This window comes from Colius striatus, chromosome W, assembly GCF_028858725.1.
Source record: "Colius striatus isolate bColStr4 chromosome W, bColStr4.1.hap1, whole genome shotgun sequence".
Classification (NCBI taxonomy): Eukaryota; Metazoa; Chordata; class Aves; order Coliiformes; family Coliidae; genus Colius; species Colius striatus.
In genome coordinates this window covers 6387019-6531197 of record NC_084789.1, presented here as the reverse complement: position 1 = coordinate 6531197, position 144179 = coordinate 6387019, and the positions used below count along the sequence as shown (strand labels likewise).

The window sequence follows — 144179 nt, the reverse complement described above, 5'->3', positions numbered from 1 at the left end:
AGTCCCAGCCACTGTATTTGGATCTATTCCAGAATACATTTGTAAACTTTTTCTTAACCTTCCTAACCATTCTGTTGGTGATTCATCTTTCCCTTGTTCCTCATTAAATGCTTTATTAATGTTTTGTCCTTGGAGGGAAAAAGTTATCCCTTGGATAATTAACGTTCTCAGGTCTCTCATGTTCTGTCTCCCTTGGGGCTGTTGATGATCCCAATGAGGGTCCATATTTGGCCATTTATGATCCCCAGGAAGTCCAGCCTGATTTTGTCTTTCCCAAATTCTCATTCCAGCTTGTCTAATCATACCCCTTTCCTCAGCAGTAAATAAGATCCCTAAAAAAGATTGTATTTCTTCCCAGGTATAAGTATTGGGGCCTAGGAATTGGTCTAGTTTTTCATCTACTCCAAGGGGATCATCTAGTAGGGTCCCCATTTCTGTCTTAAAATTCCTTACATCTGTGGTATTTAATGGGACTGCCACAAACTCAGTGCCTCCCTGATTACCTCCGAGGGGTACTTCTCGTAAGGGATATAGAGAAGCTCCCTCAGATGCGGCAGTCCTACTTCTCGTACATGCAGCCGGAGGCCGATCTAATTCCGGTGCTGTTGGTGGTGGAGGCAGGGACAACGGTGGCCCTGGTGGAGGTACTACGGCCACCAGAGGGGGAGCCGCCGCCGGAGGTGTATTGTTAGAATATGGAGGCAGTAGGTTATCCAGTGGCTCCCATTTATCATCTTTTTCCTTTACTTTTCCATTTTTATCCCCTTCTTCTTCCTCAAACTTTTCATCTGCTTTCAATGTAAGTACTGAGGCTGGAAAAGGACGTGAAGTCCTAATCCATAATCCTGCATAATCACTTTCCTCCTGACTAAAAGGTTCCTTTGAATTAACATATATATTGAAGGCCTGGCAAATACAGTCCTCAAAAGATCCAAAAACAGGCCAAAAGATATGTGGCTTTAAAGGTTTCTTCGGCCATTCAATCATGCAATATTGGACTAATTTTAATTTACTTTTTCCTTTTCTGGGGCCCCTTTCATTCCAATTCCTAATCATTATTCCTAATGGACTTTCTGATGGTATGTCTGGTAATTTGCTCCCTTTCTTCAGATCCTGGGTCTTTGACTTTTTCTGACCCATCTAGGAATTTTACTGTGACAATTCGTACAGCCCTTGGTTACCAGTAAGAGTATCTTGCAGGGGGTTTAGGACCTATCACCCACCCACAAATACTATAGGAATCGCTTTGGTCCTTCACCGGCCAAGTCCCTCGCGGGAGTTTGGAACCACGGTTAGAAGACCTCCACACTCACTTCAGAACCAGGTTCCGTCTCAATCACACTCTTACACACACAGGAAACCGAATCCCACCCAACCGAACAGCATACGCCTTAAGTACTTACAACTCCGTCGTCTTCGTTCGGATCTTCGCGCGCAGAATTATGGGCAAAATAAACTGCTGCAGCGAGCAAGGGAGCTCATAAAAATCCAATTCTTTGCTTGCCCCTATGATGTTAGTCCTGACCCGACCCGATCAGGAGCCACCAAATGGTGGGGCGCCCCTCATAAATCAAGTCAGAATTCAGGAACCAAGACCATCCCAGGCAAGCCCCCAATTGTGATAAATGAAGTATCCCCAAACAGGATTCCAATTACATTTTGGAATTTATTGAATGAATAAGAGCAAGCAAACAGAGCTGGGTGTGCCGAGAGCCTCTGCTCTATCAGGACGCACACCCGTCACATCCCGAGTTTGCATTAAGTAGGATAGGCCTTATACGTATTCATGACTTTTCCTCAAAGGGGCTGGAAAATGTTAATCATTTCTGGGAAGGGGTTATCTCCTTCTTGCGCATGCTTTATTCCATCTTGGGGGTCTTTTTCACCCTCTTTAGGTGGTCGTTGGAGGAAGTCGGTAGTCTTCCTCACGGTGTCTCCCAGACGACCTCCATGTGTATATCTCCACAAAACTGGTTCAAGCTAATCTCACCAAAACACCTGCCAAGCTGCCGTTACAAGAAGCAGAAACACCCTCCTTATCAAAACCTGGTTCAAGCTAGTCTTCCAAGACACCTGTCAAGCTGCCGTTACGAAAAGTACGAACAAGTTACACAAGAACAAATAAAGCTACCAAAAATTACCATCCATATTCATTGATCCATATAGACACGAATCAGGGGAACACATTTCACAACCATATGTGGTATCACGAATGAGCATCTTGCGCCACTAATGCCTTTGTTAAAAGGCTCCCGGCATAGTCTCCCGGCCGCCCAGCACTGTTTTGCTTATTTGCCGCTTGCTTAATAAATTTGATCTATGAGTCACTTAAATTGGCTAGTGAACTTTATCACAGCAATCTATAACAGGCATTAACACACTTTGCCCAAATGAATCGGGATTTGGATTTTACTGACAAACCTGAAGTTTGGTGTAAGAATCCTGTTACTGGAGAGTGGCAAGGACCTGCAGATCTGTTAACGTGGGGAAGAGGCTATGCTTGTGTCATTACAGATCAAGGTCCCTGGTGGATTCTGGCAAAATGGATCAAGCCACATCAACCGAAAGGACTTAATGACTCTAAGACCAATGGAAAAAAAATCTTGAGGAAAGAACCAAGTGATCCAGCTTCAATCCATCACTCTATTGAAATGTAAACCCTCTCAACTGTGGCACCACGCATGCTGCTGTAAATTCCTCCAGCAATCTGTATTGCGTTAAAATAATTGAAGAACTTAACAAGACGGCCAATGGAAACCTGAAAGCAAAAATGATGTGTTTTCTATGGATGAAGAGATACTTCCATCTTACAGATAATGCTCACAGATCAGCATGCTAAAGAAGTTGAAGAAAAGTTCAAAACTACATTCAGGAAACAGAAATATCAGTGGAGTTACCGAGACCTCATCCCTTCTTGACAGTATGTGTCCCTCCTAGCAACATATATCAGATTATGCTTATTTTGAGTTTATGGATTTCTGTATTATATTGTTCAGCGCTGTAGCTGTTATTGAACTTTTCTTGTAAACTCGTGGCCATGGGTAAAAATATTTATGTTTTCTCCATGTACCTTTAATTTTGAAATGTGTTGCTAAAGGCTGGCTGGTCCAAAAAAGAAAAAGGGGGGAATTTTAGGTACAAATGTGGCTTGGACCAGTCCACTTGAATAAAGATGGTAGGGACAAGTTAATGCAGCTGGCAAGCTACTTCCAATTATCAGAAACAGGTGCTGCGAGTTAATCAATTGGGCCCTGGGTGATCACATGGGCAGAAGCAGCATATAAGGAGGTAAATAGCAAAGGAAGGGTGGCTTTGAGTCAACTCTGCTGGTTGTACTACGTTGCCCATGTACATCTCTGCACGTGCATTACCTAGCTTCTCTACATCTTTGAATGAATATTGCTTGCACCACTACAACAATAATTGAAGGAGAATTCATTCCGCAAGCCTTTCCAGTAATAGCAATACATAATAATCCTACAGAATGACAATGGGTACCTCTGGATTGGAAGTTGGTAAGGGAAGACCAGAATGCTGTGATGCAATATGGCTTGACCAACCCATACGTTCAAACCTTATTAGATCATATTTTTGCCAGCAGATTAATGACTCCATTTGACTGCCAGAAGCTAGCAGAAACCTTCCTGAAGGCCACTCAGGTATTACTATGGGAGTCTAAATGGGAAAAAAGAGTCGATATGGACTTACAACGGGGAGATCCGCGGCGAGTCGTCACAGCAGATATGATGTTGGGTAAAGGACCGTTCCCTGACCCTCAGGTACAAGCCCAACTCCATGAAGCTATTTTACAACAAACACAGACACTGGCTCGTCAAGCGTTTAAGATTGTCCCTGACATGGAGATGCCAGTTCCCTCATACACAACCATTATACAGAAACCCAATGAGCCTTCTATGACCTTTTTAGACCATCTAAGAGCAGCTCTGGATCATATACCAAATATGTCAACTGAAGTAAAAGCAGAAAATGATTAATCTTAGCAGTTGCTAACGCTAATCATGATTGCAAAAAGATCCTGCAGGCTCTCCCGTGGATGGCAACTTTGGAAGACATGATAGAAGCCTGCTCTCGGGTAGGATCATCAGCACATTTAGCTGAAGCCATGGCAACAGCATTGAAACCATTTGTTCAACAACACAATGGAAATCGGAGGCCAAAATGCTTTAAATGTGGAAAAATGGGACATGTGAAAAATCAATGTTGGTCCAGAGCATTGGTATGGACAAACAGCTACACCAGACCACTGAGACCAAATGGCAGACTTAATGGTAACAGTTTGTAGTGGGTCTGGGACGGTAGTGATTTTCCACAGCAGCTCCTGCAGTGCTGTGCTTACTGTTGATATCAATATTATGACTACCGCTTGCACAACATCAGGGCTGTCCCTCCAGCATTCCTTCCCCCACCTTCACCAATAGCTGTGAGTGGGCATGATCTTGGGAGGGACTATGGCCAGGACAGCTGACCCAGGCTGACCAAGGAGATATTCCATACCATATGACGTCAGCTCAGTAATATAAACTGGGGGAAAGGAGCAGGAAGGGGAGGCGAGATTCATTTCTGGCCTTCCCAAAGCAACCGCTACGCATACTGAAGTCCTACTTCTCGGGAGGTGGCCGGACATCGCTGCTGATGGGAAGTAGAGAGTAACAGCTTATCTGCTTCTGCTTTGCTTCCCGCGCGCGCGGCTTTGCTGCTTATTTATTAAACTGCTTTTATCTCAACCCACGAGATTCCCATCTTATTTTCTCCCCTTCCCTGGCTTGCTTCTCGGGAGGTGGGGGGTAAAGCGGTGTGGTGGGCACCTGGCATCCAGCCAGGCTCAAACTACCACAGCCCTTTTGGCGCCCAACGTGGGGCGAGATAATAGCAGATTTACATTAACTGCATTGCAATTACAGTAAACCAATGAGAGCAAAGTTCCTGTGCTGGTCATGGAGCCTTGCTGCTATGCAGCTTATCTTACACTTTCTAATGTTTGGGAACACGATGCTCCTAACATTGACTCTCGGCTGTGCTTTAACCTTAATAGCTTTGCTAAGCTGGCTATATAATTTTGTGAAGAGGATGAAAGGGCCTGGGAACATGATGGCCCAAATAATAATAGCAAGTCTCATTCTATTACTGATGAATTTAGTGTGCTGTGGGAGCTATCTTGTGGAGGCCATGGGGCAAAGCACCTCTTTCTCCTCAGCTCGGACTGATCTAGACAATTCTGTTACACAGACTTCCCAGGTCCTTAGTCACTCTTATACGAGAGTTTTAATATTACTAATTAACATGGTTGGTATATTATATATCTTGTGGAATCTGGAGTCATCTGGGTATCAGAGAGTACAAATTTGTGATGGAAACATGTTAAAATGCCCCCTGAAGCGGCCAGTCCCTGGGTGGCAGGGTATGTGGATGAATTTAGGCAAATTCCTAGGACGGTTATCACCTCCTGTAACCTGGGATTTTACATCTGAACAGATAAAAAACCCTGCTTTACTGACACGCTACCTGATAGAAGGGTGTCTTACCTACCCTAATGAGGCCCATCAGGTTCAGGCACTATATTGGGGCCTAGCCTCTGCCTACCGAGCTGCATTCCAGTCTTCTCAGAGAACTGTGATTGAAATGGAAACTCAAACGGTACCTGAGACCAACATAGTTGAGTCAGTCGCAGTCCAGCCCTCTCAGAGAACTGTGATTGAAATGGAAACTCAAACGGTACCTGAGACCAACATAGTTGAGTCAGTCGCAGTCCAGCCCTCTCAGAGAACTATGGCCGAGGTGGAAATTCAAACTATACCTGAGACTACCATGGTTGAGTCAGGGAACCAAACAACAACCACAGTGGTTGCCCCAGTAGTGAAAAAGAAGCAGTGGATAAGGAGGTCAAGTCCATATCATCGATTAGTAAGGGCAGACGAGGAGGAAGAGGAAAGGCTAGAAGAAGAAACTGGTCCTTCGGTAAGGAGATCAGGAGAAGTGAAAGAAATCGAAAAGGAAATGGAAACTACTCGGTCCCTCACCTCAACAGAACTTAGAGATATGCGAAAAGATTACAGTCGCCAGCCAGGTGAGCGGATTGGTGAGTCGATGTGGCAGTAGTAGAAAATATGGACTTACAACGGGGAGATCCGCGGCGAGTCGTCACAGCAGATATGATGTTGGGTAAAGGACCGTTCCCTGACCCTCAGGTACAAGCCCAAGTCCATGAAGCTATTTTACAACAAACACAGACACTGTCTCGTCAAGCATTTAAGATTGTCCCTGACATGGAGATGCCAGTTCCCTCATACACAACCATTATACAGAAACCCAATGAGCCTTCTATGACCTTTTTAGACCGTCTAAGAGCAGCTCTGGATCATATACCAAATATGTCAACTGAAGTAAAAGCAGAAAATGATTAATCTTAGCAGTTGCTAACGCTAACCATGATTGCAAAAAGATCCTGCAGGCTCTCCCGTGGATGGCAACTTTGGAAGACATGATAGAAGCCTGCTCTCGGGTAGGATCATCAGCACATTTAGCTGAAGCCATGGCAACAGCATTGAAACCATTTGTTCAACAACACAATGGAAATCGGAGGCCAAAATGCTTTAAATGTGGAAAAATGGGACATGTGAAAAATCAATGTTGGTCCAGAGCATTGGTATGGACAAACAGCTACACCAGACCACTGAGACCAAATGGCAGACTTAATGGTAACAGTTACAAATGTGGCAAGTTTGGCCATAGAGCCACTGAGTGCCGCTCTTGAGTGGCCAGACACGTAATGCCTAAGGGAAATGGGTTAAAGAGCGCAAAAAGGGCGAGGGCGATGACACAAAAACGCCCTTCAACACCAACGGCTGCCTGGATGGCCTGAGATCAGCCACTTCAGGAAGCGCAGGAGTGGACGTCGAAACAGCAGTAGATGTAACCATCCACAATACAGAGGTAACGGTTATCTCAACCAATGCTAATGGACCCCTTGGCTATGGTTTAAGTGCTCTACTTTTAGGAGGGTCATCAGCCTCTCGACAGGATATTTTTGTGCTCCCCGGCGTTATTGATGCGGATTATGAAGGAAACATTGGAATAATGGTTAAAGTTTGGCAGCCACCAGTTTATATACCTAAAGGAACTAAAATAGCTCAATTAGTTCCTTTCAGGGCTAAAGTTCCATTTGCAGGAAGTCGTAAGCGTTGAGATGATGGTTTGGATCCACTGGAGTACCTGAGGTAAGACTGGCAATACCACTTTCACAGGCAAAGCCCCCTCAGACGGTTGTATTCCCATATCCAAATGGTGAACACATGGTTGGGTACAATATACGGGAGCAGATGTTACCATTGTTCCATTATCCTATTGGCTAAAAAGCTGGCACTCCTGTTGTCAGAGTAGGAGGAACACAGATGACAAAAATTAGCAGTGATATGATTTTGGTATGCATACAGGATGAAGAAAATAGATGTGTACAAATTAAACCCTATGTAATGAACACTTCAGTTTGGCTTTTAGGTAGAGACACCTTAAGCCAAATGGGCTTTCGTTTGTCAAATGAAAATTTTTAATGGCGGCCATTGATGGGCGACCAATCCTGAAGTTAACCTGGCTCACAGATAAACCAGTTTAGATTCATCAATGGCCGCTAAGCAAAGAAAACCTCACCCAGATTCATGAATTAGTAAATGAACAATTAGAGAAAGGTCATATTAAGCCATCCACTAGTCCATGGAATACACCAATTTTTACTTTCCCTAAAAAGTCAGGGAAATGGTGGCTGTTACACGATTTAAGAGCTGTTAATGCAGTGATGCAGGACATGGGTGCTTTACAGCCAGGATTACCCTCTCCTGCAATGATTCCAAAAGAATGGCCCCTATTGGTGGTTGACCTAAAGGACTTTTTTTCACAGTTCCTCTACTTGAGGACGACAGTGAGAAGTTTGTTTTTACAGTACTGTCTATTAACAAACAAGAGCTGGAAAAATCATATCAATGGAGTGTTCTACCTCAGGGAACGAAGAACCAACTATTTGTCAAACAAATGTTGCCTGGGTGCTAGCACCTCTGCGCAAAAAATACCCCCACATTTTATTTTATTATTATATGGATGATGTACTGATTGCAGGAAAAGACCTGGGCCAGCATCAGATTCTACAAGAAGTGAAGCGACAGTTGGGCATCTCTGGCTTAGTGATCACACCAGAGAAGGTACAAATGCACGCCTCTTGGAAATATTTAGGTAATATTATCATCGATGTGCGCATTTATCCTCAGAAGGTGGCAATTAAAACAGAAATTGCTAATTTAACAGACGTTCAAAAGCTACTAGGTGATATCCAATGGATACAAACCATATGTGGTATCACGAATAAGGATCTTGCGCCACTAATGCCTTTGTTAAAAGGCTCAGTAGAGGCTGACAGTGCGCGAAAACTGTCTCGGCAGCAAATACAAGCACTAGAAATATAGGAAACAAGATAGTCAATAACTACAGTCATCGATACGATCCTGACTTGTCTATTAACATTGCTGTGATAAGTCAAAAGCATCATGTAATGGCAGTCTTGATGCAATGGGATTCAGTAGAAAAAGACCCATTGAGGATCCTGGAATGGATATTTTTGCCAAATAATTTGCAAAAAACAATTACCACGAGACTAGAAGCAATTGCGAAAATAATAGTTAAGGCCAGGAAACGTCTGCTGGAAATAGCAGGGATTGAGGCAGACATAATTTTCATTCCTCTCACAGATGAATTCTTCAACTGGGCACTGCAACAATCAGATGAATTACAGTGGGCCTTATTGTCATATCCAATAAATAATCATTATCCGGCCCATAAATTGTCTTCTGTTAAGTTTCAAATGGAAGACCGGCCGTTGAGATCAACAGTACCCATTAAAGGCCTGTACCCATTGGAGGAGTTGTTTTGCAGTCCTTGGTGTTCCACGAGAGAGAAAAACTGATAATGACTCAGAATATATAGCCATTAGAACACGTAAGTTTCTGAACTTATGGGGTGTCAAACATATTACTGGAATTCCAGGAAATTCCACCGGTCAAGCCATTATCGAACGTACACATCAAACCTGAAAAGGACTGCTAGAAAAAAAAAAAAAGGGGGGAAGAGGGGGTGAGCCCTCAAGACAGACTAATTAAAGCTATTTATACAATTAATCATCTAAGAATTGCGGCAAACAGGAATGAACCACCGGCATTAACACATTTTGCCCAAATGAATCGGGATTTGGATTTTACTGAAAAACCTGAAGTTTGGTTTAGGAATCCCACTACTGGAGAATGGCAAGGACCTGCAGATCTGTTAATGTGGAGAAGAGGCTATGCTTCTGTCATTACAGATTAAGGTTCCCAGTGGATTCTGGCAAAATGTATCAAGCCACATCAACCAAAAGGACTTAATGACTGTAAGACCAATGGAAAAAAAAATCTTGAGGAAAGAACCAAGTGATCCACCCTCAATCCATCACCCTATTAACTCCTATTAACTCATCCCTTCTCGCCAATATGCGTCCCTTCTAGCAACATATATCAGATTTTGTTTATTTTGAGTTTATGGATTTTTGTGTTATGTTGTTAGTGATGTAGCTGTTATTGATCTTTTTTTGTAAACTCATGGGTAAAAATATTTATGTTTTCTCCATGTACCTTTAATTTTGAAATGTGTTGCTAAAGGCTGACTGGTCCAAATAGAAAAAGGGGGGATTTGTAGGCACAAATGTGACTTGGAGCAGCCCACTTGAATAAAGATGGTAGGGACAAGTTAATGCAGCTGGCAAGCTACTTCCAATTATCAGAAACAGGTGCTGCGAGTTAATCAATTGGGCCCTGGGTGATCACATGGGTGGAAGCAGCATATAAGGAAGTAGCTAGCAAGGGATGGGTGGCTTTGAGTCAACTGTCTTGGTTTTATTACATTGCCTGTGTATGTCTCTGCATGTGCATTACCTAGCTTCTCTACATCTTTGAATTAATATAGCTTGCAGCGCTACAACAGTCAGGGATGCTCCAAGAATTCAGTCATCCAGTGCCCCGACCAAGGGAAAAGGAATTCTCAGACATATGCCACAAGGTGAACTCTGGCTCTTCTTGTGTGGCCAAGGAAAGGATATGAGGAAGTGGGACGGTGAACCCACTTTTATGCTGGAAGGAACTAAGGGGGAAGACAGCTGTTAAGAAGAGATCACTCAAGAAGTCTGTCAGTGTAGTACCTGCAAAGACAAAAGAATGCGTTCAGTGATCTCCCAGATATAAAAGAACTGAAATCACCTCTTTTGATGCCAATGATGAGATTTCAGGTCTGCAGTGGCAAGGATCTGAAAGCAAATACCTTGTTGAAGAAAAGAAATAGAGGATCCGATCCCTGTATCCAGCCAAGAAGAGGAAAGGGAATGACCGAATATACTGGACTATGTGGGTTCGATGGCCTCGCACATCAGACCCACAAAAGTATAAGGCCTCTAGTAGACACAGGAGCACAGTGTACATTGATGCCATCAAGGTATGTAACCAGTCTGGATCTCTAGAGTTACAGGGGGATGCCAAGACTTGTCTGTATTATAGGTTGAGGTGAGCTTAACGGGGTAAATGGCAAAAACATCCCATTGTGACTGGTCCAAAGGCCCCTTGTATCTTTGACATAGTTTACCCTCGGAGAGGGTACTTCAAAGACCCAGAGGGATATCGATGGGCTTTTGGCATAGCCATTGTAGACACAGAAAATCAAACAACTCTCTAATTTACCTGGCCTCTCAGAAGACCCTTTTGTTGTGGGATTGCTGCCAGTTCAAGAGCAACAGGTACCAATTCCTACCAGGACGGTGCACTGGTGGCAATATCACACAGAGATTCCCTGGCACCCATCCACGAGTTCATTCATCAACTGGAGACTCAACGAGTAATCAGCAAAACTCATTCCCCATTTAATAGTCCCATATGGCCTGTGAAAAAATCTGATGGAGGGTGAAGGTTAACAGTAGACTATCGTGGCCTTAATGAAGTGACACCACCACTAAGTGCTGCTGTACCAGACATGTTAGAGCTCCAGTATGAACTGGAGTCAAAAGCAGCCAAGTGGTATGCTACTACTGACATTGCCAATGCATTTTTCTCAATTCCTTTGGCAGCAGAGTGCAGACCTTCACGTGGAGAGGTGTCCAATATACCTGGAATTGACTGCCCTAGGGGTGGAAACATAGTCCTACCATTTGTCATGGACTAATCCAAACTATGCTGGAAAAGGCTGATGCGCCTGAACGCTTACAGTACATTGATGACATAATTGTATGGGGCAACAAGGCTGAAGTGTTTGAGAAGGGGAAAAGAATAATTCAGATTCTTCTAAAAGCTGGTTTTGCTATAAAAAGGAGCAAGGTAAAGGGACCTGCACAAGAGATCCAGTTCTTGGGCATAAAATGGCAGGATGGATGTCATCATGTGCTTATGGATGTTGTAAACAAAATAGCAACTATGTCTCAAACAACTAACAAGACAGAAACACAAGCTTTCCTGGGCCTTGTGGGATTCTGGAGGATGCATATCCCAGGTTATAGTCAGCTTGTGAGCCCTCTTTATAGAGTAATCCGAAAGAAGAACTGTTTTGAGTAGGGTCTTGAGCAACAATAAGCTTTTCAGCAAATTAAAAAGGAAATAGCTGGTGCAGTAGCCCTTGGGCCCATCTGTACAGGACCAGATGTATAAAATATCCTCTACACTGCCGCTGGAGAGCATGGTCTCACCCGGAGTCTCTGACAGAAAACATCTGGAGAAACCTGAGGTCGACCATTAGTGTTTTGGAGCTGAGGATATCAAGGATCAGAAGCCCAGTACATATCAAGTGAAAAAGAAATACTAGCAGCGTACAAGGGACTTCAAGCTGCCTCAGAAGCCATTGGCACAGAAGCTCATCTCCTCTTGGCACCACGACTGCCTGTGCTACACTGGATGTTCAAAGGGAAAACCCCTTCTATACATCACGCAACCAGCGCTACATGGAGTAAGTGGATAGCATTGATTACACAATGATCTCGGCTGGGGAAATCTAATTGCCCAGGAATCCTGGAAGAGATCATGGACTTGCCAGAAGGCAGAGATTTTGGAGCATTGCCTGAGGAAGTAGCTCATGCCCAAGAGGCACCACCAGATAATGAACTATCAGAAGATGAGAGGCATTATGCTTTGTTTACTGATAGATCCTGCTGTGCGGTAGGAAATCATCGTAAGTGGAAAGCTGCTGTGTGGAGTCCCACACGACAAGTTGTTGAGGCCACTGAAGGAGAAGGTGAGTCAAGTCAGTTTGCTGAAGTGAAAGCCATCCAACTAGCTCTAGAGATTGCAGAATGAGAGAAGTGGCCAGTACTCTATCTTTACACTGAGTCCTGTATGGTGGCTAATGCCCTGTGGGAATGGCTACAGCAATGGAAGAAGACCAATTGGCAGCGCAGGGGTAAACCCATCTGGACTGCTGCATTGTGGCAAGACTTTTCTGCTCGGGTGGAAAACATGACTCTTGAAGGTACGTCACGTAGATGCTTATATGCCTAAAACCATGCCACTGAAGAATATTGGAACAATGAACAGGTAGACAAAGCTGAGTGGACCTAGACTGGGAGTATAAGGGTGAGCTACTTATAGCTCGATGGGCCCATGAAACATCAGGACATCTGGGGAGAGATGCAATATATAGATGGGCTCGTGATAGAGGGATGGACTTGACTATGGAGGCCATCACACAGGTCACTCATGAATGTGAAACGTGCTGCAATCAAGTGAATAAAGTCTCCCTGGAATAGATGCTGATGGCTAGGTTCTCGGTATGGCGAGGCCTAGCAAATTGACTGTGTTGGACCACTACCACAAACACACCAAGGCAAGCGTTATATACAGTTATATTCCATATATATATATATATATATGGTGCAAGCAACTACTGGTTGGTTAGAAACATACCCTGTAAACCATGCCACTGCCCAAAATACTGTCTTGGGCCTTGAAAGGCAAGTTTTGTGGTGACATGGTGCTTCAGAAAGAATTGAATTAGACAATGGGACTCATTTTCAAAATAATCTCATAAACTCCTGGCTAAAGAAACACAGCATTGAGTGGATATACCACAGCCCCTATCACCCACAAGCCTCTGGAAAGATTGAAAGATATAACGGATTATTAAAGACCATGTTGAGAGCACTGGGCAATAGGGCATGGAAGTAGTGGGATATAAATTTAGCAGAAGCCACTTGGCTGGTTAACAGCAGAGGTTCAACTAACCGTCCTGGTCCTGCCCAAACAAAACCCCTACATACTGTGGGAAGAGATAAGGTCCCTGTAGTGCATACAGGGAAGTGGCTGGGGAAGGCAGTATGGGTTGCACCTCCCATGGGAAAAAGCAAACCCATTTGTGGGATGGTCTTTGCTCAAGGGCCTATGTGTACTTGGTGGGTAATGAGACGGGATGGTGAGATTCGATGTGTGTCTCAAGGAGATTTAACCTAGGGGGAAAAATAATCTTTGATATGAGTTGTCTGTTTGTAGGAAGTAACGTAGCAAGAACAACCTGATCTGATGAAGAGTGAGGTTCACAAGAATACGGATGAGTGCAACAACAATACAAACCAAGCCGGTGCTGCTGTTCAATACTGATCACACTATTTCCTCTGGCCTGGATGCCCATCTTGATGGAAGAGACCCAAGTCATGGCCTGCTCCAGTGAACATCTTAATAAAGGTCTTTAAACTAAGGGACTTGGGGGGGTGGGGGAAGAACTAAAACAGAACAAGCTGTCTCCTCTAGCTGGGAAACAGGGCAGGACAGGGAATGCAATGATAAGTGCCCTTCATCTGCACACTGGGCTGAGATATAGAAAGCTGACCACCCTGAGAAAGAGCCAAACCGGGGAGGAACCTCTTGCACCCGTCTAGGGAAACCTGTGTGTTTGAGTAAGCCCCTGCGCTGCCTCTACACCAATGCACGCAGCCTGGGGAATAAGCAGGAGGAACTGGAGATGTGGGTGCCGATGCGGAGCTACGACCTCATTGCGGTCACAGAGACGTGGTGGGACAGCTGCCATGACTGGAGCACAGCCATGCAGGGCTATGTATTGTTCGGGAAAGATAGAGTTTGTTAGAGGCCACCTGATCAGGAGGAGGAAGTGGATGAGGCCTTCTACAAACAAGTGAGAGCTGCCTCACGATCACAATCCCTGGTCCTCATGGGGGACTTCAGCCACCCTGATGTTTGCTGGGATAGCCATGCATCCAAGCACACACGGTCCAGGAGGTTCCTACAGATTGTTGACAACAACTTCCTGTCACAGGTGATCGAGGAGCCAACGAGGAGGGGTGTGCTGCTGGACCTGATACTGACGAATAAGGAGGTTCTGGCTGGGGATGTGAAGGTTGGAGGGAACCTCGACTGCAGCGACCATGAGATAGTAGAGTTCAAGATCCTGTGTGGAAGAGGCAGGACACATAGCGGGACCGTGACCCTGGATTTCAGGCGAGCCGACTTTGGCCTCTTCAAAGACCTACTTGGACGGATTTCATGGGATATGATTCTAGAAGACAGAAGTGCTAAAGAGAGCTGGTCAATCTTCAAGCACCACTTCCTCCGAGCCCAGGATCAGTGTATCCCAGTGTGCAAGAAAGGAGGAAAAGGAGGTAGGAGGCCTCCATGGATGAGCAAGGATCTACTGGGACAACTCAGGCAGAAAGCAGCCATCTATGAGAGGTGGAAATAGGGGCTGGCTTCTTGGGAAGAGTATAGGAACATTGCCAGGGCATGCAGAGGTGCAACAAGGAAGGCTAGAGCCCTTCTAGAATTAAATTTAGCCAGGGACGTTAAGGACAATAATAAGGCATTTTTCAAGTACATGAGCAGCAGAAGGAAGACGAGGGAGAATGTGGGCCCACTGCTAAACACAGAGGATGCCCTGGTGACAGAGGATGCAGAGAAGACTGATCTACTGAATGCCTTCTTTGCTCCAGTCTTTACGGCCAAGGCCAGCCCTCGGGAAGCCCAGTCCAGCAAGGACAGTAGGATGGCCTGGACAGCAGAGGACTTGCCCTGGGTGGAAGAGGAAGAGGTTAACAACTTGTTGGCCAAGCTGAAGGCTCATAGGTCAATGGGTTCTGATGGGATGCATCCTAGAATGCTGTGGGAGCTGGCTGATGTGATTGCTAAGCCTCTCTCCATCATTTTTGAACAATCATGGAGGACAGACGAGGTGCCTGAGGACTGGAGAAAGGCCAATGTCACGCCAGTCTTCAAAAAAAAGGGCAGGAAGGATGACCCAGGAAACTACAGGCCAGTCAGCCTCACCTCCATCCCTGGAAAAGTGATGGAACAACTCATCCTGAATGTTATCACTAAACATATGAAGGAAAAGGTGGTTATCAGGGGGAGTCAACATGGGTTCACCAAGGGGAAATCCTGTTTGACCAACCTGATATCCTTCTATAATTGGCTGGCTAGATAAGGGGAGAGCAGCAGATGTCATCTACCTTGACTTCAGCAAGGCTTTTGACACTGTCTCCCATAACATCCTCATCAGAAAGCTCAGACAGTGTGGCTTGGATGAATGGACAGTGAGATGGATCGAGAGCTGGCTGAATGACAGAGCCTAGAGGGTGGTGATCAATGGCACAGAATCGAGTTGGAGACCTGTGGCCAGTCGAGTTCCACAGGGATCAGTTCTGGGGCCAGTATTGTTCAACATCTTCATCAATAACCTGGATGAGGGGACAGAGTTTACCCTCAGAAAGATCGCTGAGGAGGACAGGGCCAATAGAATCTATTGGTATATGTGGAACCGATGGCCTGGCACATCAGATCCCTAAGAGTACAAGGCTCTCCTGGATATTGGAGCTCAATGCACATTGATCTCATCAAGTTATAGAGGAGATGAACAAATTTCTATTTCTGGAGTGATAGGAGGATCCCAAAAGCTGCCATGAATGCAGAAAATGCTTTGCCATCTGCCTTCCCAGTAGATGCTAAGAGACTTTTTGGAGGTGATGACTTTATAGTACCATTGGCTCCACTTCTAAAGGAGGAAAGCATGGAAGTGAGCCTAACCCCCCCACTCACTCCCAGGACCCCCCTAATGGCCACCGTCCAAAGCACCAGTGATGGTATATGGACAAGTATCAGGGCCACTGATCCAGGAGTTGAACATGCATAATGTTTCTCATCTCCTCCCACCCACCCTCCCCTGTCCTGCCCGTCCCATTCTGCCGTCATACCTGAGGGAGCACCTGGGTGTGAACAGACGGTATGCTTTGCTAATGACATTACTGCTGTACGTTTGCCCTTAAGATCATCAATTCCTGAGGTAGTGGGTCTGGGATGCTAGTGATTTTCCACAGCAGCTCTTGCAGTGCTGTGCTTACTGTTGATATCAATATTATGACTACTGCTCACACAGCATCAGGGCTGTCCCTCCAACATTCCTTCCCCCACCTTCACCAATAGCTGTGGGTGAGCACAATCTTGGGAGGGACCACGGCCAGAACAGCTGACCCAGGCTGACCAAGGAGATATTCCATACCATATGGCATCAGCTCAGTAATATAAACTGAGGGAGAGGAGCAGGAAGGGGAGGCAAGATTCATTTCTGGCCTTCCAAAAGCAACCGTTACGCATACTGAAGCCCTGCTTCACGGGAGATGGCCGGATATCGCTGCTGATGGGAAGTAGAGAGTAACAGCTTTATCTGCTTTTGCTTCGCTTCCCACACGCGCAGCTTTGCTGTTTCTTTATTAAACCGCTTTTATCTCAACCCACGAGACTCCCATCTTATTTTCTCCCCTTCCCTGGCTTGCTGAGGAGGTGGGTGATAGAGCGGTATGGTGGGCACCTGGCATCCAGCCAGGGTCAAACTACCACACCTGAGTATATTCCTCTTTCATCGTTGCCCCCGACATCTGGGGAAAGGGAAGATCAAAATAGAAAGCTTATTCAGGAGAAATTAATGAGTCAAAGGAAGGAAATGAAACAAATGTTGGACCATTTAGATGAACTAATAGAAGAACTGAAAACAATAGCCATGCAACTGCTGACATGGCTTGATGAATTCCTCAAACCAGAGGTTAAAATTTCTGCTCCACAGGTGGTCAGAGACCCCCGGCTGGATGACTATGATCCAGCTAAGAAATGGAGAGGACTTATATGGGATGCATGAATAGAAGGAGAATTCATCCTGCAAGCCTTCCCAGTGTTAACAGCAGGCAATAATCGTGCACAAAAACAAAGGGTGCCTCTGCATTGGAGGATAATCAGGGAAGGACAAAAGGCAGTAACGCAATATGGTTTAACTAACCCCTATGTGCAAACATTATTAGATCATATCTTCTCTGGAGGATTAATGACCCCATTTGTCTGTTGAAAACTGGCAGAAACCTTTCTGAAGCTGACTCAAACGCTGCTATGGGAATCTGAACGGGAGAAAAGAGTGGAGATAGTTGTAGTAGAAAATCTAGATTTACAGCAGGGAGATCCACCACAGGTTGTCACAGCTGACATGATGTTGGGGAAAGGACACTTTGCTGACCCTCAAGTACAGGCTCAACTACATGAAGCCATTTTACAACAAACGCAAACATTGGCTCAGCAGGCGTTTTAGACTGTCCCTGACAATCCCCAGTATACGACCGTCATGCAGAAGCCTGATGAACCTTTTATGATTTTCTTAGATCATTTAAGCACAGAACTGGATCGCATTTCAAATATGTCAGCTGAAGTAAAATCTGAAATGGGACTGCACTTGGCAGTTGCGAATTCTAATAAGGATTGTAAGAAGATCCTGCAAGCTCTCCCACGGACTGCAACTTTGGTGGATGTTACAGAAGCCTGCTTTAAAGTAGGATCATCAGAGGAAAAAGTGGCATATTTGACTGAAGCCATGACAATGGCATCAAAACCGTTAGATCGACAGGACAAAGGAAATTGGAGGCCAAAATGTTTCAGTTGTGGAAAACTGGGATATGTGAAAAAATAATGTTGTTCTAGACCATTGGTATGGACAAATAGCTCAACCAAAATATCAAGGTACAACAACGGATTCAACGGTAGTTGCTATAACTGTGGCAAGTTTCGACATAGAGTCACTGAGTGCTGTTCTCCAGTGGCCAAACACAACACGCCTAAGGAAAACGGATTGACGAGCACAAAAAGGGTGAGCGCAAAGACACAAAAACACCCTTTGACATCAGCGACTGGCTAGATGGCCTCAGCTCAGCCACTGCAGGAAGCGCAAGAGTGGACATGGAAACAGCAATAGATCAACACCACAGACGTTACTGTTGTCCCTTCCAATGCTAATGGACCCCTGGGTCATGGCCTGAGTGCTCTAGTTTTAGAATGGTCGTCAGTTTCTCGTCAAGGTATTTTCATGCTCCTTGGTGTTATCAATGCTGATTTTCAAGGAAACATTGGAATTATGGTGAAGGTGTGGCAGCCACCAGTTTTTATAGCTAAGGGAACTAAAATAGCTCAATTAGTTCCTTTCACAGGGCTAAAGTTCCACTTGCAGGTAGTCGTGAGCGTTGAGATGGTGGTTTTGGATCCTCTGGTATACCTGAGGTAAGACTTGCAATGCCACTTTTGCAGGCAAAGCCCACTCAGACAGTTGTACTCCAACATTCAAACAGTGAACAAATGGTTGGTCATTATGTAATTTGATACAGGAGCAGACATAACCATTGTTCCGTTATCCTATTGGCCGGAAAACTGGCCTTTAGAGAGTTGAGAGACCCCTGTTGGGGTAGGGGACACGCAGATGACAAAAATTAGTAGAGATTAATTTTGGTGTGGTTACAAGTTGAAGAAAATAGATGTGTGCAAATTCGACCTTATGTCATGAATACTTCAGTCTGGCTTTTAGGTAAAGATGCCTTAAGCCAAATGGGCTACTGTCTATTGAATGAAAATTTTTAGTGGTGGCCATTGATGGGCGACCAATCCTGAAGTTAAACTGGCTCACAAATAAACCAGTATGGATTGATCAATGGCTGCTGAGTAAAGGCAAGCTCACCAAGATTGATGAATTAGTAGATGAACAACTAGAAAAAGGACATATTAAGCTGTCTACCAACCCTTGGAACACACCAATTTTCACTATCCCTAAAAAATCAGGGAAATGGTGACTTTTACATGATTTAAGGGCTGTTAATGCCATAATGCAGGATATGGGTGCTTTACAACCAGGATTACCCTCTCCTGCAATGATTCTGAAAGAGTGGCCCCTATTAGTTATCAGCCTAAAGGATTGCTTTTTCACAATTCTTCTACATGAGGACAATAGTGAAAAATTTGCCTTTACAGTGCTATCTGTTAATAAACGAGAGCTGGCAAAACAGTGTCAATGGACAGTCTTACCTCAGGGAATGAAAAATTCTCCAACTATTTGTCAAACATATGTTGCCTGGGTACTGGCACCTCTTTGCAAAAAATATCCTCGTGTTTTATTTTAACATTATATGGACAATATACTAATTGTAGGAAAAGATCTGGATCAACATCAAATACTGGAAGAAGTGAAGCGGCAGTTGGGCATCTCCGGGTTAGTGATCGCAAAAGAAAAGGTACAAGTGCGTGCCTCTTGGAGATATTCAGGTAATATTATCACCAGTGTGCACGCTTTTCCTCAGAAAGTGACAATTAAAACAGAAATTGCTAATTTAACAGATGTCTAAAAGCTAATAGGTGATATCCAATGGGTACGAACCATATGTGGTATCACAAATGAGGAACTTGCGCCACTAATGCCTTTGCTAAAGGGTCGGTAGAAGCTGAGAGTGTGCAAAAACTGTCCTGGCAGCAAATACAAGCGACAGAAAAAATAGGACACAAAATAGTCAGTATGTACACTCATCAAAATGATCCTGACTTGTTTATGAACATTGCTGTGATAAGTAAAAATCAACATGTTTTGACGTAATGGGAATCAATAGCAAAAGATCTATTGAAGATTTTGGAATGGATATTTTTGCCATACAATTTGTGAAAAACAATAGCTAGAATAGAGACAATTGTGAAAATAATAGTTAAGGCCAGAAAACGTCTATTGGAAATAGCAGGGACTGAGACAGTTGTCGTTTTCATTCCTCTAACAGATGAATTTTTGAACTGGGCGCTGCAGCAGTGTGATGAATTACAAATGGAACTTGTTGTCATATCTGGGGACTATAAATAATCATTATCCGGCCCATAAATTGTTTTCTGTTAAATTTCAAATGGAAGACCGGCCGCTGAGATCAGCAGTACCTGTTAAAGGCCTAACTGTTTTTACCGATGCAAGTAAGATCCAAGCCAAAGCAGGAGTGGTTTGGTGGGAGAATGGACAATGGCAAAACCCAACTGTTCACTTCCCAGGCAGCTCAGTACAACTATTGGACGTGATGGCTGTGGTTACGGGTTTTGATCTCTGATTCTCTATATGTGCTCGATGCCGTCACTTGATTAGAGAGAGCATTGTGGAAAGAAATCTCTAATCAGAATTTGTATAACTTATTTGTACGGCTCTGGCATCAGATAAATGAATGTCGAACTGCCTATTATATTAGACATATTCAAAGCCATTGGGGCTTAAAAGATGGGTTATCAGTTGGCAATGAAATGGTTGACAAGATAGTGGCAACTCCTTTATTGATACCTATGGAGCCAATTATTGAGAAATTTTCTCAAGCCCAAAGATCGCACAACTTTTTTCACCAAGGTGCGAAAATGCTGGCAAAGCAGTTTGACCTAACCATATTGGACGCTCAGGGCATCGTTTCCACATGCCCTGCATGCAAGAATGAATCGTCCTAGGAGTAGGAGTCAATCCCAGGGGCCTGGCACTATTAGGAATATGGCAATCGGATGTCAATGTCTATGCTCCTTTTGGATGCTTTAAACAAATACATGTCGCTATACTTATTCGGCCATGGTATGGGCCATAGCCTTAATGAGCAACAGTGCTCGAGATGTCATAAGACATTGGAGGAGTTGTTTTGCAGTCCTTGGTGTTCCACAAAAGATAAAAACTGATAATGACTTGGGATATATAGCCAGTAGAACATGTAAGTTTCTGAATTTATGGGGTGTCAAACACACTACTGGAATCCCAGGCAATTCTACTGGTCAAGCCATTATTGAACGTACTCATCAAACTTCAAAAGGGCTCCTAGAAAAAAAAAAAGGGGGAAAGAGGGGGTGAGCCCTCAAGATAGACTTATGAAGGCCATTTATTCAATGAATCATCTAAGAACTGTGGCAAACCAGAATGAACCACCAGCATTAACACATTTTGCCCAAATGAGTCGGGATCTGGATTTTACTGATAAACCTAAAGTTTGGCATAAGAACCCCACTACTGGAGAGTGGCAAGGACCTACAGATCTGTTAATGTGGGGAAGAGGCTATGCTTGTGTCGTTACAGATCAAGGTCCACAGTGGATTCCGGCAAAGTGGATCAAGCCATATCAACCAAAAGAACTTAATGACTGTAAAACCAATGGAAAAAACAATTTTGAGGAAAGAACCAATTGATCCACCCTCAATCCATCACTCCATTAAAATATAAAACCTGTCAACGGTGGCACCACGTATATTGCTGCAAATTCCTCCAGCAATCTGTATCACATTAAAAGAATTGAAGAACTTAACAAGACGACCAATCAAGACTTGACCAGAGAAGCCGAAGCAGCGGGTTGATATCATCTGAGCAGGAACTTGGAAGACTGCTTGAGAGATCGAACCCTGAAGTCATGAACTAAATTAACGGCCCGTGGACTAAGGGAATAATATCTATATCAATGACAGGAAAATGTTTAAAAGTGTGCCTTATCTGGACATGATGTACATGGAATAGAATAAGGGGTGGATAATGTCCTGAGTTTGGCAGGGATAGGGTTAACTCTTCCCAGCTGCCACCAGACGGAGTGGCCAGGCAATTCAATCTCATGTGACGTCATGCTCAAGATATCAGGGCAGCGGAAGGGCCGGGGAGACGCTCCGGTGAGTGCGGGAACTGGAGTTCTGTCATCAGGCTGCGCGTTGGGCTGCGGGTGGTGAGCAGTTACACTGGGGATTGCTCGTTTCTCTGTCCTTTGGCCATCATTGTAACTGCCTACTCTTTGTGGTGTTCTATTAAATTGTCCTTATCTCAACCCACAAAGTTCTACAACTCTCTTGATTCTCCTCCCCATCCTGCTAAGGTGAGGAGTGAGTAACTGTGAGGTTTGGTTATTGTTCAGTCAGGGCTAAACCACTACACAGATTAAATTATTTTCTGTTTTTTTCCCCAAGTGAAGTGTCCTTGTATGTTTTGTCTGGGACCATAGGCAGCAATTAAGCCCTCCCTGTCCTTTGGGAATTCCAAAGTCTGTGGTACTTGAGTCTAATCGTGGTCTTTTATCCCTGGATGGGCCTAAACCAGGACACACACATAAAACACAGAAAGGGGTTAAACCAGACATACACCCTTCAGTAAAACATTGAACACAGACACACTGGCTCTGAAAACAACAGTGAATATTGCAGGGGGTTGTGCATGCGGAGACCAGCTCTGCAGGTGCCTTTAGCTTAAACTTTTTCCTCTTATGTTTATACTACACAATCTAAACTGCAGCCTTTTCAGACTGATAAGTGTTAAACTTATCAGAAAACAGTTTGTTTTGATGTTGCAATATTTCAATTTGATTTTACAAATCACATAGTTGTCATTCTATGTGAGAGTGTTTTAACAACACCTCCTTTTCTTGGGGCTGTTTTCGATATGCTGTTAACAATATCAATCCGCATCTTCCCGAGACAACAATTTCTTTTTCTTTTTCATTAGAAACATTTTTAAAATTATATATATTTTTTTACATTTTATTATATCCAGCAGCTCATCATCTTTCAGATTTTTTTTTAACTGTTTGCACAGTATTTTTGATTCTAGCTAGCAGACTATAGGAGAGGGGGTTTGGGGGGGATTTTTTTCATTCAGGAATGTTAAGTTGAACAGATGCCTTTTGTTAATATTCGAAAAGTGACATTTTAAACAATCCTCTCTGTAACACTAATTCTATTTTGCCAAATGACAAGGACAACAGGAAAGACATAGACACCAACAAAAAGACTAGTCTCACTTTACTTTCTACTTCAAAATGTCACAGAACACAAGACAATGCATTCAGCCCAAACAAAAAGCCCACTACACTCTATTCTTAAGCAACAACAACAACAAAAATTAAACAAAATGACACATGTAATCAGTTATATATTATGCAAGTATATTATCTATTTTTAGGTGAGCTCCCTCGATGCCAATAATTGGATGGTCGGAGACAACAAAATCTAAGGTCCCCAAGAAAAAACAAAGATTCCAAAATTTTCATATGGCAACAAAAGAAAATACTATTTTTGCTACACAAACAAGAATAATGGTAAAATATAATAGAATCATAGGGTGGTAGGGGTTGGAAGGGACCTTTAGAGATCTAGTCCAACTCCCCTGCCAAAGCAGGTCAACCAAGAACGTGTCCAGGCAGGTTTTGAAAACCTCCAGAGAAAGAGACTCCGCACCCTCCTTGGGCAGCCTGTTCCAGTGCTCTGTCACCCTCACAACTTTTTGTTTAAAGAAGCCCAAAAAAAAAAAAAAACCTGTCCCAGGCAAAACCTCTACATGCTTGTCCTGGTTTGAGCTAGGATAGAGTTAATTCCCGTGAGGAACCAGGAAAGAGTACAGCCTGAACAGCTGATCCAGGCTGGCCATCATAACGTCGATACCATCCTAACGTCATGCCCAGTGTATAGGTGGGGGCTGGCCGGAAGAAGCTCTCTTCCGGAGTCGCAGTTTCCCGCGTCGCCGGTCCGGGGCGGTCGCTTACGTCGGGTCCCGGGTGGTGAGCAACTGCGTCACTCACCAGTTTTCTTTGTAATATCCCCTTGTCTTTGTTATAGTTGTTCCTCTTCAATTTTCCCTAGTAAATTGTTCTTATTTCAACTTACGCAGGCTCTTTTGCTTTTTTTTTTTTTTTTTTTTTTCCTTCTCCGATTCCCTCCGCATTCCGCCGGGAGGGGGAGGGGGAAGAGTCGCGGTTTTTTTCCCTTTGCTCCGGCTGGGCAAAACCACGACAATGCTTCAATGTGAAAGGGGTACTTTCAAGTTAAAATCTATTAGGCACCGTTTAAACAAGTAGAATATTAGAATGCTAACACAAATTCAATGAAAACCAAGACAGTGTGTGATTTAAGAAGTGTCTTATGCTGCAGTGTCTGTCACAGGCATTGTGATGGCTGCAGTGCCTGTTGCAGGGGTTGGAGTAATTGCAGTGCCTATAGGTCTGTTTTCCCTCCCTTACCCCCTCAGGGTGCAGCATAACATCGAGCAGCATTTGGCAGATACTAGCCAGGGCCCAGCACAGTGTGGTAATTTGTGCCTCCTTGGAATAGCAACAGCATTTTTAAATACTCTATCACGCTATCAGGGTCCTGTAGTTGTTCAGGAGTGAAGTTCCAAACCATTGGAGATGAGAAGTTCTCTAGATACCTGCCCATATTCTCCCACATGTGATTCCACTCATGATTATCCAGCCTCAGGGCAGATCTCTGAGTCATCCTCTTAAATTGCTGTTTACACAGAATCACAGAATGGTAGCAGTTGGAAGGGACCTCTAGAGTTCACCTAACCCCCCTGCCAAAGCAAGTTCACCCAGACTACGTTGCACAGAAACTTGTCCAGGTGGATTCTGAAAACTTCCAGAGAAGGAGACTCCACGACTTCTCTGAGCAGCCTGTTGCAGTACTCCCTCAGCCTCACAGTAAAGAAGTTTTTACTTAAGTTTATATGGAACTTTTTGTGTTCCATCTGATGTCCATTACCCCTTGCCCTGTCACTGGGCGCTACAGAAAAAAAAGACTGGTCCCATCCCCTTGACACCCACCCTTTAGGTATTTATAAGAATTGATAAGATCCCCTCTCAGTCTTCTCTTCTCCAGGATAAACAGCCCCAGATCTTGTAGCCTTTCCTCATAAGAGAGATGTTCCAGTCTCCTAATCATCATGGTAGCCCTTCACTGGCCTCTCTCCAAAAGTTCCCTATCTTTCTTGAACTGGGGAACCCAGAACTGGACACAGGTTTAACCCTAAACAAGACTACAATCACATTCAGGAACATGCTGGTTCTGTGCAATAGGACCATGCTGGTATCAGCATCCAGAGGATATTCAAATTCTCAAGAACTACTGTAATTAACCTGGAGAAGGGGAAGGTGGAGGGTGTCTCCCACAGAGATTGGCTGTCCGAGGAGAAAAGATAAAGAGTATAATTATTAATAGTCTCTGAGAGATGGCTCCCAAACTACAGAGGTAATGGAAATGCTAAGTACAAAAATTGGATTTGTCCCACAACTGAAAATTTTATCATATAATAAACCACTGTTACATAGTACAGAAAAGTGATAACTTTAATGTACCTGCCATGGATGATAAGCAGCAGCACAGGGAATATATATGGCAAATAAGGGGTTACATATGTGGTAGTTTGAGCCTGGCTGGATGCCAGGTGCCCACCACACCGCTTTATCCCCCACCTCCTCAGCAAGCCAGGGAAGGGGAGAAAATAAGATGGGAGTCTCGTGGGTTGAGATAAAAGCAGTTTAATAAATAAGCAGCAAAGCCGCGTGCACGGGAAGCAAAGCAAAAGCAGATAAAGCTGTTACTCTCTACTTCCCATCAGCAGCGATGTCCGGCCATCTCCCGAGAAGCAGAGCTTCAGTATGCGTAGCGGTTGCTTTTGGAAGGCCAGAAATGAATCTCGCCTGTCCTTCCTGCTCCTCTCCCACAGTTTATATTACCGAGCTGACATTATATGGTATGGAATATCTCCTTGGTCAGCCTGGGGCAGCTGTTCTGGCCATGGTCCCTCCCAAGATCATGTCCACCCACAGCTATTGGTGAAGGTGGGGGAAGGAATGCTGGAGGGACAGCCCTGATGCTGTGCAAGCGGTAGTCATAATATTGATATCAACGGTAAGCACAGCACTGCAGGAGCTGCTGTGGAAAATCACTACCGTCCCAGATCCACTACAGTCTCCACCCCTTATTCCATACCATTTATGTCATGCTCAGACAAACCATCTTAACAACCCATATACATTCTTATATACTCTCATTAACCAGTACCCCCACTCTTCAACAAACATCATTCTTGTATTCCCTCTTGCATCTTGCATCAAACAAACAAACAACATTCTTATATCTTTCATCCTCTGTAGATGTTCACTGGAGCAGGCCATAACTTCTGTCTCATCCATCAAGATGGATATCCAGGCCAGGGGAAACAGTATGTTCAGTGTTGGGCACCAGCACCGGCTTGGTTTGTCCACTTGTCCGGTTTTTTCTTGCAAAGTTCATCTACAACAGATAACTCACATAACAAGTTATTTTTCCCCCAAGGTTAAGTCTCCTTGAGGTACACATCGAGTTTCCCCATCCTTTCTCATCACCCACCAAGTACACATAGGCCCTTGAGCAAAGACCATCCCACAAATGGGTTTGCCCTTTCCCATGGGAGGTGCAACCCATAGTGCCTTCCCCAGCCATTTCCCTGGGTGCACTACAGGGACCTTATCTCCTCCCACAGTATGTAGTGGTTTTGTTTGGGCAGGACCAGGACGGTTAGTTGAACCTCTGCTGTTAACCAGCCAAGTGGCTTCTGCTAAATTTTTATCCCACTGCTTCCATGCCCCATTGCCCAGTGCTCTCAACATGGTCTTTAGTAATCCGTTATATCTCTCAATCTTTCCAGAGGCTTGTGGGTGATAGGGGATGTGGTATATCCACCCAATGCCATGTTTCTTTGCCCAGGAGTTTATGAGATTATTTCGAAAATGAGTTCCATTATCTGATTCAATTCTTTCTGGAGTACCGTGTCGCCACAAAACTTGCCTTTCAAGACCCAAGACAGTATTTCGGGCAGTGGCATGGTTTACAGGGTATGTTTCCAACCAACCGGTAGTTGCTTCCACCATGGTGAGTATATAACGCTTGCCTTGATGCGTTCGTGGTAGTGGTCCAACATAGTCAATTTGCCAGGCCTCACCATATTGAAAACCCAGCCATCGGCCTCTGTTCCAGGGAGACTTGATTCGTGTGGCTCGCTTGATTGCAGCACATGTTTCACATTCGTGGGTGACCTGTGTAATGGCTTCCATGGTCAAGTCCACCCCTCGATCACGAGCCCATCTATATGTTGCATCTCTTCCCAGATGTCCTGATGTTTCATGGGCCCATCGACCTATAAATAGCTCACCTTTACGCTCAGAGTCTAGGTCTACCTGAGCTACTTCAATTTTGGCAGCTTTATCTACCTGTTGGTTGTTCCATTGTTTTTCATTGGCACAGCTTTTTGGCACATGAGCATCTACATGACGTACTTTCAGAGTCATATTTTCCAACCGAACAGCAATGTCTTGCCATAATGCAGCAGCCCAGATGGGTTTACCCTTGCGCTGCCAGTTGGTCTTCTTCCATTGCTGTAGCCATCCCCATAGAGCATTAGCCACCATCCAGGAGTCAGTGTAAAGATAGAGTACTGGCCACTTCTCTCGTTCTGCAATCTTTAGAGCTAGTAGGATAGCTTTCACTTCAGCAAACTGACTTGACTCGCCTTCTCCTTCAGTGGCCTCAACAACTCGTCGTGTGGGACTCCACACAGCAGCTTTCCACTTACGATGATTTCCTACCGCGCAGCAGGATCTATCAGTAAACAAAGCATAGTGCCTCTCATCTTCTGATAGTTCATTATCTGGTGGTGCCTCTTGGGCACTAGCTACTTCCTCAGGCAATGCTCCAAAATCTCTGCCTTCTGGCCAGTCCATGATTTCTTCCAGGATTCTTGGGCGATTAGATTTCCCCAGCCGAGATCGTTGTGTAATCAACGCCATCCACTTACTCCATGTAGCGCTGGTTGCATGATGTATAGAAGGGATTTTCCCTTTGAACATCCAGTGTAACACAGGCAGACATGGTGCCAAGAGGAGATGAGCTTCTGTGCCAATGACTTCTGAAGCAGCTCGAAGTCCCTCATATGCTGCTAGTATTTCTTTTTCAATTGGGGTGTAGTGGGCTTCCGATCCTCGATATCCTATGCTCCAAAACCCTAATGGTCGACCTCAGGTTTCTTCAGATGTTTTCTGCCAGAGGCTCCAGGTGAGACCATGCTCTCCAGCGGCAGTGTAGAGGATATTTTATACATCTGATCCTGTACGGATGGGCCCAAGGGCGACTGCACGAGCTATTTCCCGTTTAATTTGTTGAAAAGCTTGTTGTTGCTCAAGGCCCCACTCAAAACAGTTCTTCTTTCTGGTTACTCTAAAGAGAGGGCTCACAAGCTGACTATAACCTGGGATATGCATCCTCCAGAATCCCACAAGGCCCAGGAAAGCTTGTGTTTCTTTCTTATTAGTCGGTTGAGACATAGTCGCTATTTTGTTCACAACATCCATAGGCAAATGCCGACGGCCATCTTGCCATTTTATGCCCAAAAACTGGATCTCTTGTGCAGGTCCCTTTACTTTGTTTCTTTTTACAGCAAAACCAGCTTTTAGGAGAATCTGTATTATTCTTTTCCCTTTCTCAAACACTTCTTCTGCTTTGTTGCCCCATACAATTATGTCATCAATGTACTGTAAATGTTCAGGGGCATCACCCATTTCCAGCACAGTTTGGATTAGACCATGACAAATAATAGGACTATGTTTCCACCCCTGGGGCAATCGATTCCAGGTATATTGGACACCTCTCCATGTGAAGGCAAATTGTGGCCTGCACTCTGCTGCCAATGGAATTGAGAAAAATGCATTAGCGATGTCAGTCGTAGCATACCACTTGGCTGCTTTTGACTCCAGTTCATACTGGAGCTCTAACATGTCTGGTACAGCAGCACTCAGTGGTGGTGTCACTTCATTCAGGTCACGATAGTCTACTGTTAACCTCCACCCTCCATCAGATTTTTTCACAGGCCATATGGGACTATTAAATGGGGAATGAGTTTTGATGATTACTCCTTGAGCCTCCAGTTGATGAATCAACTCACGGATGGGAGTCAGGGAATCTCGGTTCGTGCGATATTGCCTCCAGTGCACCGTCCTGGTAGCAATTGGTACCTGTTGCTCTTGAACTTGCAGCAATCCCACAACAAAAGGGTCTTCTGAGAGGCCAGGTAAATTAGAGAGTTGTTTGATTTTCTCTGTATCTACAGTGGCTATACCAAAAGCCCATCGATACCCCTTGGGGTCTTTGAAGTACCCTCTCCTGAGATAGTCTATGCAAAGAATACAAGGGGCCTCTGGACCAGTCACAATGGGATGTTTTTCCCATTTGTCCCCTGTTAAGCTCACTTCAGCCTCTAATACAGATAATTCTTAACATCCCCCTGTCACTCCAGAGATCCAGACAGAATCTGTGCCTCTATACCTTGATGGCATCAATGTACACTGTGCTCCCGTGTCTACTAAGGCTTTATACCTTTGTGGGTTTGATGTGCCAGGCCATTGAACCCACACAGTCCAGTAGATTCGGTCATCCCTTTCCTCCTCCTGGCTGGAGGCAGGGACCCTCTATTTCTGTTCTTCATCAGAGTATTCGCTATCTGATCCTTGCAATTTTAGACCTGAAGTCTCCTCATTGGCATCGAAGGAAGTGGTTGCATTTCTTCTATGTCTTGGAGATTGTTGATTGTCCTCTTTTGTTTTGGCAGCTACTATGCTGACAGCCCTCTTGGGCGGTCCTTTTCTAACAGCTGTCTTCCCCCTTAGTTCACGTACACGCGCTTCCAGCTTAAAAGTGGGTTCACCATCCCATTTCCTCATATCCTCTCCTTGGCCACGCAAAAAGAGCCAGAGTTCATTTCGCGGTGTACTCCTGTGTCTGGGACTTCCCTTTCCCCTGGTCGGGACAGTGGATGACCGAATTCTTGAGGCAGTTCTGACAGTCAGACCATCATCCTACACTGATGAGGAGGTGCAGAGGCTCTCTTCATAGTTCTGTAACTAAGAAGATATTCTCTCCACTGTTGGTATATCCATGTCTGGGTGATACACCATTGCCAAGATATTTGAATATGTAGCTGGGGCACTCTGAATCACTTTTCTCAACATGGCCCGTGTACACTGGACACCGTCTGGATCTGTGGAGGCCTCGGCATTATCTAGATCACCATAGATGACTTCCAACACAGCTAATTCCCTTAGGTATTGGATCCCTTCATCAGCTCTAGTCCACTTTCCTCGGGCATTTACAAGATCTTCTTTGAATGGGTATCTTGCCCTTACACTTGAGAGGAGCCGTTTCCAGAGACTGCAAGTTGATGTCTTTTTCCCAATGCCTCTATCAATTCCCCAGTCCCTAGCAAGAGATCCTAGCTGTTGGGCTTCTCTACCTTCCAATTGCTGACTGTCAGCCCCGTTATCCCAACATCGGAGCAGCCAGGCACCAATCCGCTCACCTGGCTCGCGACTGTAATCTTTTCGCATATCTCTAAGTTCTGTTGAGGTGAGGGACCGAGTAGTTTCCATTTCCTTTTCGATTTCTTTCACTCCTTCTCCTGATCTCCTTACCGAAGGACCAGTTTCTTCTCCTAGCCTTTCCTCTTCCTCCTCTTCCGCCCTTACCAATCGATGATATGGACTTGACCTCCTTATCCACTGCTTCTTTTTCACTACTGGAGCAACCACTGTGGTTGTTGTTTGATTCCCTGACTCAACCATGGTAGTCTCAGATACAGTTTGAATTTCCACCTCGGCCATAGTTCTCTGAGAGGACTGGACTGCGACTGACTCAACCATGGTGGTCTCAGGTACCGTTTGAGTTTCCACTTCAATCATAGTTCTCTGAGAGGACTGGAATGCAGCTCGGTAGGCAGAGGCTAGGCCCCAATATAGTGCCTGAACCTGATGGGCCTCATTAGGGTAGGTAAGACACCCTTCTATCAGGTAGCGTGCCAGTAAAGCAGGGTTTTTTATCTGTTCAGGTGTAAAATCCCACGTTACAGGAGGTGATAACTGTCCTAGGAATTTGCCCAAATTCATCCACACACCCTGCCACCCAGGGACTGGCCGCTTCAGGGGGCATTTTAACATGTTTCCATCGCAAATTTGTCCTCTCTGATACCCAGATGAGTCCAGATTCCACAAGATATATAATATACCAGCCATGTTAATTAGTAATATTAAAACTCTCGTATAAGAGTGACTAAGGAGCTGGGAAGTCTGTATAACAAAATTGTCTGGATCAGTCCGAGCTGAGGGGAAAGAGGTGCTTTGCCCCATGGCCTCCACAAGATAGCTCCCACAGCACAGTAAATCCATCAATAACAGAATGAGACTTGCTATTATTATTTGGGCCATCATGTTCCCAGGCCCTTTCATCCTTTTCACAAAATTATATAGCCAGCTTAGCAAAGCTATTAAGGTTAAAGCACAGCACAGAGTCAATGTTAGTAGCATCGTGTTCCCAAACATTACAAAGTGTAAGATAAGCTGCATAACAGCAAGGCTCCGTGACCAGCACAGGAACTTTGCACTCATTGGCTTACTGTAATTGCAATGCAGTTAATGTAAAACTGCTATTATCTCGCCCCACGTTGGGTTCCAAAAGGGCTGTGGTAGTTTGAGCCTGGCTGGATGCCAGGTGCCCACCACACCGCTTTATCCCCCACCTCCTCAGCAAGCCAGGGAAGGGGAGAAAATAAGATGGGAGTCTCGTGGGTTGAGATAAAAGCAGTTTAATAAATAAGCAGCAAAGCCGCGTGCGCGGGAAGCAAAGCAAAAGCAGATAAAGCTGTTACTCTCTACTTCCCATCAGCAGCAATGTCCGGCCACCTCCCGAGAAGCAGGGCTTCAGTACGCGTAGCGGTTGCTTTTGGAAGGCCAGAAATGAATCTCGCCTGTCCTTCCTGCTCCTCTCCCACAGTTTATATTACTGAGCTGACGTCATATGGTATGGAATATCTCCTTGGTCAGCCTGGGTCAGCTGTCCTGGCCATAGTCCCTCCCAAGATCATGCCCACTCACAGCTATTGGTGAAGGTGGGGGAAGGAATGCTGGAGGGACAGCCCTGATGCTGTGCAAGCGGTAGTCATAATATTGATTTCAACAGTAAGCACAGCACTGCAGGAGCTGCTGTGGAAAATCACTACCATCCCAGATCCACTACAACATAGCACTACTCTAGTAACAAAAGGCAAAACTCTGAGAGCCACTAAATCAACATTGTGACCAGCAACTATTAAACTAGTATAATTAATGCTTATTTCAACTGACAATTATTATAATATTATATCTTATCATTATTATTGTTTTTATATTTTAATTTGAAAAAATATTACAATGCTCATATCTCAATACACAAGTTTTGTTTTCTTTTGCGATTCTCCTCCTCATGCCACTGGGAGGGGAAAAGAATGAGCAAGCAACTGTGTGGTGCTTAGTTGCTGGCTGAGGTTAAATCACAACAGTTGGTTTTGGCGCCCAGTGTGGGGCCTGAATCATAGAATCCTAAAGTGGTATGGGTTATAAGGGACTTTTAGAGATCATCTAGTCCAACCCGCCTGCAGAAGCAGGTTCATCTAGATCAGGTTGCATAGGAACATGTCCAGGCAGGTCTTGAAGACCTCCAAGGAAGGAGACTCCACAAACCTTCCAGACAGCCTGCTCCACTGTTCTTTTTTTTTTTTTTTTTATAACTCAAATTTTACTAACAAGCATCAGACTTTTATAATCAGCAGCAAAGCTAGTGTGTTTATAGTACTTCTAATTGGTCCTTTCTCTAAAAGCCAGCTGTAGTTTTCTGTGATAAGCCTTGCAGTTTCACACGCTGCCTCAGCCTCCTCCTTGCTCGAAGTTGTTATCTCCTATGTATTTTTGCTTCTTTGTTTCTCACAGTCGAGAGCAGCTCAAGGACAATCTGCACATTAGTTTAGCAACTCATGCCTGGTAAGCTGCTTCTTATCCACTGAAAAAAAAAGCACAGCTGACAAAGTTCTTATACTTGTGCTAAAAGTCAAATCTCTAGCAGGTCTATGTTGCAAAGTTGTATGGCTAATACTACTTACATTACTAATCAAGTCTAAAATACAAAACACTTTTTTACAAACTGTCTTCACTTTTTTTTTTTTTTTCTCCGCGTACCCGCACCACCCCCCCCCCCCCGTCTCCGCACCAGATTCCGTCTTCTAGCTCTCATTTCTGCCACTCCTCCACGTAGATCACTCATCTTCGGTGGCCTATGAGGTGGCTGACTTTTCCCTTTTCTCCCGCCTCCATTTCCGTCAGGCGCCAACTTTGGCGGATCGTGGGGTGGCTGACTTTTCTCTTTTCTCGGTATCACCCGCCTCAGCGCTGCTCCCGGCACTGCTCCCGGCGCTTCTCCCGGCGCCACTCTCGGTGCTACTCTCGGTGCCTCTCCCGGCGCCTCAGTCAGTATCACTCTCCCCTGTGTTTTCTCCGTTTCCCCTCGCGTGCCCAGTGGTACCCAGTCTAACATGGGGTCCTGCTTTTCTACTCTGTTCTGATCCTCCATCATCATATTTACGTCTGACCCTGTCCTCATCTCTTGCAACTCAGCCTGGGGGTATTCCAACGGGCTGAGCTCGACTGGAAAGCAACTCTCCTGTGGGGGCTCTGCTTCGGGGCCTGTGGTAGTTTGAGCCTGGCTGGATGCCAGGTGACCACCACATTGCTTTATCCCCCACCTCCTCAGCAAGCCAGGGAAGGGGAGGAAATAAGATGGGAGTCTCGTGGGTTGAGATAAAAGCAGTTTAATAAATAAGCAGCAAAGCCGCGTGCGCGGGAAGCAAAGCAAAAGCAGATAAAGTTGTTACTCTCTACTTCCCATCAGCAGCGATGTCCAGCCACCTCCCGAGAAGCAGGGCTTCAGTACGTATAGCGGTTGCTTTTGGAAGGCCAGAAATGAATCTTGCCTCTCCTTCCTGCTCCTCTCCCACAGTTTATATTACTGAGCTGATGTCATATGGTATGGAATATCTCCTTTGTCAGCCTGGGTCAGCTGTCCTGGCCATAGTCCCTCCCAAGATCATGCCCGCCCACAGCTATTGGTGAAGGTGGGGGAAGGAATGCTGGAGGGACAGCCCTGATGCTGTGCAAGCGATAGTCATAATATTGATATCAACAGTAAGCACAGCACTGCAGGAGCTGCTGTGGAAAATCACTACCATCCCAGACCCACTACAGGGCCGCATTCTTCATCTTCCTTTTTACTATCAGACTCATCACATTCTGTGTCTATCCACAGTGACGGACCCGCCTGCGGTCCTAAACTCTCTACTTCCACACTGCACGTTTCCTGATCACTATAAACTATCTCCTCTGTCTGCACTCCCCGCTCCTTTTTCCGGAGAGCTTCCTGCACCGATAACTGAGACTGTTTTTTCTCTGTTGACTTTATCAGAACCCTTTTAATACTTCCCCATGTATCAAAAAGCTGACCTATTCCCATGGCCCGCTCTACGGAAGCCTGACACAACTCCCTGTCCACCACCATCCATTTCTGCGCATTTAATAATTCTATGGGTGCCGATATCACACCTCGCCCCTGCAACCACATGATGCAAGCAACTGTGGGCACGTACTGAATCTGTTCACCCTCCCCAGATGCCATTGTCTTAAGTCCCTCAATCATTTGCTCCAGCTGCGCCATGGCTACGAACGTCCTGCGTTCTGCCGATCACGTCGGGGTCACCATATGTTGCCGCCACCGGCAACACCACCAGGCCGCCCGCATGGATTACTCAGCCCCCCCGTGAGGGGACAAGGATCACCACACACTCAGCATTGATGATACTTTATTCCAACCCCTTGTTTACACTATGTGCTTATATCTGCTACCACCAGCACCTCCTCTCACTCCACCCCATGCCCACCTCTTCTATACCTTCCACCTCTCACGTTACAACCCGAGATCTTCCGGACGCCTACCATATAAATGGTGGATGTCAGGAGGTTGGGACATCCCTTTTTTCTATTGTATCTAGCAACAGGACAAGGAGTAATGGGATGAAACTGGAACACAAAAAGTTCCATTTAAATATAAGAAAAAACTATTTTACTGTGAGGGTGATGGAGCAGTGGAACAGGCTACCCAGACGGGTTGTGGAGTCTCCTTCCTTAGAGGTCTTCAAGACCTGCCTGGACGTGTTCCTGTGCGACCTGATCTAGGTGGACCTGCTTCTGCAGGGGGAGTGGACTAGATGATATCTAAAGGTCCCTTCCAACCCCTACCATTCTATGATTCTATGATTTTGGTATTTCAGGTAGGTAGTGATGAAGTGGCTACTAGAAGCCCCAAAACATTTAAGAGAGAGATTTTAGGACCTTGGGGCAACTGTTTAAGGGATTGGGAACACAGCTTATGTTCTCCTCTATCCCTCCACTGGCAGGGATGAATCAGGGAATTTAGAGGAAGTGCCATCATATTAATTCATGGCTCCAAGACTAGTGTTATTGGCACGATTTGATTTGATCCACATCATGTGTGGATGTACAAGACACCTGACTTGCTGACAGCAAATGTAATGCACCTATCTCAGAGGAGGAAAAAGGATTCTGGGGCAGGAGTTGGCAGGGCTCATTGATAGAGCTTTAAACTAGTTTTGAAGGGGGAAGGGGATATAACTGGGCCTGCTATGAATAAGCCCAAGGGAAGCATGCCAGGGCTTGTAGGATAGTGCAGACTCTGCCTTCTCAGTGGAGACAAGGGATAGCCATATAATGAGAAATGAAGAGGCAAGGGCTGTTGATGATTTAGAAGTCAGATAAATACCTGAGAAACATCTGGTAGGAAATGGCCCCCAGACTCACAGAAGGTGTTGGGATCATTAGCTCATCTGAAGTGCATCTATACCAATGCATAGAGTATGAGCAACAAACAAGGGGACCTTAAAGCAACAGGAAAACTATGATATAGTGGCTATCACAGAAACATGGTGGGATAACTCCCACCACTGGAGTGCCACAGTCAATGGCTACAAGCTCTTCAGGAGGGATACACAGAGAAGGAGAGGCGATGAGGTGGCCTTGTATGTTAGGGACTGTTATGAATGTTCAGAACTTATGTATAATGATGATGGGGTTGAGAGTGTTTGGATTAGATTAAGGGGCAAGGCCAATAAAGCTGATATTGCCGTGGGAGTCTGCTATAGACCTCCCAACCAGAGTAGTGAAGTAGATGAATCATTCTATAAGCACTTGGGAGAAATCTCGCAGTTGCTTGCCATTGTTCTTGTTGGGGACTTCAACTTCCCAGGTATCTGCTGGAAATACAACACAGCAGAGAGGGAACAAACCAGGAAGTTCCTGAAATGTGTGGAGGTTAGCTTCCTCACACAGGTGGTAAGTGAATCGACCAGGCAGGGCACCCTGCTGGACCTCTTGTTTGTGAACAGAGAAGGTCTTGTGGAGGATATGGCAGTTGGAGGCTGTCTGGGGAACAGTGACCATGAGATTATTAAGTTCTCTATTCATAGAGATGTTAGGAGGTGGGGCAGCAAACCTAACACTTTGGACTTTTGAAGGGCAGACTTTGACCTGTTTAGGAGTTTCCTTGATAGAATCCCTTGGGAGTCAGTTTTGAAGGGTATTGGAGTCCAGTACTGGGGCCACTCCTGTTTAACATCTTTATTAATCATCTGGATGAGGGAATAGAGGGCACCCTTAGCAAGTTCGCAGATGACACCAAGCTGGGTGGAAGTGTGGATCTGCTTGAGGGTAGGGACACTTTACAGAGAGATTTAGATAGGCTGCATGGCTGGGCCAAGGCCAATGCCATGAGTTTCAATAATGCCAAGTGCCAGGTCCTGCACTTGGGCCACAACAACCCCCAGCAGAGCTACAGGCCCGGGGAGCAGTGGCTGGAAAGCTGCCAGGCAGAGAGGGACCTGGGAATGTTGGTTGACAGCAGCTGAACATGAGTCAGCAGTGTGCCCAGGTGGCCAAGAAGGCCAATGGCATCCTGGCCTGTATCAGGAACAGTGTTGTCAGCAGGAGCAGGGAGGTGATCATTTCCCTGGACTTGGCTTTGGTGAGGTCGTACCTCCAATACTGTGTCCAGCTTTGAGCCCCTCTCTACAAGAAGGACATGGAGGTGCTGGAGAGGATCCAGAGACAGACTACTAAGCTAGGAAAGGATTTGGAGTATGTCTCATATGAGGAATGGCTGAAGGATCTGGGGCTGTTTAGCCTGGAGAAAAGAAGGCTCAGGGGAGATCTCGCTCTCTACAACTACCTGAAAGGAAGTTGTAGTGAGGCGGGGGTCAGTCTGTTCTCCCTAGTAACAAGCAATAGAACAAGAGGAAATGGCCTCAAATTGTGCCAGGGGAGGTTCAGGCTGGATATGAGGAGGAATTTCTTTACTGAAAGGGCTGTCAGGCATTGGAATGGGCTGCCCAGGGAGGTGGTGGAGTCACCGTCCCTGGAGGTATTTAAGAGATGGTTAGATGTTACACTTAGGGAAATGGTCTAGTGGTTGATAGGGCTGGGACAAAGGCTAGACCCGATGACCTTAAAGGTTTCTTCCAGATGAAAAATTTTTATTATGCTTAAGAAATATATGCCACAGCAAGTGGGCTGGTCTTCATTACAGTCCTCATGTCCCTGCAGTGCATGAGATAGCTCAAGTCCTGCCAAATGAGCTTTTCACACAGTGGCAGCTTAAGTCCCCTAGTCCTGAGTATACTGACACGTCCCAGCTTCTTAGACACTGACCTATGATCAAAGGCATCAGAGAGAAAGTTCCTGGCAGGACCTGGAAGTATGTGGGGAGAGAGGAGCCCACAACAGAGCAGGTTTGCTGTAAGGACTTGTGATCCTGTGAGGGATTCACACTGGAGCAGTTGGTACCTGAAGGACTGTTCTCCTGGTGACTGATCCATGTTGGGGCAGTGTATGAGGAGCTGCCCCTGTAGGAGGCCCCATGCTGGAGCAGTTCATGAAGAACTGTATCCCATGGGAAGGACCCATGCTGGAGAAGTTAATGAGGGACTCTCCCGTGGGAGGGACCCCACACTGTAGCAGTGGGAAGTGTGAGGAGGCCTCCCCCTGAGAAGAAGCAGCAGCAAAGTTAATCAGCAATGAACTGACTGTAACCCCCATACCCCATCCCCTGCACCACTGGTGGGGGAAGGAAGGAAGGAGAGTCCTGGGAAGAGGGATGGGTGGGGGGAGGTGTTTTAAGATTCAGTTTTATTTCTCATTTCCTTGCTCTGTTCTGATTATTCATTAATAAATCAAACCATTTCTTCCCAAGTTGAGTCTGTTTTGCCCGTGAAAATAATTGCTGAGTGATTTCCCTGTCCTTATCTCAACTCACAAGCCTCTCGTTATATTTCTCTCTCCCCTGTCCAATTTAGGAGGGATAGTGATATTATGACTTGGTGGGCATCTGGCACCCAGTCAGGGCTAAACCACCACAATGGTCCTGAGCACTGATGGGAGTTTGCCCAGCACTTTCTCAGCAAAACTACAGAGAACAGGGCTGTTGGGGAGCTGCTGAGGAGCTTTGCAACTTCATTTAGAGCAGAGGAAAAGGTCACAGAAAAACGAGATGCCCAGCCCCTAACATAGTCCTAGTAAGGAAAACTTTCCTCCACCTCCTCTGACATTTGAGAGATGAGTATTGGTTGACTGAACATTCGGGTTTTTTAGAGCAGCTGAGCATTCTCAGGCATTTTCAGTCTCTTACCCAAGCTGGCCATTTCTAAAGCAACACATAAGGAGGAACAGTCACACAACAGTCAGCACCAACCTTGGTATGTTCAGGGGAAATTGTAACAAGAGTGACCAAAAATTTCCATGGGCAAAGGAGATGGGAGTCAAGTCAGCTACCAAATCTGAGCTAACCATGAATCCTGGCTAGGCTCCTGTGGAAAAGATGAGTCTGTCTGCCAGCTCAGAGACCCAGTGCAGATTCCCAGAGCAGGAACTATTCACTCCCTGGAAGAATGGACAGGAACACTGAGAAACCACAAATCACCAAAACAACAAAGCAGTTTTCCGAGGTCTGATCATCTTTAAAAAAAACCACAAACAACAAACTGGTGCCAGCCAGCCAATCCACAAGACTGTGCATTGTTAAATGTAAGATTTTATTATCAGTCTGTTCTCAGAATTTTCTCTACTGAATGTGAAATGACTAAAATAAAAAAGAATAAAGCAGCCCTGGCTGTGAAAATCCACCCATCCTTAACAATAACAGGGCTATGACCATGCTTGAAGAGCTGAACACCCAGGAGGTACCAAAACCAGGCTCCTAGAATGCCATGGAAACTACCAAAGCTGTTGTCAAAAACTGTAATGTTTTTCTCTCCACTTTGATTACCCAGATACTGTTTTAATACTTGTATGAAAATGTGCTAAATGAGCATTTTAACAAGTGTCCTGCACTGACACCTGATACGAATGGGTTTTGTTTCAACTTGAGGAACATATGTGAAAGTGTTTGTTACAGCAGTCAGAGAGCCTGGCCATGAACAATCAAATGAATGCAGAACTAAAGTGGCTTCACTTGTGTATCCAGGTACAATAAAGACTATTAATGCTCACAGTAGGTGCTTGATAGTTTATTTGAATAATTGACATTATTGAAAAAGTTAAATTTACTATGGAACTCTAGTAAAATGTTTTAAATGTGATCAAAATACCCATTTGTTTGACTGCAAAAGATGAACAGGGACTAGGAATCAGTATGAGATCCCTTCTCATCTGGCCTGCTGATGCAGCTGGTGTTTCAGAAGCCATGAGGCTGGCCTTACAGCATGGGGGCAGCTGCAGCCCCTGCTGCTGACAGACTGTAAGATCCCAGAAAGAAGTCACTCTCCAAACAAGGCAGCAACTACTGCGGCACTTCTTATCCCACCAGGTCTCTGGCCAGTGCAGGTTGAGCGGGAGCCCTCAGCTGCCAGGTGGGTGACTGACTGCTCAGGAGAATCATTACCAGGCTGCTGCTGTCAGGAACCATCAGGAGGCAGCTCAGGGGGACTCTGGCTCAAAGCACAACCACCAATTTTCATAGAACCACAGAATCGTTTAGGTTGGAAAAGACCTTTAAGATCATCGAGTCTATCCATTAACCCAGCACTGCCACAGCAATCACTAAACCATGTCCCTCAGTGCCACATCCACACAACTCCTAAATCCCTCCAGGGATGGTGACTCCACCACTTCCCTGGGCAGCCTGTTCCAAGGCTTGATGGCCCTTTTGGGGAAGAAATTTTGGCTCTGCCTCTATACTTCTCTTCACGAGCCCTTCCACCAAGACACCCAGACCTGGCAGCAGCTTGCCCAAGAAGGCAAAATAACCTGACAAATCTAAAACAGTGCCAGGTACCTAAATCAATCTGACCTGAGAAACTAAGGAAAAGCCCAAAGTGTGACAGGGAATGCAGTCATCTTCTCTTCATCTGGCAGCAGAGCAGAGCCCAGCCTCATAGCAGCCATCAGCAGGACCTCCCCACTTCCAGGCTAAGCTTTGCTCATCACTTGGCAGGAGAGAAGGACAGTATGATAGTAGCTAGCTATGCACAGGGCTCAGACCAGCATTCAAGTCTCATCACATTGTGGCACCTGCTACACATTTCTCCAGAAGTGTGTCTCTCCTAAGCCACCAGGTTAATCTCCTCAACTCCATGGTCTTTCCTCCTGTGAGAAGCCACCCCAGAAAGATACTTCCAGCCTTCAGCCACTCAGCGATGCAAATCCAGAAACTTCACTGTCAAAGCAAGAGTGACATCACTAGGGAACAGACAGGTATGTCACTTTGGAATGAGGAGACCAGCTTCACAGGTTATCACTTACCATCTCACCTCTACAACAGTCTCCAGAAGCAGAGTGGTTACTGTAGTGGCCTTAAGAGCCAGCCCCTTCAGGGGAAACTGTGAAAAAACTTTAACACATGAATACAAACAAATTGACTATTTTATTCAGAGGTTTGGTTTAAATTGTTGTTTCTTCAGTGACAAGACTCCTTGTTCCTTCAGAACTGGCTAATACCAGACAGGGACTTGTGTGGATGTACATTCTGAGAAAACCAAATGAGCACCAGAACCAAATGCTCTCTGCTACGACAGTAAAGCAGTTTCGAGTTTTGTTTGCCAGCTTTTTTGTTTCATCAAGAACCCCATTTCATTGTTTTGAACTGGGAAGGTAGGCAACTGCTTTAACCACACCCAGAGGCGGCAGCAGCTGAATGTCTCCCTTAGCCAAGTTTTGATATCAGCCCAAACACTAGAAGCTGGTGAAGGTCAATGCTACAGGATGTGATGGAAAGCAATCTGCCCTGGTCCTACTCACCATCCATCTCCACATCTCCTAGATATGTTCCAGCTACATCTCTCCTCAGCATCATTTTAAGTAAAGGTATGTCATTAATATATAATTAAGCATCTCACCGAATTCCAGGTCCCAAATAAGATGTTTTGGTCATGTAAAGTTAACATAATGGAGACAATTGCCACCTCCTTTGGGGTCCTCTTGAGCTAAAACCTCCTACAGAAAAACCTACACCGAGGCAACAAGCTGAGCTGTGTTCTCCCTCCAATGCTCCCAGCTCCATACTCTCATGTGAGTTTGTGTAACAATGTACCTGAAGGAAAATGGACATGTGGCCCACTCAGACTTTGGTTATATGAAACCGTAAGCTGCATGAGGCTCAGACACAGGCCTCAGATGCAGGCCTCAGACTTTAGCTATATCAGACAGTGAACAGTGGGCCTGAAGAATAGTCAAGGACGAGTTGTTAATTAGAATGTAGATATGAAGGTAGCTGTGTGTGGGAAAGAAACTGTGTAAGCTTAGAATAGAAATTAGATAGAGAAGGAATTAGGTAAAAGAATGTAGAAACTGCTACTATCAAGATACTAACATAGTTAAGCTTAACAAATCATATTCTGCTATTAGGCGCGTGAACAGAGCATAATAGACTGAGCTATCCAATCATAATAGTATAATATCCAATCATCATGTATTTAGAAAAGAATAACATATATATAATGTGATTGAATGCTAAAATAAACGGTTTCTGCATTAATCATATTGGTCTGATGCGTGGTCCGTGAATTCCATCCCGCGAGGTGGTCCCTGCAAGTTTGGAGCCCTAAGTTTGGTTTTTGCAACAAACAAAAAATGAACCACAGAAAGGAAAAAAAAAAAAAAAGCAGTATGTTTCACCACTGCAGCTGCCTTCTTGGAGACCTCTGGTTGTTCTGTCCAACACAGACAGCAGTCATGGGTGCCTATAGGAGCTGTCAGCACCTGGGTGGGCAGGATCCAGCAAGTTCATCTGTTGAGGCCAAAGAGCATGAAAGGTGGGAAGTGTGACACTGGGTATTTGAGGGTTTTATTAGTTGTTCTTCTGCAGAATCAAAATGTTTAGCAAATTAAAGATTCCTCAGGACTGCTGATATTTTATGTATTTACAACTTGAACAATGCACAACGTTATACTTTGAACTATCAAAACCAATCCAAAACCTGATTTCTAGTACTAGATGTTATATAATTCTATAGCAGTGTGAAAAAATGAAACTAATGCAGTGAGTATATTTGTTTTAAAGAAAGTGCTTGAAAAAGAAGCCTCCTGCATCATACTGAGTATTAATGAAAACAAAAAGATAACTGATTTCCCAGCAGGGTACTGTCTTAAATATCCTACAAGCCTGGGGGAATTAAGGATACCAAGCCCCTGCTCTCTGCTTTCAGGTTCAAGAACTACCACACATTGCAGGCCCAGGTAGAATTCACAGCTTAGCCATTTCAAGAGAACTTATGCACCACTCGGCAGTGGATACTCATGTCTGGCAGAAGTATTGGATGCGTGGGTGAAAAGAAAACAAAAACAAACTCACCTTACAAGAGGAACAGCTTCTCTCTTTATGCATAGCAACAGTTTCTGAACCAGTGTTTTACTAAGTTACAGACTAACTTTCAACCAAAAAACCCAATTCCATTGCACTAAAGGTCAAATTTAACCAGTTAATCTGGACTGAGACACAGTTAAGCAATTCAGTACAAGCAGACACTGTGAAAGCAGCTTCAAGGAACCAAAGCATCCTAGTTTCAGAACCAACTTAATATTCTGTTCAATTCTACAATTCCAGTAGAGGTTGGTCAGTCTAAACTCTCTGTGGTCAAGCTGGAAAAGGGAAACTTAGGAAAGGACACTTCATAGAATGGTAGGGGTTGGAAGGGACCTTTAGAGATCATTTAGTCCAACCCCACTTGCAAAATTTAATTTAAGAAAGGAAGTTGGTTCTCAGTGGAAAGAGAAATGCTGGAGCGATGGACACAGGGGGGCTCACTCATTTTCCCATGTATGCACAAAGCTGGACTCCTTCCTGCCGAGAGTGAGTCACACTGGATGTGAAGGTGGGGGAGCTGGTCCTGCTCCTTTTCATGACAAGAATCCAGGAATGTGTTTTCAGCTGGCTCCTGCACGGGCCATTAGATCTTCCAAAGCGTTGTGTTGGTCATTCTTATGTAATAATAAGACCTCCTTAATATCTTTTAGTTCAAAGCCCATTTCTTTAAATTGACTCATTAGTTGGAGAAGTTCTGTGATCTGAAAGACACAGACAGTTCATTATTTGGCAGAGGTTTAGCACAAAGTTAGCACAGAGCCCGTCTTCAGTGACTGGGTACCTGTTGAGGTGGATTCTTCCTCCCCACATACAGCCCATTCCAGTTGTTTGGAGAAAGTCCGCTCACCCTGGAGCTGGCATGGCTCCAGGTGGGCCTCACCCTTCAGCCCCCTGGGTCTGCAGTTCCAAAATCCTCTTTAGCCATGGCACCAAAGCTCAATCTGCAGGGCTGTGCCTCTCCCAGCAGGAAATTTATCAGCCTAGCCCAATTTATGCTTCTAAAAATGCTGATTAATGGCACCCTGCTCACCTATCCAGCAGCCCCTGCTGCATTTGAGCTTTTTAATGTTACTTTGGCTTTGAGAACAGCACAGTAACCCTTGCCATCAACTGGCTTCTCAGATCTAGGGCAAACTTGGGGGATCAGCACAAACCCTCCTGGCCACATTCTACATGATACTACCACCATCAACCACGAATCCTCCCTGTGCTTCGTAAAAACAAAGTGACAAGTAGTGAACCAGACTTATGAACCCTCTGACATTTTACAGAGCCTATGCTCTACTCCAGGGGAAAGAAAAGAAACCCAAATTAATCAAGCAGGTTGAAGTGGGCAATCAGGAGATGAGCCATTTCCAATTTTGCGATTAAGCCAGTAGTAAGCAAATGTGTTTCCTGAACTCAGCTCTTTCTCTTTTCTTCACACTTGTTTCTCTCTTTGCAAGCTCATAATCAAGTCCAAGAAATCCAAAGATTTCATGTAATAACTTGGAACACAACAGGCTGCCAGATTTTAAAGATCCTGCCCTGGCTACCCAGCTCCTGCCTCTGTACCTTTGGTAAAGGAGTTGGACAATGAACTAGACCCTCAAAAAAATGTTTCCAGCTACTTGCAGAGCAAGCCCTAACTCAATTTGCTGAGCAGCCAGGCAGATGTGTTTGTACAAGGGAAAAAATTCACAGCCAGGGCAAGCTGGGAGGGTTTGAAAGATAATTTGCTGCTTCTGAAGTTAACTGTCTCTTGTATCAAGCACCTTGCCCACAAGAGAACTCTGGGTTCAAAACCAGACTAAGTAGGGTCTTTAAGAAATCCTTCCCCCATAAAAATGCTTGCAAGTGAGAATAATAAAACAAGGCAGAAGAACTGTTATGCTTTAATAAATATTAATTTTATCTCCATGAGGATGTCCTTTGGCAGTCAGTTTTGGAAATGAGGTGGCATTACCATGAAAGCCAGAATTACATCAGCCAGAGGAATTGCTGCTGGAATTCTCCATCACGGCACATTCTCTCTATTGCTTAGAATGTTTTGCACCCTCACCTTCTCCTCTGAACACTGGTGCATTTCCAAAGCTGCTTCAACAAGAAGTGGATCAAAGCCCTTCTCACAAAGCTGTCCATGTGCAAACAGGTAATCCAAAACCTGCAGAGAACAGAGAAAAGAAATTAAATTTGTGGAGTAGCATTCACAGTGTGCAGTTGGATACCATCTCTAGACACATAGAGGGGTTGAGCATGTCCCTTCCCCAGGCTTCACCAAGGACTGAGATACAGTCCTTCCTAGAAGAGTTGAGCTGCCCTTTTTGCAAGAGCTTGTTCAGAGAAAACAGACAAGCCCTTCTATCCTCCTGTGCTCTCCGATCAGCTCTGAATGTTGGCTTTCATCCCAATCAAATCAGTCTCAGAAGTCTATCTTTAGCTTGCCATGCCTGATCACTGAGCAGAAGGCAGAAGTTTAACTCTGCTTTTTATACTACAAGCATAGAAAATGAAACTGGAGGTCCAGCAGTCAAGATGTGTCAGCTTTTAGCTTCCTCTCAGACAAATGCAAGAGGTGATGCAATCTGAAAGCAGTCAGTCTTCTAAGATCAACTCAGTGTACAGCTGAGGGAGCTGCAAATCCCAGATCACACACCCAGAAACCACTGCCCAATTTCTTATCTGACTTCAGTTCTGAGGTAGGGGGAAAGGTCAGGTAGGTAATGCTAGGTATGTGAAAGAACATGATCTGCAAATACAGCAGGATTCAAAATCCCTCCTAAGGGACACTTTTTCCATTTGATACTACAGTTCACTCTAGAGCACAGCTTAAACCACTCTTGATGCGTAGGTAGTGGGCAAGCGGATCATCTCCATGCGCAAAAGTCACAGAATCACAGAGTTGTTATGGTTGGAAAAGACCTTTCAGATCAAGTCCAACCACTAACCTCCCACTGCCAAGCCCATCACTAAACTAAACCATATCCCTCAGCACCTCATATATGTGTCTTTGAAATATCTCTAGGGATGGTGACTCCATCACCTCCCTGGGCAGCCCGTTCCAATGCTTAATAATCTTCTTGGTGAAAAAGTTCTCCCTAATGTCCAATCTAAACCTCCCTGGGCACAACTTGAACCCATTTCCTCATGTCCTACCATTCATTAAAGGAGAGAAGAGACCAACTCTCACCTCACTACAACTCCCCTTCAGGTAGTTATAGAGTGATCATGTCTCCTCTTAGTCTCCTCTTCTCTAGGCTAAACAACTCCAGCTCCCTCAGCTGCTCCTCATCAGACTTGTTCTCCAGACCCTTCACCAGCTTCGTTGCCTGTCTCTGGACACACTCTAGCATCTCAATGTCCTTGTAGTGAGGGGCCCAGAACTGGTCACAGAATTTGAGGTGCGGCCTCACCAGCACCAAGTACAGGGGGACAGTCACTTCCTTGGCCCTGCTGACAACATTATTCCAGATACAGGCCAGGATGCCATTGACCTTCTTGGCCACCTGGTCAAACTGCTGACTCATGTTCAGCTGACTGTCGACCAACACCTCCAGGTCTTTTTCTGCCAGACAGCTTTCCAGCTACTCTGCCCCAAGCCTGTAGCGTGGCATGGGCTTGTTGTGGCCCAAGTGCAGGACCTGGCACTTGGCCTTGTTGAACCTCATGCAATTGGCCTTGGCCCATTTATCCAGCCTGGCCAGGTGTGGAATGATTACTGGAAATAATTTAGAAGTTAAACTTATATCAAAGATAGAGCATTGTTCACACTCTAAGGAAAGGTATAACATTGCAAAAGGTCCCAGAGAAGAGTACATTTGGTATGCAAGGAATCCCCGATTCCCTAGGAAACCAGCATGGAGGCTGGGACAGAGTGGAGATTCTGTAGCCAGGTTCTGTGGGATATTGCAAGGAGAAGGGTACTGCATGGTACTATGGGACTGATAAAACACAGGCCTGATACTCTGGGTCAATCGCTTGTCATGTTTTGACAAAATGCCACTGTCTGAGTGAACTTTGCTCATTAGAATGTCATTATAATACCAAAACACTCCTCCATCCCAAAGGCTACCCACCTCCAAGGTGTGACCACCCCTCACTGAGCATGCTCTTTGAATTTTTCTTAGCCTATACCTTTAAAACAAGGCAAGAGAATTTTACACCAGACCTAATAAAGGTATTTAAGACTAGAGTCACTTAAGTCCCAACTTGAAGGTAAAAAGTATTATAAAAATGGCCTAAGAAAGGGGAACCATTAGGGAAGATCCCATTGTAAATAAGTCAGGGAAGAATCCATCACTGACTCTGATTTCTGGGATCAGCTGACGGGCTGAAACTCTCTTCCTCCCCATAGGGATGTCTTTGGGTGAGATCTGAACTTTAAACTTAGAAATCTCTCTATAGAGCCTCTTTCTTTCTCTTTTCAAACTTTGTGCGCTGTATCACTTACAGATATACATTCGCACATGCTTTTTTGCAGACAGTCAATATCACTGGCAATACATAAGATTCTGTGTAACCTGTTGCTTTAATAAACAGCACTATTCATACAGCTGGACATTGGAAGTTTCTCATTGGGCACCGTCATACTCTGAGTCTGGTCCTGTGAGTCCATGGAGTGCGAACAAGCTGTGAGCAGTGTGCTATTAGTGAATCCCTAATCATGATAGTTCACCGAGGGTGAACGCGACCGGACTGATAGTAATAAAGAGAACATCATTCAGAATTTAAACCTAGCTGCACCTAGCCTCCCATCTTGGTGAGGAGATTTAAAAAACAAGGGGGTTTATTTTCTGACAAACCACTTCTCCAAACTACTACTCAAAACTGGGGAGGAATCTCCTGCACCCGTCCAGGGAAACCTGTGTGTTTGAGTAAGCCCCTGCACTGCCTCTACACCAATGCACGCAGCCTGGGGAATAAGCAGGAGGAACTGGAGATGTGGGTGCAGATGCGGGGCTACGACCTCATTACGGTCACAGAGACGTGGTGGGACAGCTGCCATGACTGGAGCACAGCCATGGAGGGCTATGTATTGTTCAGGAAAGACAGACTAACAAGGTGTGGAGGTGGAGTTGCTCTCTATGTGAGGGAGCAATTAAGAGTGCACTGAGCTCTGCCTGGGTGGGGGAGAGGGGCGGATTGAATGTTTATGGGTAAAAATTAATGGGCAGGGTAATGTAGGTGATGCTGTTGTCGGAGTTTGTTACAAGCCACCTGACAGGAGGAGGATGTGGATGAGGCTTTCTACAAACAGCTGAGAGCTGCCTCACAGTCGCAATCCCTGGTCCTCATAGGGGACTTCAACCACCCTGATATTTGCTGGGATAGCCACACAGCCAAGCACACACAGTCCAGGAGGTTCCTACAGATTGTTGATGACAACTTCCTGTCACAGGTGATCGAGGAACCAATTAAGGAGGGGTGAGCTGCTGGACCTTGTACTGACAAATAAGGAGGAGCTGTTTGGGGATGTGAAGGTTGGAGGCAAACTTGTCTGCAGCGACCATGAGATGGTAGGGTTCAAGATCCTGTGTGGAAGAGGCAGGCCACAAAGCAGGACCGTGAGCCTGGATTTCGGGCAAGTCAACTTTGGCCTCTTCAAAGATCTATTTGAAAAGATCTCATGGGATATGATTCTAGAAGACAGAAGTGCCAATGAGAGCTGGTCAATCTTCAAACACCATTGGAGAAAGGCCAATGTCACTCCAGTCTTCAAAAAGGGCAGGAAGGATGACCCAGGAAACTACATGCTGGTCAGCCTCACCTCCATGCCTGGAAAGGTGATGGAACAACTCATCTTGAATGTTATCACTAAACATATGAAGGAAAAGATGGTTATCAGAGGAAGTCAACATGGATTCACCAAGGGGAAATCCTATTTGACCAACCTGATAGCCTTCTATGAGTGCATAACCGGCTGGCTAGATGAGGGGAGAGCAGCAGATGTCATCTCCCTTGACTTCAGCAAGGCTTTTGACACTGTCTCCTATAACACCCTCATCAGAAAGCTCAGGCAGTGTGGCTTGGATAAGTGTATAGTGAGGTGGATGAAGAGCTGGCTGAATGACAGAGCCTGGAGGGTGGTGATCAATGGCACAGAATCGGTTTGGAGGCCTGTGGGCAGTGGAGTTCCACAGGGATCGGTTCTGGAGCCAGTCTTATTCAACATCTTCATCAACAACCTGGATGTGAGGGGACAGAGTGTACCCTCAGCAAGTTCGCTGATGACACCAAACTGGGAGGACTGGCTGATTCCCCAGAAGGCTGTGCTGCCGTTCAGCAGGACCTTGACCGGCTTGAGAGTTGGGCAGAGAGGAACCTCATGAGGTTCAACAAGAACTGCAGAGTCCTGCATCTGGGAAGGAACAACCCCATGCACCAGTACAGGCTGGGGGTCGATCTGCTGGAGAGCAGCTCTGCAGAGAGAGACCTGGGAGTCCTGGTTGATAATAAACTGAACATGAGCCAGCAATGTGCCCTCGTGGCCAAGAAGGCCAGTGGCATCCTGGGATGCATCAAGAAGAGTGTGACCAGCAGGTCAAGGGAGGTGCTTCTCCCTCTCTACTCTGCCCTGGTGAGGCCTCATTTGGAGTACTGTGTCCAGTTCTGGGCTCTTCAGCTCAAGAGGGACAGGGAACTTCTGGAGAGAGTCCAGCGCAGGGCCACCAAGATGATCAGGGGAATGGAACATCTTTCATATGAGGAAAGGCTGCGGGAACTGGGGCTGTTTAGCCTGGAGAAAAGGAGACTGAGGGGAGATCTTATTAACATTTACAAATATCTACATGGTGGGTGTCAGGAGGTTGGGACATCCCTTTTTTCTCTAGTAGCTAGCAACAGGACAAGGGGTAATGGGATGAAGCTGGAATACAAAAAGTTCCACTTAAACATAAGAAAAAGCTACTTCATTGTGAGGGTGACAGAGCAGTGGAACAGGCTGCCCAGAGGGGTTGTGGAGTCTCCTTCCTTGGAGGTCTTCAAGACCTGTCTGGACATGTTCCTATGTGACCTGATCTAGGTGGACCTGCTTTTGCAGGGGGGGGTGGACTAGATGATATCTAAAGGTCCCTTCCAACCCCTACCATTCTATGATTCTATGATTCTAATGTAACACCAGGTTCCTTTGAAGAGCCTTCCTTCCCTCAAGCAGGTTTATGCTCCCAGCCAGCTTGGTGTCATCAGCAAATTTGCTGAGGGTGCACTCAATTACCTCATCCAGATCATTGATAAAGATGTTAAATAAAACAGGCCACAACACTGAGTCCTGAGGAACACCACTGGTAACTGGCTTCCAACTGGTTTTAACTCAATTTGCTATGATTCTCTGGGTCTGGCCATCCAGCCAGTTTTCCACCCATCTCAGAGTAGGTCCATCCAAGCCATGGGCAGCCAGTTTTTCTGGGAGGATGCTGTTGGAGACTGTGTCAAAGGCCTTACTAAAGTCCAGGAAGAACACATCCTCACAGTGGCACTCAGTATAATCTGGTCCATAACTTTTCCCAGCACTGAGGCCAGGCTGACAGGCCTATAGTTCCCACGATCCTCCTTCAAGCCCTTCTTGTAGATGGGTGTTACATTTGCCATTCTCCAGTCCAGTGGGACCTCCCCAGTGAGCCAGAACTGCTAGTAGATGATGGAGAGTGGCTCAGCAAGCACTTCCACCAGCTCCCTCAGGTGGATCCCATCTGGCTCCATGGACTTGGGTGAGTCCAGGTAGAGCAGCAGATCACACACCATTTCCCCTTGCACTAAAGCAGCTTCAGTCTGTTCCCTGTCCCTGTCTTTTGGCTCAGGGGGCTGGGTACTTGGAGGACAGGTGGTTTTACTATTGAAGACTGAGGCAAAGAAGGCATTAAATACCTCAGCCTTTGTCTCATCCTTGGTCACTCTTACCATGACAGTCACTAAGCTTCCGCCTGCATCCAGTAAAGGATGAAGATTCCCTTTAGCCCTCCTTTTGTTGCTGATATATTTATAGAAGCTTTTCTTATTGTCTTTTACAGCAGTGGCCAGCTTAAGTTCTAGTTGAGCCGTGGCCCTTCTAATTTTCTCTCTACATGACCTCACAACATCCTTGTAGCCCTCTCAGGCTGCCTGACCATTCTTTCAAAGATCTTAAATTCTCTTTTTCCTCCTGAACTCCAGCAGAAGCTCCCTGTTCAGCTAGGGTGGTCTTCTGCCCCACCAGCTCATCTTCTTGCACATGGGGACAGCTTGATCCTGCACTTTTAAGATTTCCTTCTTGAAGAACGTGTAGCCTTCCTGGACTCCTTTGCCCTTCAGGACTGCCTCCCAAGGGACACTGGCTACACCAACCTCCTAAGCATGTCAAAGTCTGCCTTCCAGAAATCTAAGGTAGCAGTTCTGCTGATCCCCCTCCTTGCTTCTCTGAGGATTGAGAACTTGATCATTTCATGATCACTGTGCCCTAGGCAGCCTCCAACCATCCCCACCAGACCTTCTTTGTTCGCAAACACCAGGTCAAACAAGGCACCTTCCCTCATTGGCTCTCTCATGCAGCTGGTGAGGAAGTTATCTTCCATACACTCCAGGAACCTCCTGGACTGTCTCCTCTCTGCTGTGTTGTATTCCCAGCAGACATCTGGTAAGTTGAAGTCCCCCATGAAAACGAGGGCCAGCAATCCTGAGAGTTTTCCCATCTGCCTAAAGAACATCTCATCTACGTCCTCATCCTGGCTCGGCGGTCTATAGCAGACTCTCACCATGATACTCCTCTTGTTGTCCTTCCCCCTGATTCTTACCCATAAACACTCAACCCTATCCTCACCATCAGTGACCTCTAAACTTTTGTCATAGTTTTGCCCAGCCAGCAATGAAGCACCACAACAGTCTCTTGCTTGGTGCCCTGTGGGTGTGTGTTTAATTGAAAAAGGATATGATTTGGACCAGCCAGATACTTCTTCAGTTTGAAGAAAGGTGGTGGTTGAATAAACAAGGTATTGTATAACAAGGGAGTTGATGCAGGGGCTGAAGTTGGCAAGCTGCTTCCAATCATTAAGAACAGGTGCTGTGTGCTCAGCACATGAAGAAGATAGAATAATCAATTGAGCCTGGTGCGATCACATGGGCAGACATAGGATATATAAGGAAGTGCAAACAAAAGGTTGTTGGTTGTGATGTTGCCTGTTTGCATTCCAGCATGAACATCACTTGCCTCACTACAGTGCCCTCCATCCACTCCCGCCCTCCTTAGAACAGCAGAGGCCCCAGCGAGATGGGAGGAAAAAAAAGATACCAAAGGATGTTGTGGATTGAAACAAGGGCAATTATGGTTCCAGGCAAAACAGACTCCACTACTCAAGTGAGAGAGGAAAGTTTATACTACTGTCTACAAGAAACAGAACAGAACAAAAAGCAAAAAGAGAGGAAGATGATGAGAAAATTACAACCAGCACTTTAAGATCTTCCCTCCCCCATCCCTCCTTCCTTCCTGGGCTCAGCACACTGCTCCCGATATCTCTACTTCCTCCCCCCTCAACGGCTTGGGGGGGTAGGGAATGGGGGCTGTGGTCAGTCTCTCACAGATGGTCTCTGCTGCTTCTCTCTCCTCAGAGGACGACTCCTTGCATTCTTCCCCTGCTCCCATACGGGGTCCCTCCCACAGGACACAGTCCTTAAGAACTTATCTGGTGTGGGTTCTTCCCAGCAGCTGAGGCTTCTGCCAATACAGGGTCCCTCACACGGGACGCAGACCTTAATGAACATCTCTGGGGTGGGTTCTTCCCCACAGTTGCAGCTTCTGCAGATACAGGGTCACTCCCACGGGACACAGCCTCTTCTGGGCATAATTTAAATTAACTTCTTTGGTGTGGGTTCTTCCCCACAACTACAGCTTCTGGGGATATTGGGTCCCCCCCATGGGACACACCCTCCTCTGGCCATAGTCACTGCCTCTGGCACGGGGTCTTTAACAGAGTGAGTCACTGCCCCTGATGCAGGGTCTTTAACAAAATGCAAACAAATCACTGCTTCACCAGTCCTCTCTGCAGGATGCAGAGGAGTCTCTGCTCTAGCACATCTACTCCTCTCTTCCCTCACTGACTTTGGGGTCCGCAAGGTTGTTTCTCTTCCAACTCCTTGCACAACCACTGTCCAGAAAAGAAGGAAGGGATAGAAGAAGAAAGAAACGGGAAGCACTCTCCTCTTCCGGCTTCTTGTTCTTAAAAAGTAATCATGGAGGTGTCTAATTGGCTCAGCCCCAGAAGTGGGTCTGGCTCAGAGCTGGGGAGACTTTCACAGAATCTCAGAATCTTAAAGGTTGGAAGGGACCTTGAAAGATCATCTAGTCCAACCCCCTTGCCAGAGCAGGACCACCTGGAGTAGGTCACACAAGAACTCGTCCAGGTGGATTTTGAATGTCTCCAAAGAAGGAGATTCAACAACTCATCTGGGCAGCCTGTTTCGAGCAACTTTTTATAGGAGCCATCTTTACAGCTCCTTCCCCATTACCAGAAATGGCTTCATGTCAAACCATGACAAATGTCAAGATACTCTATGTCAAGATAGAGGTGTGACAGAGGATACAGAGAAGGCAGAGTTACTGAATGCCTTCTTTGCCTCTGTCTGTACTGCTGGACACTGTCCTCAGGAGCCCCAGACTCCAGAGGAAGTCAAGTTAAAGGAGGAGTTTTGTTTGGTTGATGAGGACTAGGTTAAGGATCAGTTGAGCAATCTGGATGTACATAAATCCATGGGCCCTGATGGGATGCACCTGCAGGTGCTGAGGGAGCTGGCGGAAGTCATTGCTAGACCACTCTCCATCATTGTAGCAAGTCATGGAAACCAGGAGAGGTGTTGGAGGACTGGAGGAAAGTAAATGTCACTCCAGTTTTCAAAAAGGGTAAGAAGGAGGAACCAGGTAACTACAGACCAGTCAGCCTCACCTCCAACCCTGGAAAGGTGATGGAACAACTTATCCTGGGTGCTGTCTCCAGGCCAAGAGGGTCATTAGAAGCAGTCAACATGGCTTTACCAAAGGGAAGTCGTGTTTGACCAACTTGATAGCCTTTTATGAAGATGTAACCAGGTGGATAGGTGGTGGTAGTGCAGTGGATGTGGTTTATCTCAATTTCAGTAAAGCATTTGACACCATCTCCCACAGAATCCTTGCAGCAAAACTGAGAAAGTGTGGGCTGGATGATCAGGTAGTGAGGTGGATTGTTAACTGGTTGAAGGGAAGAACGCAGAGAGTTGTGATCAATGGGGCAGGGACTAGTTGGAGGCCTGTATCTAGTGGAGTCCCTCAGGGGTCAGTGCTGGACCGGTACTGTTCAATATATTCATTAATTACCTTTCTGAGGGAACAGAGGGCACTGTCAGCAAGTTTACTGTCGATACTAAACTGGGGGGAGTGGCTGACACACCAGGAGGCTGTGCTGCCATTTAATGAGACCTGGACAGGCTGGAGAGTTGAGCGGGGAGAAATCTAATGAAATTCAACAAGGGCAAGTGTAGAGTCTTGCATCTGGGAAAGAATCACCCCATGTACCAGTACAGGTTGGGGAATAGAGAGTAGTGTAGGGGAAAGGGTGGTCCTGGTGGACAGCAGGATGACCAGGAGCCAGCGATGTGCCCTCATGGCTAAGAATGCCAATGGCATCCTGGGATGTATTAGAAAGGCTGTGGTTAGTAGGTTGAGAGAGGTTCTCCTGCCCCTCTACTCTGCCCTTGTGAGACCACATCTAGAATATTGTGTCCAGTTCTGGGCCCCTCAGTTCAAGAAGGACGGGGAGCTGCTGGAGAGAGTTCAGCGCAGGGCCACCATGATTAAGGGAGTGGAGCATGTCCCTTATGATGAAAGGCTGAGGCAGCTGGGGCTCTTTAGCTTGGAGAAGAGGAGACTGAGGGGTGATCTCAGTAATGTTTACAAACACATAAAGGGTGGTTGTCAGGAGGATGGAGCCGGGCTCTTCTCAATGATGTCCAATGATAGGACAAGGGGCAACGGGTACAAGCTGGAACATAATAGGTTCCAAAGAAACACAAGGAAAACTTCAGTGTGAGGGTGAGGGAGCACTGGAACAGGCTGCCCAGATGGGTTGTTGAGTCTCCTTCTTTGGAGACATTCCAAACCCACCTGGACAAGTTCCTGTGTGACCTACTCTAGGAGGTCCTGCTCTGTCAGGGCAGTTGGACTAGATGATCTTTCAAGATCCCTTCCAACCCTTAAGATTCTGTGGCCTCGTTTCCCTGCTGCACAATGATCTCCATCTCCAGCTTCCACCGAGTCAGCAGACTCAAGGATGTTGGCAGCAGACCATTCCTCAGACATAGGTACACTGTCTCGAGGCTTATTTCTGTCAAGCCTGGTTTTACCTCTTTCGCCCTTCAAATCTAGTTTAAAGCCTTCACTGTGACACTCCTCCTCCTCCCCAGATACAGTTCTGCCATGCAATGCATTGCACAGTAAGCTTGGCCACACTCTCCCTGCTTTAAAATGTTTGTTTGAAGCATATCAAAGAGCCACATTTCACCCTGCAGTGTTTTTATGGTCTGTGACCTGGTTTTCTCAAATGGTTTGAGGCAACACGTTGAGGCAGGAAGGACCACAGCCAGGGCACATAAAAGAAAGAAAGTTGGTCAGTGGTGCCTTGTGAGAGCCTTTCAGAGAAGGGCTGTCATAAGCCCACAACGACCAACCTCTACAAGATTAGTACGGTAACCCCTTGTGCTCAGAATGAGAGAAGTTGGCTGTTTTTTTGTCACATGGCACTAAGCAGGGTGTAGTGCCATGCTGAGCTTCCTTTGGATGGCTGTGGGGCTCCAGGGAAAGGCCCAGTATCTCTCCCAGCTTCATGTGGAGCTAAGGGCCCATCCCAAGCTCAGCACAGCTCCAACCCAGCACCCACAGGCATGACTGATTCAAGCAGTCTCTCGGAAACACATGCAGACTCTTTTTCTTTGGTTTTGGGAGCCTTTACTGCCAGGTGACAACTTCCCTAGCAGTTAACACTGCAGCAGCTACAGTCTGCAACCTCCTGTTAGAATAAAAGTATTTCCCCCATCCCATTTGCAAATCCGAGGTTGTTTCTCAGCAGAAACAGCATCCAAACAAGGATTCTTCTCCTGTTGCCCAAGCTCTTACCTGGTCTATGTTCTGTCCTTTCTTCTTCATGGCTTTCAGGACGTTCTCAGGCGAGTACCCCATGTTGACAACCGTCTCTACACACTGCCTCTCACTAGAGGAGAGGGACTGCTGCTCAGGAGTGGGGCCACCTGACTGCCTCGTGCAGCTGGTGTTATTTGGCACTTTAGACACTGGGAAATTTTGGTGCATTACCTAAAGGGGAAAATCCAGAGGTTGAGGTAATGGTCATTTGCATCCCTACATCCCATTTCTGACTAGTGCAGAACCAGGATACCCCACATAATTGAGTGGCTTTATAGACTGCTTTCATGAAGTTACTCACTATTAGGATGAAACCAAGCAGTGTACAGAATCTGACTCCCAACCCAGATTCTTCACAACATACCCACTCCTACCAGTGGGACCAAAACCTTTTCATACCCAGTCTTTGCAACAATGAAGGTCCTTGCAATACAACCAAACCCTGTACCTTAGGGGAAGCATAGAGATTGCTTCCTTTACCCTAAGCTTACTCATCACCTCAAAGGAATCAGAAACACAATCCAGTGCAGGCACACATGTATTTGGGAACTTACCATGGGGATTTCTGTTTCCTTGCAGTCTGTGTATACCTGTTGGACAACACACAAATAAGATGACAATAAACATTATGTACCAGTCAGCAGAATTTGCTACAGCTAGATATTCCAAGAAGGATATGTCCCCTCTCATAATAGATGTAAACTTGTTTATTCTGTCAGTTACACGTTCATACAGGTCAGCATAATATACTGGCTCTCTTGACTCAGTGCTATGCTGCCTGAATGACAGTGATAATTTTGAAGTCATTGCCTAGAGACTTATCTACCCTGCCCAAGATAACAACAGCACAGTCGAAACTTTACCAGACTGCATCTGCATGCTTCAGTTCATCCATTTTTAAGTCTTCCTACATTTTAAACAGAATTAGAAAACACTGCAAGAAATCACTGTGGAGCAAGAGACTCAGTTTTGCTCGCATTTTTAAATATTTATTATGCCAACATGGATTGCTTGAAAGCTTGTCCACTTCTTTCAGAACAGCCTTATTTAGGCACAAACTAAACAAAAAAACTTGTTTATAGAAAACCAATTCTGAGAAAATTTATTAGGACTTTGAAAAATTCCACTTTTTTGCAAAAAAACACAAAACATCATGTAGTGCTGAGCTGCTAGAAGCTTCCCCTGTAGCTGATAGGGCCAGTACCAGTTGACTCTAAGATGGACTCACTGCTGACCAAGGCCTGGCCAATTAGTGACTGAGGTAATGCTTCTGTGATTCACCTATTTGAGAAGGGGAAGAAGTTGCTGTGAAGTTGATAAACTTCAGCAACAACAGGGAGTATGTGAAAACATCTCTGAAGACACCAAGATCATTGGAGAAGGAGGGGGAGGAGGTGCCCAGGCACTGGAAGAGAAATTCCCCTGCGACCTGTGAAGACCATGGTGAAGCAGCTGTGCCCCTGCAGTCCAAGAAGCACAGGGGAGCAGAGATCCACTCGTAGCCCGTGGAGGACCCCATGCCGGAGCGGGCGGATGCACAAAGGAGACTGTGACCACTTGGGGGGACCCATGCATTATAAAGGAGGAGTTTGCAATGGAAAAATCAGCCAAGTGAACTCCTGGCTGAGAGGCTGGTGCAAGAAGGCTTTGGGTACTTTGACAATGGATCCTTCCTTGGGGACTACAGCTTGATAGGATGGGATTAAACTCTCCCGTAAAGGCACTGGATTGTTTGGGAGTAGACTAGCAAATTTTAAAAAGATGTCTTTAAACTAAGGGACTTGGGGGGTGGGGGGAGAAGTAAAACAGAACAAGCTGTCCCCTCTAGCTGTGAAACAGGGCAGGACAGGGAATGCAAGGATAAGTGCCCTTAATCTGCACACTGGGCTGAGATACGGAAGGCTGACCATCCTGAGAAAGAGTCGAACCGGGGAGGAGCCTCCTGCACCCATCCAGGGAAACCTGTGTGTTTGAGTAAGCCCCTGTGCTGCCTCTACACCAATGCACGCAGCCTGGGGAATAAGCAGGAGGAACTGGAGATGTGGGTGCGGATGCGGGGCTACGACCTCATTACGGTCACAGAGACGTGGTGGGACAGCTGCCATGACTGGAGCACAGCCATGGAGGGCTATGTATTGTTCAGGAAAGACAGACTAACAAGGCATGGAGGTGGAGTTGCTCTCTATGTGAGGGAGCAATTAATGTGTACTGAACTCTGCCTGGGTGGGGATGAGGAGCGGGTAGAGTGCTTATGGGTAAAAGTTAATGGGCAGGGCAAGGCAGGTGTTATTGTTGTAGGAGTTTGCTACAGGCCACCTGATCAGGAGGAGGATGTGGATGAGGCCTTCTACAAACAGCTGAGAGCTGCCTCACAGTCACAATCCCTGGTCTTCATAGGGGACTTCAACCACCCTGATATTTGCTGGGATAGCCACACAGCCAAGCACACACAGTCTAGGAGGTTCCTACAGATTGTTGACGACAGCTTCCTGTCACAGGAGGGGTGTGCTGCTGGACCTGGTACTGACAAATAAGGAGGGCCTGGTTGGGGATGTGAAGGTTGGAGGCAACCTCGGCTGCAGTGACCATGAGATGGTAGAGTTCAAGATCCTGTGTGGAAGAGGCAGGCCACAAAGCAGGACCGTGACCAAGGATTTCAGGCGAGCTGATTTTGGCTTCTTCAAAGATCTACTTGGATGGATCTCATGGGATATGATTCTAGAAGACAGAAGTGCCAATGAGAGATGGTCAATCTTCAAGGACCACTTCCTCCAAGCCCAGGATCAGTGTGTCCCAGTGTGCAAGAAAGGAGGAAAAGGAGGTAGGAGGCCTCCATGCATGAGCAAGGATCTGCTGGGACAACTCAGGCAGAAAGCAGACATCTGTGAGAGCTGGAAACAGGGGCTGGCTTCTTGGGAAGAGTCTAGGAACATTGTCAGGGCATGCAGGGGTGCAACTAGGAAGGCTAGAGCCCTTCTAGAATTAAATTTAGCCAGGGATGTTAAGGACAGCAATAAGACATTTTTCAAGTACATCAGCAGGAGAAGGATGGCAAGGGGGAATGTGGGCCCGCTGCTAAATGCTGAGGGTGCCCTGGTGTCTGAGGACGCAGAGAAGGCCGAAGTACTGAATGCCTTCTTTGCTTCAGTCTTTACGGCCAAGACTGACCCTCGGGAATCCCAGTCTGGCAAAGATAACAGGATGGCCAGGACAACAGAGGACTTGCCCTGGGTGGAAGAGGAAAATGTTAAAGACTTGTTGGGCAAGCTTAAGGCTCATAAGTCAATGGGTCCTGATGGGATGCATCCTAGAGTGCTGAGAGAGCTGGCTGATGTGATTGCTAAGCCTCTCTCCATCATTTTTGAACAATCATGGAGGACAGGTGAGGTGTCTGAGGACTGGAGAAAGGCCAATGTCACTCCAGTCTTCAAAAAGGGCAAGAAGGATGACCCAGGAAACTACAGGCTGGTCAGCCTCACCTCCATGCCTGGAAAGGTGATGGAACAACTCATCCTGAATGACGTCACTAAACACATGAAGGAAAAGATGGTTATCAGAGGAAGTCAACATGGACTCACCAAATGGAAATCCTGTTTGACCAACCTGATAGCCTCCATATGAGTGCATAACCAGCTGGCTAGATAAGGGGAGAGCAGCGGATGTCACCTACCTTGACTTCAGCAAGGCTTTTGACACTGTCTCCCATAACACCCTCATCAGAAAGCTCAGGCAGTGTGGCTTGGATGAGTGGACAGTGAGATGGATCAAGAGCTGGCTGAATGACAGAGCCCAGAGGTTGGTGATCAATGGCACAGAATCGATTTGGAGGCCTGTGGCGATCCACGGGGATCGGTTCTGGGGCCAGTCTTGTTCAACATCTTCATCAACGACCTGGATGAGGGGACAGAGTGTACCATCAGCAAGTTCGTTGATGACACCAAACTGGGAGGCCTGGCTGATTCACCAGAAGGCCGTGCTGCCATTCAGCAGGATCTCAAATGGCTTGAGAGTTGGGCAGAGAGGAACCTCATGAGGTTCAACAAGGACAAGTGCAGAGTCCTGCATCTGGGAAGGAACAACCCCATGCACCAGTACAGGCTGGCGGTCAAACTGCTGCAGAGTAGCTCTGCAGAGAGAGACCTGGGAGTCCTGGTTGATAATAAGCTAAATATGAGCCAGCAATGTGCCCTCATGGCCAAGAAGGCCAATGGCATCAAGAAGAGTGTGGCCAGCAGGCCAAGGGAGGTTCTTCTCCGTCTCGACTGTGCCCTGGTGAGGCCTCATCTGGAGTACTGTGTCCAGTTCTGGGCTCTTCAGCTCAAGAGGGACAGGGAAGTGCTGGAGAGAGTCCAGTGCAGGGCCACCAAGATGATCAGGGGAATGGAACATCTTTCATATGAGGAAAGGCTGAGGGAACTGGGGCTGTTTAGTCTGGAGAAGAGGAGATTGAGGGGAGATCTTATTAACATTTACAAATATCTAAATGGTGGATGTCAGGAGGTTGGGACATCCCTTTTTTCTCTAGTAGCTAGCAACAGGACAAGGGGTAATGGGATGAAGCTGGAACACAAAAAGTTCCATTTAAACATAAGAAAAAACTATTTCACTGTGAGAGTGACGGAGCAGTGGAACAGGCTGCCCAGAGGGGTTGTGGAGTCTCCTTCTTTGGAGGTCTTCAAGACCCGCCTGGACATATTCCTTTGTGACCTGATCTAGGTGGACCTGCTTCTGCAGGGGGGGGTGGACTAGATGATCTTTAGAGGTCCCTTCCAACCCCTACCATTCTATGATTCTATGACTTGGTAGGCATCTGACATAGAGCCGGAGTTAAACCACCATACACCACCAAGGAGGTTTTGTTTATCTGCAGGGTAAGAATTTCTCTTCTAGGAGACGAAGCCTGAGAAATCATGTTCAATGTGATCTGGTTTACCCAAGAACTCATAGTGGTAGAGAGGTACAAAGCTCTTCACACACACCCTCTCCAGGCATTTCTGATACAGCAAAAAGCACTGGAATACACTGAAATTGGGGACTGGAGTAGCCCTTAAATCAGCTGGTTATCAAACTGAAGAATGATGATTTGTTATTGATGCTGCTGGCAGAAAAACCAAAACTGCTTCTGACAGCAGAGTTTCAAGAGTCTGGGAAAAGCAACTCCTCCTCCTTAACCTACTTGAATTTGACAACCTGTGCTTGTGGTCAGTGACTTCCAGCATAGAAGGGAAGCGCCTGAAGGAATTGCAGGGGACAAAGCCAGGGCTGGTCACTCAAGAGCCATGCTCCCTTACATCTCAAACTTGCATTACTGTACCCTTCAAGAAGGGGAGGTGCAGTGCTTTCACTGTGATTGCACGCTGTGCCTACTTTTAGGGACTCCATACAGAGACCGGGAGTCATGCCAACAGCTTGTGCCTGCACATGTCCTGCTACTGCAGCAGTATATACTCTAGTCTCTCAGGAGTGCACCATCTCCCATAACTGAAGATTTCTGTGAATAAAATGCATTGCACTACTCAGGTCTGACCAGCTTTGTTTAATTCAAATCTGTCATCTTCACTAGTCATTTCTCCCTCTGCCAATGCTGCAAAAAGTAAACCAGGGAGCTTCAAAAAAAGAGAAGAGAGGACCACCTGGGATAGAATCATTACAGCCTCAGATAAATGACAGGTTTATATACATCCAAAAAATCCTTAAATTCAATTTACTGGTGAAGCATTAACTCCAGTGGTAACTCCAAATCCAAAGTTACAATTTGTAGTCTCGTGAGGAAATAAACAACAAAATATCTGTGGACTACACTGGGACAGGTGGGGGAGGACAGTTTCCTCTCCCTAGTAATAGGCAACAGAACAAGAGGAAGCAGCCTCAAGTTGTGCAAGAGGAGGTTTAATAACCTCTCTCAGTTGGGTAAGAAAGAATGCAGAACTGGACAAAGAAAATACATGCTTAGCTCAAAGGTTTGCAACTATGAACAGCAAGAGATGCAAAACTAAAAGAAAGAAAGAAGACATCAGAATTGGGCTAAAAATATCAGATTTTGGGGAAACCTGCAGAGTAATAATCTCAAGTTCAGAACTGCCAGCCTGAAGACCTGTTGGATTGATCAATTTTCTGTGTACATCAAGAGGATCTACACATCACTCCCATGAAACAAAACTAAAATCCAAGAAGCAATATTTGCCTCTGTACCTCCATATCTCCCCCAGCAACACCAGTTCTAATCTACTGCATGTTTACCATGATTGCTGTGCTTTCAGAAGATTCTTCTCCTGTCGACACAGCCAGGGAAGGCAGTCTGGATGAAGAGGATAATGTTGATGTCTCCATACCACTGTCCTCATTTATAGTGGAAAGACTGACCCTATGGTGTCCATTCAGTTCACTATCTTTACTCTGAGCACAGGTCTGCAAAGAGCTGAGCAAAGTGCTGTTCCGCAGATAGGTAGTGCTGTGGAAAGTGCTTGTGAGCTTTGATGATTTTGGATCACTCTCATCAGAGTCAAGTTTAGGAAAGGATAAAGATTTGATATTGCTCACTGAAGTGATAGGGGACAGGGACACTTTGGAAGACAAGGACATCTTTTCACAATTTCCCAACTGTGGTAAAGTGATAAAGCCATTGGGTTTGTGAAGAGGCTTGAAGTCCAGCGTGGCCCTTTCTATGGATGCCAGAACTTCCTCATCTTGTAACACAGACTCAGATCTTCCTTTGGACAAAGTATTATCTAACAGCTGGGCAACAATTGGCCCAGTAGTACCAACATGAATTTCAAGAATATTTTTTAATTCCTCCTTATCATCGATAGTTTTTAACTCCAGTTTGTCAAATGGGTCTTCTTCACATTCAAAATCAGCTGGGTTGAAGTCTGCTTTTGGACAAGGTGGACTGAGAATCTTTTGCTTTACAGAGATGCTGTTGGCTGGCATGGGAGTAAGAATATTATTGTGCTGCAGGCTAGCGAGGATGGGGTTAATAGGAGGAGGCATGGCCTCAGGGCAAGGTCCCTTAGACAACCCCATTTTGTTGTCTTCTGGAGCTGCTTTTGAGGTCACTAGCGCTTCTGTCTTGCGTTCAGCTTCTTGCTGGGAAGCTTGGATTTTTTTTATATCTTCAGCCCACTCAATGGTTTTCTTTTCCAGTGAGAAGTCATACTGACCAGGGGTGGAGGGGAAAGGAGATAGAAGAAAAAAGAAGATAAATAATAAAGATTATAGCTGTTACTTCTAACAGCAACATAAGCAACATGGAATAAGAATTACCACAGACAGGCATCACTTTTTACCTCAGCATCTCTTGTAGCCTACAACTGGCCAAGCTAGAGGATACCAGAAGATGTACTGTTGTTAATCCCCAATACAGCAGCGGAAACTTCCATTATATGAAAAGTCAGGAATTTTTTTACTGTTAGCTTTATTTAAATATTCTAAGGATTATTCATCCTTAGTCTGCTGCTGCCATGGTGAAGTGCTTTGTTCAAATTTGAGGTAAAATTTGAGGTTTGTTTTAAAATAATGGGGATTAGAAAAAAACAATTACTGATCTTTGGACAACTCTTATTGTGCTGGGTTTTTTTCTTATACTCTTCTTATAAGCCTTTTCTTTGAGCTGAATACGAAAAAAAATGGCTTGCCCTTAGGATTTAAGGTAAATTATATTAAAAGTAAATAGAATCCTTTAGTGAGAAGATACTCTTTTGGGTTTTTTTAATGGGGCTAAAGATAGGTATTTATTACATCTCTATGAGAATAGTTGCATTATGATGAAAGATTATTAAGATCTTAAAACTTTAAATGTAATTCTTCAGAGTTAATCATAATTAGAATTTAATGCATCAGTTTGTGCATTTACAACAGCAAATATTAGAGTGGAATAGAAGCAAATCTTAAAGCATTTAATGCTGAGGACCTCATGTCCATACCTGGGGACACTTTTGGGTTTCTGTGCTTCAGATTAGGTGCAGTCTGGTTCTGTGGACTGAGTATTCATTTATGATCAGAGAATATATTGTTCATAAACAAGCAACTCTACTCTTTTTTTTTTACTTATATGTGATTTTTTTTTCTCTGGCAGAAGATACATATGATTCTATGATAGGTATTTCTTTAAACAAGGCTATCTGCAACTTTGATAGCAAGTCATATAGCATTGATTTGGGATGACAAGTTGGATGGCTGTCTCCCCGTCACACCAAAGTAGGTGGAGATGCCACAGACTGTGAAGCAAAGTAGACAACTAGCACCCTAACCATGTGTTCATTCATTCTGTCCCTATAGTTAACAAAGGCTGCAAACTAAGACATAAATATTGGTTAGAACTGTGATTATGACATTTTATTATTTGAACAATTTTTCTTCTTTCGCACAGAGTCATATGACTTGGGGCAGCCATATTTACTTCTTTAACATGAAAATAGGGTATCTTTTTCACTACTAAACAGAACAAAATTCAAAGACTGTAACACCAGAAAAGAAATAATAAGAACTAAATAGCGATGATTAGATTTTCCCCTAATTTGAGGAAAGTTTAATTTAGAGACTAGAGTTGAATGATCTTGGCTTCATTCATACTTTATGAATTCCTCTTCCTTCATCTCCAAAATTTATATTTATCATCTGCTCGTAGAAGTGAATGAATCATTGGACTTTATTGTCATTAAATCACAGACAATGACTTTTTTCCATCATCACGAATGAAATATCCTTCCCTTCGGAAAGTCTTAAACAGAACACTATCAAACATGTTGGGCAGAGGAACCTCATGAGGTTCAACAAGGACAAGTGTAGAGTCCTGCATCTGGGAAGGAACAATCTCATACACCAGTACAGGCTGGGGTTGACCTGCTGGAGAGCAGCTCTGCAGAGAGAGACCTGGGAGTCCTGGTTGATAATAAACTAAACATGAGCCAGCAATGTGCCCTTGTGGCCAAGAAGGCCAATGGCATCCTGGGAGTGTAGCCAGAAGGTCAAGGGAGGTTCTTCTCCTCCTCTACTCTGCCCTAGTGAAGCCTCATCTGTAGCACTGTGTCCAGTTCTGGGCTCCTGAGCTCAAGAGGGACTGGGAGCTTCTGGAGAGAGTCCAGCACAGGGCCACCAAGATGATCAAGGGACGGGAGCACCTTCCTTATGAGGAAAGGCTGCGGGAACTGGGGCTGTTTAGTCTGGAGGAGACTGAGAGGGGATCTTATTAACATTTACAAATATCTAAAGGGTGGATGTCAGGAGGTTGGGACATCCCTTTATTCTCTAGTAGTTAGCAACAGGACAAGGGGTAATGGGAAAGAAGCTGGAACACAAAAAGTTCCATTTAAATATAAGAAAAAGCTATTTTACTGTGAGGGTGAGGGAGCACTGGAACAGGTTGCCCAGGGAGATTGTGGAGTCTGCTTCCTTGGAGGTCTTCAAGACCCGTCTGGACATGTTCCTATGCGACCTGATCTAGGCTGACCTGCTTTGGCAGGGGATTTGGACTAGATGATCTCTAAAGGTCCCTTCCAACCCTACCATTTTATGATTCGATGACTATGATTTTGCCTCTAGGTGCAAAACCTGGCTATAGTTTGGATTAGAATATTGTATTTTGTCTCCTTCCTACACTTAGGTCTGCTTTGGAACTACTGATCATCCCAAGATCAGTTTAACAGTCCTCCCAGCCTCTCCCCCCAGGACAACAGATGTAACATAGGGAAGTGTTATGTGTTACTAGATGGGACAATCATACTCAGACCTGGCAACACTGAATTAACCCCTGTCCACAAGTTCCCCAAGTCATTCAAGACTACAGTAGAGTATTTTTACATCTAAAGACCAATATAGTATTCCTCAGTTCCCCCTAAAAGATTCCTAAGGGACCTGATACTAGAGTTTTACATTCACTGGTTTAAGGGATATTGGTATTCTTACCCCAGTGCCAGTAGCCAAAGGGGATCTGCTGGCTACACCAATGACAGTTGCTTGCAGTAGTGGATTTTGCTGTGACTACTGGCACAACAGCATCATATAAGCATATTTAACATAAGCTCTTTCAGGGCCAGGTTAACTCATGAAAGCTTTTCTAAGTGTTGTGGTTTAAACACAGCTGACAATAACTAAACTACACAGCTGCTCACTCCTCCCCACTTGGGCATCTGGCACCCAGCCAGGGCTAAATCACCCCAGGGGCCAAGGATGAAGGGGAAGAGAGCATGAAAGGCAAAACACATCACTTACCCGAGCTTCTCTGACAAACTGAGAAGAATCAGGCAGGCAGAATCCAATGGGTAATCCAACCTTTGCTGGAGTTTTGAATTTGTCTCCTATCTTAAATGGAACATCATCAAGATAACTGAAAGGCCCTAAGATCAAAAGCAAAATTAGTATCAAGAACACCTTATGAGTTTCAGTGCATTCAGTGAAGATTCACATATCTGTATTTGGGAGCTATTTTATCTCTGCCACCCCAACTACACCGGGTGACTTGATACAAAGGAAGTTACTTGACCAGAAACACATTGAATTAGTTTGGACTCTATTGCCTCAGTTTTGGTTTTGGTATGTGGAGTTGCTGGTTTGGGGTTAATGTTGTAGCTCATTACTATTTAAAAAACCTTAATAAAACTGTGAGAACTGAGGCTGTTTAATCTAGAATACAGGAGACTGAGGGGGGATCTCATTAATATTTATATGAATGATGGGTGTCAGGAGGTTGGGACATCCCTTTTTTCTATTGTATCTAGCAAAAGAAAAAGGGGTAATGGGAAAGAAGCTGGAACACAAAAAGTTCCATTTAAATATAAGAAAAAGCTATTTTACTGTGAGGGTGACGGAGCACTGGCCCAGGCTGCCCAGAGGGGTTGTGGAAGACCTCCAAGTTAGGAGACTCGAGATCTGCCTGGACATGTTTCTGGGTGACCTGATCTAGGTGGACCTGCTTCTGCAGAGGGTTTGGACTAGATGATCTCTAAAGGTCCCTTCCAACCCCTACCATTTTATGATTCCATGACAACACAACATAACAATCAAAAAAATTATGAGATTTTGAAGTCAATATACCCAATGTCTTAGATGCCCTTGTCACCAGACTGTGCCTACACAGCTGGAACCTGAAGCTCTCCTGAACACTGTGTTCTCTTATATCTCTCACAAAAAATCCATCATTTTTTGCCATATTAAAAACAGGGTTTAAAATGATCCAGCTTTAGAGCAGCTAAGAAAAGCTAAAATCCAGGTTTGGGCCTACAAGAAAGAAGTAACATCTGGATAGAGGGAGTCACAAGGGCAAAGTGGCCCAAACTCTAGATGCTCTAAAAAAAACACAGTGAAATAGCTCAAGACTATTTCACATGGTAATCATAGAATCATAGAATGGTAGAGTTGGAAGGGACCTTTACATACCATCTAGTCCAATCTCCCTGCAGAAGCAGGTCAACCTAGATCAGGTCGCATAGGAACATGTCCAGGTGGGTCTTGAAGACCTCCAAGGAAGGAGACTCCACATCCTCCCTAGGCAGCCTGTGCCACTGCTCCGTCACCCTCACAGTAAAATAGCTTTTTCTTATATTTAAATTGAACTTTTTGTGTTCCAGCTTCATCCCATTACCCCTTGTCCTGTTGCTAGCTACTAGAGAACAAAGGGATGTCCCAACCTCCTGACATCCACCATTTATATTCTTATAAATATTAAAGAGATCTCCTCGCAGTCTTCCCTTCTCCAGACTAAACAGCCTGAGTTCCTGCAGCCTTTCCTCATAAGGAAGATGCTCCAGTCCCCTGATCATCTTGGTAGGCATGTGCTGGACTCTCTCCACAAGCTCCCAGTCCCTCTTGAGCTGAGGAGCCCAGAAATTATCACAGTACTCCAGATGAGGCCTCACCAGTACAGAGTAGAGGAAGAGAAGAACCTCCCTTGACCTGCTGGCTACACTGTCCTTGATGCATCCCAGGATGCCATTGGCCTCCTTGGCCACAAGGGCATATTGCTGGCTCATGGTTAGTTTATTATCAATCAGCACTCCCAGGTCTCTCTCTGCAGAGCTGCTCTGCAGCAGGTCGACCCCCAGCCTGTACTGGTGCATGGGGTTGTTCCTTCCCAGATGCAGGACTCTGCACTTGTCCTTGTTGAACCTCATGAGGTTCCTCTCTGCCCAACTCTCAAGCTGATTGAGATCCCGCTGAATGGCAGCACAGCCTTCTGGGGAATCAGCCAGTCCTCTCAGTTTGGTGTCATCAGCCAACTTGCTCTGTCCCCTCATCCAGGTCGTTGATGAAGATGTTGAACAAGACTGGCCCCAGAACCGATCCCTGTGGTTTTCCACCGGCCACAAGCCTCCAACTCGATTCCGTGCCATTGATCACCACCCTCCGGGCTCTGTCATTCAGCCAGCTCTCGATCCACCTCACTGTCCACTCATCCTAGCCACGCTGCCTGAGCTTTCTGATGAGGGTGTTATGGGAGACAGTGTCAAAAGCCTTGCTGAGGTCAAGGGAGATGACATCCGCTGCTCTCCCCTCATCTATCCAGCCGGTTATGCACTCATATGAGGCTATCAGGTTGGTCAAACAGGATTTCCCCTTGGTGAATCCATGTTGACTCCCCCGAAAACCACTTTTTCCTTCATATGTTTAATGACATCATTCAGGATGAGTTGTTCCATCACCTTTCCAGGGATGGAGGTGAAGCTGAGAGTCCTGTAGTTTCCCGGCTTGTCCTTCCTGCCCTTTTTGAAGACTGGAGTGACACTGGCCTTTCTCCAGTCCTCAGAAACCTCGTCTGTCCTCCATGATTGTTCAAAAATGATGGAGAGAGGCTTAGCAATCACATCAGGCAGCTGCCTCAGCACTCCAGGATGCATCCCATCAGGACCCATTGATTTATGAGCCTTAAGCTTGCCCAACAAGTCTTTAATCTCTTCCTCTTCCACCCAGGGCAAGTCCTCTGCTGTCCTGGCCATCCTATTATCCTTGCTGGACTGGGCTTCCCCAGGGCCGGCCTTGGCCGTAACGACTGAAGCAAAGAAGGTATTCAGTACTTTGGCCTTCCCTGCATTCTCAGTTTCCAGGGTACCCTCTGTGATTAGTAGCGGGCCCACATTCCCCCTCGTCTTCCTTTTGCTGCTGCTATTTCCTTTTTTATCTGACCCATTTTCATACTCAGATGACAGTTTAAGTACTGTTTGTGTTCCTTCACTGTTGACTCATCTACAAGAAGACAGACACAAGCTCCAAAAGGAGCATCAGCTTTTGAAAGCAGGAACATCCTGTTAATTTTTAGTTAAATGTTTATGTGCTGTCAGCCCTTGAGCTCTCACAATAGATACCACGCTGGCTGGTTCCACAGTCCTATTAGGACACAGATGGTATTTCCTCCAGCTTTGAAACCATCAGACTGAATAACCTACATCTCACTTGCACCATCAGGATGAAAAAAAAAATTCTCCTGGTTTAAACCCAGCTGACAATAATCAAACCACACAGTTGCTCACTCCTCCCTATCTCTACAGGATGGGAGGAGAATCAGGAGGAAAAGGTAAAGCTTTGTGGGTTAAGATAAGGACAATTTAATAGAACAGCACAAGGAGAGAACAAACAGCCATAAGGATAGCAACGGAATACAGAAAACGAGTGAGAAGCGATGCCCAGTGTAACCGCTCACCCCCCACCTCCCCACACTCAACCTGCTAAGCTATGGTTCCCAGCACGGTATGGAATGGCCTGGTCACGCTCCCTTGTGGCTATCTGGGGAAAGTTAAAGTCCTTGCCAAACACAGGATATTATCCATCCCTTATTCTATACCATCTATATCATGCCCAGATAAGACACATTCTAATTATTTATCAACATTTTTTTTTCTGTCATTGAGATATATATATTTATATACACGGATATCATACCCTTAGTCCATGGGCCATCCCTCTAACCTTTCCCTGGAGTTAATTTGGTCCATGAATTTGGGGCTCCATCTGTCATAGCAGTCTTTCAAGTTTTCCTGTTCAGATGATATCAACCTGCTGCTTCAGCTTCTCCATTCCCAGCACTAAGTACATGTCCCGAGTCAGGGACAGGGATTACACAAAAATATGTGAGGCAGAACAGCAGATTCACAGTAACATGAAGATAGAAGGCACTTGTTGAATCAGACTCACAAATCCACAGGCTGCTGCTTGAAGTGTGTGTGCTAAAACTGGCTCTGGCACTCCAGTGCATGAATACAGCCTTTGCAACGGGACAAAGCCCTGGGTCTTTATGACAAAGTGGTGGTTATGGAATGGATGAAGCTCCAGTATCAAGGGTGGGGTTAATTAGCAATTAACACAATACCATTTAGTTCACTGGCTCTTCTCACCCAAAATCAAATCCCCCTGAGGTGCACATTGAACTTGCCCATTCTTCTGCATCATCCACCAAGTGCATCCAGGTCCTTGAACAAAAACAATCCCTTGGATGGATTTGCCTTTTCCCAAAGCAGGATTAACCAAGACTGTCTTTCCTGACATATTCTTCATACTTCATATGGATTTTAATCCTTTGTCCTGAGTGTGCTCTTCTGAAAGGAGTGACCAGATACAGGAGATGCACCCAGTGCTGAGACTAGAGAAGCTGAAGCAGTGGATTAATATCAACTGAGCAGGAAAACCTGAAAGACTGCTATGACAGATGGAGCCCTGCAGTCATGGATTAAGTGAACTCCAGGGACAGCTTAGAGGGATGGCCCATGGACTAAGGATATCTGTGTGTGTGTATATATTTTATATATATATATATATATATATCAATGACACAAAAAATGTTTATAAATAATTAGAATGTGTCTTATCTGGGCATGACGTAGATGGTATAGAATGAGGGGTTGTAGTGGTTTTGCCTGGGCCAGGGTTTTTGGTAGTGGGGGGAGCTACAGGGGTGGCTTCTTTAAACAAAGAGCTGCCAGAAGCTTCCCCTATAGCTGGTAGGGCTAGGGCCAGTCAATTCTAAGATGGACCCCGCACCTGACCCAGGCCTGGCCAATTAGTGATGGAGGTAGCGCCTCTGTGAATAACGTATTTGAGAAGAAGAAGTTGTTGTGCAGTTGCTAAACTGCAGCAGCAATAGGGAGTGAGAATGTGAAAACATCTCCACAGACACCAAGATCAGTGGAGAAGGAGAGGGAAGAGGAAGAAAGACTCCCCTGTAACCTGTGGTGAAGACCATGGTGAGGCAGGTTGTTCCCCTGCAGACCATGGAGGACCACCGGGGAGCATGGAACCACTCGCAGCCCGTGGAGGACCCCACGCTGGAGCAGGTGGATGCCTGAAGGAGGCTGTGACTCCATGGGAAGCCCACCCTGGAGGAAGTTCCTGGCAGGACCTGGGAGTCTGTGGGGAGAGAGGAGCCCATGTGGAGAAAAAATGAGGGAGCATGGACATGGATCCCAGGGTATAATGCTAGGCCCGTTGGGGCAAGGCAGCCTGGGCTCTAGTTATACGGATTTGGTGCACAATCAAGACCAGAGTCAGAGACATGGTTAAAGCAGTTGCTGTCACGTAGACAGCAGGCCACTTTCTGTTCCCTCAAGGTCGGACTGTTCTTGGCTAAAGGTGGTAAACAACTTCGAGGAAAAACAAGATGTGAAAATATGAGGGAGCTTGCTTATCGCAGAAACCGCAAGTAGGATGAACATGAAAATGTAACCTATCAGTTGCTGTTGCTGAGCTAGTTTGAAGCTGCAGTGTATATAAGTTAGAGCCTGCTTTCAATAAAGTGAAGATTTCTGCTATCACTCACACCGAGTAGGACTGGATTTCTTCCCACTCAGCTGAGAATCGGACCCTAGGCTGAGAGCCGGAAGAAGTAGGCTTAGAGCTGGTTTTTTAGGCTACGAGCTGTTTTTTTAGGCCAAGAGCCGAAAACTTCGCGGCAAGCCCACACCAGAGAGCAGGTTTGTTGTCAGGACTTGCGATCCTGGGAGGGTCCCCCACTGGAGGCAGTTGGTACCTGAAGGACTGCTGAGCGATCTCTCAACTCCCAAACCGCTTGTTATATTTCTCTCTCTCTCCTGTCCAGTGTAGGAGGGGGAGTGATATTTTGACTTGGTAGACACCTGGCTAAACTACCACAGGGGTGGATAATGTCCTGGGTTTGGCAGGGATGGGGTTAACTTTCTCCAGATGCCACAAGGAGGCGTGGCCAAGCCATTCAATATGTGCTGACATCATCCTCAGGATATCAGGACAGCTGGGGGAGGGGCGGGGGCATGGAGTGGCATGAGCAGGAACAAACCTCAGGCTGTGGGCAGTGAGCATGGCTTGTTTTCTGTATTCCTTTGCTGTCCTTATGGCTGTTTGTTCTCTCCTTGTGTTGTTCTATTAAATTCTCGTTACCTCAACCCACAAAGCTTTACATTTTCCTCCTGATTCTCCTCCCTATCCTGCTGAGATAGGGAGAAGTGAGCAACTGTGTGGTTTATTTATTGTCAGCTGGGTTTCAACCGTGACACCGGTACAACAAAATGATGGTCCTCATCGCTCTCCCTGAGGTGATAAACAGCATCACAGGGAACATGTAGAGCATGTAAGAGTTTACATAACACGACCATGTAAACAAATGAGCCAGCATTATGACCAGCTTGCCTCATTTTAGTAATATAAGAGATCCGTATAACAATATCTTTTTTTCCCCCGCAATCTGGTCAAAACTGTCCTTATATTACGCCTTTGAGCCCCATGGTGGGTGCCAAAAAGAACTGTTATGGTTTAAGCCCGTCTGTCAGCAACCAAACCACACAAACGTTGACTCACTCCCCACTTAGGAAGGATGGGGAGGAGAATCAGGAGGAAAAGGTAAAAGCTTTGTGGGTTGAGATAAGGACACTTTCATAGAACAACACAAGGAAGAACAAACACCCATAACAACAGCAAAGGAATACAGAAAATGACCGATGCCCAGTGTAACTGCTCACCGCCAGCAGCCCAATGCTCAATCCTGACGAAAAGTCACAGTTCCTGCACCTGCATTGCAGATGGTCCCTAGCATCCTTACTAAGAATCACACATTCAAGCATTACACAGCATAGCATCCAGATGGCACCTCACTGGCCATTACCACCACTATTTGCAACACAGCATCCAAATTGTATTTCAGTTGGCAATTGGAGAACTTGAATATGTCAAAGTGTTTGCTTACACAAAAATAGCAACTGCAGCGGCCTTTGCACCAAAAGTGGTAAAACGCGGCCAGACTCAACTAGAGCTCCTGACTGCTCAGTCTACTGTGATGGCTGCTACTATACCCTGCTTTGTCCCACCAGCACAAATCCTGATCTAAGCAGGAGAATCCAAGCAATACAGGATTACCTCTCAGCACTGCTCTCTGTCCAAATTGCTCTGTATGGAAATACCTGTCTTATTAGATCTATTGACACAGTCAGTGGTCAGACTATCGGACACCTCCTCTCACATAGCTGCCACCTTTTCCTGAAGTAGACACTAGCCACAGGAGGTACAACCACACATTGTGATATCTACAAAATACATTTTGTTTTGGTGCAGTAAAAAAAAAAAAAAAAAAGCCCTAAACACATCTAGATTAGATGGCCTTCACTGAGAGTTGCCAGTTTAACCTCAGCAGCTAGACTAAGGAAGCTTCTTCTAGTTTCTTTCCAGTATATCAATTTTTAAAGAATGATCAGTCATCTTGAATAGAATTCTGCCACAAAACCTGCAAGCACGGGTTAAGAAACACATCAAGTATTTTATGACATTTGATGGTAAAACCTGAGGCAAAACACTTATGCATATGTGCACACATTCACTTTTTCCAGCCCAATCAGAACAGTACTAGTGAAGTTACAATCTCATCCTGAAAGCCAAGAACCCTGGAGGCTTTCTTGTAAACAGACGAACTATCTGCCTGAACACACTGATGAATAAGAGTGCAAATTGTTTTAAATAGCAAATTCTAAAGCAATAAGCAAAGCCTACTTATAGAAAGTATTATGCAAGCCACTGTTTCTTCAGTCACATGTTCATGTGAAGCAATTAAAGGGTTTTTTGACTTGTTCTTTAATATCGCTGTTAACCACTTCATCCTTTTAGCAGTTAAAAGCATATTGAGGAAGTTCTGAGAATAGCCCTGGTAAAACTGTACCCATCATCTTGATCTCTTTACACTGTGCACTAGATGATATTCCTGGCCCAAGGAACCATAACAAGAGTAAGATTTTTCTCCATTTTAGTGTTATGTGGAAATTACTGGTCAACTCATAGAAGCGTCCTGCAGTTTGGTAGCAAAATGCAAACATTTCAGATAAAGCTGGTTACCAGTTATGAGGGGGGGAACAGTTTTGAAACCAAGTGAAACTTGGCTTTTTTGGTCACGCAAACCACACATGTAAGTTTCAGAAAGAGGAGTTAAAAGCTTTCAAGTTGTAAACTGACAGTCACAATACAACAGCAGTATAATTGTACTGGACTTGGTATGATCTGTGTTTTTTTGCACAACAGAGGAGAGATGCATTTCTAGATGTCACTAATTACTAAACACTGGTGAGGCTGCACCTTGAATGCTGTGTTCAGTTTTGGGCCTCTCACTACAAGAGAGACATTGAGGTGCTGAAGCTTGTCCAGAGACGGGCAATGAAGCTGGGGAAGGGTCTGGAGAACAAGTCTCATGAGGAATGGCTAAGGGAGCTGGGGGTATTTAGCCTGGAAAAGAGGAGGCTGAGGAGAGACCTCACTGCTCTCTACAACTACCTGAAAGGAGGTTGTAGTAAGATGGGGGTCAGTCTCTTCTCAGTAACAAGCAACAGGACAAGAGGAAAAAGAGGCCTTGAGTTGCACCAGGGGAGGTTTCAAGTGGATATTAGGAAGAACTTCACTGAAAGTTTGTACCAAACTCGCTAATTGCTGGGAGCAGCTCAATTCCTTCAGGGCAACAGGGTATTTCCAACCACTGTCTACAATCTGCTCCCCATGTAACCACCAGATCAATCAAGTAAAGGTGACAGGTGATAAAGTTCAGCTTTGATTGCTAAGAAACATGGGGAAGGCATTCTTCTGCCATAAAGGTGCAGGGAACAGTCACAGGCTGAACTTCACTTTAACCAGAGAACAGGAACAGAATCAGCAAGCAACTATGCAAGAAGGAAGCCAAGGCACTTCATTTATATATAAAAAAAAATACTTAGAGGATAAACAGATTAGTCTCTATGGACTTTTTAGGCTGTGACATTAGTCATCAGCATGAGTAGGATTCATCCTGTTGAAAAGACAAGGATGCCAAATTTTACTTACCATGAGAGTCGGATCCCAACTTTGTAGAAGCCATTTAGAATCTGAAAAACATTTGAAAACAGCTTTAACAACTTCATATGTGACTGTAATGTGATAGGGCAGGATGTAATACACCTCTCTCAAAATGGCACTGGAATATTTGGGAATAGGTTGGCCAACTTGATCAAAGATGGCTTTAAACTGAAGGACTTGGGGAGTAGGGGGAGAAATGACACAGAACAAGCCATCCTTTCCAACAGGGAAACAGGGCAGGGAATGCAATGATGAGTGCCCCTCAGCCACACACCGAGATGCAGAAGGCTGACCACCCTGAGGGAGTATCAAATCAGGGAGGATCCTCCTGCATCCATCCAGGGAAACCTGTGTGTTTGAGTAAGCCCCTGCGCTGCCTCTACACCAATGCACGCAGCCTGGGGAATAAGCAGGAGGAGGAACTGGAGATGTGGGTGCGGATGCGGGCCTACGACCTCCTTGCAGTCACAGAGACGTGGTGGGACAGCTGCCATGACTGGAGCACAGCCATGGAGGGCTACGTATTGTTTAGGAAAGACAGGCTAACAAGGAGGCGAGAAGGTGGAGTTGCTCTCTATGTGAGGGAGTAATTTAAGAGTGCACTGAGCTCTGCCTGGGTGGGGGTGAGGGGCGGATTGAATGTTTATGGGTAAAAATTAATGGGCAGGGTAATGTAAGTGATGCTGTTGTGGGAGTTTGTTACAGGCCACCTGATAGGAAGGAGGAAGTGAATTAGGCCTTCTACAAACAACTGAGAGCTGGCTCACAATCACAGTCCCTGGTCCTCATGGGGGACTTCAACCTCCCTGACATTTGCTGGCAAAGCCACTCAGCCAAGTACACATAGTCCTGGAGGTTCCTACAGAATGCTGATGACAACTTCCTGTCACAGATGATTGAGGAACCAACGAGGAGGGGTGTGCTGCTGGACCTTGTGCTGACAAATAAGGAGGGTCTGGTTGGAGACGTGAAGGTTGGAGGCAACCTTGGCTGCAGTGACCATGAGATGATAGTGTTTAAGATCCTGAGCAGAAGAAGCAGGGCACCAAGCAGGATTGTGACCCTGGGTTTCAGATGAGCTGACTTTGGCCTCTTCAAAGACCTGATTGGATGGATCTCATGGGATAGTATCCTAGATGTCAGAAGTGCCCAAGAGAGCTGATTGATCTTCAAGCACCACTTCCTCCAAGTCTATTATCAGTGTGTCCCCACATGTAGAAAAGTGGGAAAAGGAAGAAGGAGGCCTCCATGGATGAACAAAGATTTGCTGGGACAGCTCAGGGACAAAGCAGCCATCTATGAGAGGTGGAAACAGGGCTTGGTTTCTTGGGAAGAGTACAAGAACTTTGCCAGAGCATGCAGGGACAAAACCAGGAAGGCCAAAGCCCTTTTATTATTAAACCTGGCCAGGAAAGTAAAGGAAAACAAGAAGGGGTTTTTCATGTACATCAGCAGCAAAAGAAAGAGGAGGGGGAATGTGGGCCTGTTACTAAACACCAAGGATGCCCTGGTGACTGAGCATGGAGAGGAGGCTGAACTACTGAATGACTTCTGTGCTTCAGTCTTTACGGCCAAGGCCAGCCCTCGGGAAGCCCAGTCCAGCAAGGATAGTAGGATGGCCGGGACAGCAGAGGACTTGCCCTGGGTGGAAGAGGAAGAGGTTAAAGACTTGTTAGGCAAGCTTAAGGCTCATAAGTCAATGGGTCCTGATGGGATGCATCCTAGAATGCTGTGGGAGCTGGCCGATGTGATTGCTAAGCCTCTCTCCATCATTTTTGAACAATCATGGAGGACAGACAAGGTTTCTGAGGACTGGAGAAAGGCCAGTGTCACTCCAGTCTTCAAAAAGGGCAGGAAGGAAAAGCCAGGAAACTACAGGACTCTCAGCTTCACCTCCATCCCTGGAAAGGTGATGGAACAACTCATCCTGAATGACGTCATTAAACATATGAAGGAAAAAGTGGTTATCGGGGGAGTCAACATGGATTCACCAAGGGGAAATCCTGTTTGACCAACCTGATAGCCTCATATGAGTGCATAACCGGCTGGCTAGATGAGGGGAGAGCAGCGGATGTCATCTCCCTTGACCTCAGCAAGGCTTTTGACACTGTCTCCCATAACACCCTCATCAGAAAGCTCAGGCAGCGTGGCTAGGATGAGTGGACAGTGAGGTGGATCGAGAGCTGGCTGAATGACAGAGCCCGGAGGGTGGTGATCAATGGCACGGAATCGAGTTGGAGGCTTGTGGCCAGTGGAAAACCACAGGGATTGGTTCTGGGGCCAGTCTTGTTCAACATCTTCATCAACGACCTGGATGAGGGGACAGAGCAAGTTGGCTGATGACACCAAACTGAGAGGACTGGCTGATTCCCCAGAAGGCTGTGCTGCCATTCAGCGGGATCTCGATTGGCTTGGGAGTTGGGCAGAGAGGAACCTCATGAGGTTCAACAAGGACAAGTGCAGAGTCCTGCATCTGGGAAGGAACAACCCCATGCACCAGTACAGGCTGGGGGTCGACCTGCTGCAGAGCAGCTCTGCAGAGAGAGACCTGGGAGTCCTGATTGATAATAAACTAACCATGAGCCAGCAATATGCCCTCGTGGCCAAGGCGGCCAATGACATCCTGGGATGCATCAAGAAGAGTGTGGCCAGCAAGTCAAGACTGGTTCTTCTCCCCTCTACTCTGCCCTGGTGAGGCCTCATCTGGAGTACTGTGATGATTTCTGGGCTCCTCAGCTCAAGAGGGACAGAGAACTTATGGAGAGAGTCCAGCGCAGGGCCAGCAAGATGATCAGGGGACTGGAGCATCTTCCTTATGAGGAAAGGCTGCGGGAACTGGGGCTGTTTAGTCTAAAAAAGAGGAGACCGAGGGGGGATCTCATTAATATTTACAAATACCTAAATGGTGGGTGTCATGAGGTTGGGGCGGCCCTTTTTTCTGTTGTAGCTAGCAACAGGACAAGCAGTAATGGGATAAAGCTGGAACACAAAAAGTTCCATTTAAACCTAAGAAAAAACTATTTTACTGTTGAGGTGACGGAGCCCTGGAACAGGCTGCCCAGGGATGCTGTGGAGTCTCCTTCTCTGGTGGTCTTCAAAACCCACCTGGACGTGTTCCTATGTGACCTGATCTGGCTGGATCTGATTCTGCAGGGGGGTTGGACTAGATGATCTGTAAAGGTCCCTTCCAATCCCTACCATTCTATGATTCTATGATTCATATATGTAGCCCAGCATAAGGCTACACAGTTCTACAGTCTTAACTCTTGATTATAGGACGCATTGCAGACACTTGCTGTTTTTCCTATCCCTAAGATAGATAAGCAAACTTATTTCATAGTTTTGAGAATTCACTGAGCAGACAAATATTTTAACCCAGGGTCTGATCATGTAAATGGCAAAATAAAGAAGAAAAAGGTGAAAAAAAAACAAAACCAGGAAGACAGAGAGTTCCAGATCATGGTGCTCAGAGGCTGCTCTGTCCCAGCCTAATGGAGCACCCCCTGCCTCTCTTGGCATCCCTTCTGACTGGAAATACTACACTGATCCTCTTCACTTTAATCACTGCTGCTCTCAAAAGGGATACCGTAATATTAGGTACGCAGTCAGTTAGCCAGCGTAGCACTCGTCTAGACATATTTAGCAACACACAGATAATACAGGCACACAATAAATGGTACCATTAGGAAAATATTTTCAGATATACACAAGAAAGCAATGCTAACGAGTCCTCATCACTGCCCACAGAATTTTATTAACACCTTTTAAAATTTGAATGCAAATACTACATGACTGAGATGTTAAACACATAAGTGCCTAGCCAGCTTTTAACATAGAGCAGGCCTGCCTCTGAGATAGAAGAGAGTTGTCTAAAATAGAATTAGCTGTCTAATTAATTCTCAGCTAACAGCCTACTCCAGGATCCTTATGGTGTGTTCAGTAACACAGCTGGTTTTCTGCTACATTAGAAGTATCTCACCGGATCCATGTCAAGACACCACAGCATAATTCTTCAAATAACTGAATTTCAAAGTCCTCCTTTGACATTATGCATGACAAAGAATCAGAGTTGCCCTTTGTTTCTGAAGTCCTCCAGCTCAAAGACTGAAATGACCAAGAGCCATTCCTCAAAAACATGAAGTTATCTGATACACCCCCAGCAGCAGCAGCCAGTGCTCAAAGCACAACTTGGAGCAGATCTAACATCCACGCCCATCATTCTTCAGTCCATGTCTAACTCTTAGCCTGACTGTTTTCATTGCAAAGTTCAACTGCAAAAATGAACTTAAAGGAAGAGTGGCAGGTGATGATTACACAGACAGCTTAGCTATTCCTCCTGGCAATTGCTGACATGACTGGGGTCAGGAAGAACCAGTTTCAGGTACTTTAGGGAAGTACCTTTTGCTGTGCAAAGGTCTTTCAACATTGTGTTGAAATCAATAGGTGAACCAACCCTACAGGCTAACAGGAATTCAACACACAGCTAAAGCCACAGCTGTATGAAGAAGATTACCTGGGTGTAACCAGACGTCATGAAACACCATGAGCAGATGCTAGGCTATAAGGAAGCAAGTCATACCAGGAATACCTTGTACATAAAAGCCACATGTCATTCTGCTTGATGTTTCTCAGATTCTTTTCAGCACATCTCACCATCTCTCTCAACATTGGTTTTGCATCCAAAATTACTCAATTAACCCCGAGAACTAGTTTTGACACTAACTGGCAACTGCTTCTCAGAAGCAAAAAAAAAAAACCATTGAGGCTTCAAAGACATAAGGAAAAGGAGGTGAAGCAGTGCCGAGCCTGTCATCTCAATAAAGTTGTCAAGGACAAAGCCACAAGACCACCAGGTACAGTTGCATGGCAATTACTAGAGCTGAACAGGCTTTACAGGTCCTAGTGCCACAGACGAGGAGACCAGACTGCAGCACATGGAAGAGATTGCACCTTTCAGACCTGGCTCAGACTGGTAGACAAATTGCTACGTTGCTAGTTCTTCTGTATGAGATTACCAATTAAGACATCAACTTGATCTGTTATAATTGAAAGGCCATGCGTGAAATACAGCCTTCACATGCCTCACCAGTCCTCTCTATGTCACCAGAGACTGTGACCCACTGCTGGTGAGCATGTCCATGGTCCACTACTACTACAGCAGAGCTGAACTGGGGACAAGGCCTCTTACACAGTTCCTTTACTTTACCATGTTCCTTCTGGTAGTTACTATCTCAGACTGAAAAGCAAATGCTACTTTTCTATAGGATCTGAAAACTTCTGATGAGAGGAAGTAACTTCCTTACTTTGGCAACTTAACAGACAAGGAAGTGATTGCAATGCAGCACCGGTTATCTACAGGCAATACAGTTTATACTGTCTACCTGATTCACCAGAAGCAGCTTACTCCAGACTGTACCATCGTCAAGGAGATGGGAAATAAAATCTAAAGACAATATTTTTCAAATTATAATTTATATCCCTTCTCCAGCAGGTCGCTGCAAGGACATGCCAAGTTCACCATCTCACCAACTGATCTTAGGTAACTGAACACTAAGTTACTATGACGCTATTAATTTGCTCCACGGACATGAGTAGCAATGCATAAGAATACCACAGAAGAAACAATGTCTGGCATCCAAGGAGTTTTGCAGTAGTATATCAATCTGGAGTTGTATAATGCTTTGGATATATCCTCAGTGTCAAAACACCTGACAAAAGCAATAAGTATCTTGCTTTTGTTGACAAACCTGTAGTAAAATACAAGTGCATATCAGGAAGTACTTCAAGTTGCAGCAGGAAAAATTAATCTTCTGCCATACGCAACACCTTATTTTAACTCCAGAATGAACTAAGCCACATCAACAGAATCATAGAGTGGTAGGGGTTGGAAGGGACTTGTAGACATTATCTAGTCCAACCCCCTGCCTCAAGCAAGTTCACCTAGATCAGGTCACACAGGAACGTGTCCAGGTGGGTTTGGAATCCTCCAGAGAAGGAGACTCCACACCCTCCCTGGGCAGCCTGAGCCAGGGCTCCCTCAGTCTCACAGGAAAGAAGTTTTTCCTTATGTTTAGGTGGAACTTTTTTGTGTTCCAACTTATGTTCACTACTCCTAGTCCTGTCACTGGACACTACAGAATAAAGTGTCACCCCATCCTCCTGACACCCATCCTTTAAATACTTATAAGTGTTAATAAGGTTCTCCCTTAGTCATCTCTTATCCAGGCTAAACACCCCCAGGTGTTGCAACCTTCCTTCATAAGAAAGATGCTCCAGTCCCGTGATCATCTTGGTGGCCCTGCGCTGGACTCTCTCCAGAAGTTGTCTGCCTCTCTTGATATGAGGAGCCAAAAACTGAATACAGAACTCCAGATGAGGCCTCGCCAGGGCAGAGTAGAAGGGGAGCAGAACTCCCTCAACCTGCTGGCCACACTCTTCTTGATGCATCCCAGAATGCCATTGGCCTCCTTGGCCATGAGAGCACTTGTCCTTGTTGAACCTCATGAGGTTCCTCCCTGCCCAACTCTCAAGCCAGTCAAGATCTTGCTGAATGGCAGCACAGCCTTCTGGTGAATCAGCCAGTCCTCACAGTTTGGTGTCATCAGAAAACTTGCTGAGAGCTCTGTCCCTTCATCCAGGTTGTTGACGAACATGTTGAATAAGACTGGCCCCAGAACTCCACTGGCCACAGGCCTCCAAATTGGCTCTGCTCCGTCGATCACCACTCTCTGGGCTCTGTCATTCAGCCAGATCTCAATCCACCTCAACATCCACTCATCCAAGCCACGCTGCCTGAGCTTTCTGATGAGGATGTTATGGGAAACGGTGTCAAAAGCCTTTCTGAAGTCCAGGTAGACAACTCTCCCCTGCTCTCCCCTCATCTAGTCTGCTAGTTATGCCCTCATAGAAGGCTATCAGGTTGGTCAAGCAGGATTGCCCCTTGGTGAATCTGTGTTGACTCCCCCTGATAACCATCTTTTCTTTCATGTGTTTTGAGATGGCATGCAGGATGAGTTGTTCCATCACCTTTCCAGGGATGGAGGTGAGGCTGACCGGCCTGTAGTTTCCTGGGTCCTCCTTCTTGCCTTTTTTGAAGACTGGAGTGACATTGGCCTTTCTCCAGTCCTCAGGCACCTCACCTGTGCTCCACGATCATTCCAAAATGATGGAGAGAGGCTTAGCAATCACATCACTTGGTGTCCTGCTTCTTCCACACAGGATCTTGAACTCTATCATCTCATAGTAACTGCAGCCAAGGCTGCCTCTAACCTTCACGTGCCTAACTAGGACTTGTCAGCACCGATTCATAGGTAGATAGATAAGTTCAGGTTATGGAAGGTTACTTATTAAAACTTATAATATTAGTTAGAAAATCGCACATATACTTTTATGAAATTGCTAGTCTTTTAAGCCCACAAACAGAGCTATTAGAACGACACAGCTATTTCTTGTAACATAACTATTGCTTAGCGCTGATAGTTTCAAGGCTGGTCTGTACCTGAACAAAATTATTATGGCTAGGTTATTACATTAGTGATGCAAGAGGACAATGAAAGAAGCATGATGGAGGCGTAACTGGGGGGGGACCAAGACGGGACTATGGGTGGGCCCTTTCCTGGAAATGTAATGAATATTCATTTTTGCTGTAAATATAAACTGAAAATCCAAAGACTGAGGTGGGCACATTTGGTGGAGAAATCCCCCGTGTTCCCCAGCGCTTAATAGTCACATTGGCTATTGAGTCCTGACTGGCTTCTTCACGGCATCAATTTGGCGACCCAGATGGGACCCTCTCTGCTTGGCTGCAGGACCTGGTAAGGAATAGGTCTCCCTAGGTTTGCACCCCAGGATTTGTCGGAGGTCCTCCTCACCCTGTCGGATCACTGCGGGAACAGACAAGGACCATCACAGAAATAAAGGTATTCTTTATTTTTGTGTGGGTTAGAGTCCCACTTGGGACTGAGACCGGTCATCGGAAGGGGAGTCTGTGATGCGTTGGGAGACGTCTTGTGTGGGACCTGTAAGTTGTGGGAGACGTCCACGTGCAAAAAAAAAAGAAAAAAACCCAAAAGAAAACCAACCAAACATTAACTGGGAATTAACAAAACAGTCTGGTCATCTTTGGGCTGATTGCACGGTCCAGTTACTGCTAGGCAGTTATTGCTCAGTCTAGTTAATTCACCAGGGAGTTGATGAAACCAGATGGTCATCTTTGGGCTGATTGCACAGCCCAGTTACTGCTACACAGTAACTGCTCAGTCTAGTTAACTCACCTAAGTCTGACTAATATAGACCCGGAATTTGTAATAAGGATTTCTGAGTTTTGCCTATCCCTGTACTTATTTTTGGTTGCCAATATATTTGTGAAGTATGTTAATAAGTTTTGTTGATGGGGTGTGTGTGTGACTGAGGCGTGCAAATAAGCACGAAGCGAGTGCGGAGTCCGGTTCTGCAGTTCTGATATTCTGTGAGGGATATGGCCAGAGAAGGACAAAGAGAATGATAATACTATAAATTGTTGGATTGTCTATGAGATTGTTTGTCCTGAAGACTTTTAAGCTAAATAGCATTTGTGTCTTAATTCTATTCCTAAGCACAATAACCTGTTTTAATTGGACAAAACTCAGGAGTTAGCCCAGCCGCCCCCTGTGGAGGAATTTCTAACTGAAAGAGGCCACGGCCTGGTAACAGTGATCAACCCATGCTTTGAGAACTAATGTGCAGATTGTCCTTGAGCAGTTCTCGACTGTGAGAAAAGAAGAAGAAAGAATGCCTACATGATAACAAGCTCGAGCAAGGAGAAGGCTGAAGCAGTATGTGAAACCACAAGGCTTATTGCAGAAAGCACAGCTGGCTTTTAGAGAAAGGACCAATTAGAAGTAGTGTAAACATGCTAGCTTTGCTGCTGATTATAAAAGTCTGATGCTTGTTAGTAAAATTTGAGTTATGACCTAACCATATTGATGTCCGTCATTTCTCCAGTGGTGCTCTCTCCGACAGCCCCCAACCACCCAGAATTGTCTGAGGTTGGTTGGAAAGCAAGGGGGTTTAACTGCTGCCAAAATGATTCAAATTGGACTATTAATATTAATCGGAGTAGCGGTTTCCATAGTTATTATCATTGTCTGTTGTTATATTTACAAACGCTGTCTGGCGAGCTGCCTGATGCTGTCTTGTGTTGTTTAAACTAGATAGCTTTGTGTGTGTGGAAACTCAGGATCAAAGGTGATTTTTAAGGAGTTTAGAGTGGTGAATTTGGCCTGAGCGAAGCGGAAGTTAGTTGTTTGTGGAAATTGAATGCAATGGCTGTAAAGGGTAGAAAGGAGCTGAGTTAATTGTGAGTCAATAATGGGGGTAAGGCAGAGTAGTGAAATACCTAAGAAGAATCCATTAGTCTGTATATTGGCTCATTGGAAGGAGATAGGAGGAGGACCCGGAGATAGTGTTGACAAAAAATCTTTGATTAAATATTGTAATCAGTGGTGGTTGATATATAAGTTGGATGATGAGGAAAAATGGCCCAAGAATAGAATTCTTAATTATAATACGTTGTTGCAACTAATGCATTTTATAGAGAAGGAAAATGGGATGTAATAGGCTATGCGGATATTTTTTTCACTCTCAGAAATCATCAGGATTGGCAGAGGGAGTGTAGATTAACTATACCACAGGACCCTCTAGTATTAGCTTTGGAGAAGGACAGAAACAAAAAGCAGGAAAGGTGACTGAAGAGATGTTGTTCTGCTTGTAGCATAGGGGAACGTTGTGTGAAAAATAAGGGATCTAGGAAAATTGAAGATAATTCAAAGGACAGTGAGTCCGAGGATGATTTGGTCAATGAGCCACTGGAGATGGAACCAAAAGTTATAGGTCTATTGAAAGAAACAGCAAATGAACCAAAAGTTATAGCTCCATAAAGAGAAACAGCAAATATTAGAGGGCAGTTTAAGGTAAAGGTTCCCTTTTCTGCCAGTGACTTAGAAGCTTGGAAAGCAGTGGCCAGAAGTTATTGAGATGATCCCTCTATGGTAGCAAAAATGTTTGGCCAGGTCGTTCAACACTTAGATCCGGATTGGGGAGATATAGATTTAATGCTGGATCAGATGACAGAGGCAGAGAAACAACTGATTTAGCAAGCTGCTCGAACCCGTGTACAAACCTTAATAAATGGGGGGTTCATTGAGTGGAAGCATAAATGATCATGTACCCCTAACCCACCCAGGATGGGATTCAGATAGCAGGGGTAACTATAAAAAAATAATGCAATATCAAGAATGGATAAAATTGGGGATAGAAACAACAGTTCCTAAGGCTGTGAACTTGTCTGCAATATATGCTGTAAAACAGGGACAAACTGAAAATCCAACAGAATTTTTGGACAGATTAAGAGAGACTATGAGAAAGTATACCACCTTGGACCCTTCCTCTGATGAAGGAAAACTGCAAATGGTTTCTTTGTTTTTAGGACAATCAGCTCCGGATGTTAGAAAAAAGCTTCAGAAGATAAGGGAACCTGATAATCGGGATTTAGAAAGATTGCTGAAAGAAGCATGGAGGGCATATAGAAATAGGGGAGAGGAAGAGACAAAGAAGCTGACAAAAGCGATAGTGGCTGTATTAGATCAGAAAGAAGATGGAGGAGGAGGAAGAAGAGGAATTGGAAGTGGTACGGGGGGGGGGGGGGTTCGTGAAAGTGGTAGAAAAGAGTTTTGTGGCAGGTTAGGACAGAATCAGTATTTGTATTGTAAACAGGAGGGGCATTGGAAGAGGGAATGTCCAAAGCTTTCACAAAGCCCTAGAAGGATAGTCTCTACTGAAATTAAATGATGGGGACCAGAGGAGTCTACCCTAGCAGATCCACTGGTTTTTAATAGATACCGGTGCATCTTTTTCCATTTTGAATCAAGAATTGTGGCCTATAAGTAAAGATTTTGTGGACAAAGTGGGAGCAACTGGCCATCGGAAAAGAGCATTCTTTTGTGAACCTCTCAAATACAAATTGGGGAAACACATTGGAATACACAAATTTTTATATGTTGCAGATGCTCCTAAATCCCCGCTGGATCAAGATTTATTAGAACAATTGGAAGCCAAAATAGAATTTAAACAAGAAGAGATATTATTTAAAGTAAAAGAAAATCAACTAATTGATATCCTGAGCCTAAATAAAATAACTCCTGCTAAAACTACTGGAGAAACAACAGTCTTCAAAGAAATTATTACTCAGATATATCTAGGAGTATGGGCTTCAGGAATTCCAGGAAGGAGTAAAAATGCTACCCTGATAGTGACTGAACTTAAGGAAGGTGCCACCCCTGTTCGAAAGAAACAGTATCCATTGAGATTGGAAGATCAAAAAGGAATAGAAAATCCAATTAATTATTTCATAAAACACAGACTCTTGGTAGAATGCCAATCAGAATTTAATACTCCTATTTTACTGCTCAAGAAACCTGATGGATCTTACCGAGTCGTGCAAGATCTCAGAGCAATAAACAATATTGCTAAAGACATACATCTGGTGGTACCTAACCCTTACATCCTGCTTACAAAACTTAGGGAGAATCAGATCTGGTTTACAGTGTTAGACTTGAAAGATGCTTTCTTCTGCCTGCCTTTAGCCATAGAAAGTCAAAAGTTGTTTGCATTTGAGTGGGAAAGTCCTACTTCTGGACAGAAAACCCAGTTTAGCTGGACAGTGCTACCTCAAGGATTTAAAAACAGCTCAACAATCTTTGGAAATCAATTGGCACGAGAATTAGAAAGCTGGGAAGCTCCCTCTAAGGAAGGAACTCTCCTGCAATATGTAGACAACTTGCTGATAGCAACTGAAACAGAATCAGACTGTATCCAGTGGACTGTAAGCCTAGTAAATTTTTTTGGACTAAATGGATACTGAGTTTCTCAACAGAAGGCCCAGATGGTTCACCGGCAAGTGACCTACCTGGGATATGAAGTCTCCGGAGGACAACGAGAATTGAGACCTGAGCGAAAGGAGGCTGTTTGTAAAACTCCACTACCTGGAACAGTGAAGGAACTCAGAACCTTCCTGGGAATGACAGGTTGGTGCCGGCTGTGGATCTATAAGTATGGGATAATAGTAAAGCCTCTCTATGAACTTCTGAAAAATAGCCCTACCAAATTGGTGTGGACAAGAGGCTCAGAATGCTTTTGATGTTCTGAAAAAGGAACTCATGAGAGTCCCAGCCTTGGGATTGCCAGATATTACAAAACCCTTCTGGCTCTTTTCTCATGAAAAAGAAAGCATTGCCTTAGGAGTTTTGGCCCAACATCTAGGGCCTCATAAAAGAGCTGTGGCCTACTTTTCCAAACAACTAGATGTAGTAAGCAAAGGCTGGCCAGGATGTTTACGAGCTGTGGCTGCTGTGATACTGAATATCGAGGAAGCTCGAAAATGTACTCTAGGCCAAAAGATGACAGTGATGGTCTCTCACACTATATCGGCTGTTCTGGAGTAAAAAAGAAATCACTGGCTTTCCCCATCCAGATGTTTGAAATATCAAGCTATCCTGGTGGAATCTGATGATATTGCAATAGAAGTCACTAACATTGTGAACCCAGCTTCTTTCCTTAGTGAAACGACTACTGAGCCATTGACCCACGATTGCCTAGAAACGATGGAGGTTGTATATTCCTGCAGACCAGACCTAAAGGAGAAGCCTTTGAATGATGCTCACGATTCCTGGTTCACAGATGGTAGCAGTTTTGTCCAACAAGGTACTCGTAAAGCTGGATATGCAATAACTACCACTGACAAGGTAATCGAATCTGCACCTTTACCTGTTGGAACATCTGCTCAGAAAGCAGAAATCATTGCCCTAACCACAGAGCATTAGAACTAGCAAAAGGGAAAAAAATATACAGACAGATTCTAAGTATGCTTTTGCAGTTGTACATGCCCATGGAGCAATCTGGAAAGAACGTGGACTTCTCACCAGTCAAGGAAAACAAATTAAACATACAGAAGAAATACATCTTCTGGAAGCTGTGCGATTACCAGCTAAAATTGCTATTATGCATTACTATGGACATATGAGAGGTAACACTGACCCAGAAAAAGGTAACAGATTGGCTGATATTGAGACTAAGTGGGCATCAGAAAGAGAATGTGAAGTCCAAATTTCAACTTTAATCCCAACTAACAAAAACAGCAAACTGGATGATCAAGAAGATGTTAAATATTCCAAATTGGATCAGGAACTAATGGAGGGCCTAAGGATAAAAGTCCCTCCTAAAGGATGGGCGGGATTAGAAGATGGAAGGACAATAATACCCTCCATCTTAATTTGGGGTCTGGTTAGAGCAGAACATAACAAAACCCATTGGGGAGCAGATTCCCTGTACAAATATCTTAATAAAAAATGGATAGGGAGAAATTTGTACACAGTAGTTCAACAAGTAACACAACAATGTGAAATATGTTTAAAAAATAATCCTAATACTGGGAATTGGGTACAATTTGGTACATTTCAGAAGGGAAATGCTTCAGGAGAAAATTGGCAAATTGATTTTTCAGAACTCCCAAGGAAAGGGGGTTGGACTCTATGCAGTTAAGCTAACTGGACAACAGCAAATACTCCTTAATCCTTCTTGGTCACTAAAGAAGGTGGACATGTCTATGCAAATTGATATCACTACTATCAACTCAAAATGTTCACCTTTTTTCAGTACCTCCAGTACTGGATGGTACTCTTGGTTGCAGTATAGAAAATTGTCCCGCTCTAAGCGAGATGTAACTGGCATGTTGGGAACTGGACTTGGAGCTTTAAATACAATAGACTTCGAGACCCTTGCTAATAAACTATTAGCAACTATTAATGAATAGCAAAAATTGGAACAACCCCTAAATTCTTCCTTGTGGAGCTTCGGAAATAATCAATGGATGATTTCAACCCTCTTTAAAGAATCTGAAAAAAGCATATACAGGTGACCATCAGCAAATAGCCCACGTTATAGGAGCTGTCCAAGATAATGTGTCCCTGGCACTGAGCTGTATCCAGGCTCAGCTGTGGATACAATCCACAGTGGCTACAATAATTCGAGAAGGAGAAAATGGACTCTTACCCATAGAGCTTAGGGAAGTCATCTGGGATCATGCCACTAGTTTTGAAATAAAATTCCAATCGTGGTGGCACTTTGTTAATTTTACGTATAACCAGGATACGAACCAAATTGTTGCTTTCGTATTAACTATACACAATGCAACGGTCTGTACCATTTATCCTATTGTGGCTCTAGGAATCTTTAAAGAAAATGTGATATTATACCCAGTAGAGCACCAGGAATGAGCTTATAAAAACAGGTACACCCATGTATGGCAAAATATTGATGTTGATGGTTGTTTGTCATTTTGAAAGATACTCTGATAACAATCCAAGGACTGTCCTAGAAAACATTGGAAAGGGTTGTATATGTTTAAGAACCCCTTGTGATAGTCTGTTAATAGATGACCTGAAAGTATCACTTCACAATCAATCAAATCTATGTATTTGCAACTTTACGAACATTTCAGGATATGACTTTACTCTATACCAAGAACTGTGTACCAAACTATACATGGCAGTTACATGTTAGATGATACTTTGTCACCAACTCCAATTGGAATGAACACCACGTTGGTCAGAAAGTTATTAGAACAACCTGATCTGCATAACTTTGTAGAAAAAGTAAAGGGAGATACTTGTAAGCTCTTAATTACAATTCACCATGACACCCAAAACATACATCGAGTAATAAAAAGAGTACAAGAAGAAGGGGCTTATCACTGGTGGGAAGCTCTATTTGGATGGTCTCCAGCCGCTAGTGGAATTTTTAATCGACTACTCCATCTTGTAGTAGTGGTACTTATACTGAATATATTATGCTTAGTCTTGATAATCGTTATATACATAAGAGTATGGCACATGATTTCCAACTTAACACAAGTTAGAAGCTTTTGCTTGTGTAAAAGGGTATAATTTGAATTATTATGCTTTGCAAAAGAATTTGCAAAGGGAGAATTGATTCATAGATAGATAGGTAAGTTTAGGTTATGGAAGCTTGCTTATTTAAACTTACAATATTAGTTAGAAAATCACACATATAGTTTTATGAAATTGCTAGTCTTGTAAGCCCACATCACCTATTCCCTACCCCCCTGAGCCGCTGAGGGGGGAGGAGGTTGGGAGCAGTGAATTGGGCCCAGGAAGAAAGGAGGGATGGGGGAGGGAGATCTTAAATCACTGGTTGTAATTTTCTCATCATCCTTGACATGATAGCCTTTTCTGGTAAGGGGGAAGGGGCTATAAAGATGGCTCCTGTAAGAAGTTGCTCAAAACTCTCCCCAGCTCTGAGCCAGACCCACTTCTGGGGCTGAGCCAATTAGACGCTTCCACGATCACTTTTTAAGAAGAAGCTGGAAGAGGAGGTTTCTTTCCTCCATCTTCTTTCCTTCTTCTGCCCCTTCTTCTTCTTCTGGCTGGTGGTGGTGCAAGGAGTAGGAACAGTGAGAGAAACAACCATGCAGACTCCAAGGTCAGTGATGAAAGAGAGGAGGAGGTGTGCTGGAGCAGAGAGTCCCCTGCATTCTATGGAGAGAACTGGTGAAGCTGAGATTTATTTTCATTTCTTTAAAGACCCCGCATTGGCGGTAGAGACTCATTTTGAAAATGAGCCCGCATCAGGGGCAGTGACTCATTTGGCTAAAGCTGACCCTGGACCAGGGGCAACGATTCACTTCATTAAAGGTCCCAAGCCAGGGGCAGTGATTTTGGCCGGAGGAGGCCGTGTCCCGAAGGAGGGACCCTTTATCACTATGGCCAGAGCAGGCCGTGTCATGAGGAAGGGACCCAATATCCACAGCTGTAACTGTGGGGAGGAACCCACGACAAAGCAGCTCATTAAACTTATGTCCAGAAGAGACCTTGTCCCGAGAGAGGGACCCTGCAACTGCAGAAACTGCAACCGCGGTGAAGAATCCATGCCAGAGATATTCACCAAGGACTGCATCCCGTGTGAGGGAACCTGTATCGGCAGAAGCCGCAGCTGTTGGGAACAGCCCACACCAGAGAAGTTTGTTAAGGACTGTGTTCCGAGGGAGGAACCCCGTGTTGGAGCAGGGGAAGAATGCCAGGAGTCGTCCTCATCTGAGAAGACAGAAGCGGCAGAGCCCATCTGTGAGAGACTGACCACATCCCCCATTCCCTGCCCCCCTGAGCCGTTGGGGGGGAGGAGGTAGAGATATCGGGAGCAGTGAGCTGGGCCCAGGAAGAAAGGAGGGATGGGGGAGGGAGATCTTAAAGTGCTGGTTGTAATTTTCTCATCATCCTACTCCCTTTTTGCTTCTATTCCGTTCTGTTTTCTTGTAGAATAAACTTTCCTACTTTCCTCTCTAAGTCGAGTACTGGAGTCTGTTTTGCCCAGAACCATAATTGGCAGTGAGCCCTCCCTGCCCTTGTCTCAATCCACAACAACCTTGCTTATCTTTTTACTCCCATTTTGCTGGGTCCTCCGCCATCCTAACGAGGGTGGGGGTGAATGGGGGCACCGAGCGAGAGACTGTCGTGGTGCTGCTGTGCTAGCTGGGCCAAACCACGACAATCCTACTCCCTTTTTGCTTTTTGTTCTGTTCTGTTTCTTGTAGGTAGTAGAATAAACTTTCCTACTTTCCTCTCTAAGTCAAGTACTGGAGTCTGCTTTGCCTGGAACCGTAATTAGCAGTGAGCCCTCCCTGCCCTTGTCTCATTCCACAACAACCTTGCTTATCTTTTTACTCCCATTTCACTGGGGCCTCCACCATCCTCAGGAAGGTAGGAGTGAATGGGGGGCACTGAGCGAGATACTGTTGTGGTGCTTCATTGCTGGCTGGGCTAAACCACAACATCCACTTACCAGTCCTCTTTGTATATCCCCTCATTGATTGTTATAACTGTTTCTCCTTAACTTGTTTTGTTATAAAACTGTTCTTATTTCAAGCTATGTGGGTTTTTCCTTTTTCTCTGGTCCCCTCCCCCCCCCCCAACACCTTGCAACCACATCAACATCTCTAGTTCCTCCTACTTATTCCCCAAGCTGCATGCATTGGTGTACAGCAAGCTAATCATCATTCTGTGATTCTGTGCAAAAGGACCATTTCCAGAGGGACAGGCACACTTTAGATTCAGGTAGCATTTGAGTTTATAGTGTACAACCTCTTCGTGATGTACTTACTAATATACAACTACTGCAGAAGGCACTGTCAGCAAAGAGAGGAATTGTTGAGCACTACACTCAGCAACACTAGAATAGACTGCCAGCCTCATTTCATCACCTTCTTTCAAAGAGGGTTTAATTAAAATAGTGTCTTGTGACTCATCAAATTTGATAGGTTATTCAGGGACCACTCTTACAAGCATCTTGCTTTTGCTCTGTACTGCTGGCTGGAAAAAGTTATTTGCGGACAGTTAAAAGGTTACTGATGCTGCTACTGTGTTTCTGGGCATTATCAGAACTGTATTTGCTTAGTCAAAGACATTATACTGTGCACTAAAGGTTTGCTTACCTTTCTTATTATCCTTTTAGAAATTTGAAGGATTTGTTCCCAAAGCATTACTCCAAACCAACTAATAGACAACTGCAGCCCTATCACTGTTGCCTTTGGCCTTCAGACTCCAGAACAAGACAGGGCATCAGCAGGGCACAAATTTTGGTCTGATGCTTTACTGCACATTTTAAATTGACCAAGAACATAATTCTATATCACATCTAAACTTATTAAACCTTTCCCAGGTTAGGGAAACAAGTTAGTTGCGTAGTACTACAAGGTTTTCTTACAGCCACCTACAAGCTCTCTTCAATAAATGTCAACTTCCTTCACCCTGTTCCCTCAATTTTTGTTTCTGGCTAGCCATCTGAAGACATAAGGGCTATAAGTGCCTAAAAATTAAGCAACTTGAGCATCAGCAGCCACTGAAGCAACCTGATATGACCTCTTCCCTTCCTGCATGTTTATTTTTCACTTAACACTGAGGCAACAGGGCAACCTTCTTAAAACTAGACAGACAGAGGAACACAGTAGAGCAGAGCCCAGTGTGAGAGTAGAGGACCTCAGAAGTATAACAGAAGGAGATGCATAGACAGGGAAACAAGAACAAAAACAAAACAAGGATGCATAAACACAGAAACGACGTGATAAAATTGATGCCAGAAACCACTGGTGCAAAGAGATAGATGACAAGCTGGAAAGGCTTGAAGGAACAGCATAGAGATGACCAAGACAGTCCACCTGACACATAACCACTTAAAGCTGAATGACTACTTAGCTGTGCTGCTAGACAACAAGGACAACTCAGAGAAGCATGACTTGACACAGTCAAGCAATTTCAAGGGGACTGTCTCATCAACAGAAGAGAAGAAGAAAAAATTTACTACCAAGAGTGACTGATGGGGAGCCGCTGGGACGCTGAAGTGGGTTTTAATTATTTCCATGGTTCTTCTATTGGTGTTTTCCCTGAAGTTTTTATCTACATTCCTGTTCTTTTGAAAGGGCTCTGACAGGTCAAGTTGGAAACATCCTACCAGTAATGGTACCTGGAACAGCTTTCTCAGTGATAACTAAAGCCAATTTAACTATTTGTCAAGAAGGACTGGTCTCTTGTTCCTATATCCCTCATTTTGGGGTGCAAGTATGTCTATATTCCAGATCACATGAATTTTCTAAAATAACTCCTACCTACGATTCAATAAATGAAAAATCTATTTATTATGGGTCAGAGAAGACAAAAAAGCCTGAAGTTATCAACCACAATCAAATCAGCATATCTATGATTTTCAGAGACCTGATCTTGCAACTTCCATTTTGCTTGCTAATACACGCTGTGTAGTCTGACAGAACTATTTCAAAAAAACACTTCAAAAAGAAAATAACATTTTTCTTCTCCCTACATTACATTCATGAACTATTACTGATTTTATCCTGGGAAACAGTCAAAAGCAGTTTCATGCAAATGATTGATTTCTAATGTGTCATAGGTACTCCAGATTTAGACAGTGGTTTGTCACTAGAACTACTTGTTTCAATGCAAGTGAAAGGCTATAACCAACATCAGGATTCTGAATATAGCCTTATACAACAAAACAAAACTAAGCAGTACATGTTGCTAAAAGTTAAGAATGTCACATCAAGGCTTCCCATCTGTGTAAGTGTTCAATCACTGCTACACAATTGAGATCTCTTGCATAGACTGATAGTAAAATGCTGATCACAGCAGTTGACCACAGTACAAAACAGATTCTGTTTTCATTTCCTACAGCCTCCAAATAGATGACATCATCCCCAAATCTGCAGTAAATGCTTCTGTTTTGTACCTGTCATGGTTTTGTGAGGAGTTGCTTTTGCTTGGTAACAGAGGGAGGGGGTTGCAGTGCAGGTCTAGTAAAGAGTTCTCAGACTTTGCCCCAGCTCTGAGGTTCAGACCTACCTCTGGCCCAGTCAGTCCAATCTGGCGTCTCTGCCAGCACTATTTAAGGACAGGATTTGAAGTGCATAGGAAGAGGTGGAAGGGAAGGGTAAGATGGAGGTGACCATGCAGACCCCACAGCCAGGAAAAGACAGAAGGAGCAATGCAGGACCAGAGATATCCTTGCAGCCTGCGTCAAGAAGTAGAGACCCTGTACCAAAGGGGGTGAGAGATGGAGACTCCGGGTCAAAGGGAGCGAGCAGTTTAGACCCCAACCCAGAGAAGATGAACTGGGGTTGCAGCACCCTGTCAGAGCAGCCCATGCAGGGCCACCCAGTGTGTGGGAGACCCCAAGCTGGAGCAAGGGAAGATTGGCAAGGAGCACTTCTCCTCAGGAGTGAGGGAAGTGGAAAGAGAAAGGAAAGGACTGACTGCATCCCCATTCCCTGCTCCGGGCACTGTTTATAGGGGGAAGAGGTAATGACACTGGGCTCAAGGCTCTGAGCCCGGGAAGAGGAGTGGGGGAAAGGTGATCTTAAAGAGATAGTTGCACTTGCATAATTTGCCCTACTCTGTATTATTTTTCCATTGGATATTTCTGTTTGTTATGTTCTGGTTGGAGGCAGATTAAATTAAATTTTGTCTTCTTCCCCAAGCTGAGTAGCCTGGTCTGTTTTGGCTGGGACCATAAGCAGCAATTAAGCCCTCCCAGTCCTTTGGGACTTCCGAAGTCTATGGTACTTAAGTGCGATCGTGGTCTTTTGTCCCTGGATGGCCCTAAACCAGGACAGGACCTCTAACAGTTCTGCAAACATTGAGCACAGACAGCTGCACGGAGGTACTTCCCTTTCATTAAGTATAATCATGCTGAGCCACTGAATAACAGCTCTTTGGATAAAGATGTTGAAAAATTAGATTTGACATGTGGCAATTCCATGCCCTGCAGGGAAAAAAAAAAAAAAGGAAAAAAGAAAAAAAGAAAAAGTTACACTTTCATTAGTCTTAACATTAAAAAAAAAGCGCATTAAATGTATCTACAGTAATTCCTTTTAAGTGCTATTGCAACCCAGGAAATAAGGTACATATGGTTCTTGGTCTATTTTAAGATCAACAAGAACAAATCAGATCCTCCTTGAAGCAAATACAGGTATGGAGTTTCCATTCAATTTTCAATATCCCCTGGTTAAAACAAATCTAATGAAATGTCTTCATCTCATGGGATATAACTACAAGTGGTCATCCAATGCAGAGCACTGAGAACAGGGGGTGGAGAGAGGAAAGGATGAGATATATCTGCTGCATAGACACTCCAAGGATCAACAATCCAAGCAACTGTGTTAAGGGATCTAAATTTTGAAGGGCAGCCTATGACAAACTGATTTACTTTGTTATTTCCAGTGCAATGATTGAGCAGCAGAGGGACAGGAACCAATAAAATGTCACTTTTAAAAACTTTTCCAGAATACATGAGTAGGAAGGACAGGGAGAAAATTGCCCCTGAAGAGTAGGTCTGTGTGCAGATCTCTTTATTGGATTAGGAGACAACACTTTAGCAATGACAATAACATGCTAGGACCAGTACTATTTAATCATAGAATCATAGAATGGTAGGGGTTGGAAGGGACCTTTAGAGATCATCTAGTCCAATCCCCCCTGCAGAAGCAGGTTCACCTATATTCATTAATGATCTTGATGAGGGAACAAAGGGCACTGTCAGCAAGTTTGCTGATGATACTAAACTGGGGGGATTGGCTGACACACAAGAAGGCTGTGCTGCCATTCAACGAGACCTGGACAAGCTGGAGAGTTAGGCGGGGAGAAATCTAATCAGTACAGGTTGGGGAATGAACTGTTAGAGAGCAGTGTAGAAGAAAGGGACCTGGGGGTCTTAGTGGACAGCAGGATGACCATGACTCAGCAATGTGCCCTTGTGGCCAAGAAGGCCAGTGGCATCTTGGGGTGTATTACAAGGGCTGTGGTTAGCAGGTCAAGAGAGGTTCTCCTACCCCTCTACTCTGCCCTTGTGAGACCACATCTGGAATATTGTGTCCAGTTCTGGGCCTCTCAGTTCAAGAAGGAAAGAGTTCAGTGCAAGGCCACCAATATGATGAATGGAGTGGAGCATCTCCATTATGATGAAAGGCTGAGGGAGCTGGAGCTCTTTAGCTTAGAGGAGACTGAGGGGTTATCTCATTAATGTTTACAAATATGTAAAGGATGGTTGTCAGGAGGATGGAGCCAGGCTTTTCTCAATGATGGCCAATGATAGGACAAGGGGCAATGGGTATAAACTGAAACGCAAGAGGTTCTAAAAAATTACAAGGAAGAATTTTTTCAGTGTGAGGGTGAAGGAGCACTGAAACTGGCTGTCCAGATGGGGTGTTGAATCTCCTTTTCTTGGAGACATTCAAAACCCACCTGGACGAGTTCCTCTGTGACCTACTCTAGGTGGCCCTGCTCTGGCAAGGAGGTTGGACTAGATGATCTTTTAAGGTCCCTTCCAACCTTTAAGATTCTGTGATAGCATCTTCCTAGTAGTGACTAACATTAGGAAAAATTGGTTCTTCACATTGTGCCCTTGCTTAATGTGGCATAGTGGGCAATTAGACCTTCTGCTTCAGTACACATCCATCGATGAGAAGCTGAAGACAGCTCTTTTACATACTCTCAGAGAAGCACAGCATCCCTCACTCCACTGTTCCCTATAGATGCACTGCATTAGATACCTAGAGTTACTCAGCTGTCCTGTCAAATCTCACTCTGTTCCTGAAAGACACTGCACTCGTTAAAAATAGACACTATTTGGGCTGGTCAAGGATTTAAAACTATTAACTGACAATGGACATCTCTATTCCTCTTTTAAGATTGTGTGTATTTGGGACATAAGGTAATTTGCCATACATTTCACCCAAAATAAGGGAAAGCCTTACAAACACTGAGAAAACACAGTATGCTAACATATCGGTTCTTCAATCACTGAATCACCTACCAGCCACTCAAGTTTCCAATGAAGCTGAAGCTTTTATATCACAGAAGCCCCTAGAACTACGTTCCACATGCAAAAGCATATGAAAACTGAAAATTACTTCTAGATAGCCCTGTGGGCAAGAAAGATCAGTGCAACTGTTTCCTTTGGCCAGAGACTGACATGCCAAACAAGGGTATAGAAGATGCACCTATTCTAAATTCACATTTAACTGTTGCAGCAAATGGTTGACCTCATTAAAATGGACTGCAAACAAGAGACCTATCACAAGAGAAAAGTATCTGCAACTAACATCTAACCAACATCTTGGCCTGACTTCGAAACTCAGCATACAAGGGGATAGCTCAGATTCTGTCAAGTCCAAAAGTAGATGTAGATTTTAGGTAATTATCACTAGTAGGAATGACACTCCAAGTTATTTAAAGATCATCTAAACAGAAAAGCAGAGGAAAAATTATTATTTTACCTTTTTTTTTTTTTGTTTGAGATCAACTTGACTAATCTAGAAGCTACAATGTCACCAAGAAAAGGGTGGTAAATTAAAAACAGAAGCACCATCTTCCCCTCCTCGATACACAATGGAAGCTATACATATAGATATTTGCCTGGTAAATCACATCAGAAAATATAAGTATAATGTGCAACTCCTATATTCTAGGGAAAAAAAAGCAAGAAAAGATGACCCAGCACTCATACTACCAATGAGGGCTACGATAACCTCACAATACAGTAATGAAACAAGTCCCAAATTTGAGGAGTGAAGTAACTGCTTTTAACTACTATTTTCCTAGACCTAAAGTTTGCATGGCAAATACCTACCACTTCTGAGAGCTTAAAATAGGCAGGTGGAAAACATCTAGTAACTATTAACAATTTTAGCTACTCCAGCTTAATTAGCACAAGACTTCATACTACTGAGTCAAAGCTTTAATCTTAGCACTAGCCAGAGCCAGATATATGCATTAACTTTTCTAGTTAATCCTACCACTTAAGAAAACTAATATTTCATTGTAACTTTTCTTCAATGAGAGAGACTGATAGCTAGAGAAAGCTGCTAGCTTCAAGAACAAAATACCCCATTTAGTCTGTTCTTTTGTTCAAGATGTATGAAAAAAAAAACAAACAGTAGAATATCCTGCACATTTAAAATTTATGTCTGGAACCCAGAGCAGCATAAGCTAATTAAAATGTTGCTCTATTTGTTGCAGCAATACTTCAATAAGCAACAAGCTGACTCTGAAGTACTTGAATATTATTAATACTTCAGACTTCCCAGTTATCAATGAGGATAGCTAGAAAAAGGTTTCCAAAATGCTGTCAACAGAGTAAAATAGCTTTTGCCATTAACCAGAACATTCCCTTTTAATAAAAAAATACCAGAGTCTGTGCAGTTTCAAGCTTTTTCTTCTTATGCTCTTTGATCAAGAGGTGTACAGGCAGCTGATCTTGTATTATTAGAGACATGGTCAACTCTCTTGACCATACCAGGACCTACTCCCTATACTGACACAAGAACTCAAATTATTTTATTGCAGAAAGCCATTTATATCCTTTTGATAAATAGTAACTGGAATTTAATGCATTTGAACATACTACAGCAATTAAATGACTACTTAAAAGAATCCATTCCAAAAAAGAGATATTCAACTGTCACCTTTTCCCTGTTAAAGCTCAGAAGAGAAATGGTAGTATTTATTGATAGTTATGGTTTTGTTTAGACACTTGGTGAAATACAAATGATTATGGAATTACTTCAACCAAGAAGACAAAAACATCTAGCAAGAAATCAAGTTGGACAAAAGTTTTAAAATGGAAAAATAAAGTCTGCCAGAAGGTCAAACATCAATTGTCATTTAATCTATTTGAACTTAGCCAAAATACGTCTACTGCATTGTACAAGAATAATGGGGGCAGTGTTACAGATTGATCAATTTTTTCCTCTTATACTAGAATCACATGTGCTACCCACTCTCAACACACATTTTCCCAGCAAAACTCAGTATGATACTGACAGAAAACACAGCCTATTAAATTAACCATTCCACCTACAAACAACTCTGCCTGCTCTGCAGCAAGCAGGCTAAAACCTTGAACTTGGTATAGCAGGGCACTCTGCCTAGTGAAAAGATGCAAGATGAAAGTCATGGTGCCTTTAGTGGCAAAGGCTGTTACAGACCAGCCCAACTCAACTATCTCCAAAAATAACTGAGAAGGATGAGAAAACTCCTGAGCTAATGGGCAGTGAAACAGACATCTCAGATAAAATTGTTGCAGGAAACAAGATGGTCCTGATAGCTCTGCAGAGATGTAAATTCAGCAACAGATGACTGTCAGTCAGTCCCTTTATTCTATAAAAGCCCAGTCCCATTCTGTGGGGTGAGAGGATTTTTGCATACTCTCCTTTGGAGTGTGTCTGAAAATCTTCCCCTTGAGTGAGGATGCCCCTCAGGGTTACCCTCTGGAGCTGAGAAAAAGACAATCTCCCGCTGTCTTTAATATGGGTGAGTAACATCATTCTCTATGAAATAAGTAATCATCAAACTAGTTTTAAACTGTTAATTAATAATAAGTAGTAGCTACAGTACTCATATGCAGTAGTAAGTGTTCCTCTAACCCATTGCCTACTAAACCAGAAAACCCATATTCTTATCCTGATTGAGACTGTATATGAAATATAGTTCCAATTCAAATTATATCATCATTGTATAAAAATAAAATTCTGTTTCATTATGCTTTCCAAGTTTGACATCACTATCCTGAGGCCGGGGGACACTGGGCATGGGAACCACTGCTTCAAATCCTGATTATACCCTCAGTCCAAGCAATATAAATACATTTAAAACCATTAGCAGCCTTCTCCCACTCCCTACAGGATCTCTCCCATAATATGGTTAAAACTGCTGAACTTTTCCAGTTGACATGCCTCTTTTTCACTAACACATCTGTTTCTCTTAACTAAAACAGACACATTCCTAGAATACGAGTTCCTGGCAAATGCACTTAATTTAGAAGCCACTAATCATGGAATGGTTTGGGTTGGAAGAGACCTTTAAAGATCACCTAGTCCAACCCCTCAGCCACCAGCAAGGACATCTTTCACTAGATCAGGTTGCTTAAAGCCCTGTTCAACCTGGCTTTGAATACTCCCAATGATGAGGCATCAAAAAACTACTCTGGACAACCCCCGTGTCTCACCACTCTCACTTTAAATAAAGTTTCTCCCTCATGTCCCATCTAAATCTACCCTCTTTCAGTGTCATCTCTCAGTGTTGCCTGTTTTCCAGGAAACACCCCTGTTCACAGTAAGTTACTCCACCAAGTACACACTTTGAGATACAGGAAAGCAGAAACTCTAAAAACTTCCTACTACTGAAGCACTTAAGAGCTGATTACAACATACCTGGAAAAGCATGCTCACCAAAATGCTTTTTTTGTGAAATTACAACATAAAACTCACACCATCTCAAACCTTCCTGATGTTCAAAACATACCCTCCTAAGCTTGGTTTCCTTTTGTCTTGACAGTGCTAACATGAGGAATGCTAATTCCATCTTAGGTGCTACAGATATGTGGGAACACAACAGAAGGTTGACGAGATGACTGTAAATATACTCAAATGACTTGTAGTTGGAGTGCCAAAAACCACATATTTCAATGATGCTAATTGTTGCTTAGCCCTGTGTGCACAGCAAGTAGAATAACCTTGTTTAAATAACACAGGTCTGTGCTTGTCTGATAGGTGCCTCTGAGTCTTTCTCAAGATTCCTTCTTTCTTTTTGGTTTTATGCATCTTCTTCCACCAGTCAACCTGTCACTGATACAGTTTCATCTTTCAGTGCTGGTTCATTTTGTCATTAATTCACGTGGCAGTCAAACCAACAGGTATCTGTCTTCATCCAATCCTTCTCATCAAGGCTGAGACAAGAAAATAAGCATATACAGAAATGGACATCTGAAAAGATCATAGGTTTTGCAGCACTGAAGGACAAAACTAACAGACAAGAGAAAGAAACAAAATCTCACTGTTCAAGGTGAATGCTCACTTCAGCTATTTTCATACATTTTCTGAGTTGATGTCTCAGCAGGGACACACTCCTTCCCATAGTAACTCAACAGAAAAAAAAAAATCAAATAGAAATATAAAGAAGTGATTCAACCAAATAAAAATATGGTCCCATTGCAGTAATGCCTAAATAAGAACCAATCTTGTTTCATCTCCGGATATAGTACCTGTTAAACCTCCTTTCATTTTTTCCATCTAAACAGGACTGAATGGCTGTATTAAAAAGACTTAGATGGAAAACACTATCGGTAGTTAACATCAAATTAAATTCCATTACCAGAAGTCATATTTTAAACAAGCATGTTGAATTTGTTTTAATTAAACATAGAACTGGTGCATAATGGTGCATAAAGAGGAGGAAACTATTTTGAAGTGAATTCTTGCACCTTAATTATTTCTTGAAAAGGCTTCTTAGAGAAGACCAGAGCTGGTAGCAAAGATTAAGTACTGCTCTTTAAAAAACCAAACACACAGGGACAGAAGTATCATTACAAGCTATCAAAAAATCCCAAACCTCTGACATACAAAAACAGCAGCAGACACCTGAATAGGCTTGGCAAAGTGGCAATACCCACACCAAGTACATTTCTACAATTGAATTCATTAACAACACAAGAAGTTTAAGTTGTCTTGATCAAGCTTGTCTAGGGTAGAAACGTGGAAGCTTATCTTTGTGCAGAGTCAAACTGAGGTTGCCCTCAGCTATAGTATTAGGGATACTCAGGATATATTATAAAACCAGAATACAGTAAGTAAAAGAGCTGCTTGCTGTGATGTGTTTTAGAAAATTTCAATGGCCAACACTACCTGAAAGCAGTACACTCCAGTGCCAAGAATAAACATCTTCCTTGCACTCTCTTGGTTTCGGAGTTCTCAAACAGCAAAGGTCACTATTTAGGACTGCTTAAATGGAAATATAGTCTAACAACGGACTGAAGAGTTCAGGAATGGAAGCCACAAGTAATAGGGGAAAGAAAACAAAGCACATCTGTTAAAGTTCATTTTATGTTGATGTTACTAGCAGTGAAGATACACAAACATGCAGACAATCCTCACCCTCTGAGAAGTAAAGCAGAGCAACTACCCAATCCCTAAGATGTAACTTTCAGTTGCTAAACTAAACATACTGCTTCAGAAAGCCTTTATTTATCACGGGTGTCATTTCTCCCTCCCTGCTATGCAGTGGTCAGCAGCTATGTTTAGACCAGATACTCAGTAAATCTCTAAGCTTCATAAACTAATCTCTACACTCACCTACCTTAAACTCAATTGTTTCCTTATAAAATGAGCTTCAAGATTTACATCTCCTCACTTAAAAAAACCTGAAAAGGTCTGCCCTCTCTCTGTGCAAGACAACTCAATTTTATCCTCCAAGCAATGCAATCCTACACTTGTAGTGGATGTTTGGAGCAGATGAGTTTTAAGACTATTGTAGACTAGAAGCCTACATTTCCCCACAATCACAGAATGATCTTTCTATCACGAATATACTGAGCAAAATCCAGAAACTTGGAAGGTACTTGGAGTGACAGACATCCTCCCAACGATAAGAGCATATGAAGAATGGCGAGAAACACAGCAACGGCAAGGCTGTTTTTGCAACTGAGCAGCTGATTGAGGTGAGCAAAAGTTTTCTGAAGAATGGAAAGCCAAGGAGGAGCAAAGAAACCCACCAAGAGCCAGTAGCTTTCACAAGGGGGGTAGGTCTTGCTGGAAGGCGGAGCTGAAGCGACTGTGGGAGATTTAAACGGTCACCAAGGAGCACAACACATCAGCCAGGGTGGAAGTAGCAGTTAGAGCATGGAGAGTGAGCAGGTTCTAGCAGCTTGATGAGGGAATGATGATAGCTATGGACTGAGCATGCTCAACAGCTACCCAGACTGAACCACAGAAAGAACACACAACCACCCAGGTGTCGGGATGCAGGATGTACCCTACTATCAAGCAGAAGGGCAGAAGCACTGCTATGGAAGATGTGTCTAGGTGGAAGAATTCCTCTGCTTAGTGGCAGAGCTCCAGGACAAGCTGAGTAGGTTGAGGAGCATCAGCGAGTGTGAGCAAAAGACAGACTACTGGGATTGTACCCTACCTTCCCCGCGATAAGATACCTGATCCAAGGGATTCTCTCTCCTCTCTTTGCCCAGATGAATCCAACAACACAAGGGACAGAGGGCAATGGAAACGGGTTGCTGCCTGGCACAGCAGACGTGTGTTTTCTACAACTACTCCATCCACCCAGGTGTCCTTGTCCTTGCAGAACAGGTATATGGCTCTTCAAGCAAAGTGGGGCAGTGATCAGGATGAGGGCTCACCCCAACTGGAGCAGTTACCAACATTCAGGCAGCCAGTGCCCAGTATCAAAACAGTTTCTACAAAGAAAAAAAGATGGGTCACTGTCATAGGACACTCCCTTCTGAAGGGAACAGAAGGGCCAATATGCAGACCTGACCCACTTAGGGAAGTCTGCTGCATCCCTGGGGTATGGATCAAAGATGTGAAGAGAAAACTCTCTACCCTGGTACAGCTGTCAGACTATTATTCATTATTGATTTTTCAGGTGGGCAGCGATGAAGCTATGACCAGAAGTCCAAGGGCTATCAATGGAGACTGCAGGACCTTGGGACAGCTGGTTAAGGGATCAGGAGAACAAGTAGTGTTCTCCTCTATCCCTCTGGTTATGGGGAAAGATGAGGTAAGTAACTAAAAGACACAACAGATTAATATCTGGCTCCAAGCCTGGTACTACCAACAAAATTTTGGGTTTTTTCAGCATGGGGCACTTGACAGGGCACCAGGGCTACTTCAGAGAGATGAGATATATCTGTTATAAAGAGGGAAAAGGACACTGGGACAAGAGATAGTGTCGTGGTTTAGGCCCATCAGGGAACAAAGGCCACGATTAGCCTCGAGTACCGAAGAGGCTGAGGATTGCTCGAGGGCAGGGAGGGCTTAATTGCCGCTTAAGGTTCAGGACAAAACAGACCAGGCTACTCGGTTTGGGGAAGAAAACAGAAGGAAAAAAAAAAAAACCAATTTAATGCAACATCAACTAAAACATACCTCCAAAAACCCAAAACATAACCAAAACGAAACAACACAGAGTAATACATCAATGAAGAGTCCAACCAGCCTTTTTAAGAACACCTTCTTGCCACACCTCCCCTCTTCCCGGGCTCAGAGCCCTGATCCCGGGGTTTTTACCCTGTCCCCTCCTGAACGGTTCGGGGGGGCAGGCAGTGGGGGTTTCAGTTAGTCTGTTTCCGATAGCTTCTGCCGTTTGTCCCTCCTCAGGACGGGTGAACTCCACACCAGTCCTCCACGCATGGCAGACCTGCATGGACTGCTCCGACGCACACCCACTCCAAAGGCTGCAGCTCCTCCCTGCCTCTCGTGTGGGGCTGCTCTGCGGCACACAGGCTCTCCAGCACGGCCTGGGCCATGGCCGTCTCCCCACACAGTCCCTCGCCCGTCCGGGCTCACTCACATGGAGCTGCTGGTGGCTCTCAGTCCTGCCACGCAGCTCCATAGGTTTCAGGGACACAGCTTGTATTCTCGCCACGGCTTGCAGAAGGGTCTCCGGTCTACTGCTTCTCCTTCCTTCCTCCTTCTCTGGCTGTAGGGTCCGTGTGGTCGCCTCCATCTTGTATCACTCTTACACCTCCTGCCTCGCATTTCAAATTCCCGTCCCCTAAATAGTGATCGCAGAGGCGCCAGATTGGCCCAGCCAGGCCGGAGGTGGGTCTGAACCCAGGAGCCGGGGGAGGGTCCGCAAACTCTTTACTGGGTCTTCACTGCAACCCGCTCCCCCTGTTACTAAGCCAAAAGCCGCTCCTTGCTAAACCAGAACAGATAGCAGGGCTCATTGAGAGAGATTTAAACTAGATTTGAAGGGGGAAAGGGATGAAACCAGGCTTGACAGAGATATCCTTGGGTGTGCCACCTCAGTGGAGATCCTTGTGGCAGCAGAAAAGGGTTAATGGGTTTCAGGCAACAGAAATGCCTGAAAATGGTCACATGGAGATCAGGACATCTTCCCCCCCACCCCCCCCAAAAGGTGGCAGGATCAGTAACCCACCTGAAATGCATCTAGACCAATATCTGCAGGATGGGCAACAAACAGAAGGAGTTGGAAGCCACTGTGCACCAAGGGAACTGTGACATCATCGCTATTACACAAACATGGTGGGATGAGTTACACAACTGGAGTGCTGTACTGGATGGCTACAGACTCTTCAGAAGTGACAGACAAGGGAAGAGAGGTGGAGGGGTAGCCCTCTATGTTAAGGAAGTGTTTTCACTGTTTTGAGGTCAATGATGGTGAGGATAGGGTTGAATGTTTATGGGTAAGAATCAGGGGGAAGGACAACAAGAGGAGTATCATGGTGAGAGTCTGCTATAGACCACCGAGCCAGGATGAGGACGTAGATGAGATGTTCTTTAGGCAGATGGGAAAACTCTCGGGATCGCTGGCCCTCGTTCTCATGGGGGACTTCAACTTACCAGATGTCTGCTGGGAATACAACACAGCAGAGAGGAGACAGTCCAGGAGGTTCCTGGAGTGTGTGGAAGATAACTTCCTCACCAGCTGCATGAGAGAGCCAATGAGGGAAGGTGCCTTGTTTGACCTGGTGTTTGCGAACAAAGAAGGTCTGGTGGGGGATGTGATGGTTGGAGGCTGCCTAGGGCACAGTGATCATGAAATGATCAAGTTCTCAATCCTCAGAGAAGCAAGGAGGAGGATCATCAGAACTGCTACCTTAGATTTCTGGAAGGCAGACTTTGACATGTTTAGGAGGTTGGCAGCCTTGCAAGCCAGTGTCCCTTGCAAGACAGTCCTGAAGTGCTTAAGCTGGCCACTGCTGTAAAAGACAATAAGAAAAGCTTCTATAAATATATCAGCAACAAAAGGAGGGCTAAAGGGAATCTTCATCCTTTACTGGATGCAGGCAGAAGCTTAGTGACTGTCATGGTAAGAGTGACCAAGGATGAGACAAAGGCTGAGGTACTTAATGCCTTCTTTGCCTCAGTCTTCAATAGTAAAACCACCTGTCCTCCAAGTACCCAGCCCCCTGAGCCAAAAGACAGGGAACAGACTGAAGCTGCCTTAGTACAAAGGGAAATGGTGTGTGATCTGCTGCTCTACTTGGACTCACCCAAGCCCATGGGGCCAGATGAGATCCACCCGAGAGTGTTGAGGGAGCTGGCAGAAGTGCTTGCCGAATCACTCTCCATCATCTACCAGCAGTCCTGGCTCACTGGGGAGGTCCCACTTGTAATGGAAGAGGTCATGTTCATTAAATCATGAAAGAATAGTTGTGCAAGGAACCGTTTAAAGTCATTGTAAAAGTCTTGTAAAACTTTAACCGTAAAGTTTCTACAATGTGCACAGGTGCAGTTGGCTGAGATGCTTATAGGAGGTACAATAGGTTGCACATGAGCTGATAAGAGCCAAGATAAGAGTTCATGAGCAGGCCACTAGAAGACTACTGACTTCATCCCAGCGACCACCCTACGACCACCAGGAGGCAGAAGACCCCTTAGTAACAAGATGGGCACATGCGCAGAGTACATCAGGGAGCGATGCACCAGACCGATAAGGACTGTATAAAAGGACTCTGATGGGGGGGGGGGGGGCGCGCGCCATTGGTGGAGCAGAGTCTCCCGGCCGTCCAGCGCTGTTTTGCTTATTTGCCGCTTGCTTAATAAATTTGATCTATGAGTCACTTAAATTGGCTTGTGAACTTTATCACAGCAACTTATAACAATTTGGTGCCATGACTCGGATACAGGTAGATTTGGTATTGGATTCCCGGACTAGGGGGGCGCCCCATCTGCGGATGGCCCTGGTGTGGGTAGTTCCCTTGCCAAACTCTGTATTCCAAACCCCTTCCAAATTTGGCAAATAAGCAAATAAACCTGCAGTACCCCATAATTTTTGTGCACGAAGATCTGAATGAAGACTCTGGATTAGGTAAATATTTGCGTGGTTCTGTTCGGTTGGGGTGGGTGTCCTAGAGTGCGAGTGACTGAGAGGTCTCAAGGAGACCAAGTGAGTACGGACCCTCCAGTAGTGCAGTTCCCATTGTCCGTGAGGGCATGGGTCATGACCGAGGGGAACGATTGTGAGAACGAGTCAAGGGCACTCTAGAAGATGGGACAGAGGAAGAGCAAGCCCTCTGATCCCATGGGTGGCATAAGGATAGGCTGCCAGGTATTCCCCCAGAAAGTCCTCTGGGGATGATGATAAAATTTTGGAATGATTCCCCCCCGTAGAAGACAAAAGAGTAAGGAAAAGATGGTACATTACTTTATGGAAGTTTGGGGGGGAAAGAGTCATTAGGAAATCCCCATATTATTTGGCCCATATTTGGGTCTTTTGAGGACTGGTTATGAGCAGACCTCAATTTGTGGGTAAATGATAAGAAGACCGTTACCCAAGAGGAAATTGAATATGCAAGTCTCTGGATACCCCAACCTTCTGATAAGGTATTCTTGTTCGCTCTTAAGGAAAAGAAACTAAGAGCCCACCCGAAGAGGAGATTTGGTAGAGGATCCTCTGGGTGTGTCTGAGAGATTAGATCAGTTCTTAGGGCCGAATCTCTATACCTGGGATGAACTATATTATTCACAATGGAGGAAAGGGAAATTATTCGAAGAGCAGGAATGAGAATCTGGGATCAAGAGCACCAGGCAGGATCAGACGCAGATGTGAAATGGCCCTTGCAAAGGCCCAATTGGAATAATCAGATGGCAGAGCACAGAGACGATATGGCAGACCTCCGAGCCATCATTGTCCAGGGAATCAGAGAGTCTGTTCCCCGAGGACAGAATATTAACAAAGCATTCAATGAGAGACAGAGAAAAGACGAAACCCCGACTGATTGGCTTGAGAGATTACGTAAAAGCCTCCAACTGTTCTCTGGAGTAGATCCAGCAGATCCAGTGGGACAGGCATTATTAAAGACCCAGTTTGTGGCAAAATCGTGGGTAGATATCCGAAAGAAACTAGAAAAATTAGAAGACTGTCAAGAAAAAGGGCTAGAAAGGGAAACAAAAGCCTAGGAGACAGGTGTATTCATCAGGGAAAAAAAAAAAAGAATCAAAGAACAATGGAATGATTTTAAGGAAGAATAGGGGGAGTCAGGGGCTCTATTTGCTGAGGACCACAAGAGTAATCGAGCCCTTGATAAAACTGAAGTTAGGTCCTCAGCGTCAGGAAGTAGAATTTTTAGTGGACTCGGGCTGAGAGATCTACGATCCAGTGATTGCCCCAGGGGCGTAAGACAAGTAGTAGGGGCGTAAGACAAGTAGTAGGGGCGTAAGACAAGTAGTAGGGGCGTAAGACAAGTAGTAGGGGCGTAAGACAAGTAGTAGGGGCAAAAGGGGAAACATTTAAAGTATCTCTTGTGAAGGAGGTACTGATAGAATCTGAAGCAGCAAAATATGCTGTAGGATCGTTTTTGTTAGTTCCGGAGGCTGATCATAATTTATTAGGGAGAGACTTAATTATAGACTTAGGAAAAACCCTGGGCTGCCGGTAAGGGTAAAGCAGTACCCCTTGTCACAAGAAGGTAGACAAGGATTAAAACCAGAAATAGAAAGACTAATATCTAAGGGACTACTTGAGCCCTGTATGTCCCCTTACAATATTCCCATATTGCCAGTAAAGAAATCTGATGGGACTTAAAGATGACCTCCAGGAGAGAAACAAGAGAACTATTACTAGGTTCCCTGTGGTAGCTAACCTGCACACCTTATTGAGTCAATTGAGTCCAAATTACCAGTGGTATACTGTGATAGACCTTAAGGATGCCTTTTGGGCATGTTCCCTGAAAGAGGAGTGCAGGGATTATTTTGCTTTTGAATGTGAAGATCCTGACACCCACATAGAAAACAACAGTTGAGATGGACTGTATTACCACAGGGATTTAGAGAGTCCCCCAATCTTTTTGGACAAGCACTAGAACAGATCTTGAGAAATTATGAGTTAGGCAAAGAAGCTATTTTAGTTCAATATGTGGACGATTTATTATTAGCAGGGAGAGATGAAGAAGCTGTTAGACAGGAAAGTATTAAATTGCTTAATTTCCTGAGTTTACAAGGGTTGAAAGTGTCTAAATCTAAATTACTGTTTGCTGAAGAAAAGGTAAAATATTTGGGACACTGGTTTATAAAGGGAAGTAAGAAACTTGATCCAGATCGAGTAAATGGGATACTGTCCCTACAAGCTCCAAAGAGTAAGAGACAAGTTAGACAGCTTTTAGGTCTGTTGGGATATTGCAGACAATGGATTGAAAATTTTAGTAAGAAGGTAAAGTTTTTGTACCAGAAATTAACTCGAGATGGATTAGTTAAATGGACTGAAGTTTATGAAAGAGACTTTGAGAATTTAAAAGTGGATTTGATTAATGCTCCTGTGCTTAGCCTGCCTGATGTTAGAAAACCTTTTATTTGTTACCTTTGGAGGGGAGTTAAAGGTGTTTTCTCCCCATAACATTCGGGGGAGGGGGGTATTACAACAAAAGGCAGAAAAATGGATAACTGATGCTAGGCTCTTAAAATATGAAGGTATATTAATCCACTCTCCGAAATTAGAAATAGAAACCACCAGTATTGGGAGCCAATACCCCATGGCATCCCCAAAGTTCCAGAAGAGTGGGCAGAATGAATGGAGAAATTAAGAAACAGCTAACGAAATTAATGATAGAAACAAAAATGTCCTGGATTAAATGTTTACCCTTAGCTTTGTTACAGACACTGGGGCTTCTCTGTTTGAAATGTTGTAAAAAGGGAATGGTGGTACAGAGATCACCCTCAGATATTGCTATCCACATGGTTAATCCTGGGGACAAAGTCTTGATAAAAACCTGGAAAGAATCATCTTTAACCCCCCGATGGGAGGGTCCTTTTCTTGTCTTATTTAAGGACCAATTTCCCAGGATCAGTGGGAAGCTGCAGAGGTCCCAGGAGAACTGAAACTTAAGCTGCATAAAAAGTGACATGTTGACTGAGGAGCAGAGTGGAGCAATTTCCTTTTTGTAAAATATTAGAGTTTAATGTTGAAATTGTGATCATCAGAAAGGTGTAAGATAATCGATGGGGCTGTAATACCTATTTTAAAGTAACAGATCGTGGAATAAAAATACCTTAGAAGTATAAAGCAATCTGAGTCAAGTGGGGATTGTAATTTAAGTTTATAAAAGGGTGCTTTATACGAAGAAGGCCCATAGAACCGAGACCTGGATGTGAAAGACAGTGTTTCAGGCACCTCGTGGGTGCTGGAGGAAAAAGCAAAAGGAAAGAGGCCTATAAGGAGACAGAGAATACCCCTGAAGATTACGACTGCTGCCGAGAAGATCATAAACCTCACTGCTCTAAGCAACAGAGTAGGTGAAGGAGGCAGAGGCGTACCAGGAGTGGGGTATAGAGTCTCTCAAAGCCTCAAATTGGGAATCCTCTGATGGGGGGAGGGGGGGGGCGCGCACGCCATTGGTGGAGCAGAGTCTCCCGGCCGTCCAGTGCTGTTTTGCTTATTTGCCGCTTGCTTAATAAATTTGATCTATGAGTCACTTAAATTGGCTTGTGAACTTTTTCACAGCAACTTATAACACACTGGACTGGGGAATGGCAAATGTAACACCCATCTACAAGAAGGGCTGGAAGGAGGATCCTGAGAACTACAGGCCTGTCAGTCTGACCTGAATGACAGAAAAGGTTATAGAGCAGATAATCCTGAGTGCCACTGTGAGGCACATACAGGACAACCAAGAGTTCAGGGTCAATCAACATGGGTTTACGAAAGGCAGGTCCTACTTGACTAACCTCATCTACTATGACAAGGTCACCTACTCAGTGCATGTGGCAAAGGCTATGGATGTGGTCTTCCTGGACTTTAGTAAGGCCTTTGACAGTCTCCCATGGCATTCTCCTGCAGAAATTGACTGCCCATGGCTTGGATGGACCTATTCTGAGATGGGTGGAAAACTGGCTGGATGGCCATACACAGAGAGTGGTGGGGAATGGTGTTAAATCCAGTTGATGGCCAGTTACCAGTGGTGTTCCCCAGGGCTCAGTGCTGGGGCCTGTACACTTTAACATCTTTATTAATTATCTGGATGAGGAGATTGAGTGCACCCTCAGTAAGTTTGCTGATGACACCAAGCTGGGCAGGAGCATAGACCTGCTTGAGGGCAGGAAGGCTCTTCAGAGAAACCTGACCAGGCTTGAGTGACGGGCCGAGGCTGATCACATGAGGTTCAATAAGGCCAAGTGCCAGGTCCCGCACTTTGGCCACAACAAGCCCATGCAACGCTACAGGCTTGGGGCAGAGTGGCTGGAAAGCTGTCCTGCAGAAAAGGACCTGGGGGTGTTAATGGACAGCCAACTGAACATGAGCAGGCTGTGTGCCCAGGTAGCCAAGAAGGTCAATGGCATCCTGGCTTGTATCTGGAATAGTGTGACCAGCAGGGACAAGGAAGTAATCGTACCCCTGTACTTGGCACTGGTGAGGTTGCACCTCAAATATCATGTGCTGGAGTGTGTACAGAGATGGGCAACAAAGCTGGTGAGGGGACTGGAGAAAAAGTCTGATGAGGAGCAGCTGAGGGAACTGGGGGTGTTTAGTCTGGAGTAGGCTGAGAAGAGACATGATCATTCTACAACTTCCTGAAAGGGGTGACAGTTTAGAGAGGTGAGAGTTGATCACTTCTCTCCAGTAATGAATGATAGGACACAAGGGAACAGCCTCAAGTTGTGCCCAGGGAGGTTTAAATTGGACATTAGGAAGAACTTTAACTTAGTAACCCAAGAGGGTTACTAAGAACTGGAACAGGTTGCCCAGGGAGGTGGTCACCACACCTAGAGGTTTTGAAAAGATGCACAGATGAGGTACTGAGGGACATGGGTTAGTGGTAGGCTTCACAGTGTGAGGTTAGTGGTTGGTCTTCAGGGTCTTAGAATCATAGAATGGTAGGGGTTGGAAGGGACCTTTAGAGATCATCTACTCCAACCCCCCTACAGAAGCAGGTTCACCTAGAGCAGGTCACATAGGAACATGTCCAGGCGGGTCTTGAAGACCTCCAAGGAAGGAGACTCCACAACCCCCCTGGGCAGCCTGTGCCACTGCTCCGCCACTCTCACGGTAAAATAGTTTTTTCTCATGTTTAAGTGGAACTTTTTGTGTTCCAGCTTCATCCCATTACCCCTTGTCCTGTTACTATCTACTATAGAAAAGAGGGATGTCCCAACCTCCTGTCACCCACCCTTTAGATATTTATAAATGTCAATAAGATCACTCCTCAATCTCCTCTTCTCCAGACTAAACAGCCCCAGTTCCTAGTCTTAAAGGTCTTTCTAAACCCAAATGATGCTATGATTTTAAGACCAAACTCGAAGTTTGCTACAGGCCACCTGATCAGGAGGAGGAAGTGGATGAGGCCTTCTACAAACAGCTGAGAGCTGCCTCACAATCACAATCCCTAGCCCTCACAGGGGACTTCAACCACCCTGATATTTGCTGGGATAGCCACACAGCCAAGGCTGGACCTCAGGAAGCCCAGTCCAGCAAGGATAATAGGATGGCCAGGACAGCAGAGGACTTGCCCTGGGTGGAAGAGGAGGAGATTAAAGACTTGTTGGGCAAGCTTAAGCCTCATAAGTCAATGGGTCCTGATGGGATGCATCCTAGAGTGCTGAGGCAGCTGGCTGATGTGATTGCTTAGCCTCTCTCCATCATTTTTGAACAATCATGGAGGACAGACGAGGTTTCTGAGGACTGGAGAAAGGCCAGTGTCACTCCAGTCTTCAAAAAGGGCAAGAAGGACAAGCCAGGAAACTACAGGCCTATCAGCCTCACCTCCATCCCTGGAAAAGTGATGGAACAACTCATCCTGAATGACGTCACTAAACATATGAAGGAAAAAGCGGTTATCGGGGGAGTCAACATGGATTCACCAAGGGGAAATCCTGTTTGACCAACCTGATAGCCTCATATGAGTGCATAACCGGCTGGCTAGATGAGGGGAGAGCAGCAGATGTCATCTCCCTTGACTTCAGCAAGGCTTTTGACACCGTCTCCCATAACACCCTCATCAGAAAGCTCAGGCAGCGTGGCTTGGATGAGTGGACAGTGAGGTGGATCGAGAGCTGGCTGAATGACAGAGACCAGAGGCTGGTGATCAATGGCACAGAATCAAGTTGGAGGCCTGTGGCCAGTGGAGATCCGCAGGGATCGGTTCTGGGGCCAGTCTTGTTCAACATCTTCATCAACAACCTGGATGATGGGACAGAGTGTACCCTCAGCAAGTTGGCTGATGACACCAAACTGGGAGGACTGTCTGATTCACCAGAAGGCTGTTCTACCATTCAGCGGGATCTCGATTGGCTTGAGAGTTGGGCAGAGAAGAATATCATGAGGTTCAACAAGGAAAGTGCACCTTGGGAGGAACAACCCCATGCACCAATGACTGAAGGAGGATCTCATTAACACTTACAAATATCTAAATGGTGGGTGCCAGGAGGTTGAGGCATCACTTTTTTCTGTTGTAACCAGTGACAGGACAAGGGGTAATGGGATGAATCTGGAACACAAAAAGTTCCATTTAAACATGAGGAAAAACTATTTTACTGTGAGGGTGACGGAGTCCTGGCACTGGCTGCCCAAGGAGGGTGCGGAATCTCCTTCTCTGGAGGATTCCAAACCCATCTGGACACGTTCCTGTGACCTGATCTAGGTAGACCTGCTTTAGGCAAAGGCTTTGGACTAGATGGAGTCCCTTCCAACCCCTACCATTCTATGATTCTAGGGTGTTAAGAAAAAAGGGGAAGTACACCCTAGATAACAGATTACCAAACTCCCACAAAAAATCTCACAACCCCTTAACAGGCTGTAAGATGTATTATGCCTTACTACTATAGTAGTTATTCTATCAACATCATCCATCACAACTCAGCTGTCCCTTAATTTGGCAATACTCACTTGTCAGTTAGGAATAACCACTTCAAAGTACTTAAATTTGACATGAATATATTTTTACTAAGGCCAGGGTGGCAGCTCTATTACTTGCACAGCCAAGTACCATTTCCATCTATTGTACTTTCTTTTACTAATTGTCCTGAGTTTGTGTGGAGCTTCTTTTGCCTGCTAACAGGGGAAGGGAACTGCAGTCCTGCCCCCACAAGCAGGTCTCAAAACATGCCCCAGCTCTCAAGTGGACTCACCTCAAGTCTGGCCAGGCCAATCTGGCTCCTCTGCCATCACTATTTAAGAAGGGGAATCTGCAGTGGAAGAGGAGGTGTAAGAGTGGTACAAGAGGGAGGTGACCATGCGGACCCCACAGTCAGAGAAGGAGGAAGGAAGGAGGACTGATGGACCAGAGACCCCTCTGCAGCCTGTGTCGAGAACGCAGGCAACCCATGCAGGGCAATGGCAAGACTGAGAGTCACCAGCAGCTCTGAGTGAGTGCGCCCAGATGGGCGGCCACAGCGCAGGCTGTGCTGGAGAGCCTGCAGGCCTGAGACCCATACAGGAGGCGGAGAGGAGCTGCCGCCCTTGGGATGAACACACATTGGAGCAGCCTGTGCAGGACTGTCCAGTCTGTGAGGGACCCTGCAAGGGGTCCTCCTACCCTGAGGTCAGTGGCAGAAGCCATCGGGAAAGGACTGACTGCACACCTCATTCCCTACCCCCCTGTACTGCTCAGAGGGGGAGGGGAAGATAAAGATACCAGGATTCCAGGAATAAGGGAGGGATGGGAAAAGATGGTCTTAAAGGGATGGTTGTGCTCTTCATCATTGTACCACTCTGTGGTGTTTTCTGTTTGTTATGGTTTTGGTTGGTGGTGAATTAAATTATTTTTTTCTTTTCTTCCCCAAGTTGTAGGGTGGTCTGTGTTGCCCAGATCAGCTCTCCCTGTCCTTCGAGGGTTCCAAAGGCCCTTGGTACTTATGGCTGATAATGGTCCTTTGTTCCTAGATGGGCCTAAACAAGGACACTAATAGAATCATAGAATGGTAGGGGTTGGAAGGGACCTTTAGAGATTATCTAGTCCAACTCCCCTGCAGAAGCAGGCTCACCTAGATCCAGTCGCATAGGAACATGTCCAGGAAAGTCTTGAAGACCTCCAAGGAAGGAGACTCCACAACTCCTCTGGGCAGCCTGCTCCACTGCTCAGTCACCCTCACAGTGAAATAGTTTTTTCCTATGTTTAAATGGAACTTTTTGTGTTCCAGCTTTATCCTATTACCCATTGTCCTGTTGATAGCTACAATAGAAAAAAATGGATGTCCCAACCTCCTGACATCCACCATTTAGGTATTTATAAGTGTTAATAAGATCCCCCCTCAGTCTCCTCTTTTCTAGACTAAACAGCCCCACTTCCCACAGCCTTGCCTCGTATGAAAGATGTTCCAGTCCCCTGATCATCTTGGTGGCCCTGTGCTGGACTGTCTCCAGAAGTTCCCAGTCCCTCTTGAGCTGAGGAGTCCAGAACTGGACACAGTACTCCAGATGAGGCCTCACCAAGGCAGAGTAGAAAGGGAGAAGAACCTCCCTTGACCTGCTGGCCACACTTTTCTTGATGCATCCCAGGATGCCATTGGCCTTCTTGGCCCTAGAAGAAAGAGTCAAAGGAATCCTAACTTTTCCTTTAAAAGATAGATTTTGAGCTATCAAAACTCAGGAAGACAGCTCTTGAATTATACTAAAAAACTTCATAAAAGCATGAAATGATTTACTGCCAGTAAACACTGAGCTAAACAGAAAAGATATTATCAAGAAGTTAAAAACTACAAAATATTCTTACACCAGTGCATACTTCCTTGGTATGTCTGCATCTAAAATGCAGATAAATGTATGATCCTCTTTTCCATCCAAAAACAAAACAGCTATTTGGAAAAAGATATAAAACTAAATAATAAGCATGAACAGAGATGTGGAGGGCTATGATCCATGAAGTAAACAAGACTTTGGCTCCTCAATGTAAAAGACAATGTAACTAAAGGGCAAATAAAGCAGAAATCTTAAGTCACAAGTGGCATAGGGACAATGAGTACTATGATGAGTACTATGGTTTTCACAATGCAAATACCAAAAATTAACAAATTAACTGAAGGCAGGTTTGACAAAAACCACACATGCACCCTCTCAAACAAAACCAAACCTATTGGTTCTTCAAAGAGGAGTTAGTTACTGTGGGGAGGAACTTACTGCCAAATATCACAGATACTTACTGTTTACTCAGATCTCAACAGCAATCAGCACTTAGAAGGCAAATTCATCAAGGGTTGTTGAGCAGGAAAGTGCTCCCTTGACTCGAGCAGTGTCCTAAAGTGCCAGAAAGCAGGAAAGTATAGGGAAAGGAGTGTTCCCCTACTCGCCTAACCTCCCTCTGCTCCCCAGGGCCAGCCTGGAACCAAGCACCAGGACACGGTCCCTCTGAGCTGACCGTGCAGGCTCTCATCTCCATTCAATGGAATCCTCAAAAGCCGAGGAGGCAGAGTAAGGCCAGGCGCTAACGCGGAACCCACGACCTCGTTCAGGGCCCTCCTCGGCCGGGGCATCAGTTCCCAACCTGCGACGAGCTCCCCCGGGAGACCAGCGGCTCTATAACCGCTCTGCCGGCACTTCACACTACTGAATCACGTCAAGGGAGCGGAGAGTCCCTCGCGCCGGACGAGGAGAAGCGGCAGCAAAGTTTATGCCCGGCCTGCGACGCTCCCCTGTGCAGGCCCCACTACAAGGGAAAGCGACACCCCCACCCCCTACCTCTCCCTGCCCACTCGTTACCTGTGCGGCACCTGACGGCTCCAGTTATCCCCGTAGACACTGCCCACTCCTACGAAACCCACACCACAACACCACCTCCACACCCGCGACTAAGGAACGCCATCTTGTCTACCTGCCCTCAGCCACGCCACGCCTCGTCTCGTCGGCGACGCGCTGACGTCACACCGCGAGGGTAACCTACACTCACCGAGCCAATCGGGAGGTGCTCACGGTGACGTAACCTCAGGGGAAAGAGTGGCGGGGCGGGGGCGGAGTGGGGGCGGAGCGAGGGGAGGGGAGGGGAGGGGAGGGGAGGGGAGGGGAGGGGAGGGGAGGGGAGGGGAGGGGAGGGGAGGGGAGGGGAGGGGAGGGGAGGGGAGGGGAGGGGAGGCGAGGCGAGGCGAGGCGAGGCGAGGCGAGGCGAGGCGAGGCGAGGCGAGGCGAGGCGAGGCGAGGCGAGGCGAGGCGAGGCGAGGCGAGGCGAGGCGAGGCGAGGCGAGGCGAGGCGAGGCGAGGCGAGGCGAGGCGAGGCGCGGCGCGGGGGCGGGGCAGCTGGGGATGGCTCTCTCGCCGACCCCGCCCCCATCCCTGTCCCTGATGCCGTGAAGAAGCCGGTCAGGACTCAATAGCCAATGTGACTATTAAGCAGGTATTCTTTATTGCAGCGCTAGGGAACACGGGGGATTTCTCCACCAAACGTGCTCACCTCAGCCTTTGGATTTTCAGTTTATTTTTAAAGCAAACATGCATGTTTATTACATTTCCAGGAAAGGACCCGCCCATAGTCCCGTCTTAGTCCGCCCAAGTTACGCTTCCGTCACGCTTCTTTCGGTGTCCTCTTGCTTCCTTCAGTGGTCATTAGGGATCGCTGTTGCGTTAAGATCCAAACTTTCCTTGCGATGTATCTTTACTCCTGGGTCCTTGGACAGGATGAAAACCGGCCTAAAAGCTCTGCCGTCTCAGATAACAGTTTCGTTTAGGGCTAGGGAGGCCTTGTAATTATCAGTGATATACAATGTTCAAATGTAGAAGTAATGTAATAACCTAGCCATAATAATTTTGTTCAGGTACAGACCAGCCTTGAAACTATCAGCGCTAAGCAATAGTTATGTTACAAGAAATAGCTGTGTCGTTCTAATAGCTCTGTTTGTGGGCTTAAAAGACTAGCAATTTCATAAAAGTATATGTGCGATTTTCTAACTAATATTATAAGTTTTAATAAGTAACCTTCCATAACCTGAACTTATCTATCTACCTATGAATCGGTGCTGACAAGTCCTAGTTAGGCACGTGAAGGTTAGAGGCAGCCTTGGCTGCAGTTACTATGAGATGATAGAGTTCAAGATCCTGTGTGGAAGAAGCAGGACACCAAGTGATGTGATTGCTAAGCCTCTCTCCATCATTTTGGAATGATCGTGGAGCACAGGTGAGGTGCCTGAGGACTGGAGAAAGGCCAATGTCACTCCAGTCTTCAAAAAAGGCAAGAAGGAGGACCCAGGAAACTACAGGCCGGTCAGCCTCACCTCCATCCCTGGAAAGGTGATGGAACAACTCATCCTGCATGCCATCTCAAAACACATGAAAGAAAAGATGGTTATCAGGGGGAGTCAACACAGATTCACCAAGGGGCAATCCTGCTTGACCAACCTGATAGCCTTCTATGAGGGCATAACTAGCAGACTAGATGAGGGGAGAGCAGGGGAGAGTTGTCTACCTGGACTTCAGAAAGGCTTTTGACACCGTTTCCCATAACATCCTCATCAGAAAGCTCAGGCAGCGTGGCTTGGATGAGTGGATGTTGAGGTGGATTGAGATCTGGCTGAATGACAGAGCCCAGAGAGTGGTGATCGACGGAGCAGAGCCAATTTGGAGGCCTGTGGCCAGTGGAGTTCTGGGGCCAGTCTTATTCAACATGTTCGTCAACAACCTGGATGAAGGGACAGAGCTCTCAGCAAGTTTTCTGATGACACCAAACTGTGAGGACTGGCTGATTCACCAGAAGGCTGTGCTGCCATTCAGCAAGATCTTGACTGGCTTGAGAGTTGGGCAGGGAGGAACCTCATGAGGTTCAACAAGGACAAGTGCTCTCATGGCCAAGGAGGCCAATGGCATTCTGGGATGCATCAAGAAGAGTGTGGCCAGCAGGTTGAGGGAGTTCTGCTCCCCTTCTACTCTGCCCTGGCGAGGCCTCATCTGGAGTTCTGTATTCAGTTTTTGGCTCCTCATATCAAGAGAGGCAGACAACTTCTGGAGAGAGTCCAGCGCAGGGCCACCAAGATGATCACGGGACTGGAGCATCTTTCTTATGAAGGAAGGTTGCAACACCTGGGGGTGTTTAGCCTGGATAAGAGATGACTAAGGGAGAACCTTATTAACACTTATAAGTATTTAAAGGATGGGTGTCAGGAGGATGGGGTGACACTTTATTCTGTAGTGTCCAGTGACAGGACTAGGAGTAGTGAACATAAGTTGGAACACAAAAAAGTTCCACCTAAACATAAGGAAAAACTTCTTTCCTGTGAGACTGAGGGAGCCCTGGCTCAGGCTGCCCAGGGAGGGTGTGGAGTCTCCTTCTCTGGAGGATTCCAAACCCACCTGGACACGTTCCTGTGTGACCTGATCTAGGTGAACTTGCTTGAGGCAGGGGGTTGGACTAGATAATGTCTACAAGTCCCTTCCAACCCCTACCACTCTATGATTCTGTTGATGTGGCTTAGTTCATTCTGGAGTTAAAATAAGGTGTTGCGTATGGCAGAAGATTAATTTTTCCTGCTGCAACTTGAAGTACTTCCTGATATGCACTTGTATTTTACTACAGGTTTGTCAACAAAAGCAAGATACTTATTGCTTTTGTCAGGTGTTTTGACACTGAGGATATATCCAAAGCATTATACAACTCCAGATTGATATACTACTGCAAAACTCCTTGGATGCCAGACATTGTTTCTTCTGTGGTATTCTTATGCATTGCTACTCATGTCCGTGGAGCAAATTAATAGCGTCATAGTAACTTAGTGTTCAGTTACCTAAGATCAGTTGGTGAGATGGTGAACTTGGCATGTCCTTGCAGCGACCTGCTGGAGAAGGGATATAAATTATAATTTGAAAAATATTGTCTTTAGATTTTATTTCCCATCTCCTTGACGATGGTACAGTCTGGAGTAAGCTGCTTCTGGTGAATCAGGTAGACAGTATAAACTGTATTGCCTGTAGATAACCGGTGCTGCATTGCAATCACTTCCTTGTCTGTTAAGTTGCCAAAGTAAGGAAGTTACTTCCTCTCATCAGAAGTTTTCAGATCCTATAGAAAAGTAGCATTTGCTTTTCAGTCTGAGATAGTAACTACCAGAAGGAACATGGTAAAGTAAAGGAACTGTGTAAGAGGCCTTGTCCCCAGTTCAGCTCTGCTGTAGTAGTAGTGGACCATGGACATGCTCACCAGCAGTGGGTCACAGTCTCTGGTGACATAGAGAGGACTGGTGAGGCATGTGAAGGCTGTATTTCACGCATGGCCTTTCAATTATAACAGATCAAGTTGATGTCTTAATTGGTAATCTCATACAGAAGAACTAGCAACGTAGCAATTTGTCTACCAGTCTGAGCCAGGTCTGAAAGGTGCAATCTCTTCCATGTGCTGCAGTCTGGTCTCCTCGTCTGTGGCACTAGGACCTGTAAAGCCTGTTCAGCTCTAGTAATTGCCATGCAACTGTACCTGGTGGTCTTGTGGCTTTGTCCTTGACAACTTTATTGAGATGACAGGCTCGGCACTGCTTCACCTCCTTTTCCTTATGTCTTTGAAGCCTCAATGGTTTTTTTTTTTTGCTTCTGAGAAGCAGTTGCCAGTTAGTGTCAAAACTAGTTCTCGGGGTTAATTGAGTAATTTTGGATGCAAAACCAATGTTGAGAGAGATGGTGAGATGTGCTGAAAAGAATCTGAGAAACATCAAGCAGAATGACATGTGGCTTTTATGTACAAGGTATTCCTGGTATGACTTGCTTCCTTATAGCCTAGCATCTGCTCATGGTGTTTCATGACGTCTGGTTACACCCAGGTAATCTTCTTCATACAGCTGTGGCTTTAGCTGTGTGTTGAATTCCTGTTAGCCTGTAGGGTTGGTTCACCTATTGATTTCAACACAATGTTGAAAGACCTTTGCACAGCAAAAGGTACTTCCCTAAAGTACCTGAAACTGGTTCTTCCTGACCCCAGTCATGTCAGCAATTGCCAGGAGGAATAGCTAAGCTGTCTGTGTAATCATCACCTGCCACTCTTCCTTTAAGTTCATTTTTGCAGTTGAACTTTGCAATGAAAACAGTCAGGCTAAGAGTTAGACATGGACTGAAGAATGATGGGCGTGGATGTTAGATCTGCTCCAAGTTGTGCTTTGAGCACTGGCTGCTGCTGCTGGGGGTGTATCAGATAACTTCATGTTTTTGAGGAATGGCTCTTGGTCATTTCAGTCTTTGAGCTGGAGGACTTCAGAAACAAAGGGCAACTCTGATTCTTTGTCATGCATAATGTCAAAGGAGGACTTTGAAATTCAGTTATTTGAAGAATTATGCTGTGGTGTCTTGACATGGATCCGGTGAGATACTTCTAATGTAGCAGAAAACCAGCTGTGTTACTGAACACACCATAAGGATCCTGGAGTAGGCTGTTAGCTGAGAATTAATTAGACAGCTAATTCTATTTTAGACAACTCTCTTCTATCTCAGAGGCAGGCCTGCTCTATGTTAAAAGCTGGCTAGGCACTTATGTGTTTAACATCTCAGTCATGTAGTATTTGCATTCAAATTTTAAAAGGTGTTAATAAAATTCTGTGGGCAGTGATGAGGACTCGTTAGCATTGCTTTCTTGTGTATATCTGAAAATATTTTCCTAATGGTACCATTTATTGTGTGCCTGTATTATCTGTGTGTTGCTAAATATGTCTAGACGAGTGCTACGCTGGCTAACTGACTGCGTACCTAATATTACGGTATCCCTTTTGAGAGCAGCAGTGATTAAAGTGAAGAGGATCAGTGTAGTATTTCCAGTCAGAAGGGATGCCAAGAGAGGCAGGGGGTGCTCCATTAGGCTGGGACAGAGCAGCCTCTGAGCACCATGATCTGGAACTCTCTGTCTTCCTGGTTTTGTTTTTTTTTCACCTTTTTCTTCTTTATTTTGCCATTTACATGATCAGACCCTGGGTTAAAATATTTGTCTGCTCAGTGAATTCTCAAAACTATGAAATAAGTTTGCTTATCTATCTTAGGGATAGGAAAAACAGCAAGTGTCTGCAATGCGTCCTATAATCAAGAGTTAAGACTGTAGAACTGTGTAGCCTTATGCTGGGCTACATATATGAATCATAGAATCATAGAATGGTAGGGATTGGAAGGGACCTTTACAGATCATCTAGTCCAACCCCCCTGCAGAATCAGATCCAGCCAGATCAGGTCACATAGGAACACGTCCAGGTGGGTTTTGAAGACCACCAGAGAAGGAGACTCCACAGCATCCCTGGGCAGCCTGTTCCAGGGCTCCGTCACCTCAACAGTAAAATAGTTTTTTCTTAGGTTTAAATGGAACTTTTTGTGTTCCAGCTTTATCCCATTACTGCTTGTCCTGTTGCTAGCTACAACAGAAAAAAGGGCCGCCCCAACCTCATGACACCCACCATTTAGGTATTTGTAAATATTAATGAGATCCCCCCTCGGTCTCCTCTTTTTTAGACTAAACAGCCCCAGTTCCCGCAGCCTTTCCTCATAAGGAAGATGCTCCAGTCCCCTGATCATCTTGCTGGCCCTGCGCTGGACTCTCTCCATAAGTTCTCTGTCCCTCTTGAGCTGAGGAGCCCAGAAATCATCACAGTACTCCAGATGAGGCCTCACCAGGGCAGAGTAGAGGGGAGAAGAACCAGTCTTGACTTGCTGGCCACACTCTTCTTGATGCATCCCAGGATGTCATTGGCCGCCTTGGCCACGAGGGCATATTGCTGGCTCATGGTTAGTTTATTATCAATCAGGACTCCCAGGTCTCTCTCTGCAGAGCTGCTCTGCAGCAGGTCGACCCCCAGCCTGTACTGGTGCATGGGGTTGTTCCTTCCCAGATGCAGGACTCTGCACTTGTCCTTGTTGAACCTCATGAGGTTCCTCTCTGCCCAACTCCCAAGCCAATCGAGATCCCGCTGAATGGCAGCACAGCCTTCTGGGGAATCAGCCAGTCCTCTCAGTTTGGTGTCATCAGCCAACTTGCTCTGTCCCCTCATCCAGGTCGTTGATGAAGATGTCGAACAAGACTGGCCCCAGAACCAATCCCTGTGGTTTTCCACTGGCCACAAGCCTCCAACTCGATTCCGTGCCATTGATCACCACCCTCCGGGCTCTGTCATTCAGCCAGCTCTCGATCCACCTCACTGTCCACTCATCCTAGCCACGCTGCCTGAGCTTTCTGATGAGGGTGTTATGGGAGACAGTGTCAAAAGCCTTGCTGAGGTCAAGGGAGATGACATCCGCTGCTCTCCCCTCATCTAGCCAGCCGGTTATGCACTCATATGAGGCTATCAGGTTGGTCAAACAGGATTTCCCCTTGGTGAATCCATGTTGACTCCCCCGATAACCACTTTTTCCTTCATATGTTTAATGACGTCATTCAGGATGAGTTGTTCCATCACCTTTCCAGGGATGGAGGTGAAGCTGAGAGTCCTGTAGTTTCCTGGCTTTTCCTTCCTGCCCTTTTTGAAGACTGGAGTGACACTGGCCTTTCTCCAGTCCTCAGAAACCTTGTCTGTCCTCCATGATTGTTCAAAAATGATGGAGAGAGGCTTAGCAATCACATCGGCCAGCTCCCACAGCATTCTAGGATGCATCCCATCAGGACCCATTGACTTATGAGCCTTAAGCTTGCCTAACAAGTCTTTAACCTCTTCCTCTTCCACCCAGGGCAAGTCCTCTGCTGTCCCGGCCATCCTACTATCCTTGCTGGACTGGGCTTCCCGAGGGCTGGCCTTGGCCGTAAAGACTGAAGCACAGAAGTCATTCAGTAGTTCAGCCTCCTCTCCATGCTCAGTCACCAGGGCATCCTTGGTGTTTAGTAACAGGCCCACATTCCCCCTCCTCTTTCTTTTGCTGCTGATGTACATGAAAAACCCCTTCTTGTTTTCCTTTACTTTCCTGGCCAGGTTTAATAATAAAAGGGCTTTGGCCTTCCTGGTTTTGTCCCTGCATGCTCTGGCAAAGTTCTTGTACTCTTCCCAAGAAACCAAGCCCTGTTTCCACCTCTCATAGATGGCTGCTTTGTCCCTGAGCTGTCCCAGCAAATCTTTGTTCATCCATGGAGGCCTCCTTCTTCCTTTTCCCACTTTTCTACATGTGGGGACACACTGATAATAGACTTGGAGGAAGTGGTGCTTGAAGATCAATCAGCTCTCTTGGGCACTTCTGACATCTAGGATACTATCCCATGAGATCCATCCAATCAGGTCTTTGAAGAGGCCAAAGTCAGCTCATCTGAAACCCAGGGTCACAATCCTGCTTGGTGCCCTGCTTCTTCTGCTCAGGATCTTAAACACTATCATCTCATGGTCACTGCAGCCAAGGTTGCCTCCAACCTTCACGTCTCCAACCAGACCCTCCTTATTTGTCAGCACAAGGTCCAGCAGCACACCCCTCCTCGTTGGTTCCTCAATCATCTGTGACAGGAAGTTGTCATCAGCATTCTGTAGGAACCTCCAGGACTATGTGTACTTGGCTGAGTGGCTTTGCCAGCAAATGTCAGGGAGGTTGAAGTCCCCCATGAGGACCAGGGACTGTGATTGTGAGCCAGCTCTCAGTTGTTTGTAGAAGGCCTAATTCACTTCCTCCTTCCTATCAGGTGGCCTGTAACAAACTCCCACAACAGCATCACTTACATTACCCTGCCCATTAATTTTTACCCATAAACATTCAATCCGCCCCTCACCCCCACCCAGGCAGAGCTCAGTGCACTCTTAAATTACTCCCTCACATAGAGAGCAACTCCACCTTCTCGCCTCCTTGTTAGCCTGTCTTTCCTAAACAATACGTAGCCCTCCATGGCTGTGCTCCAGTCATGGCAGCTGTCCCACCACGTCTCTGTGACTGCAAGGAGGTCGTAGGCCCGCATCCGCACCCACATCTCCAGTTCCTCCTCCTGCTTATTCCCCAGGCTGCGTGCATTGGTGTAGAGGCAGCGCAGGGGCTTACTCAAACACACAGGTTTCCCTGGATGGATGCAGGAGGATCCTCCCTGATTTGATACTCCCTCAGGGTGGTCAGCCTTCTGCATCTCGGTGTGTGGCTGAGGGGCACTCATCATTGCATTCCCTGCCCTGTTTCCCTGTTGGAAAGGATGGCTTGTTCTGTGTCATTTCTCCCCCTACTCCCCAAGTCCTTCAGTTTAAAGCCATCTTTGATCAAGTTGGCCAACCTATTCCCAAATATTCCAGTGCCATTTTGAGAGAGGTGTATTACATCCTGCCCTATCACATTACAGTCACATATGAAGTTGTTAAAGCTGTTTTCAAATGTTTTTCAGATTCTAAATGGCTTCTACAAAGTTGGGATCCGACTCTCATGGTAAGTAAAATTTGGCATCCTTGTCTTTTCAACAGGATGAATCCTACTCATGCTGATGACTAATGTCACAGCCTAAAAAGTCCATAGAGACTAATCTGTTTATCCTCTAAGTATTTTTTTTTATATATAAATGAAGTGCCTTGGCTTCCTTCTTGCATAGTTGCTTGCTGATTCTGTTCCTGTTCTCTGGTTAAAGTGAAGTTCAGCCTGTGACTGTTCCCTGCACCTTTATGGCAGAAGAATGCCTTCCCCATGTTTCTTAGCAATCAAAGCTGAACTTTATCACCTGTCACCTTTACTTGATTGATCTGGTGGTTACATGGGGAGCAGATTGTAGACAGTGGTTGGAAATACCCTGTTGCCCTGAAGGAATTGAGCTGCTCCCAGCAATTAGCGAGTTTGGTACAAACTTTCAGTGAAGTTCTTCCTAATATCCACTTGAAACCTCCCCTGGTGCAACTCAAGGCCTCTTTTTCCTCTTGTCCTGTTGCTTGTTACTGAGAAGAGACTGACCCCCATCTTACTACAACCTCCTTTCAGGTAGTTGTAGAGAGCAGTGAGGTCTCTCCTCAGCCTCCTCTTTTCCAGGCTAAATACCCCCAGCTCCCTTAGCCATTCCTCATGAGACTTGTTCTCCAGACCCTTCCCCAGCTTCATTGCCCGTCTCTGGACAAGCTTCAGCACCTCAATGTCTCTCTTGTAGTGAGAGGCCCAAAACTGAACACAGCATTCAAGGTGCAGCCTCACCAGTGTTTAGTAATTAGTGACATCTAGAAATGCATCTCTCCTCTGTTGTGCAAAAAAACACAGATCATACCAAGTCCAGTACAATTATACTGCTGTTGTATTGTGACTGTCAGTTTACAACTTGAAAGCTTTTAACTCCTCTTTCTGAAACTTACATGTGTGGTTTGCGTGACCAAAAAAGCCAAGTTTCACTTGGTTTCAAAACTGTTCCCCCCCTCATAACTGGTAACCAGCTTTATCTGAAATGTTTGCATTTTGCTACCAAACTGCAGGACGCTTCTATGAGTTGACCAGTAATTTCCACATAACACTAAAATGGAGAAAAATCTTACTCTTGTTATGGTTCCTTGGGCCAGGAATATCATCTAGTGCACAGTGTAAAGAGATCAAGATGATGGGTACAGTTTTACCAGGGCTATTCTCAGAACTTCCTCAATATGCTTTTAACTGCTAAAAGGATGAAGTGGTTAACAGCGATATTAAAGAACAAGTCAAAAAACCCTTTAATTGCTTCACATGAACATGTGACTGAAGAAACAGTGGCTTGCATAATACTTTCTATAAGTAGGCTTTGCTTATTGCTTTAGAATTTGCTATTTAAAACAATTTGCACTCTTATTCATCAGTGTGTTCAGGCAGATAGTTCGTCTGTTTACAAGAAAGCCTCCAGGGTTCTTGGCTTTCAGGATGAGATTGTAACTTCACTAGTACTGTTCTGATTGGGCTGGAAAAAGTGAATGTGTGCACATATGCATAAGTGTTTTGCCTCAGGTTTTACCATCAAATGTCATAAAATACTTGATGTGTTTCTTAACCCGTGCTTGCAGGTTTTGTGGCAGAATTCTATTCAAGATGACTGATCATTCTTTAAAAATTGATATACTGGAAAGAAACTAGAAGAAGCTTCCTTAGTCTAGCTGCTGAGGTTAAACTGGCAACTCTCAGTGAAGGCCATCTAATCTAGATGTGTTTAGGGCTTTTTTTTTTTTTTTTTTACTGCACCAAAACAAAATGTATTTTGTAGATATCACAATGTGTGGTTGTACCTCCTGTGGCTAGTGTCTACTTCAGGAAAAGGTGGCAGCTATGTGAGAGGAGGTGTCCGATAGTCTGACCACTGACTGTGTCAATAGATCTAATAAGACAGGTATTTCCATACAGAGCAATTTGGACAGAGAGCAGTGCTGAGAGGTAATCCTGTATTGCTTGGATTCTCCTGCTTAGATCAGGATTTGTGCTGGTGGGACAAAGCAGGGTATAGTAGCAGCCATCACAGTAGACTGAGCAGTCAGGAGCTCTAGTTGAGTCTGGCCGCGTTTTACCACTTTTGGTGCAAAGGCCGCTGCAGTTGCTATTTTTGTGTAAGCAAACACTTTGACATATTCAAGTTCTCCAATTGCCAACTGAAATACAATTTGGATGCTGTGTTGCAAATAGTGGTGGTAATGGCCAGTGAGGTGCCATCTGGATGCTATGCTGTGTAATGCTTGAATGTGTGATTCTTAGTAAGGATGCTAGGGACCATCTGCAATGCAGGTGCAGGAACTGTGACTTTTCGTCAGGATTGAGCATTGGGCTGCTGGCGGTGAGCAGTTACACTGGGCATCGGTCATTTTCTGTATTCCTTTGCTGTTGTTATGGGTGTTTGTTCTTCCTTGTGTTGTTCTATGAAAGTGTCCTTATCTCAACCCACAAAGCTTTTACCTTTTCCTCCTGATTCTCCTCCCCATCCTTCCTAAGTGGGGAGTGAGTCAACGTTTGTGTGGTTTGGTTGCTGACAGACGGGCTTAAACCATAACAGTTCTTTTTGGCACCCACCATGGGGCTCAAAGGCATAATATAAGGACAGTTTTGACCAGATTGCGGGGGAAAAAAAGATATTGTTATACGGATCTCTTATATTACTAAAATGAGGCAAGCTGGTCATAATGCTGGCTCATTTGTTTACATGGTCGTGTTATGTAAACTCTTACATGCTCTACATGTTCCCTGTGATGCTGTTTATCACCTCAGGGAGAGCGATGAGGACCATCATTTTGTTGTACTGGTGTCACGGTTGAAACCCAGCTGACAATAAATAAACCACACAGTTGCTCACTTCTCCCTATCTCAGCAGGATAGGGAGGAGAATCAGGAGGAAAATGTAAAGCTTTGTGGGTTGAGGTAACGAGAATTTAATAGAACAACACAAGGAGAGAACAAACAGCCATAAGGACAGCAAAGGAATACAGAAAACAAGCCATGCTCACTGCCCACAGCCTGAGGTTTGTTCCTGCTCATGCCACTCCATGCCCCCGCCCCTCCCCCAGCTGTCCTGATATCCTGAGGATGATGTCAGCACATATTGAATGGCTTGGCCACGCCTCCTTGTGGCATCTGGAGAAAGTTAACCCCATCCCTGCCAAACCCAGGACATTATCCACCCCTGTGGTAGTTTAGCCAGGTGTCTACCAAGTCAAAATATCACTCCCCCTCCTACACTGGACAGGAGAGAGAGAGAAATATAACAAGCGGTTTGGGAGTTGAGAGATCGCTCAGCAGTCCTTCAGGTACCAACTGCCTCCAGTGGGGGACCCTCCCAGGATCGCAAGTCCTGACAACAAACCTGCTCTCTGGTGTGGGCTTGCCGCGAAGTTTTCGGCTCTTGGCCTAAAAAAACAGCTCGTAGCCTAAAAAACCAGCTCTAAGCCTACTTCTTCCGGCTCTCAGCCTAGGGTCCGATTCTCAGCTGGGTGGGAAGAAATCCAGTCCTACTCGGTGTGAGTGATAGCAGAAATCTTCACTTTATTGAAAGCAGGCTCTAACTTATATACACTGCAGCTTCAAACTAGCTCAGCAACAGCAACTGATAGGTTACATTTTCATGTTCATACTACTTGCGGTTTCTGCGATAAGCAAGCTCCCTCATATTTTCACATCTTGTTTTTCCTCGAAGTTGTTTACCACCTTTAGCCAAGAACAGTCCGACCTTGAGGGAACAGAAAGTGGCCTGCTGTCTACGTGACAGCAACTGCTTTAACCATGTCTCTGACTCTGGTCTTGATTGTGCACCAAATCCATATAACTAGAGCCCAGGCTGCCTTGCCCCAACGGGCCTAGCATTATACCCTGGGATCCATGTCCATGCTCCCTCATTTTTTCTCCACATGGGCTCCTCTCTCCCCACAGACTCCCAGGTCCTGCCAGGAACTTCCTCCAGGGTGGGCTTCCCATGGAGTCACAGCCTCCTTCAGGCATCCACCTGCTCCAGCGTGGGGTCCTCCACGGGCTGCGAGTGGTTCCATGCTCCCCGGTGGTCCTCCATGGTCTGCAGGGGAACAACCTGCCTCACCATGGTCTTCACCACAGGTTACAGGGGAGTCTTTCTTCCTCTTCCCTCTCCTTCTCCACTGATCTTGGTGTCTGTGGAGATGTTTTCACATTCTCACTCCCTATTGCTGCTGCAGTTTAGCAACTGCACAACAACTTCTTCTTCTCAAATACGTTATTCACAGAGGCGCTACCTCCATCACTAATTGGCCAGGCCTGGGTCAGGTGCGGGGTCCATCTTAGAATTGACTGGCCCTAGCCCTACCAGCTATAGGGGAAGCTTCTGGCAGCTCTTTGTTTAAAGAAGCCACCCCTGTAGCTCCCCCCACTACCAAAAACCCTGGCCCAGGCAAAACCACTACAACCCCTCATTCTATACCATCTACGTCATGCCCAGATAAGACACATTCTAATTATTTATAAACATTTTTTGTGTCATTGATATATATATATATATATATATAAAATATATACACACACACAGATATCCTTAGTCCATGGGCCATCCCTCTAAGCTGTCCCTGGAGTTCACTTAATCCATGACTGCAGGGCTCCATCTGTCATAGCAGTCTTTCAGGTTTTCCTGCTCAGTTGATATTAATCCACTGCTTCAGCTTCTCTAGTCTCAGCACTGGGTGCATCTCCTGTATCTGGTCACTCCTTTCAGAAGAGCACACTCAGGACAAAGGATTAAAATCCATATGAAGTATGAAGAATATGTCAGGAAAGACAGTCTTGGTTAATCCTGCTTTGGGAAAAGGCAAATCCATCCAAGGGATTGTTTTTGTTCAAGGACCTGGATGCACTTGGTGGATGATGCAGAAGAATGGGCAAGTTCAATGTGCACCTCAGGGGGATTTGATTTTGGGTGAGAAGAGCCAGTGAACTAAATGGTATTGTGTTAATTGCTAATTAACCCCACCCTTGATACTGGAGCTTCATCCATTCCATAACCACCACTTTGTCATAAAGACCCAGGGCTTTGTCCCGTTGCAAAGGCTGTATTCATGCACTGGAGTGCCAGAGCCAGTTTTAGCACACACACTTCAAGCAGCAGCCTGTGGATTTGTGAGTCTGATTCAACAAGTGCCTTCTATCTTCATGTTACTGTGAATCTGCTGTTCTGCCTCACATATTTTTGTGTAATCCCTGTCCCTGACTCGGGACATGTACTTAGTGCTGGGAATGGAGAAGCTGAAGCAGCAGGTTGATATCATCTGAACAGGAAAACTTGAAAGACTGCTATGACAGATGGAGCCCCAAATTCATGGACCAAATTAACTCCAGGGAAAGGTTAGAGGGATGGCCCATGGACTAAGGGTATGATATCCGTGTATATAAATATATATATCTCAATGACAGAAAAAAAAATGTTGATAAATAATTAGAATGTGTCTTATCTGGGCATGATATAGATGGTATAGAATAAGGGATGGATAATATCCTGTGTTTGGCAAGGACTTTAACTTTCCCCAGATAGCCACAAGGGAGCGTGACCAGGCCATTCCATACCGTGCTGGGAACCATAGCTTAGCAGGTTGAGTGTGGGGAGGTGGGGGGTGAGCGGTTACACTGGGCATCGCTTCTCACTCGTTTTCTGTATTCCGTTGCTATCCTTATGGCTGTTTGTTCTCTCCTTGTGCTGTTCTATTAAATTGTCCTTATCTTAACCCACAAAGCTTTACCTTTTCCTCCTGATTCTCCTCCCATCCTGTAGAGATAGGGAGGAGTGAGCAACTGTGTGGTTTGATTATTGTCAGCTGGGTTTAAACCAGGAGAATTTTTTTTTTCATCCTGATGGTGCAAGTGAGATGTAGGTTATTCAGTCTGATGGTTTCAAAGCTGGAGGAAATACCATCTGTGTCCTAATAGGACTGTGGAACCAGCCAGCGTGGTATCTATTGTGAGAGCTCAAGGGCTGACAGCACATAAACATTTAACTAAAAATTAACAGGATGTTCCTGCTTTCAAAAGCTGATGCTCCTTTTGGAGCTTGTGTCTGTCTTCTTGTAGATGAGTCAACAGTGAAGGAACACAAACAGTACTTAAACTGTCATCTGAGTATGAAAATGGGTCAGATAAAAAAGGAAATAGCAGCAGCAAAAGGAAGACGAGGGGGAATGTGGGCCCGCTACTAATCACAGAGGGTACCCTGGAAACTGAGAATGCAGGGAAGGCCAAAGTACTGAATACCTTCTTTGCTTCAGTCGTTACGGCCAAGGCCGGCCCTGGGGAAGCCCAGTCCAGCAAGGATAATAGGATGGCCAGGACAGCAGAGGACTTGCCCTGGGTGGAAGAGGAAGAGATTAAAGACTTGTTGGGCAAGCTTAAGGCTCATAAATCAATGGGTCCTGATGGGATGCATCCTGGAGTGCTGAGGCAGCTGCCTGATGTGATTGCTAAGCCTCTCTCCATCATTTTTGAACAATCATGGAGGACAGACGAGGTTTCTGAGGACTGGAGAAAGGCCAGTGTCACTCCAGTCTTCAAAAAGGGCAGGAAGGACAAGCCGGGAAACTACAGGACTCTCAGCTTCACCTCCATCCCTGGAAAGGTGATGGAACAACTCATCCTGAATGATGTCATTAAACATATGAAGGAAAAAGTGGTTTTCGGGGGAGTCAACATGGATTCACCAAGGGGAAATCCTGTTTGACCAACCTGATAGCCTCATATGAGTGCATAACCGGCTGGATAGATGAGGGGAGAGCAGCGGATGTCATCTCCCTTGACCTCAGCAAGGCTTTTGACACTGTCTCCCATAACACCCTCATCAGAAAGCTCAGGCAGCGTGGCTAGGATGAGTGGACAGTGAGGTGGATCGAGAGCTGGCTGAATGACAGAGCCCGGAGGGTGGTGATCAATGGCACGGAATCGAGTTGGAGGCTTGTGGCCGGTGGAAAACCACAGGGATCGGTTCTGGGGCCAGTCTTGTTCAACATCTTCATCAACGACCTGGATGAGGGGACAGAGCAAGTTGGCTGATGACACCAAACTGAGAGGACTGGCTGATTCCCCAGAAGGCTGTGCTGCCATTCAGCGGGATCTCAATCAGCTTGAGAGTTGGGCAGAGAGGAACCTCATGAGGTTCAATAAGGACAAGTGCAGAGTCCTGCATCTGGGAAGGAACAACCCCATGCACCAGTACAGGCTGGGGGTCGACCTGCTGCAGAGCAGCTCTGCAGAGAGAGACCTGGGAGTGCTGATTGATAATAAACTAACCATGAGCCAGCAATATGCCCTTGTGGCCAAGGAGGCCAATGGCATCCTGGGATGCATCAAGGACAGTGTAGCCAGCAGGTCAAGGGAGGTTCTTCTCTTCCTCTACTCTGTACTGGTGAGGCCTCATCTGGAGTACTGTGATAATTTCTGGGCTCCTCAGCTCAAGAGGGACTGGGAGCTTGTGGAGAGAGTCCAGCACATGCCTACCAAGATGATCAGGGGACTGGAGCATCTTCCTTATGAGGAAAGGCTGCAGGAACTCAGGCTGTTTAGTCTGGAGAAGGGAAGACTGCGAGGAGATCTCTTTAATATTTATAAGAATATAAATGGTGGATGTCAGGAGGTTGGGACATCCCTTTGTTCTCTAGTAGCTAGCAACAGGACAAGGGGTAATGGGATGAAGCTGGAACACAAAAAGTTCAATTTAAATATAAGAAAAAGCTATTTTACTGTGAGGGTGACGGAGCAGTGGCACAGGCTGCCTAGGGAGGATGTGGAGTCTCCTTCCTTGGAGGTCTTCAAGACCCACCTGGACATGTTCCTATGCGACCTGATCTAGGTTGACCTGCTTCTGCAGGGAGATTGGACTAGATGGTATGTAAAGGTCCCTTCCAACTCTACCATTCTATGATTCTATGATTACCATGTGAAATAGTCTTGAGCTATTTCACTGTGTTTTTTTTAGAGCATCTAGAGTTTGGGCCACTTTGCCCTTGTGACTCCCTCTATCCAGATGTTACTTCTTTCTTGTAGGCCCAAACCTGGATTTTAGCTTTTCTTAGCTGCTCTAAAGCTGGATCATTTTAAACCCTGTTTTTAATATGGCAAAAAATGATGGATTTTTTGTGAGAGATATAAGAGAACACAGTGTTCAGGAGAGCTTCAGGTTCCAGCTGTGTAGGCACAGTCTGGTGACAAGGGCATCTAAGACATTGGGTATATTGACTTCAAAATCTCATAATTTTTTTGATTGTTATGTTGTGTTGTCATGGAATCATAAAATGGTAGGGGTTGGAAGGGACCTTTAGAGATCATCTAGTCCAAACCCTCTGCAGAAGCAGGTCCACCTAGATCAGGTCACCCAGAAACATGTCCAGGCAGATCTCGAGTCTCCTAACTTGGAGGTCTTCCACAACCCCTCTGGGCAGCCTGGGCCAGTGCTCCGTCACCCTCACAGTAAAATAGCTTTTTCTTATATTTAAATGGAACTTTTTGTGTTCCAGCTTCTTTCCCATTACCCCTTTTTCTTTTGCTAGATACAATAGAAAAAAGGGATGTCCCAACCTCCTGACACCCATCATTCATATAAATATTAATGAGATCCCCCCTCAGTCTCCTGTATTCTAGATTAAACAGCCTCAGTTCTCACAGTTTTATTAAGGTTTTTTAAATAGTAATGAGCTACAACATTAACCCCAAACCAGCAACTCCACATACCAAAACCAAAACTGAGGCAATAGAGTCCAAACTAATTCAATGTGTTTCTGGTCAAGTAACTTCCTTTGTATCAAGTCACCCGGTGTAGTTGGGGTGGCAGAGATAAAATAGCTCCCAAATACAGATATGTGAATCTTCACTGAATGCACTGAAACTCATAAGGTGTTCTTGATACTAATTTTGCTTTTGATCTTAGGGCCTTTCAGTTATCTTGATGATGTTCCATTTAAGATAGGAGACAAATTCAAAACTCCAGCAAAGGTTGGATTACCCATTGGATTCTGCCTGCCTGATTCTTCTCAGTTTGTCAGAGAAGCTCGGGTAAGTGATGTGTTTTGCCTTTCATGCTCTCTTCCCCTTCATCCTTGGCCCCTGGGGTGATTTAGCCCTGGCTGGGTGCCAGATGCCCAAGTGGGGAGGAGTGAGCAGCTGTGTAGTTTAGTTATTGTCAGCTGTGTTTAAACCACAACACTTAGAAAAGCTTTCATGAGTTAACCTGGCCCTGAAAGAGCTTATGTTAAATATGCTTATATGATGCTGTTGTGCCAGTAGTCACAGCAAAATCCACTACTGCAAGCAACTGTCATTGGTGTAGCCAGCAGATCCCCTTTGGCTACTGGCACTGGGGTAAGAATACCAATATCCCTTAAACCAGTGAATGTAAAACTCTAGTATCAGGTCCCTTAGGAATCTTTTAGGGGGAACTGAGGAATACTATATTGGTCTTTAGATGTAAAAATACTCTACTGTAGTCTTGAATGACTTGGGGAACTTGTGGACAGGGGTTAATTCAGTGTTGCCAGGTCTGAGTATGATTGTCCCATCTAGTAACACATAACACTTCCCTATGTTACATCTGTTGTCCTGGGGGGAGAGGCTGGGAGGACTGTTAAACTGATCTTGGGATGATCAGTAGTTCCAAAGCAGACCTAAGTGTAGGAAGGAGACAAAATACAATATTCTAATCCAAACTATAGCCAGGTTTTGCACCTAGAGGCAAAATCATAGTCATCGAATCATAAAATGGTAGGGTTGGAAGGGACCTTTAGGTGATGGAACAACTCATCCTGAATGACGTCATTAAACATATAAAGGAAAAAGTGGTTATCGGGGGAGTCAACATGGATTCACCAAGGGGAAATCCTGTTTGACTAACCTGATATCCTTCTATGAGTGCATAACCGGCTGGCTAGATGAGGGGAGAGCAGCGGATGTCATCTCCCTTGACCTCAGCAAGGCTTTTGACACTGTCTCCCACAACACCCTCATCGGAAAGCTCTTGCAGCGTGGCTTGGATGAGTGGACAGTGAGGTGGATTGATAGCTGGCTGAATGACAGAGCCCGGAGGGTGGTGATCAATGGCACAGAGTCAAGTTGGAGGCCTGTGGCCAGTGGAGTTCCACAGGGATCGATTCTGGGGCCAGTCTTGTTCGACATCTTCATCAACGACCTGGATGAGGGGACAAAGTGTACCCTCAGCAAATTGGCTGATGACACCAAACTGGGAGGACTGGCTGATGCACCAGAAGGCTGTGCTGCCATTCAGCGGGATCTCGACCAGCTTGGGAGTTGGGCAGAGAGGAACCTCATGAGGTTCAACAAGGACAAGTGCAGAGTCCTGCATCTGGCAAGGAACAACCCCATGCACCAGTACAGGCTGGGGGTCGAACTGCTGAAGAGCAGCTCTACAGAGAGAGACCTGGGAGTGCTGATTGATAATAAACTAAATATGAGCCAGCAATGTGCCCTCATGCATTATTCGAGAGCAACCAGGAGTTATTTGTGAAAGTAATACAATTGATGCTCAAAATGTCTGCCTCACCACCAAGCAAAACATTTGTCACTTTGAGATCCATCCGTATGCTAACCAGGGGACTGTACTTGTATATATTAGCCAAGATTGTGTGTGTCTAAGGACTGATAGTATCTCTGTAGTAATAGATAAGATAATTATGGCTAGTAAGAATCATTCTAATTTCTGTATTTGTAATTTTATTAAGATTGTTAGGTGTGACTTGTTATTTGGCACCAGTCGTATCTGACCAACTGATAAAATCAAATTATACAGTGTTTCACAAATTATCACTTGTACCTATTGGAATGAATCTTACATTGGTGAAAAAATTAATGAAACATCAGGATTTGATAAAAATTTTGGACGAGGTCCAAGAAAACGGGAAAAAGACACTGATAACAGTCCACTATGACACAGAGGGAATAACCAGGGTCCTGAAACGAGTAAGAGAAGACACAAACCACCGTTGGTGGAATGTGCTGTTTGGATGGTCCCGTACCGCAACTGGCATTCTAAATAAGTTGTCTCACACCATTTTTGTCCTTTTGATGTTAGTTTTAGTTAGCTTTGTTTTCTCTGCTGTGCTTTTTTTTGGAATTAAAGAATGCAACAACGACTAACAATTTTGGCTTCCATGTCTAGTGCCCATGAAAATGTGTTAAAAGGTAATTTTCAAGTGAATTATTTTCCAGTTCCCCTTCAAGAGGTAGATATGCATTTGGCAAATGAATTCATCCATATTAAAAGACAGGGGGGAACTGATGAGCAAAAGCAAACATACAGAGGGGAAAATCCTAAGAAATTAGAAGGACTCAGTTCACTGTAAACTAACACCATAATAAGAAAAACTCAGCTCACTGGAATCCAAACCGTTCTTCAGTAAAGGCCTTGAAGACCCTAAATGCTGATAGTAAAGAAACTGGTGTGCAGACAGTTGTAGAAAAGAAGGAGTTGGAATGTGGAAAACAGAATTGTTTGCATCCTGCTCCATGGCATGGAAATCTACCAGAAATCTACACTGTACAAGCACAAGCTCAAAGAGAACTTATTATAATACGAAGTGGGGATAGGTCATGAAAATGTAGTAGGCACTTCTGCACACCCCTACCTGTACACTATGAGTAGCTGATTGTTAGACAATAGGGTGTGCAAGTTGGGCAGAATTATCTCCCTCGCACCTGCTGGCACAATACATACCTGCTTTATAACCCTTAACCATGTTATAGAGTCTGTTCCGCACATCATGAATATTCATTACATTTCCAGGAAAGGGCCCACCTATAGTCTCATCTTTGCCCACCCAAGTTACGCCTCTGTCACACTTCTTTCCGTGTCCTCTCGCTTTCTCCAGTGGTCATTAGGGATTGCTGTTGGATTAAGATCCAAACTTTCCTTGTTATGTATCTTTACTCCTAGGTCCTTGGACAGGATAAAAACTGGCCTAAAAGCACTGTCATCCCAGATAAAAGTTCCATTTAGGGCTAGGCAGACCTTGTAATTATCAGTGGTATACAATGTCCAAACATCCAAGTGTAGAACTAACATAATAACTTTGCCATCCTTAGATAGTAATTTCATTTAGAAACACACCATCCTTGAAACTATCAGTGCTAAGCAATAGTTATGTTATAAGAAATAACTGTGTCGTTCTAATAGCTCTGCTTGTGGGCTTACAAGACTAGCAATTTCATAAAACTATATGTGCAATTTTCTAACTAATATTGTAAGTTTTAATAAGCAAGCTTCCATAACCTAAACTTACCTGTCTATCTATGAATCATCCCTGTGCCCAGCCCTGCCCGGGGGCTCCTTCAGCACCTCCTGCCCCTCTCACTCTCCCAGCTGGGCACAGTGACAGGCTCCCCCAGGGGCTGGATGAAGGCAACGGGGCGGGCCCAGAGAGCTTTGGATGGAATTCAGGAAAAAAAGGAGAATTTATGACCTTCAGAAGAAGGGGCAGGATACACAGGAGGATACGCAGGGGGATGTGAGGTTATGCAGGGAGAAAATTAGAAGGGACAAAGCCCAACTAGAACTTAATCTGGCAAGTGCTGTAAAAGGCAATAAGAAATGTTTCTATAAATAGATCACCAACAAAAGGTGATCTGAGGAGAATCTCCATCACTTATTGTATATGGGGGAAAACACATTGACAAAGGATGAGGAAAGGGCTGGGGTGCTTAACACCTTCTTTCCCTCAGTCTTTAATTGTAAGACCAATAGTTTTCTGGGTTTGAACAACGTGGACAAGCAGCAGAATGAAGCCCCCAGCCCTCATCATCCCAGGGGAAATGGTTACCAACCTGCTACATCACTTAGACACACATGAGTCTGTGAGGCCAATGGGATCCTCCCAAGGGTACCAAGGGTACACATAGGACATAAGTGCACACTGAGCCACTTTCCATCATTTATCAGCAGTCCTGGCTCACCAGAGAGGTCCCAGTGGACTGGAAGGTAGCAAATGTGACTGCCATCTACAAGAAGGGACAGAAAGAGGATCCAGGGAACTACAGGCCTGTTAGCCTGACCTCAATGCCCCTGAAGGTTATGGAACAGATCATCTTGAGTGCCATCATGTGACATATATGGGACCACCAGGTGATCAGGCACAGTCAATGTGGAATTAGGAAAGGCAGGTACTAACTGACCAACCTGAACTCCTTCTATGACAAGGTGATCTGTTTAGTGGATATGGGAAAGGCTGAGGTTGTCTACCTGGACTTTAGTAAAGCCTTTGACATTGTTTCCCACAGTATCCTCCTGGAGAAAGCTGCTCATGGATTGGATGACTATACTCTTCACTGTGTAAATATATATATATATATATATATATATATATATATTTAGATGTCTGAGCCTAAAGAGTAGTGGTAAATTAAATTAAATCCTGTTGGCAGTTTGCAGATGACACCAAGTTGGGCAGGAGTGTTGATCTGCCTGAGGGCAGGAAGGCTCTTCAGAGGGATCAGGAGTTCTGCCCCTGCAGACCATGGAGGACCACTGGGGAGCAGAGTTCCACCCGCAGCCTGTGGAGGACCCCACACTGGACCCCACATCAGGTGGATGCCTGAAGGAGGCTGTGACTCCATGGGAAGCCCACATTGGAGCAAGTTCTTGGCAGGACCTGGGAGCCTGTGGGGAAAGAGGAGCCCACACCAGAGAGCAGGTTTACTGTCAGGAGTTGTGATCCTGTAAGAGACCCACACTGGAGCAGTCGGTACCTGAAGGACTGTTCTCCTGGTGGATGACCCACGTTGGGGCAGTGTGTGGAAGAGCTGCCCTGTGGGAGGCCCCATGCTGGAGCAATTCGTGAAGAACCGTAGCCCATGAGAAGGACCCATGTTGGAGAAGTTTGTGAGGGACTGTCTCCCGTGGGAGGGACCCCACACTGTAGCAGTGGGAAGTGTGAGGAGGCCTCTCCCTGAGAAGAAGCAGCGGCAAAGTTCATCTGTAATGAACTGACTGCAACCCCCATCCCATGCTGCTGGGGGGGGAAAGGAAGGAGAGTCCCGGGAAGAGGGAGGGGTAGGGGGAGGTGTTTGAAGATTCAAAACAGGGAGATTTCTCATCTCCCTGTTCTTATTGTTCCTTTAATAAATCAAACCTTTTTCTCCTCAATTTGAGTCTGTTTTCCCCATGATGCTAATTGCTGAGCAATCTCTCTGTCCTTAACTCACAAGCCATTTCATAGAATCAGAATGGTAGGGTTGGAAGGGACCTTTAGAGATCATCTAGTCCAACTCCCCTGCAGAAGCAGGTTCACCTAGAGCAGGTCGCATAGGAACATGTCCAGGCGGGTCTTGAAGACCTCCAAGGAAGGAGACTCCACAACCCCCCTGGGCAGCCTGTGCCACTGCTCCGTCACTCTCACGGTAAAATAGTTTTTTCTTATGTTTAAGTGGAACTTTTTGTGTTCCAGCTTCATCCCATTACCCCTTGTCCTGTTACTATCTACTATAGAAAAGAGGGATGTCCCACCCTCCTGACACTCACCCTTTAGATATTTATAAATGTCAATAAGATCACTCCTCAATCTCCTCTTCTCCAGACTAAACAGCCCCAGTTCCTAGTCTTAAAGGTCTTTCTAAACCCAAATGATGCTATGATTTTAAGACCAAACTCGAAGTTTGCTACAGGCCACCTGATCAGGAGGAGGAAGTGGATGAGGCCTTCTACAAACAGCTGAGAGCTGCCTCACAATCACAATCCCTAGCCCTCACAGGGGACTTCAACCACCCTGATATTTGCTGGGATAGCCACACAGCCAAGGCTGGACCTCAGGAAGCCCAGTCCAGCAAGGATAATAGGATGGCCAGGACAGCAGAGGACTTGCCCTGGGTGGAAGAGGAGGAGGTTAAAGACTTGTTGGGCAAGCTTAAGCCTCATAAGTCAATGGGTCCTGATGGGATGCATCCTAGAGTGCTGAGGCAGCTAGTAGGACTGCCTCACTCACTCTCCTCTTCTCCAGACTAAACAGCCCCAGTTCCCGCAGCCTTTCCTCGTATGAAAGATGTTCCAGTCCCCTGATCATCTTGGTGGCCCTGCGCTGGACTTTCTTCAGAAGTTCTCTGTCCCTCTTGAGCTGATGAGCCCAGAACTGGACTGTCCTGGTTTAGGCCCATCAGGGAACAAAAGACCACGATTAGCCTCAAGTACCAAAGGTCTGAGGATTGCCAAAGGGCAGGGAGAGCTTAATTGCCGCTTAAGGTTCAGGACAAGCAGCCCTGCACGGACTACTCCGATGTGCATTTATCCTAAAGGCTGCAGCTCCTCTCTGCCTCTCCTGTGGGGCTGCTCTACAGTGCGCAGGCTCTCCAGCACGGCCTGCGCCATGGCCGTCTCCCCATACAGTCCCTCGCCCGTCTGGGTGCACTCATACAGAGCTGCTGATGGCTCTCAGTCCTGCCATGGCCCTGCATGGATTGCAGGGGTACAGCCTGCATTCTCACCACGGCTTGCAGAGGGGTCTCTGGTTTAGTGCTCCTCCTTCCTTCTTCCTTCTCTTACTGTAGGGTCTGCGTGGTCACCTCCATCTTGTATCACTCTTACACCTCCTACCAGCACTTCAAATTCCTGTCCCTAAATAGTGATTGCAGAGGCACCAGATTGGTCCAGCTGTGCTGGAGGTTGGTCTGAACCCAGGAGCCGGGGGAGAGTCCAAAAACCCTTAACCGGGTCTTCACTGCAACCTACTCCCCCTGTTACCAAGCAAAAGCTGCTCCTTGCTAAACCATGACATGGACACAGTACTCCAGGTGAGGCCTCACCAGGGCAGAGTAGAGGGAGAGAACCTCCTCTCTCTCTCCTGTCCAGTTTAGGAGGGGATTTTATGACTTGGTGGACACCTGACTAAGCCACCACAACCTGCTTCATAACAACTCCATTGTTAGAGTCTTTATTTTGGAATCCTTACCCAGCCTCACTTCACTTCACACTCTCAGTGAGAAATGTTAGAAAGCAAGGGAGTTTGAAAGTTCTGACTTTGAATCAGTTTTTCTATAATAATTATCAAAATGGCATAGAGCAACTGTGGTAGTGGTGATATGACTATTATGATATGACAGTATTACTGGTCATGAAGTTAGGCTGGTACTTGTACATGTCCCTGTTGTCATTCCCGCACCTTGGGCTCTTTCTCTCAGAACTCATTAATAATAATGACACCCAATTCATGGGGAAGACAGAGGAGCATACTTTCTCCCACTCCTTGTTCTTCTCTTTCCCCTTCAAGTTAATTACAACAGCTTTTGACAATTCCAAATATGCTTGGGATGTTCCAGCCATCATCATCTTATTGATAAGTCTCCTGAACATGGTTCATGTCTTGGTTAATTAATTTTTAAGAGTGTCACCCAGAGATTCACCTTAAGGTTGGGTAGCTACAGGGGGAATGGCATGTGGAACAATATGGGCAGGTATTTGGAGAACTTTTTATCTGCAATGGTTAGGAACTTCACCTTAGCAACAGTCACTGTGGCTACTCAAACCACAGCAACAAGTACTGGGGCTACTCAGACAACTGACACTGTCGTTACCCCAACCCCAGCAATAGGCATTGTGGCTGTGTAGTGGGTCTGGGACGGTAGTGATTTTCCACAGCAGCTCCTGCAGTGCTGTGCTTACTGTTGATATCAATATTATGACTACCGCTTGCACAACATCAGGGCTGTCCCTCCAGCATTCCTTCCCCCACCTTCACCAATAGCTGTGAGTGGGCATGATCTTGGGAGGGACTATGGCCAGGACAGCTGACCCAGGCTGACCAAGGAGATATTCCATACCATATGACGTCAGCTCAGTAATATAAACTGGGGGAGAGGAGCAGGAAGGGGAGGCGAGATTCATTTCTGGCCTTCCCAAAGCAACCGCTACGCGTACTGAAGCCCTGCTTCTCGGGAGGTGGCCGGACATCGCTGCTGATGGGAAGTAGAGAGTAACAGCTTATCTGCTTCTGCTTTGCTTCCCGCGCGCGCGGCTTTGCTGCTTATTTATTAAACTGCTTTTATCTCAACCCACGAGACTCCCATCTTATTTTCTCCCCTTCCCTGGCTTGCTGAGGAGGCGGGGGATAAAGTGGTGTGGTGGGCACCTGGCATCCAGCCAGGCTCAAACTACCACACCTTACAGCTGGGAAGGGACAGTTTGTATCAATCACACCATCCTCTACTGTCTGCATGCGACACCAAAACTTTGCCCAAATTCCAGATGTCAGTTTAAGAACAAAGATATCCTTTGCCAATTCAGAAAATAGACAAACATGTAATGTCTTTGGATTAAAAACACCCAAAACAAAACAAAACAAACCACTTTTCAGAGAGGAGAAACAATTTACAAGGTAACAGAACTCTGAGCCCCATGTGCAGACAGGCTGTTTTCATATACTACCTGCAATTTCCATTTGCAAGTTGCATCAATAACTTTGCAGTTTTACCTTACAGTTCAAAACACGCACTGCAACATTGGAAGAGAGCTGTTACTACTTGGCTTGACAGCTTCTGAGAGAGTTCAAGATCCAATGCTGTTTCTGACACAGCTCATGACAGAAACAGCAAAGCTGAGAAAGGCTCTGTTCAATGGGTGAAATTTCAAGAGTTGTTAACAAACATCAGACCCTGGATTCAGAACAAAAGCCAGCAAGTATCAGCAAGTCCTGATTTTTTTTTTTCTCCTCCAATACTTTGGATCTTATTAAACATATTTTGAAAAGAAAAGCAATTAAAACCAGTTCACTGCAGGACATCCTACCCTCAGGCAATAAGCTGTGATCACCATGCATTTTAAAAACACCTTGTATCTGATGCACAAACTGTACATCAGATACAGCATTTGTGTACACATCAACATACAAAGCAAGCAATGTGTCACTGAGTGTCACTGAGAAGACTGATCCCAAGAAAAACCCGTGCATTGATTTGTGTCTACACCACATCCTAAAACACATGGAACAAGTTATGAGTAGCAGTACTAACCTGTTGCGACTTCAACGTATACATCTTAGAAAAAGACAATGCATGTACATAGCCCTAAGACAGTGACAAGTTTGTGACAGAACTTTACAAAGA

At 45.3% G+C, this 144179-nt stretch overlaps 1 protein-coding gene across 6 annotated transcripts; it reads right to left on the bottom strand.

The window, feature by feature from the left end:
- Positions 1-39602: 39602 nt before the first annotated feature.
- Positions 39603-117792, bottom strand: LOC133628391 (ubiquitin-associated protein 1-like). 6 transcript variants are annotated; one of them, XM_062016515.1, is made up of 9 exons: positions 117736-117792; positions 116993-117086; positions 75268-75308; positions 66232-66356; positions 62263-63177; positions 56577-56612; positions 55999-56193; positions 44953-45054; positions 39603-43612 (listed from the first exon to the last, which is right to left on the bottom strand). In XM_062016515.1, exons 3-9 carry the CDS (start codon positions 75299-75301, stop codon positions 43472-43474), a joined length of 1548 nt encoding a protein of 515 aa, XP_061872499.1. In that variant the 5' UTR covers positions 75302-75308; positions 116993-117086; positions 117736-117792; the 3' UTR covers positions 39603-43471. The 6 variants fall into 6 exon arrangements, with proteins under 6 accessions (XP_061872499.1, XP_061872496.1, XP_061872502.1 ...); XM_062016512.1 differs by lacking the exon at positions 117736-117792 and adding an exon at positions 117549-117725; XM_062016518.1 differs by lacking the exons at positions 62263-63177; positions 117736-117792 and adding an exon at positions 117549-117725.
- Positions 117793-144179: the final 26387 nt, after the last annotated feature.

What these genes read in the sequence shown, in the direction of transcription:
- LOC133628391 (XM_062016515.1), bottom strand. Translation starts at nt 75,301, where the DNA reads ATGGCTTCTACAAAGTTGGGATCCGACTCTCATG. An exon ending in AGTTTGTCAGAGAAGCTCGG is followed by an intron (nt 63,178 to 66,231) that starts GTAAGTGATGTG and finishes ACCCCTGGTCAG; the next exon opens with TATGACTTCTCACTGGAAAA. An exon ending in CTGAAAGCACAGCAATCATG is followed by an intron (nt 56,613 to 62,262) that starts GTAAACATGCAG and finishes GTTGTCCAACAG; the next exon opens with GTATACACAGACTGCAAGGA.